General features: G+C 49.3%; 8 protein-coding genes and 5 non-coding genes across 15 annotated transcripts; 11 read left to right on the top strand and 2 right to left on the bottom strand.

Moving 5' to 3' along the window:
• The first annotated feature begins 16,252 nt into the window (after positions 1-16,252).
• Positions 16,253-28,683, top strand: TNFSF12 (TNF superfamily member 12). 3 transcript variants are annotated; one of them, XM_049766174.1, is made up of 7 exons: positions 16,253-16,453; positions 16,684-16,731; positions 17,228-17,303; positions 18,360-18,413; positions 18,498-18,533; positions 27,610-27,734; positions 27,915-28,683. In XM_049766174.1, the coding sequence occupies exons 1-7, from the start codon at positions 16,295-16,297 to the stop codon at positions 28,164-28,166; spliced, it is 750 nt and encodes a 249-aa protein (XP_049622131.1). In that variant the 5' UTR covers positions 16,253-16,294; the 3' UTR covers positions 28,167-28,683. The 3 variants fall into 3 exon arrangements, with proteins under 3 accessions (XP_049622131.1, XP_049622130.1, XP_049622132.1); XM_049766173.1 differs by having other exon boundaries at positions 16,681-16,731; XM_049766175.1 differs by lacking the exons at positions 18,360-18,413; positions 18,498-18,533 and having other exon boundaries at positions 16,681-16,731.
• On the top strand, positions 25,303-25,421 carry LOC125998286 (5S ribosomal RNA). Its single transcript, XR_007491877.1, has one exon. It is a non-coding gene; the product is annotated as a 5S ribosomal RNA (ribosomal RNA).
• A 527-nt stretch (positions 28,684-29,210) lies between the features above and the next one.
• On the top strand, positions 29,211-31,729 carry TNFSF13 (TNF superfamily member 13). The gene is made up of 6 exons (XM_049766182.1): positions 29,211-29,987; positions 30,309-30,390; positions 30,557-30,604; positions 30,722-30,840; positions 31,026-31,164; positions 31,592-31,729. Exons 1-6 carry the CDS (start codon positions 29,730-29,732, stop codon positions 31,699-31,701), a joined length of 756 nt encoding a protein of 251 aa, XP_049622139.1. The 5' UTR covers positions 29,211-29,729; the 3' UTR covers positions 31,702-31,729.
• Positions 31,730-33,213: 1,484 nt separating this feature from the next.
• Positions 33,214-51,478, top strand: SENP3 (SUMO specific peptidase 3). The gene is made up of 11 exons (XM_049766164.1): positions 33,214-33,364; positions 35,601-36,323; positions 38,767-39,006; positions 39,103-39,214; positions 39,576-39,723; positions 39,853-39,900; positions 40,390-40,467; positions 48,988-49,125; positions 49,279-49,362; positions 49,582-49,632; positions 51,153-51,478. The coding sequence occupies exons 2-11, from the start codon at positions 35,612-35,614 to the stop codon at positions 51,261-51,263; spliced, it is 1,722 nt and encodes a 573-aa protein (XP_049622121.1). The 5' UTR covers positions 33,214-33,364; positions 35,601-35,611; the 3' UTR covers positions 51,264-51,478.
• A 962-nt stretch (positions 51,479-52,440) lies between these two features.
• On the top strand, positions 52,441-58,311 carry EIF4A1 (eukaryotic translation initiation factor 4A1). Its single transcript, XM_049766168.1, has 11 exons — positions 52,441-52,511; positions 53,328-53,376; positions 53,883-54,015; positions 54,378-54,517; positions 55,634-55,802; positions 56,105-56,214; positions 56,554-56,697; positions 56,782-56,919; positions 57,030-57,119; positions 57,367-57,446; positions 57,653-58,311. Exons 1-11 carry the CDS (start codon positions 52,489-52,491, stop codon positions 57,795-57,797), a joined length of 1,221 nt encoding a protein of 406 aa, XP_049622125.1. The 5' UTR covers positions 52,441-52,488; the 3' UTR covers positions 57,798-58,311.
• On the top strand, positions 54,052-54,191 carry LOC125998497 (small nucleolar RNA SNORA48). Its single transcript, XR_007492052.1, has one exon. It is a non-coding gene; the product is annotated as a small nucleolar RNA SNORA48 (small nucleolar RNA).
• On the top strand, positions 54,716-54,856 carry LOC125998496 (small nucleolar RNA SNORA48). The gene has a single exon (XR_007492051.1). It is a non-coding gene; the product is annotated as a small nucleolar RNA SNORA48 (small nucleolar RNA).
• LOC125998514 (small nucleolar RNA SNORD10) lies at positions 55,895-56,034 on the top strand. Its single transcript, XR_007492064.1, has one exon. It is a non-coding gene; the product is annotated as a small nucleolar RNA SNORD10 (small nucleolar RNA).
• Positions 57,154-57,290, top strand: LOC125998425 (small nucleolar RNA SNORA67). Its single transcript, XR_007491995.1, has one exon. It is a non-coding gene; the product is annotated as a small nucleolar RNA SNORA67 (small nucleolar RNA).
• Positions 58,312-59,590: 1,279 nt separating the features above from the next.
• CD68 (CD68 molecule) lies at positions 59,591-61,582 on the top strand. Its single transcript, XM_049766170.1, has 6 exons — positions 59,591-59,670; positions 59,780-60,213; positions 60,573-60,686; positions 60,808-60,877; positions 61,001-61,171; positions 61,430-61,582. Exons 1-6 carry the CDS (start codon positions 59,625-59,627, stop codon positions 61,561-61,563), a joined length of 969 nt encoding a protein of 322 aa, XP_049622127.1. The 5' UTR covers positions 59,591-59,624; the 3' UTR covers positions 61,564-61,582.
• A 3,724-nt stretch (positions 61,583-65,306) lies between these two features.
• On the top strand, positions 65,307-68,984 carry MPDU1 (mannose-P-dolichol utilization defect 1). The gene is made up of 7 exons (XM_049766172.1): positions 65,307-65,424; positions 67,344-67,409; positions 67,606-67,738; positions 68,189-68,274; positions 68,378-68,496; positions 68,624-68,734; positions 68,862-68,984. Exons 1-7 carry the CDS (start codon positions 65,322-65,324, stop codon positions 68,982-68,984), a joined length of 741 nt encoding a protein of 246 aa, XP_049622129.1. The 5' UTR covers positions 65,307-65,321.
• A 700-nt stretch (positions 68,985-69,684) lies between these two features.
• Positions 69,685-71,429, bottom strand: SOX15 (SRY-box transcription factor 15). The gene is made up of 2 exons (XM_049766176.1): positions 70,900-71,429; positions 69,685-69,850 (listed from the first exon to the last, which is right to left on the bottom strand). The coding sequence occupies exons 1-2, from the start codon at positions 71,427-71,429 to the stop codon at positions 69,685-69,687; spliced, it is 696 nt and encodes a 231-aa protein (XP_049622133.1).
• Positions 71,430-73,059: 1,630 nt separating this feature from the next.
• FXR2 (FMR1 autosomal homolog 2) lies at positions 73,060-101,416 on the bottom strand. Its single transcript, XM_049766166.1, has 17 exons — positions 101,354-101,416; positions 90,079-90,131; positions 89,625-89,718; positions 87,940-88,011; positions 87,704-87,852; positions 86,320-86,413; positions 83,142-83,258; positions 78,445-78,615; positions 77,939-78,017; positions 77,193-77,302; positions 76,467-76,553; positions 76,023-76,239; positions 75,303-75,500; positions 75,017-75,217; positions 74,834-74,929; positions 74,593-74,693; positions 73,060-73,752 (listed from the first exon to the last, which is right to left on the bottom strand). The coding sequence occupies exons 4-17, from the start codon at positions 87,952-87,954 to the stop codon at positions 73,657-73,659; spliced, it is 1,731 nt and encodes a 576-aa protein (XP_049622123.1). The 5' UTR covers positions 87,955-88,011; positions 89,625-89,718; positions 90,079-90,131; positions 101,354-101,416; the 3' UTR covers positions 73,060-73,656.
• Positions 101,417-101,813: the final 397 nt, after the last annotated feature.

Below are 101,813 nucleotides of genomic sequence, written 5' to 3'. Positions count from 1 at the left end.
GCAGGTTCAGAATCCAAATGGGATCTGGGGTTCAACTCAAGTTAGCTGCGTGCCAGACAAGCACCTTACCCACTGTACTATGGCCCCACTTTGTGCGGATTTTTGGACAGCTGGGTTGGTAGTTTATTGCAGGGCCTATGAATGTGGTGCTGCTCAGCCTTCTGTTTTTTCTGCTAGCTCCTAAATTGATGCCTTTCAGGAGAAAGGAGTGTCTTAACAAGTGTTAAAACATGTGTTTTAACATGCCGATTTCAAGTATATCTGATTTTTTTAATAATGAGGTAACTTTTGGAAAACCCCTAAAGGTTTTACTTTTTCCAGGGCTACCAGCCATATATTTTCAGCCCCATCCCTGATTTCTTTTTTTTTTTTTTTTTTTTTGGTTTTTTGGGCCACACCCGGCAGTGCTCAGGGGTTACTCCTGGCTGTCTGCTCAGAAATAGCTCCTGGCAGGCACGGGGGACCATATGGGACACCGGGATTCGAACCAACCACCTTTTGGTCCTGGATCGGCTGCTTGCAAGGCAAACGCCGCTGTGCTATCTCTCCGGGCCCCCCATCCCTGATTTCTGATTTAGTTAGATTATTTGGCTAATTATTTTGTTTGTTTGTTTTTCGGGGCCATACCTGGTGGTGCTCAGGAGACCATGTGGGATTCTGGGGATTGAGCCAACATGGGTTGGCTGCATGAAAGGCAAATGCTGTGCTCTCTCCTGCCCCAACAAAGGTTAAAATGTATTTAATCATGCTTATATAAGGAAGCTTACATTAAAGCTTAGAGCAGGTTGCGAGAGCTTCCCAACTGATTAAAAGATAAATGCAAGCGCTGGAGAGAGATAGCATGGAGGTAGCGCGTTTGCCTTGCATGCAGAAGGACGGTGGTTTGAATCCCGGCATCCTATATGGTCCCCCTGAGCATAAACCCCTGAGCGCTGCCAGGTGAGACCCAAAAACCAAAATAAATAAATAAATAAATAAATAAATAAATAAATAAATAAATAAATAAATAAATAAATAAAAGATAAATGCAGGTATTAGGAGGTCTTGTGCTCAAAAGAGGCAGGGAAGCTCCAGGACCATTATTGGGTGTGACCAGAACCATTCCCACAAAACTTGCCTTGTGCATCCTTTCGTTTGTGTTTTTGGGTCGACCGTGGCTCTGCCCTTAGGAATCACTTCTGGATCTGCTCAGGGGACCATAAGGGATGCTGAGGATTGACTCCAGGTGCCCAAGTCGGCTGTGTGCATAGTGAACATCCTACCAGCTGTAGTCTCCTTCTCCCCAATTATAGTTAATATCTAATATATGGTCTAATTTAACTACAATTGTTCCAGTATTAGCGATTCATATTTACTTTTTCTCAGTTGTCCCAATTATGCCTTTTATGATGATTGTGTTTTCATTTTTAGCAATGCTGGAGATTGAATCCAGGGACTCATACATGTAGGGCAAGTGTTTTACTACTGACCTTTGTCTTAAGCCCTAAAGTTATTAGTTATCAAGATGTGTATTATCATATTTTGGGTTCCTTTCTTATAAAACAGGAGTTGCAGTGTGGTCAGCACTTGCCTTGCACAGAGCTGACCACATTTCAATTCCTGACACCACATGGTCCCCTGAACACCAATAAGTATGGCTCCAGTACTTTGAAGGACATTTAATTATACATTATGAAATATCTTTATAGAGTCCATTTGTGATGCATAATAAATAAACCTACTCAACGATGGTCTATTGATCTCCCTAAAATAACTAATCAAAAAAAACCTAGAAGTCAGAGAGATAGGAGGCCAAGGAAAAAGGGTTTCCAAGTCAGAGAGGAAACAATCAGAGATGCCACAAAGATGTAAAATGGGGGGGAGGGGCCGAAGTTGTTTTCTCTCCACTTGCCAAGTCCTTTGGAGCACGTGTTTCTAGGGACAGTGAGAGACAGTACAAGATGTTCTCACCAGTGGGTAGTTGGTTGGGAAAGTAGGGCAAGAATGGGGTCAGTGTTCCGGCCTTCTAGCTCTGGAAGGATCTTCTTCCTTCCTGGGAGCTGGGAGGTTCTGCCAGCATGGGGTTTGGCAGCCCTCCGCCATGCCAAAGGTCTCTTTAACCAGGCCTAGGAAGGGGTGCGGGACATGGGTCACCCCAGCACCCCTCTACCTCCTTCCTCCGGAACTCCAGGGCTTCTCCTGGCCACATTCCTGGGCAAGCCAGCACAATAGGTTCTGTCTTTAGGACTTACCAGGGAACTTTCCTTATTAAACCTGTCCATTGTGAAAAATATTGACAAATATTTGGATATCATTGTGTTTCATCTGCTTGTCATAATCTGAAAGCCGTCCAGGAGCTCGTTTTATTCCTTTACTCCCTCACTCCCATCTCTTGTTACCCCACATTTAGCCATTTTTCTGTACTAATGATTTTTGTTTTGGCCAAAGTGGATTACATATCTTTCTTTCTTTTTTTTTTTTTTTTTTTTTTTTTTTTTTTTAAATTTTTTTTTTTTTTTTTTTTTTTGGTTTTTGGGCCACACCCGGTGACGCACAGGGGTTACTCCTGGCTATGCGCTCAGAAGTTCCTCCTGGCTTGGGGGACCATATGGGACACCTGGGGATCGAACCGCGGTCCGTCCAAGGCTAGCGCAGGCAAGGCAGGCACCTTACCTCTAGCGCCACCGCCAGGCCCCGGATTACATATCTTTCACAGTAATTTTTTGGGTGGAGTCTGAAGCTTCAGCAGGCAACACATCATGGCAAGGTTCCACGCTGTAGGCTTTTTGGCCAACATAAGGGGAAGATGCAGCCTCGGCTGCCTTCCACAGCCTTCTCTCTCCTTCCTCCCTGTCCCCAGGGTTATTCCTGGACACCTGCTCCAGGTCCCAACAAGTGGGTTCCGGCAAGGTGCAATTTAAAAGAGATCCCAGGCTTCCTTGTTCCTGCAAGGGGCTGGGAGGAGACTGGTGAACTTCCAACTTCCAGCAGTTAGGAAGCAAACGCCTCTCCGGGAGTTGGAAGCTTCAGCAGGCAACAAGAGGAGGACATGGCTCCATGTGCTCTTCGCTTGTCCAAATCACAGACCAAAGTGGTGTCTCGGAAACAACACCCTCCCTCTTGACTATTTCTAAAACATAAAAGGGACACGTGTATCTACTTTGTATATCTCAGATGTATTCCCTCAACATCTATAACTCTTTTCGAACATCCTCATACAGTGTCAATTTTGCCCACTGGATTTGTTATTTGTTTGATTTTCCCTCTTTGAGATCTGTTTTATAAGCAATACTGGTAGAAGAGTATCTCTGTATAGATTTCATGTTTGAACCAAGTTACGGGGAATGCTGGACTTTATTTGTTGGCCCCCAGATGCACCATCAATATCTTGCGGCATTGCTTCTCTTTTGCATAGGCACATTAAAATGGGAAAATAATACATATGCAAACAAGTTCTTATCTAATAGAGATGGGAACACAAATTTGGTAATGTAATTAGGCCTTTTACCCTGAACATTGGTATAATGATTTGACTCAGGCCTCGAAAGAATGGGCATCACCCACACACTCCTGAATAATGGATACCATCTATGGAAACAACCACAATTGTCTATAACATTACCAGGATCCAAGCCTCTACCAAGGAAGACCTACCACTGCTTTGGCATTGACTTACTCGAAAGAGTGCTCCCAACACCCAGACGACTCAGCAACAGTCTGCATGCAGGGCAGATCACTCCGCATTTAATGGTATGCTGAAACTAGAGGATGCTCCACATCAGCCTGACATCGATGAAAGAAATGCACAGAATCCAGAGTCTTTAAATATAAGAATCTGATACCAACAATAGCTAAAGTGTGAAAAAGTTTCACTGGGACCACGGAGAATGACTCAGGTTGTTTTCCCCATTTCTCTGGACCTATGCAAACAATGGCGATTGCCACTATCACACCTTTACTATATTCTTTTACTCTTATCTTTTAAGGAAAAAAAAATACAATTTACTGAACTTAAAAACAAATAACTGCAGTAGAATGCCTGTCTCGAATACAGGCAGGGGATGGAAAGGGGGGAGGGGGGAATGTTACACTGGTGAAGGGGGATGTTCTGTTTATGACTGTAACCCAACTATGATCATGTTACTTAAGTAAAAAATATGTTAAAAGAAATTATTTGAAATGTGGCAGGTGCTACTGAGAAACTGTTGTTGTTTTTGCCCTAACATTTCCTAATTAAACTTTTTTGTTTGTTTGTTTGTTTGTTTGTTTGTTTTTGGGTCACACCCGGCAGTGCTCAGAGGTTACTCTTGGCTGTCTGCTCAGAAATAGCTCCTGGCAGGCACGGGGGACCATATGGGACACCAGGATTCGAACCAACCACCTTTGGTCCTGGATGGGCTGCTTGCAAGGCAAACGCCACTGTGCTATCTCTCCGGGCCAAACTTTTTTTTCTTAAAAAAAAATAAAAAAAAAATGGGGTCAGTGGAGTGGAAAGGACTGCAGTGGAAAGGGATGCAGGAGAGGGCCTGGGAGTATTCAGTAATTCATTATTTGTTTGTTTGTTTGGTTAGTTTTGGGGTCACATCAGTGATACTCAGGGGTTACTCCTGGCTATGCACTCAGAAATTCCTCCTGGCTCAGGGGACCATATGGGACATCGGGGATTGAAGCGAGGTCTGTCCTGGGTTGGCTGCGTGCAAGGCAAGCGCCCTACTGCTGGGCTATCACTCCAGCCCCAGTAATTTGTTATTTTGCTAGTCGACTGACATTTAAACAGAACATAGTGTGTCTTATTTTATTTGAGGAACTTAATGAGGAACTTCCTCAGTCTTGGTAAAACCTAAATGGTTGCTATCCTCTTACAGGTTGTTCCCACCAATGAAAATTCTTGAGTCACTACAGGCCTAGAAAATTCTAGAAGATTCTAGGGCCTGGAGAGATAGCACAGGGGTTAATGCAATACACATGACCCTGCTAAGACCTGAACAGCATCTTAGTAATGGACCTTGGGTTCTCTTTATGAAGTGTTGGCTATTAACACTATTGGCTAAGAGACCCTGGACTGCCCACCTCCCTACATTTTTATTTTATATTTGACTGATTTGCTCAACAGACATTTGCTAGCACTAGAAACATGTTGACTAGCAAAGACCACACAATCTCCAGCTGTGAAATTCTTAGGTAATATTAATCAAACCAGGTCTTAGAAAAAAATAAAAACCTTTCTGGAAGATTTCCTTTCAGTATTTTTCCTATACATTTCCTAAATCACTTCTGATCAGAATCCAAAGCCAAATGTAAGTTAATTTTTATTTTGGCCAAAAAAAAGAACAAAAAGGCACTGAATTCATTTTTTTTTCAGGCTTATGTCAATTAAAGGTTTGAGAATGGATAGATAGTACAAAGGTAAAGCCTTGGATGTGGCCAACTACCAGAAGTGACCTGAGCATAGATCCAGGAGTGGTCTAGGAGCATCTCTGGGTCTGTTTCTAATCCCATCCCAATAACAAAAAAAAATTTTTTTTTTTCGGTTTTTGGGCCACACCCGGCCGCGCTCAGGGGTTCCTCCTGGCTCTATGCTCAGAAATCGCTCCTGGCAGGCTCAGGGGACCATATGGGTTGCTGGGATTTGAACCACTGACCTTCTGTATGCAAGGCGAACGCCTTACCTCCGTGCAATCTCTCCCGCCCTGCAATAAAAAAAAGTTTAATTAAAGTTAAGGGGCCAAAGAGATAGTAGAGAGGACAATGCACTTGCCTTATACTTGGCTAATCCCAGTTCAATCTCTAACACTGCGTAAAGTTCCCAAAAACACCACCAGGAGTAATTCAAGAGCAGGGAGTCAGGAGAAAGCCCTGAAAACCAGTAGGTCTGACCTAAAATGTAAATATTAATAATGCATTAATTGGGGCCGGGCGGTGGCGCAAGAGGTAAGGTGCCTGCCTTGCCTGCGCTAGCCTTGGACGGACCACAGTTCGATCCCCCAGCGTCCCATAGGGTCCCCCAAGCCAGGAGCAACTTCTGAGCACATAGTCACAGGAGTAACCCCTGAGCGTTACCGGGTGTGGCCCCAAAACCAAACAAACAAACAAACAAATAATGCATTAATTTTAAAAGTTAAAAGGTTTTGAAGATAAAAAGTATCTCCAAAGGTCCCATTTTTTTCCCTAATGGAAAAAGCACTGAGGTTTTATCATAAGCTTGGTAATGACTTTCTTTTTCTTTTCTTTTTTTTTGGGGGGGGAGGGGGCATTCCTGGCAGTGCTCAGGGATTACTCCTGGCTCTCTGCTCAGAAATCACTGCTGGCAGGCTCGGGTATTATCTGGGATGCTGAGAATCAAACCTAGGTCAGCCTCTGTGCCCGGCAAGTGCTCTTCCTGCTGTGCTATTGCTCTAGCCCTGGCGATGACTTTCTAAAGCAGAACAAAGAGAGGCAGAAATGAGAAAGCAGAGGCAGGACCTCTGAGTACACACTCTAGGAGCTAGGCAAAGATGAATAGGTTGTAAATCACAAATGTAGGGCAAGAACAGCAAGAGAGCAAGTCCGGTTAGGTTGCTAAGCTGGGCTGGGTCACAGGAACAAATGATAAATGTCCATATGGAACTTAAAGCTAATTTTACTGGGGCCAAAGTGATAGCACATGCAGCCCACCTGAAACTGACCCAAGTTCCATCCCCAGCATCCCATATGGTCCCCCAAGCCGGCCAGGAACAATTTCTGAGCTCAGAGCTAGGAGTAACCCCTGAACACCGACGCTGGGTGTGGCCCCAAAACAAAAACAAACACACGAAAAAGCTAATTGCATTAATTGCTGATTGTACCAGATTAAATTAACTATGTGTATGTTGGCGGCAATTATGTTAGAACCTTTGTGTTTGGACTAAAGAGATAGTACCTTGGGTAGGGTGGTTGCCTTGTATGTAACCAGCCAGGGTTTAATTACCGACACCTCAGATGGTCCCCGAACCCCTTCAGGAATAATAGCTAGTACAGATCCAGGAGTAAGCCCTGAACACTGCCGAGAGTGATTTAAAAAAAAAAAAATGGGGGCCCGGAGGGATAGCACAGCGGTGTTTGCCTTGCAAGCAGCCGATCCAGGACCTAAGGTGGTTGGTTCGAATCCCGGTGTCCCATATGGTCCCACGTGCCTGCCAGGAGCTATTTCTGAGCAGACAGCCAGGAGTAACCCCTGAGCACCACCGGGTGTGGCCCAAAAACAAAACAAAACAACAACAACAAAAAAAATGGGCCTGGAGTGGTAGTACAGCAGTAGGGTGTTTGCCTTGCATGCAGCTGACCCAGGACAGACCCGGGTTCGAACCCTGGCATCCCATATGGTCCTCCAAGCCTGCCCAAAGCGCTTTCTGAGTGCAGAGTCAGGAGTAACCCCTGAGCACCACAGGGTGTGGCACCAAAACAAACAAACAAACCCCCCCAAAAAAGAAAGGAGGGGCCAGAAAGATAGCATGGAGGTAAGGTGTTTGCCTTGCATGCAGAAGGTCGGTGGTTCGAATCCTGGCCATATGGTCCCCTGAGCCTGCCAGGAGCGATTTCTGAGCATAAAGCCAGGAGTAGTCCCTGAGCGCTGCTGGGTGTGACCCAAAAACCAAAAAAAAAGAAAGAAAGAAAAGAAAGGAAATTGTTTCAACACCAATCTCCACCAATGTTCTGAGTTCGTCTCAACCTGTCATTGCGGCCCCCCAGGGACCTCAATCCGGACCCGCGGGAGAGGCTTGGAGACCACAACAGTTATTCACGATTCACGAAGTGGATTCCAGTCTGAAAGAAAAGAGGGGTTTGGGAAGACAAGGAGATTCAAGGCGAAAAGCTCTGATCAAGAGTCCGTTTATTTGGGGAGGGGGACAGCCTTTTATAGTCAGGCCAAACAAAGAGAAAGGGGCAAGGCATTCTTGGAATAACTGTAACTTTCCACAGGCACATCATGTTTTTTCAAAATTAACAAGGCTGTACATCACGAAGCTGGCATTCATCAATCATGAGGCCCAAGTTGTTAGAGCAACAAAGTATAAGATCTAATCTCTGCCTAGGCCCACCAGCCTCTATCTTTATGGGAACATCTTGGTGCCTGTGGTCGACTCCCCTAGTTCTGAGGTATGCAGTAACCCCCCTTTTCTTTAGGTCCAAGGGCAAAGGCCACATTTGCTAGCTGCTCAGGCTGGCAGCTCCTGCTAATTGTCACGTAGGCACTTTTGCTCAGACTCTCAGAGACTCCATTTTGATTTTAGAATAAAGGGCTTTTAGTTATGCCAAACAGTCTCCAACATGTCATCTTAACAGGCAACTTTTAAAATTTGGTTTACTTAAAGCTTTTTTTTTTTTAGGCCACACCGGGTGGCCCATCCAGGACAGACTGTAGTTTGAATCCCGGCATCCTATATGGTCCCCCGAGCCTGCCAGGAGCGATTTCTGAGTGCAGAGCCAGGAGTAACACCTGAGCACCCCCAGGTGTGACCCAAAAACCAAAAATAAAAACAAAGTTTTTTTCATGTCATCTTTTTGTTTTGGACTACATCCAATGGTGCTTTGAAGCTATTAGTACTTGAGGGTTGTTCCCAGAGGTGCTCAGAGTATACAGAGCCAGAGATCAAGCCCGGCCTGTTCCTCTGAACTCTTCCCAGTTCCTTTAATGTCATTTGACCAGTGTGGCCCCCCCCAAAAAAGATGTGGCATTCATCTGATAAAAATAAATCAAACATGGGGCCGGAGAGATAGCATGGAGGTAAGGCGTTTGCCTCTCATGCAAAAGGTCATCGGTTCGAATCCCGGCGTCCCATATGGTCCCCCGTGCTCGCCAGGAGCGACTTCTGAGCATGGAGCCAGGAGTAACTCCTGAGCACTGCCGGGTGAGACCCAAAAACCAAAAAAAAAAAAAAAAATCAAACATGAAAAAATGCTCCACATCACTGATCATCAGGGAGATGCAAATCAAAATAACAATGAGATATCATCTCATACCACAGAGACTGGCACACATCACAAAGAACAACCAGTGCTGGCATGAATGTGGGAAGAAAGGGACTCTCATTCACTGGTGGGAATGCAGACTGGCCCAGCTCTTTTGGAAAACAACATGGATAGTTCTCAAAAAACTAGAAGTTGAGCTTCCATATGATCCAGCAATACCACTCCTAGGGATATACCCTAGGAATCCAAAAACACCATGCAGAAAAACCCTCTGCATTCCTATGTTCATCACAGCACAATTTAGAGTAGCCAAAATCTGAAAACAACTCAAGTTCCCTGAGAACAGATGAGTGGCTAAAGAAACTTGGTACACCTACACGATGGAATGCAGGTGTTAGAAAAAAATGAAGTCATGAAATTGGCTTATACATGAATGGATATGGAGAGTATTATGAGTGAGATGAGTCAGAGGGAGAAGTATAGACATAGAATAATCTCACTCATTTGTGGAATATAAAAAATATAAAAGATAGTATGGTAGTAATATCCAGAGACAATAAAGATAATGGTCAGACCATGGTAGAAAGCTCGTCACAAAGAGCATGAGTGCAGTTGAGGTGAATGATAGTTGGAACTGATCACTCTGGACAAGAACTGAGTGCTGGGGCCGGAGCAATGGCACAGTGGTAGGGTGTTTGCCTTGCACAATTCCCAGTATCCCATATGGTCCCCTGAGCCTGCCAGGAATGATTTCTGAGCACAGAGCCAGAAGTAACCCCAGAAGTAACCAGAAGTGCCAAGTGTGGTCCGAAAACTAATAAATAAATAGATAAATAAATAAATACATAGATAAATATTTTTAAAAAAGAACTGGGTGCTGAAAGGGGATAAAGTGACATTCATTAACATTCTTTCATTAACAATAGTGTCAAAAAGAAAAAAGAGAAAGAGAGACAGTAAAACTTCTGCCCCAGAGGCATGTGGGGTGGTGGTGGTGGTGGATGGGAGGGAAACTGGGGACATTGATGGCAAGAAAGTAGATGGGTGAAGGGTGGTGTACTTTCTATGATAAAAACTCAATCATGGGGCCCGGAAAGATAGCACAGCGGTGTTTGCCTTGCAAGCAGCCGATCCAGGACCAAAGGTGGTTGGTTCAAATCCCGGTGTCCGCCGGGTGTGGCCCAAAAACAAAACAAAAAAAAAAACTCAATCATGAATAATTTTGTTTTTTGTTTTGTTTTTTGGGTCATACCCAGCAGCGCTCAGGGGTTAATCCTGGTTCTAAGCTCAGAAATCGCCCCTAGCAGGTACGGGGGACCATATGGGATGCAGGGATTCAAACCACTGACCTTCTGCATGAGAGGCAAACGCCTTACCTCCATGCTATCTCTCTGGCCCCATGAATAATTTTGTAACCACAGTGCTTAAATAAATATATAAAAAAATAACTAGAAAAATCAATTAGAGGGCCGGAGAGATAGCATGGAGGTAAGCCGTTTGCCTTTCATGCAGAAGGTCATCAGTTCGAATCCCGGCGTCCCATATGGTCCCCCGTGCCTGCCAGGAGCAATTTCTGAGCCTGGAGCCAGGAATAACCCCTGAGCACTGCCGGGTGTGACCCAAAAAAAAAAAAAAAAAAGAAAAGAAAAGAAAAATCAATTAGAGGGGTGATAGTACAAAAAATTAGGCAGTTTCTTTACACATAGTCAACCCAAGTTTGATCCCCAACATCCCATTTGGTCCCCCAAGCCTACCAAGAATGATTCTTGGTGAAAAACAAGGAGTAGCTGCTGAGCTTTAACAGGTATGGCTCCCAAACAAAAACAAAACAGAACAAAATCAAGTAGGACAGGATGGAATAGAACAGTATTTAGGGCACTGAGCAAACCAGAAGTAGCTCCTAAACAAAATAAATAATAGATTGGGGGGAAGGCAGAGAGATAGTACACTGGTAGAACACTTGCCTTGCAAGTGGCCAACCTAGGTTTAATCTATGGGACCCCTACCCAAGATGGTGGTTTGCTGAGCCTATTAGAAGTGAATCCCAAGTGCAGAGCCAGAAATAAGCCCTGAGAATACTAGGTATGGCCATAAAAATATTGAAACACAATGAATAGTACTTACATTATCATGGCATGTGAATATTGGTCAAATTCAGGGCAAGCAGTGGTTAAAATTATACTTTCTTCTTTTTTTTCTTTTTTTTTTTTTTTTGGTTTTTGGGCCACACCCTGTGAGGCTCAGGGGTTACTCCTGGCTATGCGCTCAGAAGTTGCTCCTGGCTTCTTGGGGGACCATATGGGACGCCGGGGGATCAAACCGCGGTCCGTCCTAGGTTAGCGCAGGCAAGGCAGGCACCTTACCTCCAGCGCCACCGCCCGGCCCCTCTTCTTTTTTTTCTTTTGTGGTGCCAGCTATTGAACCCAATTACCACACCCATACATGTAAGTATTCTCAAGCTACTGATAAGCATTCCTTGTCCTAGAGTTGTTCTTTTTTCTCATGCACTCAATCCAGAATTGAGAAGGTCAGAAATTGATCATTAGAGGGGCTGGGCCCATAGTACAGTGGGTAGGGTGTTTGTCTTGCTACAGGTTTGATCCCTGTCATCCCATATGTTTCCCAGAAAGCCATAAGGAATCATTTCTGAGTGCAGAGCTAGGAATAACCCCTGAGCATCACCAGGTGCAACCCCAAAACAGACGAACAAAAATTATTAAAGATAATTGCCTGGCTTTCGTTTTTACTTTACGGTTTTAAGAATGAATCCAGGGCCATATGTTATCCGAAGTACATACGTGAGCCACAATCCCATCCTTGCTTTTCATGTAAATGGGTAATTTTTCTTCCGTTTTAAAATTTTCCTAGAGATTCTAGATGGTTTGCTTCCTTTTGTACTCTTCCTAACTATATATATTCTTTTTTTTTTCTTTAGTGTTTCGCTCTTACTATATATATTCTTGCCATTTATAATTTTGCTTCTTCCTCCAATTAGATCTTGTGACTCTACACGCTGACTCCCTAGTGAGCACAGTTCTGTTGTTCTTGCCATCTTCCACCCACTGACTTTCTTCTTTCTTTTGTATTTTTGGACAAACCCTTTGGCGCTGAGACCTTACTCCTGTGTCTGCACTCAGTGGTCACTCCTGATGGGTCTTGGGGGACTGACTATATATGGTACCAGGGATCAAATCTGAGTTCAGTCATGTACAAGGCAAGCACCCTACTCTCTGCTCTGGTCTACTGGACTACTGCTCTGGTCCCCTATTTATTGATTTTGTAACTTAGACCCTGTTCCCTATAGGTGATTTGTCCTCAGGTTTGCTCCCATATTTTTCTGGACTATGTCCTAAATTTTCTACAAATGTTTGGAGCTGGGGTAGAAGCTCAACAGGCTAAGCACAAGAGTTGCATGCAAGATGTCCAGTTCAATCCCTTGCATTGCACGCGTCCCCTTACCATCACCAGGGGCAGCCTGTAAGCACAGAGCAGAGTAATCTCTGAGCATTGCTAGGTTTGGTCCCCTCTTCCCAAAAAAGAGGGTGACAAGATAATACAGAGTTTAATGCAGTAATACTGAGCTAGGAGTAGGCTCTGAGTATCGATAGGTGCGGCCCAAAAAGCAAACAAACAAAAAGTTAAAGAGAGCTAGTAAACGGAAGGAAGTCTAGCCAAATAAACTGTTAATAACAAAATTAAGGGGCCAGAGAGATAGCATGGAGGTAAGGCGTTTGCCTTGCATGCAGAAGGTCGGTGGCTCGAATCCCAGCATCCCATATGGTTCCCCGAGCCTGCCAGGGGCGATTTCTGAGCGTAGAGCCAGGAGGAACCCCTGAGCGCTGCCGCGCGTGATCCAAAAGCCAAAAAAACAAAAATTTAAATGCAGCTGAGCTTATTTTACTTATGTAGGGGTTTTAGGGACACACCCTGCTGTGTTGGGGGACTATTTCCAGCTCTGCACAAGGAGGAGGGTAGCTCTGGGCAGTGACTGGGTATTATGTGGTGCCAGAGATTAGCACTAGAACTGGGTTGGCCACATGTAAATCAGCCACCTCCCATCCCACTCTTCAGCCCCCAGCTGAGTTCCTTTTAGAGATTTTAATTGGCTGCATGAAATGATTTTTAAGTTGGACAGCAGTCCAATTAGCAAGTAGAAGAGCGTTCTAAAGAGCTAAAAAAAAAAATGAAAGTTTTTTTAATAGTCAGAAAAGGCAAGATATAAAAGTCAGAAATAGCAAGTTAAGAGGATTATTTCAGGGTTAGGTAGCTTCTCTATGGAGAATAGAAAAAGGTCTATGACAGATCATTTCATTTGCACGGGAAAATGGAAAAGTTATTTTGTTGGTATTGATGAGAAAATTCTACTCTGTTACTTAGGACTACAGCCTAGGGAGGATTCAACAGCAATGAGGTTAAATCTTGGCGGGCTTAGAATAGATGCCTTCATTTGGAGACTTTTTTCTTTTTAACACCCCCCACACAATCTTTGTGTGTATTGGGGGAGGGTACACCCAGCGATGCTCTTGGCTTTGCACTCAGGAATTACTCTTGGTTTTTGTTTGTTTGTTTTATTTTGTTTTTGGGTCACACCGGACAGCGCTCAGGGGCTACTCCTGGCTCTACGCTCAGAAATGGCTCTTGGCAGGCTCAGGGGACCATGCCAAGATTCGAATCACTGTCCTTCTGCATGCAAGGCAAACGCCCTATCACTGTGCTATCTCTCTGGCCCAGGAATTACACTTGGAGGTGCTCAGGGGACCATATGAGATGCCAGAGGTGGAACCCTGGTTGGCGTCTTGCAAGGCAAGTGCTGCCTGTTGTGTTCTCACTCTAGCTCCAACAACCCTCTTTTCTAGCACATAATCAGTCTCGATTAAATGTGGCGTTGTCCTCCTTGTGAGGCATTGCCAGACAAATAGGGGTCAGCTCTATTCTCAGCACTGTCTTATTCAGTGCTGTTCAGTGACATTTGGAGTGACAGCATTTGACACAGTTCTGGGAAAAGAGTAGTAAACTGCGTCATCACTGATTTTACATTCTAGAGACAGACTTGAAACAGATAAAACAGGAAATATATAAAACATAAATATATGCTAAGCTCTCCATGGTTATACTTTATTTTCCCTTTGGGTCACACCCAGCAGCGCTCAGGGGTTACTCCTAGTTCTGCACTCAGAAGTCAATCCTGGCAGGCACGGGGACCATATGGGATGCTGGGGTTCAAACCATTGTCTGTCCTAGATCAGCTGCTTGCAAGGCAAACGCCCTACCACTGTGCTATCTCTTGGCCTCTCCATATTTATACTTGCAGGAAGCCAATTCAGGTTTCATCTCTGGCACCCCAGATGGTTTCCTAAGTGATCCTGGAGTTCAGAGTAAGCCCTGAGTAAGCCGAAGAGTAAGCTCTGAGCATTACTAGCTGTGACCCCCCCCCCCAAGGTTCCTAGAATAGAGAAAGAGGGCAGGTGGAACCCTAATTAGAAAAGATGACCTGGAAACTCTCTGCAGAGACTTAAAAGAGGGAGCCAGGGGAGGGGGGAAGAAGAGGGGTGGTTCAAGTGTTCAGGAAATGAAGTATTTAGCCTGTGGAGTTGAAGAGGGGATTAGCAGGTTTAACACCCCCCCCCCCAAAGCAGCAGGCAGAGAGAGACTGGAGTCTGGAGATCCACCGTGTGGGTGGATTCTGGAGTCTGTCTATCTGTCTGTCCATAAACTTCTCTTCTTAGGGAAGTTTATCCTCTTGTTTCCTTCTGACAACTGTGACATTCTGCAAATGGCCAGAAAAGAACACTCCAAATGAAACGAATTGGGGCGACTGTTTACAAAAGCCTTTTCTTGGCAAGATCTTTTATTTTTTAACCAAACTCATTTACAACTCACTCAGCTCACTGAGGCCCATCAAGAGCTGTAGGCACTGATGTTATCTCAGGAGATAAACCCAGAGTCAGTCGGGGTCACACCTCCCTGAAGGCCTCATCTCCAGATCTGGGAGAGATAGGGGAGCAATTGAGGAGGAGAAGGAGTGCAAGTGGGTGGGAGCTGGCACTGGGTTGTGGCTTGGCAGCTCTCCAGTCTCCCATCAATCTTTCATCCACCTTGCCCCAGGGAAGTGAGGAGGACCTCACCAATGATCTGAGGCAGTGGTTTTCAACCAGTACCTTGAGCTATTGTGTGGTGTACCCTGGGAGAAAAAAATCCCAATTTCATTTGTAACATGCGGCTTTGGCTCCCAAATAGACCAAATAGGTCCCGGTTTCACACCGAGTAAGTGAACAGAAATATGAACCATGATAAAATACTTTATTCTTTTTTTTTATTTTTTTTTATTTTTTTTGGTTTTTGGGTCACACCCGGCGGTGCTCAGGGGTTACTCCTGGCTGTCTGCTCAGAAATAGCTCCTGGCAGGCACAGGGGACCATATGGGACACCGGGATTTGAACCAACCACCTTTGGTCCTGGATCGGCTGCTTGCAAGGCAAACACCACTGTGCTATCTCTCCGGGCCCAAAATACTTTATTCTTTCATAATATAGTCATGATAAAAGAATTTCTTTGTGTTTTTTTTTTTGATGCCTGTCCAAGAGGATTACTTTATAGAGAGTCAATATAGGCACAGAGTTAAATTTTTTTTAGCATTTTCTAATGGTGGTGTGCCTCGTGATTTTTTTCCATGAAAAAAAAAAAAAGTATGCCTTTGCATCGTAAAAAAAATCAGAGGGATCTTAAAGTGGGGTGTGTCATTCAGAGATACCTCAAAAGCGCCCTGGAGAAGTGGGCCCGGCCACTTCTTTCCACGAAAAAGTGTGCCTTTGCACAAAAAAAAAAAAAAAAAAAAGTTAAAGAACACTGATCTGAAGGGCCTTAAAGTGGGGTGTGTTTGCCATTCAGAGACACCTCAAAAGCATCCTAGAGAAGAGGGCCCAAACACAACCACAGCCATAGGCACTTGCATTGCAGTCAGGCCCGGAGATGAAGATGGGGGGTCCCCTGTGCCCCCAGCCAGCCTTGCAGGAGTGCAAAGCTGCAAGGGCAAGGCAGGAAGAGCTGATGGCTTGATTGATTGATTGATTGTTTGATTGCAAAACTATTAGGAGTGTGGCGCCCTGCCCTATTTTGTGCAGCTGGGCCTAGGTGGGGGGGGTCCCCTTTCCCCAGTGCTGGGTGCAGGGTGCTGAGTGCTGGCGGGCCCCGGCTGCATGCACCCTAAGCTGACACTCAGAGTCTCCCCGAGTTTGCATCTGGGCAGGCCCAGCCCACTGTCCGGCTTCCTGTCCCCGCCCCGCCTGCTCCCTGCTCGCCCCGCCCTCCCCCTGCCCTCCCCTCCCCTCCCCCCTGCGCCCTTGGGTCCCAGGATGGGGGGGCGGTGAGGCCGGCCCACCCCGCCCCCATGGCTGCCCGTCGGAGCCAGAGGCGGAGGGGGCGCCGGGGGGCCCCGGGCACCGCCCTGCTGGGCCCACTCGCCCTGGGTCTGGGCCTGGCGCTGGCCTGCCTGGGCCTCCTGCTGGCCGTGGTCAGTCTGGGCAGCAGGGCATCGCCGTCCACCCAGGTGAGGCCCTGCCCTGCACCCCTGGCCTCCCCTTCCTGGGGTACCACCCTCCCTCTGCAGCCTGAGGCATGCAAGGGGTCCCGGTGGAGGATGGACAGCTCTGGGCCGCACAGGGAGGGCTGGAGGCCCAGGGCCTTGAAGAAGAAGAAGGGATGGGTGGGGGGCCTGCCAGGCAGGTGAAGGTGAAGGACAGACAGACAGGGTGACCCCCGCTGCCTCCTTCCCAGCAGGCGCCTTCCCAGGGGGAGCTGGTGGCAGAGGACTTCCAGAGCCTGGCGGTGAGTGGGCCAGGGTGGCCAGCAGCCCTGTGGACCTGGGAGGCGTGCATTTGTGTGTGTGTGTGTATGTGTGTGTGTGTGAGTCCAGGGCACTGCTGCTGGGTGTGCCCTGGCTGGTGGGAAGGGGTGTCACGTGAGTGAGAGGAAATGTCTCTGGGCTGGGGATGAAAGGGGGAGAGGAGGAGCAAGCTGCCAGAGAGGAAAGGATGCTGGTGGCATTGCCACCTTGCAGGCAGGAGGGTTGTTCTGCTCGGTGTGGGCCTGTGCCACCAGTGCACAGGGGCCGGTTGGGTGGGTGTGCGAGGAAGGCAGCCAGCCTGGCTCCTGGAGGACGGAGAGACTAGAGCCCAACCCCAAGGCCTGGCCTCCCCAAGGCTGTCACCCCATTTGCAGAGGGGTTCCCTTCCTCCTCAGACTTCTGTGACTACCACTGGCTGACTGATGGGACTCCTGTCTCTGCCAGTGTGTTGCTCTAGCTCTCCCTTAATTCTCCTAGGAACTGACTCCCCAGCCGGAGGAAACCCAGGACCGTGTGTCTTTTCCCAAAAGACGGGTTCGGCCTCGCAGAAGCGGTGAGCATCCCTTTTTCCCAGGAACGGTCACGGACGCTGGTCTCTGGTGGCTGGCCTCTGGATCCATTATTACTGTTGTCCATCACGGTTGTCCTGTGAGATAGGCAATACAAACACACATTTTCACTTAGGATCAGAGAGTCGAGGCACAGAGAGAAGAGGGGTTCAGCTAGCTTATTAAGGGACCGGAGCAGTGGTGCAAGCATGCACTAACCTAGGATGGACTGAGGTTCCATCTCCCACCATCCCATATGATCCCCCAAACCAGGAGGGATTTCTAAGCACATAGCCAGGAGTAACCCCTGAGCGTCATTGGGTGTGGGCCCCCCCAAAAAAAAAACAAACAAAAAAGATTGATCCTAGAGTTAAAGGAAGCTCTGAAATGTCTTCTGTCTTGTGGATGAGCTTCTCGCGTCAGGCCCTCCCCTAAGTAAGAAAGGATGGCTGGAGTGAAGAGAAACCCTGGGTGCTGACTGAGGCAGAAGTCTGCTCATTAGAAACTAACCATGGGATGCCCCTGGCCTTTTCCAGGCTTGCAGGGGACTTGACTGTCCTGTCACCTCTTCCAGTGTGACTATTAATAGCGCTTCTTTGGCTCTCAGACTTTTCTCAGTTTGGATGATAAATTATTAATTTATTTTTATTTGATTTTTGGATCACACCCGGCAGCGCTCAGGAGTTACTCCTGGCAGGCTCGGGGGCTCATATGGGATGCTGGGATTCGAACCACCATCCTTCTGCATGCAAGCAAATGCCTTACCTCCATGCTATCTCTCCAGCCCTAGTTATTTGTTTATAGAGAAAAATAAGGCCCAAGTTTCTAAATTTGGGAACCTGAATAAAGATTCTAAGTGGGGAAGAAACTGAGGAAACAACCCCTAAACGCTTAGTTGGGGGCAGAGGGTATGTTGCTCTGCCTATCCTTCCCTTTATTGTTGTGGTGGTGGGGACCAGCTCCAGTGCTGTGGGGGCCCATGTAGTGCTGGAGGGAGTAGCAGGGCATTGCTTTGCTACTTAAGCCACATCCAACCCCCCACATCTGTCTTTAATTCTCAGCACCTAGAGGCCAGAAAAAACGAACCCGAAGAGCGATTGCTGCCCACTACGAAGGTGGGTGATGTGTGAGCCATGCTCGAGGGGAAGGGTGGCAGAGGAACGGGGTACATTTTACTCATTCGTTCTTGTGTCTCATAGTTCACCCACGACTGGGACAGGATGACGCACAGGCAGGTGAGACTCCCATCCCCACATCTAATAAATAACCCCATCCTTTACCCCAACAGCATTGGGATTCCTCAAACCTTTGCCTTACCACCTCCTCCCTTATCATACTCTCTCCCTCTGCTTTGAGCCTTGGAACCCCAGAAACTAGTTCTTGAAAGTCCTCAGGACTTTCTTAGGTTTTAGCTCCCAGCCCTTTGGGTTTTGCCTGCCAGCCAGTCATGGGACCCAACCCTCCCTAGAAGCCAGATACTTTCCCACAAACTACCACAAAATCACCAGCTCTCATTGTTTTTTCTTTTGGGTTTTTTTTTGGGGGGGGGGGTTTGGGTCACACTTGGCGGCACTCAGTTGCTACTCCTGACCGACTCGGGGAACCATATGGGATGCCCCGATTCGAACCATCATCAGTCCTGGGTCGGCTGTATGCAAGGCAAACACCCTAATGCTGAGCTATCTCTCTGGTCATTTGTTTTTTAAACTCTTCTTGCCCCTCTTGTTTCCCTAAGGCTTCATTGCTTTGGTCATTTTTTTTTTCTTGTTTTTTGGGTCACACCCGGCAGCGCCAGAGGGACCATATGGAATGCGGGGAATCGAACCCTGGTCTGTCCCGGGTCGGCCATGTGCAAGGCCCTACTGCTGTACCATCTCTCCTGCCCCACTTTGGTCATTTTCCTCAAAATGTTTCTAGACTCTTAGCTTTTGTCCATCCCTGACCCCACCCACTTTGGCATTGAGCCCTCAGCACTTCTGACCTAGACTCCCAACCAGTGTTCCTCAAAGTGGATGATACTGTCCCTGGTGGGGGGGATGCCAAGGCACCCTCTGTTTACTTAAAGAAGGTAGATTTCTAAGGGGTGCTGAATAATTTTGGGAAGTTTTGTTTTCTGAGAAGGGATCAGTAGGCCAAATAAGTTTGTCCTAAGTCAGTTCTGTGCCGTCCCAATTCTAGAAACCCAGTGGGAACGAGGCTGCTATAATAAGCTCCCCTTGGGGATAGGTGATATTATACAGCTAATAGGGGGCTTGCCTTACAATCAAGTTCTATCCTGTCGGACCCCCATATAAGACGGGAAGTGAAAGCACAGAGCCAGGAGTAAGCCCTGCTGGGTGTGGCTCTCTCAACAAAAACAAAACAGAAAACTAATTAAGTTCCCTTAAATCTTACTTTCATTATCCTGTTGCTTCTTGATATGGCTTCCCCTCTTGTCTTTTCAGTGTTTGCTTTCAACTCCTTTCCCCTGCATCTCCATACCTTTTTGGGCTGACACTTTCCCACCACTTCTGGAATTTGCATATACCAAGTCCCACTTTGTGAAAGGTTAGACACAAAGCATAAAGATAGTTTGGTCTAGGGGATTGGCATTGAATCTTGCATCTGACTTGGAGTCTGGACTTGCTTGTTTTGTTTTGGTTTTGGTTTTGGTTTGGTTTTTGGGTCACACCCGGCAGCACTCAGGGGTTACTCCTGGCTCTATGCTCAGAAATCGCTCCTGGCAGGCTGGGGACCATATGGGATGCCTGGATTTGAACCACCATTGGTCCTGGGTCAGCTATGTGCAAGGCAAATGCCCTTCACTATGCTATCTCTCCAGCCTTAAGCTTGTTTTGTTTGTTTTTTTGGTCCGGCCCCTTTCTCATCTAACTTTTTGACTTTTAGGCTACCCCCACCTTCAGAGATGCTCAGGAGTTATTGAGTTACTCAGGAATAACTCCCGGTGTTGCTTGAGGAATGATATGGGTGTAGGAATTGAACCTAGGCTGGTTTTGTGCAAGGCAAGTGACTTAACTGCTATTGCTCCAGCTTCAAACTTTAAAATTTTTTATTTGGCCATCTTTGGGAATAGTGATATCATTTATTAAAATGAGGTTGACTAGGGAAGAAATCGTTTCAGAGGTATGTAAATTTACTATTAAATTTTATATTAATAGGGGCCAAAGTGATAGCATAGCAGCAGGGCTTTTGCCTTGCATGCAGAAGGATGGTGGTTCAAATCCCAGCATCCCATATGGTCCCCTGAGCCTGCCAGGACTGATTTCTGAGTGCAGAGCCAGGAGTAATCCTGAGTGCCTCTAGGTGTGACCCCAGGCTCCCCCAAAAAGATTTGATGTTAATAGGTGGATAAATATGGGGCGGGAGAGATAGCATGGAGGTAAGGCATTTGCCTTTCACGCAAAAGGTCGGTGGTTCGAATCCCAGCATCCCATATGGTCCCTCAAGCCTGCCAGGAGCAATTTCTGAGCATAGAGCCAGGAGTAACCCCTGAGCACTACCAGATGTGACCCAAAAACCAAAAAAAAAAATATGTGGATAAATAATAATATACAAATAGTCCCATAGATGACTAAGTCAACAGACAGAGCTAGACTAGGATGTAAAGTGTCAGGAGTTGTCATTATATAAATGGTATTTAAAATTATTATAGGATCAGAAAAGACACTGGAGCTAAAAGGGCCTGAAGAGTGAAGCCCTGAGGCTCTTGGGTATGTGGAAATGGGGCAGAGGAGGAGTACCCCACAGACTGAGAAACAGCAAGAGAAGAATACCTCTCAAACTTAGTTATGGCTTCCTCATCTCCCCCAAATAAATCTTCAAACCAAACTGTTCTCACATTTTTTTTTTTTTTGGTTTTTGGGCCACACCCAGTAACGCTCAGGGGTTACTCCTGGCTATGTGCTCAGAAGTTGCTCCTGGCTTGGGGGACCATATGGGACACCGGGGGATCGAACCGCGGTCCGTCCAAGGTTAGCGCAGGCAAGGCAGGCACCTTACCTTTAGCGCCACCGCCCGGCCCCTGTTCTCACATTTTCTTAGACCCAGGAAGGGTAGTGGCCCAGAATCTAATGAGGAAGGATGATGTGGCCATTCCTGTTGAGCTTAGCAGCTGAGGGGGTCACATGAAACAAGAACAGAGAAATGATCCCTAGATTTGGAAACGTAAGTAGTCAACTTGTGATTATGAAAGGAGAGATCCAGTGAAGATGTCAGTGTAGACTAGGTTAAGAGAAAACAGGAAACAAGATCATGCTTTCCAGAACTTTCTATTTGGTGGGGTCCAAATAATAGTACAGTGGGTAGGGTGCCTGCCTTACATGTAGCCATTCCATATGGTCCCCAGGCTTTTCTGCTAGGAGTGGTTCACGAGTCCAGAGCCAGGAGTAACCCCTGAGCACCACCAGTGTAAATTGGAGAACTGAGGCAGGTACAGGAGGGCTTACAAAGTAAGGTCCAAGATGGCGGGAGGGGATGGTTTTCAGAATGAAGAGAGGGACACATCATGTCTCATTCTGATTGGGTCTAAGAAAATGTAAGGACAGTTTGGTTTAGGGCCAATTCAGGAGAAACTAGGAGAAAGGAAGTTTGAAGAGAGAGGGCATGACATTGTTTTCTTGGTGAGTGTAAAAGCAAGCTTTGTGGGGTCAGTGAGTTCCCATTTGAAGTTTATGGTTATGGAATTTAGCGATATCAGGTCCTAGACACACCATGCCCTTTGACCACCACCGACCTTTGCTCAAGCTGGAAGCAAGAAATGTCCTTTCTTTTGCTCTCTCTTCTTCTTCACAATGCAGACCAACCTTCCTTCCTTCTGTTGGAACAGTAATTTTAGTAAATATCTAGGTATTACTTTATTAATTAACTCCACATCCATTCAATGATGGCAGACTGCCTGTAATGAATGGGCAAGGTCACCATGGTAAATAAATCCTAGACCTGTTCTCAAGAATTCCTGAGAGGAGACAAGCATATAAATTTATTAATTACAGCCCACCATGAATAAAACAACAATGAAAGTAGTCAAAGGTACATACATGGTGACTTAGAGGAAGACAACTTCATGGCGTGGGGACTCCTTCCTTCCCTAGGAGGTGTGGCTTCTCTGGGCCTTAAAGCAAGAGTGTGAGATGAACAAAGGTCAGATTTCCAAGTAGAAGGAACCGGGGGCCAGAGCAATAGTACAGTGGGTAAGACCCTTGTCCTGGATTTGATCCCTGGCATCCCATATGATCCCCTGTGTACCACCAGGAGTAATTACTGAGTGTGGAGCCAGGAGTAACCCCTGAACATTGCCAGGTGTGGGCTCACCCTCTGCCCAAAATAAAACAAAATAGAAGAAACAATCTATGCAAGGAAAAACACTGTCTTGCCTTGATTTTGGGTTGGATACCCAATACCACACATGGTCCCCACAAGTTCTGCCAGGAGTCATTCCTGAGCACAGAGCCCAAACTCAAAAAAAAAAATCTTAGTTTGGGGAGTGTGATGTGCCTAAAGGACTAGAGAAGCCCAGGATGGCTGGGGGAGAAAGTGGTAGAAGAATAGATGTGAGGCAGGAGAATAGGGGGAGCAGTCACAAATAGACTCTGGAAGTTAATCTGAAATCAAAGTAGGAGAGGCAGAATCACAGCTACATCTTAGCAGCTTCTCTCTGTGACTGTGTTTTGGGAATAAAATCAGGCAGAGAAGACTGGGGAGTCACAAGTCAAATGAAAATCAAGCTGAGAAGATAAATAATGGCAGTAAGCAATGGCAGTGATAGCACAGTGGGTATGGTGCTGCCTTGTATGTGGCAGATCCAAGTTCGGTACCTGCCATGAGTGATGCCTGGTAGAGAAGACAGTAAACTTTGAGCATCACCAGGTATGGTCCTAACAATGAAAAACCAAAAGGAAAAGGCAGAGATCATGGGCTAGAGAGAGTCATAGTATAGCAAGTAGGGTTTTGCCTTTCATGTGGCTGTCCTGAATTCGATCCAGCATTCCATAAAATCCCCTGTGCACTACCAGAAGTAATTCCTGGGTGTAGAGCCAGGAGTAACCCCTGAGCATTTCCATGTGTGGCAAAAAAGATTAGATTGACGTGAGGTGGGGGAAGAATGATGATGTGGAAATGCATTAGAGCTTGATCTTTTTCTTGTTTTGTTGGGCCACACCACGCCCAGCAGAGCTCAGGGTTGGTTACTTTTGGCTCTGCACTCAGAAATCACTCCTGGCAGGCTGCCAGGCTCATGGGACCATAAGGGATGCCAGAGACCGAACCCAGGTCAGCTGCATGCAAGGGAAATGCCTTACCCACTATGCTATTGCTCCAGCCCCAGATTAGAGCTATTTGAATGGCAAAGTTGCTGGGATCTGGAGATCAGGAAACAAAGTTGATCAAGAAATAGGTTTTGGGGCCAGAAAGATAGCATGGAGGCAGGGTGTTTGCAGAAGGATTGTGGTTCAAATTCTGGCGTCCCTTATGGTCCCCTGAGCCTGCCAGGAGCAATTTCTTTTTTTTTTTTTGTTTTTTTGGGGTCTCACCCGGCAGTGCTCAGGGGTTACTCCTGGCTCCACGCTCAGAAGTTGCTCCTGACAGCCTCGGGGAGGGGGGGGGACCATATGGGACGCCGGGATTCGAACCGATGACCTTCTGCATGAGAGGCAAATGCCTTACCTCCATGCTATCTCTCCGGCCCAGGAGCAATTTCTGAGTGTAGAGCCAGGAGTAACCCCTGAGTGTTGCCAGGTATGACCCCAAAACAAAACAAAACAAAACAAAAGAAATGGGTTTTGGGGCCCAGAGAGATAGCACAGGATAGGGTATTTGCCTTGCAAGCAGCCTATTCAGGATGGACTGTGGTTCAAATCCCAGCATCCCATATGGTCCCCTGTACCTGCCAGGAGCAATTTCTGAGCACAGTGCCAGGAGTAACCCCTGAGTACAGCCAGGTGTGACCCAAAAAAGCCAAAAAAAAAGGGGGGGATTTTGGTGGAGTGGAGAGCATGAACCCAATATGCAAAATAATCAGGAAAGCAGTCTGGGATGTAAGGAGGTCAAAATCAGTTTTGTCAAAGTGAATCTGAAATCTGATGTGCCTGGTGGTATTTTTCTTTTATTTTGGTTTTTGGGCCACACTCGGCAGAGCTCAGGGGGTATTCCTGGTTGGCTCAGGGACCATATGGGATGCTGGGAATCAAACCCAGGTCGGTCCTAGGGTGGTCCCATGCAAGGTAAATGCCCTACCACTGTGCTATCACTCCAGCCCTGGCCTGGTGGTATTCTGATACAGCAGTTAGCAACGTGAGGAGGCACAGGAAATATGGCTGGAGACTCAGGCCCAGATACCCCAAAGATGGGAATAAAATGTCCAGTGAGCATTAGTTTTTCTGTGTGTTTTGTTTTGTTTTGGGGCCACACCCAGTAGTGCTCAGGGGTTACTCCTGGCTCTGCACAAGGAAATGAACCCGGGTCCATGCCAGGTCGGTTGCGTGCCAGGCAAACACTGTACCGCTGTGCTACCATTCTGCCTCCCCAGTGAGCGTTAGTGTCTTGGAGATGGCAATGAATGAAGTGCTGGGGAAGGTAGCCACTACCATATTTTTTATGATATTCAGGGGAGCGGACTTTGGTCCCAGCAAAGAGCTGTGGGCCATATTTACCTTCTTGCCTCTTCTTTGTTCTAAGAGCTGGCCCAGCTATAGGTGCTAAGGATGTTAAATAAGACACAAATGAGAACTATTTCAAAGGCCTCAATTTACCCCATACACTGTCCTTGCCCTCTTGGAGGTATTAGAGACATAAACAAAATGATTTTTGTAATGCTAATGACTGCAGAATAATACAAAATTATTAAAGGGGGCAGGGCTAGGATTGGATATTTTACTTTATTCTTTTTTCGGGGGGTTTGCCCACACCCAGTGGCACTCAGAGGTTATTCCTGGCTCTGAGCTTAGAAATCACTCCTGGCAGGCATGGGGCACCATACAAGGATGCCAGGGATCAAACCTGGTCCGTCCCGTCTATGGCCATACCACCCTGAACGCACCCGATCTCATCTGATCTTGGAAGCAAAGCAGGGTCGGGCCAGGTTAGTACTTGGATGGAAGACCGTCTGGGAATACTGGATGCTGTAGGCTTAAAAAAAAAGGGGGGCCGGATGTTGCATTAAGCCCTTAGGATGGACTTGGATGGTGGATGGAGGCCTTTGTCCTTAGGCTCAGGACCACTTGGCTCCATTCTCCATTAACCTTCAGGTCATCATCTTCAGGTGGTTGCAGTGGGTATTGAACTCACTCACTGGCAGGCTTCATGAGAGATAACATCTTTATTCAGCCCTGGCCAACAGATGTGGCTGCTAACCATTTAGGCATTCAGCCATTCTTAGCTTGCCCTGCGTCTTAACTCCTTTCAGCCATCTTCCCTCTGACCTCCATGCTGGCAAAGACCCAAAAAGCCCCCAGTCCTCTGGGTCAAAGCCCTTGTCTCACCTTTCCAAGAACCCTCCCAGGAATGGACGGGAGTTTTGCAGGTAAGATCAGGTTACACAGGAAGAATGGGAGGATGGGGCTGGAGAGATAGCATGGAGGTAGGGAGTTTGCCTTACATGCAGAAGGACGGTAGTTCGAATCCTGGCATCCCATATGGTCCCCGGAGCCTGCCAGGAGCGATTTCTCAGTGTAGAGCCAGGTGTAACCCCTGAGCACAGCCAGGTGTGACCCTAAAAACCAAAAAAAAAAAAAAAAACCCCAAAAAACAAACAAACCTGGTCTGTCCCTAGTCGTCTGCATGCAAGACAAATGCCCTACAACTGCTATATCTCTGGTCCCTACTTTATTCTTTTATTTATTGTTTAGGGGGGCATTTCTGGCATTACTCAAGGACTACTCCTGCTCTGTACTTGGTCAATTGCTCATCCTTGCTTTTTGTTTTGTTTTGTTTTGTTTTTGTTTTTTGGGTCATACCCAGTGACTCTTAGGTTACTCCTGGCTCTGAGCTCAAAAAGTACTCCTGGCAGGCTTGGGGGACCATATGAATGCTGGGATTGGCGTGTGCTAGGCAAACATCATTGCTAGCTCTCTGGCCCCTTTTTGAACATTTGATGTCATGTAAGTGGGACTAAAGCTATAGTACAGAAGGGAGGGCACTTTCTTGCACGTAGCCCACCTGGGTTCAATCTCCAGCATCCCATATGATTCCTTTTGCCAGTTAGGAGTGATTCCTTTCATGCCATTGGTGTGGCCCCATAAAAAAGAAACAAAACAAAATCATGAGTGCCCTTTATGACTGATTTCTTTCGTGTAGCATTTTTTTTTTTTAAATTTTAGTCTTTGGGTCACACCCGGCTTGTTGTAGACTGGGTTTCGATTCTGTTGTCCTTGGCTTTGGATTTGGGATATTGTTGTGTGGATTCATCACACTCGTCTTTCTCTAGTCATCAGTTGGTGGACATTTGACTCTAGTTTTTGGAAATTTGGATATTAGTTTTATTTATATTACTATCAGGGCCCTTTTTCTGGTTCTGTGCTCAGAGATAACCCCAGCGTGCTAGGGGACTGTATGTGATGCCAGGGACTCAAACCACGGTTTTGGCTGATATAACTGCATGAAAGACAAATAAATGTCTTACCTCCTGTTCTATCTTTTCCTGCCCCCTAGCTACCCATTTTAACAACTCAGACACAAAATGTGCACAATCCCATACTTCTTCAAGTCTACTCTTCTTCCCCCAAAATAACTGGTGACAACTTGATCAGTAGCCTTCTGGTCATATCTGTTGCATTTCTATTTTTTGTTTTGTTTTGTTTTGGGGCCACACTCAGCAATGCTCTGGGGTTACTCCTGGCTCTGCACTCAGGAATTATTATTTTTCTGTTTTTTTTTCTTTCGGTTTTGGGGCCACATCTGGCAGCGTTCAGGGGTTACTACTGGCTCTGCTCTCAGAAATTGCTCCTGGCCAGCTTGGGGACCATATGGATGCTGGGGATCGAACCTGAGTTGGCCGTGTGCAAGGCAAATGCCCTACTGCTGTGCTATGGTTCTGGACCCAGGAATTATTCTTGGCTGTACTTGTGGGACCGTATGGGATATTGGGGATCAAACCTTGATTGGCTATATGCAAAATCTACCTGCTGTACAATCACTCCAGTCCCTTCTGCATTTCTTCATCTCTTCCTTTTACACGTGGGGTTCCATAGAGGATGGCTCCTTCCTTGCTCTGGGCCATCTATATATCTTCCAGGCTCCCAAAGGTTTATCCAGGGACCCCTGGAAATATAAAGGAGTACTCTAAAGGGAGTTTGTCCCCTCTCTAACATCCTGATTCAGGTATGGACGGGACGGTGAGTGGCTGGGAGGAAGCCAAGATCAACAGCTCCAATCCGCTGCGCTATGACCCCCAGAGCGGGGATTTCATAGTCACCCGGGCTGGACTTTACTACCTGTACTGTCAGGTAAGCCCCACCTGACTCCCTTGTGGAAGCAGGTACCGAGAGGAAAGGGTTTGGCTTGGGGGTGAAGGCGAAGCAAGTGCTGGCGAGAGGGAGCTTGGGACTGGACAGACTTCCTGGGTCTCTGAGGCAATGGGCCGGGCTTGGAGGGGAAACCTGGACTCCAGCACCTCCCTGCCCTAGGTGCACTTTGACGAGGGGAAGGCAGTCTACCTAAAGCTGGACTTGGTGGTGGACAACACGCTGGCCCTCCGCTGCCTGGAGGAATTCTCGGCCACTGCTGCGAGTTCCCCGGGGCCCCAACTCCGGCTCTGCCAGGTGTCCGGCCTGCTGCCCCTGCGCTTGGGGTCCTCCTTGAGGATTCGCACTCTACCCCGGGCCCACCTCAAGGCTGCCCCGTTTCTCACCTACTTCGGACTTTTCCAAGTACACTGAGGGTGGGTCCCTGGTTCCCTGTGACTTTCCCTGGTGGATGGCTCCTGACCACAGCTCCCTGAGCTCCTCTGAGCTCGAAGCTGGCCCCTCTGCCCATGCAACTCTGCACTTCCCCAGCCTGCCCTTTTCCTCTCAGGGCTGCCTGGGCACTCTCACTTGTTTCCCTGCCACACCAGTATCCCCCCTTCTCAGCAACTCTCCACACCTCCGGTTCTTGCCTTGTTAGCCTCTTGATCTGCATCTTTCAGTACTTAACTTCTAACTTTCCACTCTGGCCACAGCCTCTCTACCCCTGACACTGTGTTTACTGTATTATGGGTGAAGACGGATCCCAAATCTGCCCCCTTTGGGCACTCAGAGGGGCTGGATGCCTGAGACTGGGACTAGGCCAACCGTTCCGAATGGGAGGGATAAGAGACCAAGAGAGACTTTCCTCTGATAATTCCCTGTGGATTTTAAAAAAGATTATTTTTATTATTGTGACAAAATGTTGCTAATGAATATTAAAGAGAATAAATCGGAGCCTCTGTTTTTATTGGATGTTGTTAGGTTACGGGTAATGGGAAGAGGGGGCTGGACACTGGAGGGAGAGAGATGGGACTGGAATTCCAGGGCTATGCACAAACTTGGGGCCTCCAAGCCTCCAACCCCACAAGCATGCCCAGAGCTAAGCTGAAGCACCTCATTTACCTAGGAGGTTGCTTCCTTCTCCCGGGGAATCCCGGGCTGGGCGCTTCCTCTTGGCAGCTTCAGGACATTTTGCAGTATTAACAGAACATCTGATCATGTGGAGGGGAATAGACCCAGAAAGACAGGTATTGGGACCTAGAAAGAGGGGTACTGGGACCCAGAAAACAGGGAGTAGGTGGCCCTGAATCCAGGGTAAGGCCACTACTGGGTAGGGTGCTTGGAGCTGTGTCCCTTTGTCCAGAGGCTTACGTAAGAGCTTTTCTCGCGGAAACAGGAAGTCCTGCCTGCCAAGTTTAGCACAAGGATTAGTCCAGGCCTTCTTCCAACACCCCCGGCCTGGCCGTAACCCCAGAACTCGGCTGCTTTCTCGCTTCCTTGACCCAGCCCTGGTTTTCCCCCATAGACCCTCTCCTGTCTTTCTACTCTCAGCGACTCCTGGCAGACTTCCCGAGATCCCTCCTGGACACAGGCCGGAGGGTCTTCTAGCTTCGGCCCTTCACCCTCACCCACCAGCCCATTTGTGATCCTGGCACCATGCCCCACAGCTGCCAACCTTCCCTCCCCCGCTCTGGGGCCGCCCCAGGGCTCCAGTGCTCTGGCCGCTCCTCCTGGGTTTCGCTGGCAGCCCAGCTCCTTCCTTCCTAGAGAGACTCATACCAAATTCTCCCGAGGCCAGAGGACGGTGGGGGGTCTCAAGAGAATATTGGCCCAGAAGTGGGGTGCCTTTAGCTTACTTTCTTTCCTCCTCTCTTTCTCTCTTGCATAACGCTCTTCTTCCCTTTTACACCACTGCCTGCACCCCACCTCTCTCTCCCTGCCACCTCCTTGCCACCCCACTCGTGGGGCAACAGCTATTGGCAGGGTCTCCACCTGATGCCAGCCTCATCTCCTTCCTTACTAGCCCCCAACGGGGGCCCAGGAGACATGGCGGGTGTGGTCCGAGAACCAGCCCTCTCAGTTGCTCTCTGGTTGAGTTGGGGGGCAGTGCTGGGGGCCGTGGCTTGTGCCACAGCTGTGATGATCCAACACACAGAGCTACAAGCCCTAAGGAGAGAGGTGAGCTGTCTCCAGAGGACTGAAGGAACCTCCGTGAAGGGGGCAGGGCACCCATGGTCGGGCCTCCAGAAACAGGTGAGTGAGGGGAGGTGTTTGGTGGAGGAAGATGGGCGGGCACTGTCATCTCTGGGCCTCTGGGCTCCAGCCTCCAGGCCTGCCAAGTTAGGAGGGTGTAAAAGTGAAGATCCTATGTTTGGAGGTCAAGGGAGCAGCCATTCCAGGCAAGGAAACTGTTAAAGATTAATACTTCTTGTGCCTAACAGATCTGGAGAGGCGCCAGCACCTGGACTCAGGTTACTGGGGAGAGATGTGAGGCATTCCTGGGGCAGGCGTGGGACGGGAAGGCTGTGGGGGGACCCCTGCATCTCACCCTAACCCCAATCCTCTTCCTGTGAGCAGAGCCCTGATGCCCCGGAAGCCTGGGAGAATGGAGAGAGAACTCGAAGAAGGAGATCTGTGCCCAAGCATAAACAGAAGAGTGAGACCTTGGGGGTGCAACCGGGGGGGGGGGATACTGATGAGGCCACAAAGGTGATTTAGAGATTTGGTGACTTGTTTCTCCAGAGCCAGGAGGTAGAGGAAGGGCTGGTTAGAAGGCAACCGCAGCCATGTGGGTCCTGCTGAGATTTCCTATTTCTCCTCAGAGCAGCACTCAGTTCTGCATCTTGTTCCCATTAACACCACCTCCAAGGGTGAGCACTCTTTTGCTTGATTTCTCATGAGGGGAGGGTCAAGATCTTGGCACTTGGAGGCTGGCACCTGAACCCAAGTCGCCGGTGAAGATCCTAAATTGCCACACTCACCTCTAGAGGACTCTGATGTGACAGAAGTGATGTGGAAACCAGCTTTCAAGCGTGGTAGAGGTCTGGAGGCCCAAGGACACGTTGTTCGCGTCTGGGAGGCCGGAATCTACCTGCTGTACAACCAGGTAATCACAAGTCCCTCCTGGTCCTCACAGGAAGACCTGGAGGCCAGTTATTCCAGAGCCTGTTCTGTCCATTTTGATCTTACAAGACCTTTGTTCTTTCCTCGGTTCCCTCGTCTGAGCTCCTGAGATTGATTGTGCCCCACACCCCATTCTGTTCCTTTAGCATCTTCTCTCTTCCCTGCCAGGTCCTGTTTCACAATGGGACTTTCACCATGGGGCAGGTGGTATCCCGGGAGGGCCAGGGAAGGCGAGAGACTCTATTCCGATGTATCCGAAGCATGCCTTCCAACCCAGAATGGGCCTACAATACTTGCTACAGTGCTGGTGAGAGTCAAGTGGGCAGCGGAAGGCACGAGAGAGGACAGCAGGGTGTCTGTGATTAGGGAGAGAGAGCAGTGAGGGGGTGAGAAGCCTGGGGAGGGCTAGAGAGATAGCACAGGGGCAGGGTGCTTGCCTTGCATGCAGCCGATCCAGGACGGACAGTCGTTCAGATCTGGCATCCCATGTGGTCCCCTGTGCCTGCCAGGAGCGATTTCTTAGTCCAGAGCCAGGAGTAACCCCTGAGCCCTGCTGGGTGTGACCCTAAAAAAGGAAAAAAAAAAAAAAAAGCCTGGCGGAAATGAGTAAGCAGAGCTAAAGGACAGAGGATATTTGACGTAGGGAGCATAAAAGGCTGAGCTTAGAAGCGGGTGAGGCGGCAGGATGTCCACAGGGCTGTACCACAGATCAACTCTTCTCTCCCTTTCCTCAGGTGTCTTCCATTTACACCAAGGGGATATTCTGAGTGTCAGAATCCCCCGGGCGAGGGCGAATCTTAGCCTCTCTCCACATGGAACCTTCCTGGGGTTTGTGAAACTGTGATTTTGTTCTATATATTATATATATAAAAAAGAAAGTGGTTCTGAGCTTGGAAGGTCAGGGTCGCTACGAATGGGAAACATGCAGGAGCTGACTAGACAAAGTACAGGGAATGGGTTAAAAAAACAAACACAAAAACGAACCAGATCTGCAAACGCATCACTCTACTGCCTCATCTAACCCCCTCACAAGATTTTATAGCTATTAAAGAGGCAGAATATCGGATTTCTTCTCTTCCCCACCCACCACGAGTTCCTTTGTTGTTTTCCTTCTGGTGCCGGGTAGAAAGCATCTCCATCCATGCTTTAACTTATAAGCCTGTGCTCTCCCCAGTCCCATTTCCAGGCCGGCACCACTTCTTGCGTGGTGAGCTCTGGAGGAGAGGAAGGAAGGAATGCCAGCCTGGGAAGGGAACCCCAAGCAAGGGTGGGAAGCTTCCAGGACGGGATCTCCATCTAGTGGCAGCTTGGAGAGCATCACGCTGCCTGTGTTCACAAGGCAAACGAGGCGGAAAACTTGGGGTTCCCTTGGCCACAAGGCCTTTCCCCTGGGATCCGCAGCATCTCCACCTTCACTGGCTTCTTCTCTCCAGTGTCTGGGCCCAGATTCCTTCCCTGTCTTCAGAGATGCCTCAGGACTGTGCTCTGGCCTGCACACAGTCCCTTTTGCAGTCCTTCTAGAATCTAGAGGGTCCAACTCTTGCCATCCATTCCAAGGCTTGCAATCCATTCTGAGACCCTCTGGGTTCTGAGAAGATTCCCCTCAGGAGAAACTCCCCACACTTGAGTCCTTTTTGCTTAAATGCCAAACTTCCCACACTTGAGTCCTTCTCCCTTAAATGCCATGCAGGACAACCAGTGCTCTCAAGAACCCACTCCCCTCCACACTTCTTGGGCTCAGCTCTTCAGGAGAACTGGCCCTTTTCCTGCTTCCTCAGGTCTCCTCAGAGAGGCCTCATGGCTATGGGCCTGCCTGCATAGACAGTCCCTTTTGCAGTCTTTTTGCAGTCCTTGTAGGGTGCAACTCTTGCCATCCATTCCAAGGCTTGCATTCCATTCTGAGACCCTCTGGGTTCTGAGAAGATTCCCCTCAGGAGAAACTCCCCACCCTTGAGTCCTTCTCCCTTAAATGCCATGCAGGACAACCAATGCTCTCAAGAACCCATTCCCCTCCACTTTTTGGCCTCATCTCCGCATCCAAACTGGCCCTTTCCCCGCCTCCTCAGTTCTCCTCAGAGAGGCCCTATAGGAGGTAGCAGCTGAGCAGCGGGAGCGAGGGAGAAGCAGCGGCTCTACAAACGCGCATGCGCAGAAGAACGAAGCGGGGGGGGCTGGCTCGGCGGGCGTCCGTGCGTGCGTGCGTGCGCAGGCGCAGTCGCGCGCGCGCGGCTCGGGAAAGTGGGCGGGGCGTGGTAGCGCCCGTGCGTGCGCAGGCGCAGTCCGGAGCGCAGGTCCTGAAAGTGGGCGGGGCGAGCGGCGCGGCGCTGGACGTCATCCGTGTGCGCCGCCGCCGCCGCCGGTGGGCCTGGAGGCTCGCGGGCGGGCGGGGAAGCAGGCGCTGAGGCGGCCGCGTGAGGGAGAGGAGGAGGCGCCGCAGGAGTGGCGGGGCCGGCGCTGAGGAGATGTGCGGGGAAGCCTGAGGCCGAGACGCCCGCCTGGCTGCCCGGGTGAGACGAGACGGGACGACACGAGACGGGAACAGACGCCCGTGGCCGGCCTGGGCCTCGCCTCCAGGCTGCTTTTTGGGGTACCCCCTCCCCACACCCGCAGGAGACTGAGGCGAGCCAGCTTCTCCCCTCCACGACCTCGAGGCCTCACCCCGAATTCAGGAGCATCTGGGGGTCCCCCCACTCTACTAGGCTCCAGGTTTTTTGGGGGGTACCCCCTCTCCCCTACAGGGAACTGAGGCGATCCAGCTTCTACCTTTCAGGAGCATCTGGGGGTCTCTCCCCACTCTACTAGGCTCCAGGGTACTTTTTGGGGTACCCCCACACACCCACAGGAGACTGAGGCGAGCCAGCTTCTACCTTTCAGGACCTCGAGGCCTCACCCCGAATTCAGGAGCATCTGGGGGTCCCCCCACTCTACTAGGCTCCAGGGTGCTTTTTGGGGTACCCCCACACACACCCACAGGAGACTGAGGCGAGCCAGCTTCTTCCTTTAATGGCCTCGAGGCCTCACCCCGAATTCAGGAGCTTCTGGGGGTTGTCCCACCCTACTTGGCTCCAGGGTGTTTTTTGGGGTACCCCCTCCCCACACACACACAGGGGACTGAGTCGAGCCAGCTTTCTTCCTTTCACGGCCTCGAGGCCTCACCCCGAATTTAGGAGCTTCTGAGGGTCGCTGCGAGCCCATGACCCCCACTTTCCTTGGCTCCAGGGTGTTTTTTGGGGTTCCCCCCCACACACAGGGGATGAGCTGAGCCAGCGAGTTGTTCCTCAGGATCCATTGTTTTCCTTCCCTCCACCTCAGCCCCTCCAGCTTCAGCTTCGTCGCAACCCCCTTCGGGTTGGTTTCCTTTCGGGTCCGCACCCAACGTTTCTCCTCACATCTTTCTTTTTTCTGGAACTTGGATCGCCCAGAATCTCATGCTTTTCTGGAACTTGAAGCCCTGCTGGGCCCAGATCTTACCTCTTACCACAGCACGTCCACAGGATGTCCTCCATTCATTCAGGAATGGACAGGAATAATTTTTCTTTCCGCTTGAGCCAATGAATCACGTTGGAGTTTCTGTTTGTCTGTGCTGACTTAGTTCTGTTCATCTTTTTAGGTTCTTTTTGTTTGGTTTTGGTTTTGGGGTCATACCCAGCAGCACTCAGGGGGTTCCTCCTGGCTCTAGGCTCAGAAATCGATCCTGGCAGGCTCTATGTGTGTGTGTGGGGTACCCTATGGGATTCGAACCACCGTCCTTTTGCATGCAAGGCAAATGCCTTGCTTCCATGCTATCTCTCTGGGCCCATTTTTTGGTTTGGGGTCACGCCCAGCAGCGCTCAGGGGGCGGGGGTTCCTCCTGGCTCTAGGCTCAGAAAGCACTCCTGGCAGGCTCTATGGGGGAGGGGACCCTATGGGATGCCATATGGGATTCGAACCACTGTCCTTCTGCATGCAAGGCAAATGCTTTACTTTCATGCTATCTGGCCCCTTTTTTTGGTTTTGGGGTCACGCCCAGCAGCGCTCAGGGGGTTCCTCCTGGCTCTAGGCTCAGAAATCGCTCCTGGCAGGCTCAAGGCGGGGACCCTATGGGATGCCATATGGGACTCAACTACCTTAGCATGTGAACAAAATACAGGTTTGGGCTTGGTGCTCCAGGGCGACATGGACTCCCAGAAAAGCCACCCGGTCCATCATTTTCCTGGGCCTCTGGATAGCAGACAGACACGGGGGCATCTTACAGGGGCACCCCACGTATCAGTCCAGAATTTGAAGTTTTGTTTTGTTTTTGGCGATGCTCAGGGATTACTCCTGGCTCTGTGCTCAGAAGTCGCCTCTTGGCTGGCATGGGAGACCATCTGGGATGCTGGGATTCGAACCACTGTCCTTCTGCATGCAAGGCAAACGCTTTTACCTCCATGCTATCTCCCTGGTTCCCAGAATTTGAATTTTTTTTTTTTTTTTTTTTTTTGGGCCACACGCGGCGTTACTCAGGGGTTACTCCTGGCTGTCTGCTCAGAAATAGCTCCTGGCAGGCACGGGGGACCATATGGGACACCGGGATTCGAACCAACCACCTTTGGTCCTGGATCGGCTGCTTGCAAGGAAAACGCCACTGTGCTATCTCTCCGGGCCCAGAATTTGAAGTTTTGTATTTGATTCTAGAGGGGGGCTTCCCAAAAAAGTGTGGTGTGGCGACTTTGGGCCAAAAGATGTTTGGATTCTTACCCACCCTAATCTTTTGTTTTGCAGGCTCCTGGAAGATGAAAGAGACTCTACAAGGGACTGGGTCTTGGGGGCCTGAGCCTCCTGGACCTGGCATAGCCCCAACCTATGCGAGCCCCAGGCAGGAGCATCTTCGGTGGCCCCCACCCCCGAAGCCCCGACTCAAATCTGGTGGCGGTTTTGGGCCCGATCCCGGGTCGGGGACTGCAGTGCCAGCCAGACGCCTCCCTGTCCCTCGGCCCTCTTTCGATGCCTCGGCCAGCGAAGAGGAGGAAGAAGAGGAGGAGGAGGACGAGGAGGAAGATGAGGAAGAAGTGTCAGCGTGGAGGCTGCCCCCCAGATGGAGCCATGTGGGAGTCTCGCAGCGGTCCCGCCCGGCCCGCTCCGCTCATCGCAAAACCTGCTCCCAGCGTCGGCGGCGAGCCATGAGAGCTTTCAGGATGCTGCTGTACTCCAAAAGCACCTCGCTGACATTCCACTGGAAGCTTTGGGGCCGCCACCGAGGCCGGCGGCGAGGGTTTGCACACCCCAAGAACCATCTTTCTCCCCAGGAAGGGGGTGTGACGACACAGGTGCCCTCTCCCTATTGTCGTTTTGACTCCCCCCGGGGACCTCCCGCCCGGCTGGGTCTGCTCGGTGCTCTCATGGCTGAGGATGGGGTGCGAGGGTCTCCGCCAGTGTCCTCGGGGCCCCCGGTGGAGGAAGACGGATTAAGGTGGACCCCCAAGTCTCCTCTGGACCCTGATTCTGGTAAGGCATGAAGGAAGAGAGGGAGGCGGGAGGGCTCAAGGGCAGCTCCTGGAGCATCAGAGCCTCTTGCTGAGGTGAGAAAGGGGCCAAAGGAGTGTTTTGGAGGGGCCGGGGCAGAATCACTCCGAACTAGGTCTGGGGAACCAAAGCCTGGGTGCCGCCTTTCCAGGTGGGTGTCCTCTGAATGGATGAAACGTAGTGAGAAAAGGCAAGTCTTGTCTGCTTGAAATCTTTGCAAAGTGATAGATAGTTCAGCAGGCTGGAGTGCCTGCAGGAGCCCTGGCTTTGATTCACTGAGCACAGCATCATTTCCCCAAGACCTGCTGTGCATACTTCTCAACAAAAGAGAAATCTCTCTGGCTTCTTGGGGTAAGACACTTGCAATTGGGGGCTGAGTGATAGCGCAGCGGTAGGGCGTTTGTCTTGTACGCGGCTGACCCCAGCCTCCCTCCCATATGGTCCCCAAGCCAGGAGCGATTTCTGAGCACAGAGCCAGGAGTAATCCCTGAGCATCACCGGGTGTGGCCCCCCCCCCCAAAAAAAAAAATCTGGGCTAGAGCAGTGGCACAAGTGGTAGGGCGTTTGCCTTGCATGTGGCTGACCCAGGATGGACCTGGTTCGATCCCTGGTGTCCCATATGGTCCCGAAAGTCAGGGGTCTGAGCACATAGCATAGCCAGGAGTAACTCCTGAGCGTCACCCAGTGTGGCTCAAAAACCAAAAAAGAAAAAAAATGAAAAAAGATATTTGCAAACTGTCTGCTCTATGCATGGCCCTCCAGCAGCTTTCACTCCTCAAAAGTGGTAGGACAGGATGCCTGGATGTTGGGGTCTGTCGTATTCTCAAGATGTTGAAGAAAACCCAGTTGATTTTAGGTGGGTGGTGTTTTTTCTTTGTTTGCATTTGGGCCATTCCTGGTGGAGGTCAAGGCTTTCTTCTGGCTCTGTGCACAGGGCAGAGCTCAGGGAACTAAGGGCCAAGGGGCTTTACTTGCAGCACTGTCTCTCCAGCCCCTAATTTAAGGGTTTTTCTTTGTTGGTTTTTGGGTCACACCCCGCAGCGCTCAGAGGTTACTTCTGGCTCTATGCTCAGAAATCGCCCCTAGCAGGTGACCATGGTATGCGGGGATTCCAACCATCCTTCTGACCTTACCTCCAGGCTATCTCTCCGCCCCTAATTTCAGGTCATTGTTCATATATTTATCAAGCCATTGCTCTCTGCTGGCTACTATGACAAGTGCGATGTCTTTGCAAACTAAATTTTTTTTTTGCTCTCTTGTTTGAATTCCTTTATGTTTTGCATGTGCTTATAGCTTGGGCTCTCTTTTTTTTGGTTTTTGGGCCACACCCGGTGACACTCTGGTAACTCCCGCCTTTGCGCTCAGAAATCACTCCTGACAGGCTCTTGGGACCATATGGGATGCCAGGGATTGAAACTGGTCCGTCCCAGGTCGGCAGCATGCCAAGGCAAATGCTCTACCACTGTGCTATCAGCTGTGCTATCACTCCGGCCCCTGGGCTCTATTCCTTTGAGTTTATATGGACAGAGGGGATGGCGAGATAGTGGGTACAGTGGGTACAATGCTTGCCTTGCATGCAGCAGACCCAGGTTTGATCCCTGGCACCACATATAAATCCTCTAGGCCTCTACCAGGAGTGACCTCTGAGCACTGAGCTGAGAGTAAGCCAAGTGTGGACCCAAAACAAATTTTTAAAGTTTATGTTAGTGGCAGGAGAGATAGCACAGCAGTAGGGCGTTTGCCTTGCACGTGACTGACTAGGACAGATGGTGGTTTGAATCCTGGCATCCCATGTGGTCCCCCGAGCCTGCCAGGAGCGATTTCTCTTTTTTTTTTTTTTTTTTTTGAGCCACAGCCATTTGATGCTCAGGGGTTACTCCTGGCTAAGTGCTCAGAAATTGCCCCTGGCTTGGGGGGGCCATATGGGACGCCGGGGGATTGAACCACTGTCTTTCCTTGGCTAGTGCTTGCAAGGCAGACACCTTACCTCTAGCACCACCTCACCGGCCCCGCCAAGAGCGATTTCTGAGTGTAGAGCCAGGAGTAACCCCTGAGTGCTGCAGGTGTGACACCCCCCTCCCAAAAAATGTCTTATGTTGGTAGGCTGTGCTTCAGTTCATCTTGTAGTTTTAAAATTTGTGTGCATCATCTGATCCTTTTGTTATACTTTCGTAGAATAAATTTCTTTTATTTTTTTTTTGGTTTTTCAGGCCACACCCATTTGATGCTCAGGGGTTACTCCTGGCTAAGCGTTCAGAAATCGCCCCTGGCTTGGGGGACCATATGGGACGCCGGGGATCGAATTGCTTGCGGTCGAGATCTTTCCTTGGCTAGCACTTGCAAGGCAGACACACCTTACCTCTAGCGCCACCTCACCGGCCCCAGAATAAATTTCTTATTCTCATACGGTTTTCCTCATTTTTAGGCCTCCTCTCCTGTACGCTGCCTAATGGCTTTGGGGGACCACCTGGGCCAGAAGGGGAGTGCAATATGGCACCCCCAGATGCCAGCATTCTCATCAGCAATGTGTGTAGCATCGGGGACCATGTTGCCCAAGAGCTTTTTCAGGGCTCAGATTTGGGCGCTGCAGAAGAGGCCGAGCAGCCTGAGGAGAAAGCTGGACAGCACAGCCCCCTACAGACGGAGCATGTGACCTGTGTGCAGAGTAAGGAACCCTGGAGACAGTCTTTTTCAGCAAACTCCCTGACCAGGAGGGAGAGAGGCCTCGCCTAACTCTTCTTTACCTCCCTCTTCCACTTAGGCATCTTGGATGAATTCCTTCAAACTTATGGCAGCCTTATCCCCCTCAGCACTGATGAAATCGTAGAGAAATTGGAGGACATTTTCCAGCAGGAGTTTTCGACACCTTCTAGGTGAGACATCAAAGAGCTGCCCTTTCCAAGAGGGCTGGGCTGGGGCAGGTGAGATGGGAGAGTGCTGTTCCCTTTGCCTCCCCTAGGGATGTGGTTGGGTAGAAGGAGCAAACTAGAACTGAAGGGCCTCAGGAGTCTGCAGATCAGGTGCCAACACTTCATAAATCGACGGGTTGAATCTCCACCTGGCATCCTGAGATGCTGTGTGTGCCTCAGAATTCGTGTCTCTTTTCTGAGACTAGCGAGTCATCACAAAACACATGCAAAGAGTGTCAGTCCAGACAGATTCAGGCAGTCGTCGATGCTTCTTGTGCCCCAGACCCCTTGCATTCTGTATCATTCCACCCTTGGTTCTACTCAGGAAAGGCCTGGTGCTGCAGTTAATCCAGTCCTACCAGCGGATGCCAGGCAATGCCATGGTGAGGGGCTTCCGAGTGGCCTACAAGCGACACGTGCTGACGATGGATGACTTGGGGACCTTGTATGGACAGAACTGGCTCAATGACCAGGTGAGAAAGGGAAGAGAAAGAGGCCCAGAAGGGGATTCAGGGAGCAGGGTGTCTGGGGCCCTCTGCATGGGGGAGCCCTCTACCCATGCTGCACCCTCCATGGCAAGTTGTCTCCCGTCTTTTCTCCAGGTGATGAACATGTATGGGGACCTGGTTATGGACACAGTTCCTGAAAAGGTAGACCTGTCTCTTCCGTTTTACAGTGTCTTTTTGTTGTTTCGGGGCCGCACAGCAGTGTTGAGGCTTTTCTCCTGCCTCTGAGCTTACGAGTCAACCTGGCAGGTTAGGGGACCTAGGAGATGCCAGGGGTTGAACAGAGGTTAGCTGCTTGCAAGATAAACACCTGACCTACTGTACTGTGTCTGGCCATGAGATCCTTCATTGGGGGAAGAGAAGAGAATGTATGCTTTGGGTCCTGAGTATGGATTGTTGTTCCCTTCCCCAGTGTTTGATGCTTTTCTCTTATGGCTAACCCCACAGATCATGGTGGAATGGTATAAGGTTAAAGAAATTTGTTTTTTCCTCATTGAACTGGATGTGGGGGTTATTGAGAACCATTTTTAGAAATAGAATGAATGAAATGGAGTTTGCTGGGTATAGGAGAGACATAGCAGGAAGGCCCGTTACCTTTTAATTCCATCCAGCTCTTCTGTGTCATTGGTACAGGTGCATTTCTTCAACAGTTTCTTCTATGATAAACTTCGTACCAAGGGTTATGATGGGGTGAAAAGGTGGACCAAAAATGTGAGTTATGAATTCACGTGTGTTTGTGTGATATCCTCATAAAGTATTCAAGTTGTTTTCTATAAGCTTTTTTCAAATGTTCAGATATTTAGTTACGTCTATGTGCAAAGTTTTATTATAAACACTATGGATGCTATTTTTGTTGTTGCTGTTGTTTTGTTTTTTGGGCCACACCCGGTGACACTCAGGGATTACTCCAGGCTATGTACTCAGAAATCATTCCTGGCTTGGGGACCATATGGGACGCTGGGGGATTGAACTGCGGTCCGTCCTAGGCTAGCGCCAGCAAGGCAGATGCCTTATCACTCCGGCCCCATATGGATACTTTTTTTTGTTTGTTTTTTTGGGCCACACCTGTTTGATGCTCAGGGGTTACTCCTGGCTAAGCACTCAGAAATTGTCCCTGGCTTGGGGGGACCATGTGGGATGCCGGGGAACGAGGGGGATCAACTTCGGTCCTTCCTTGGCTAGCGCTTGCAAGGCAGACACCTTACCTCTAGCGCCACCTCGCGGGCTCCATGGATAATGTTTTTTTTTTGTTTTGTTTTTTGGGCCACACCCGGCGTTGCTCAAAGGTTACTCCTGGCTGTCTGCTCAGAAATAGCTCCTGGCAGGCATGGGGGTGTACCATATGGGACACCAGGATTCGAACCAACCACCTTTGGTCCTGGATCGGCTGCTTGCAAGGCAAACACCGCTGTGCTAATGGATAATGTTTTTAACAGATTCTTGATTATTGAGCTGGAGAGGTAGTACAGCAGGTAGGGAACTTGAATCGCATGCAGCTGACTTGGGTTCGATAACCAGCACCCTGAGACTGCCAGGAATGATTCTAAAATGTAGATTCAGGAGTAACCCATAAGTACCACCCAGTGTGGCCCAGAAACAAATACTTCATTGTAATCATTTTTTTTTGTTTTGTTTTTGTTTTGTTTTGTTTTGTTTTTTGTTTTTTGTTTTTTTGGTTTTTGGGTCACACCCGGCGGTGCTCAGGGGTTACTCCTGGCTGTCTGCTCAGAAATAGCTCCTGGCAGGCACGGGGGACCATATGGGACACGGGGATTCGAACCAACCACCTTTGGTCCTGCATCGGCTGCTTGCAAGGCAAACTTCGCTGTGCTATCTCTCCAGGCCCATTGTAATCATTTTTGCCTTTAACTCAGGCTTTTCAAGTGGGTTGGGGGGCAGGGGATTGCCTCATGGTACTCAGGGGTCACTTGGATGGTGTCAGGAGTCAGGCTGGGGTGGGCCCCATGCAAGGCAAACACCTTAATCTCTCCTCTCTAACCAAACTTGAGGATACAGTATTAAATTAAGAAAATTTACAGAGGGACAATAAAAGAATAATAAACAAGTCAAATACTAGTTTGTGCTGAGTGCTGTGAACAAGAGAAAACAAATGGGGAGGAGTATTTTAGACTGGGTGGCCTGGGAAGATCTTTTGCTGAGACATGAATGGTGAGGAGCCAGGTATTTGCAGATCTAGGAAATAATTTTCTAGGCAGAAGGACTTGGGACATGAAGGAGAAAACAACATGTTTGAGCAACAGAGGACCAACTTGGTGGCTATTTGGTCAGTGAGAATAATGAATGAGGGCCCGGAGAGATAGCACAGCAGCGTTTGCCTTGCAAGCAGCCGATCCAGGACCAAAGGTGGTTGGTTCAAATCCCGGTGTCCCATATGGTCCCCCGTGCCTGCCAGGAGCTATTTCTGAGTAACCCCTGAGCACCACCGGGTGTGGGCCAAAAACCAAAAAAAAAAAAAAAAAAAAAAGAGAATAATGATTGAGCACAGAGAAGTGGTTCAAAATAATTTCCGTTGGTCAGATTATCCAAGACATAAGGAGACATAAGGGTAGCCTAGGGAAGTCAATATTACTCTCTGTATACGAAGAAGGTGTTGCTTTCTAAGCAAGTTGCAAAGTGTTTCATGTCTTAAACATCATATTTCAATGAGTTGAAAGAATAGCAGCATGGAAGCTGTTTTTGGTTTGTTTTTGGTTTGGGGCCATACCAGGCAATGCTTAGGGGTTATTCCTGGTATTCCTGGCTCTGTACTCAGGAAAAACTGGTGGTGTTAAGGGGTCCATATGGGATATCGGGGATCAAATTCGGGTCAGCTGTGTGCAAGATAAGGTACTGCTGGTACTGTTTCTCCTGCTGTGGCATAGAAGTTTAGATAAGAATCTTGGCTCTGGGCCAGAGACCTCAACAACTGCATGGGTCCCCCCCATGTATTATGAGGACTGACTCAGGAGTAGTCTTTAACACTGAAGTGTGTCCTAAAAACCAAGAGGGAAACAGCGGAAGAAACTTGGGTTTTTGTTTGTTTTGTTTCTTTTGGGGGTCACACCCGGCAGTGCTCAGGTGTTACTCCTGGTTCTATGCTCAGAAGTCAGTCCTGGCAGGCTTGGGAGTCCCTATGGGATGTCAGGATTCGAACCACTGTCCTTCTGCCTGCAAGGCAAACACCCTTTCTTCATGCTATCTATCCACCCCGGAAACTTAAATCTTTTTTTTGTTGTTGTTTGTTTGTTTTTGGGTCACACCCAGCAGTGCTCAGGGGTCAATCCTAGCTCTAGGCTCAGAAATCGCCCCTGGCAGGCACAGGGGACCATATGGGATGCTGGAATTCGAACCAGCATTCTTTTTTTTTTTTTTGGTTTTTGGGCCACACCTGGCGGCGCTCAGGGGTTACTCCTGGCTGTCTGCTCAGAAATCGCTCCTGGCAGGCTCGGGGGACCATATGGGACACCGGGATTCAAACCAACCACCTTAGGTCCTGGATCAGCCGCTGTGCTATCTCTCCGGGTTTTTTTTTGTTGTTGTTCGAACCACCATTCTTCTGCATGCAAGCATGCAAGGCAAGCACCTTACCTCCATGCTATCTCTCCAGCCCCCGAAACTTAGATCTCAATATAAAGATAGAAATAGAAGCAGTCTTATCTAGGATAAGTTTTGCAGAGTTTTGTTTTATTTTGGTTTGGTTTTGGGGGGCCACACCCGATGATCCTCAGGGGTTACTTCTGGCTATGCGCTAAGAAATCGCCCCTGGCTTGGGGGACCATAGGAGATACCAGAGGATTGAACCACTGTCTGTCTTGGGTTAGTGCCTGCTAGGCAAATGCCATAATGCCTGCGCTGGTGCTCTGGCCCCAAGTTTTGCAGGGTGGTTTTGTTTTTTGTTTTTTTTGGGCTATACCTGGATACCTGGCAGCGCTTAGGGGTTACTCTTGGCTCTCTGCTCAGATATCACTTCTGGCAGGCACCATATGGGATGTCAGGATTCAAACCACCATTTATCCTGGGTCGGCTGCTTGCAAGGCAAATGCCCTACCACTGTGCTATCTCTCTGGCCCCATGGTTTTGCAGGTGTTTTTTTTTTTTTGTTTTGTTTTGTTTTTGGTTTCTGGGTCACACCCGGCAGCGCTCAGGAGTTACTCCTGGATCTCCGCTCAGAAATCTCTCCTGGCAGGCTCGGGGGACCATATGGGATGCGGGATTCGAACCACTGTCCTTCTTTTTTTTTTGGTTTTTGGGCCACACCCTGTGACACTCAGGGGTTACTCCTGGCTATGCGCTCAGAAGTTGCTCCTGGCTTCTTGGGGGACCATATGGGGCGCCGGGGGATCGAACCACGGTCCGTCCTAGGCTAGCGCAGGCAAGGCAGGCACCTTACCTCCAGCGCCACCGCCCGGCCCCGAACCAGTGTCCTTCTACATGTAAGGCAAATGCCTTACCTCCATGCTATCTCTTTGGCCCGCATTACTGCTTTGTTTTTGTTTTTGGTTATTTTTGGGTCACACCCGGCGTTGCTCAGGGGTTACTCCTGGCTATCTGCTCAGAAATAGCTCCTGGCAGGCATGGAGGACCATATGGGATACCGGGATTCGAACCAACCACCTTAGGTCCTGGATCGGTTGCTTGCAAAGGCAAACACCGCTGTGCTATCTCTCTGGCCCCTGGTTTTTCAGTTTACTTAGAATAAAATGATTAGGACTTTCTGGGGTTGAAGCTTTGGTATTAGCAGGTAGGGTGCTTACCTTATGTGTGGCCAGTCGGTTTGTTCCCCAGTACTCTGTATGGTACCTCTAGCTTGACAGGGCTGAGCCCTGAGTGCTGCCTGGGTGTGGCCCCAAAACAAAACAGTCATTAGAGCTTTCTATGAATGAGAAAAAGATCAGAACTTAGGAATTGAGGTTTTGTTTTGGTTTGGGTGCCAATATCTTAGGGTGTTCAAGCTACTTTGAGTCTAGTGTTTTGGGGAAGTCACTTCAGGAGGTTCTTGGGGAATATGCACTACTACTAATTAAGTCTGGGCTTCCTGCATACAAAGCTTACATTCCAAACCTGTGTGTCATCTTGACGTGATGTTTTTTATTTATCTTATTGGAGAAAATAATTGGGAAGGAAAAATAGGGCAAAAATGGGTTTGATGAGATCAAAGTTTTTTATTTTTTTTTTTTTTTTTTTTTCTTTTTTTTTTGATTTTTTTTTATTTATTTATTTTTTTTATTAATTATTTTTTTTATTATTTTAATTATGACAACAAAGATGCAAAGAAAGAGGACAGGGTAAAGTTACAGTGGAAGCCCAATCACCCACAAACAGGATTCTCAGTAGTTCCATCGATGATATCCCAGCCTTGAACTTTCAGCCAAAGAACATTAAGAAAAACAAAACTGAACCCATGTACAATACAATTACTTTGTCCCTCAAATCCCCAGTTGTAGTACATATTGTTTCTTAGCAGCACACCATATAATCTAAAGATATTAGACTTAAGTAACTCTTTAAACATTGAGGGCAAAGTACATTTATCTAGTTCCATGCACATGCTTACTAGTTTAAGTTAACCTCAAAAGTTTTAATGGGTTGTTTTTCTTAAGGATTGGAGTCAAGAGAACATAGTAAAAAACGATATTAAAGTGGCATTTGTTTGCATAGGCCCACCAAAACATAAGGGACATGGAAAGACAAATTATGGTCTAAATACATGGAGACCCTACCCCTGAAGTTTCCTGGCACAGGACTGACTCTAGGCTCCAGGCAAACTAGTTTGTCCAATTCAAGTCATAGTCTGTAGTGGCAATACACCTCCATTCCTCACATAGTCTCTGTTGTTGGTATCATTCTTCTGTATTAAAGATCCTGGAGTCTGCATATCCCATATTGCAGTCAGGATGGTGCAGAGCATCCTCTCGTTTCACCTCACACTTAAGGGGCAATAGAGAGAACCATGTCCTGTAGAGCAGGTCATCGTTGTTGTCATGTCTTCTCGCAGGTCATTGTTGTTGTCACGTCTTCTCAGTGTAAACGGAAGTGTCTTATTAGGAGGTCGATGTCACACCCTTGGTAGTGTCTTTCCTGGTAGAGGACTGCTTCCAACTGTTGCTATAAAAGACCTTGGATGTTTCGTAGATAGCTTGCCTGGTTCCAGCGTGAATGGAGAATGCCCATTCAACTGAGGCCTATGCCAGGTCATTATATCAATATTCAGGGTGTAAGGTACATTGTAATAAAGTTTTTTCTTTTTCCTTCCAAATTCAAAGAAGATTTTAAGAACAGGAAGCTTTCCATTCCGTAGCAGGATTCCAGACAGTTCTTTCTTTTTTCTTTTTTTTTTTCTTTTGGTTTTTGGGCCACACCCGGCATTGCTCAGGGGTTACTCCTGGCTATCTCTCTGGGCCCAGTTCTTTCTTTTTTCAACTAGTTTAGTTTCTTATCCTTTAAGTTGAAAATTAGGAAATATTTACAATTCAGTAGGACCATTGACTCTAATTTGTTAAGTTTTCTTTTTTCTTTTCTTTTTTTTTAGGGGGGGGGGTTTGGCCACACCCAGCGGTGCTCAGGGGTTATTCCTGGCTGTCTGCTCAGAAATAGCTCCTGGCAGGCACAGGGGACCATATAGGATACCGGGATTCGAACCAACCACCTTTGGTCCTGGATCTGCTGCCTGCAAGGCAAACACAGCTATGCTATCTCTCTGGGCCCAAGTTTTAATTTTGTTAAATTTTAAACTCGTTAAATTTTCAGGTTCAAGAGCTTAACACTGAAGAACCAGGCAACCTTGCTACTTTTCCTAGTAGAAGCAAGGTCACATGCAGTGAAAAGAGCTTGGCCTTCTAGCTGAGGAGATAACACGGAGGACTGGGGCGTGTATGGTTTGCATGCGAATCACATCCAGTGAAAAGAAATTGGTGTTTGGGGAGATAGTTCAGAGTGGGCTGGAGCTCATGTGTTTTTGGGGGTAAGGCTTGGGTTCAGTTTTTGGCACCATCTGGGGTCCGAGCGATAACACAGCAGTAGGGCATTTGCCTTGCACGCGACCAACTTGGAATGAACCTGGTTTGATTCCCAGAGCCTGCCAGGGCAGACTTCTGAGTACAGAGCCAAGTGTAACCCCTTAAGTGCCTCTGGGTGTGACCCAAAAAGAAAACAAAACAAAACCAAAAAAACCCCACAAACCAGAAGACAGGGGCCAGAGTGATAACACAGTGGTAGGTCATTTGCCTTGCATGTGGCTGACCCAGGACGGACCTGGGTTCGATCCCTGGCGTCCCATATGGTCCCCCCAAAGCCAGGAGCGATTTCTGAGCACATAGCCAGGAATAACCCCTGAGCGGCACCAGGTGTGGGCCAAAAACAAACAAACAAACAAAAACAAAACAAATCAATTTTTGGCACTACCCCCAAGCTCCATCAGGTGTGGCTGAAAGATTTAGGGGAGGGAAAGATCTTGGGTTGCTATAAACCTGTATTATTTTGGTTTAGGAACCACACCTGGAAGTATTTTTTTTGGGGGGTGGGGGATATCACACCCTTTTGTGCTCAGGGATTACTCCTGGCTCTACGCTCAGAAATCACTCCTGGCAGGCTCGGTGGACCCTATGGGATGCATGCAAGGCAAATGCCCTACCTCCCTGCTTTCTCTCTGGCCCTAAGGGATCTTCCCAGCCCTGTGGCGGGGGTATCATATGGTGCCTAGATTGCGCTTGGGCCTCCTGAATTCTCTCGAACCCTCAAGCTATTTCCCTAGTTTTGTAAACTTGTGCTTAAAATCAAGCTTTGCCAGTTTTTCTTTTTTAATTTGATTTTATTTTTGGGGGTCATACCCGGGAGTGCTCAGGGGTTCATCCTGGCTCTGTGCTCAGAAATCGCTCCTGGCAGGCCTGGGGGAGTTGAACCATCTGTCCTCGGTTGGCTGGGTGCAGTACGTCTGGGTCCCATTTGCCAGTTTTTCTTTTATGACCTTGGGCAAATTATTTTCCCAAGCCATAGTTACCTCATTAAGTTGAACAAGACTTTCTCTTGTGATTCAACAATCATTAATGGATTGAGGATTTACTGAAGGCCATGTATTGATTTGTTTTGAGGTTATGAACTAGTTTAATTTCTCATAATTAATGAAAGGCAGGAACTTTCTTCTCATCATCTCAGGAATGAAGGTTAGGGTTTTGTCTGGGTTGCCCACGATTGAGCAAATATATAGTAGAGCTGCATGTGAGCTGTGGCAGTCTGGCTTCAGAATCCTGCTAAATTATTTTATTTATTTAAAAAAAAAGACTATGGGGGGGGTGGACAGATAGCATGGAGGTAAAGCATTTGCCTTGCATGCAGAAGGTCGGTGGTTCAAATCCCGGCATCCCATATGGTCCTGTGAGCCTGCCAGGAGCGATTTCTGAGCGGAGAGTTAGAAGTAACCCCTGAGCTCTGCTGGGTATGACCCAAAAACAAAAACCAAAGACTTTAGGGGCCAGAACAATAGCACATGTGGGTAAGGTGTTTGTCTTCCATGCTGCCAACCCAGGTTCGATCCCTGGTATCACATATGGTCCTGAGCCTGCCAGGACCAATTTCTGAGTGCAGAGCCAGGAGTAACATGAGTGCTGTCGGGTATGGCCCCCCCCCCCAACAAAACAAAATAAAGACTTTATACATAAAATAAGTATATTTTGTATAAAATAAATACTATGATATTTATGGAGTCATGACCTCTGGAGTATTTGTTGTGACACCACCATCTTTGTCCTTCCCTTTTTGTTTGTTTGTTTGTTTGTTTTGGCGCCACACCCTGCAACACTTGGGTTACTCTTGGCTCTCTGCTCAGAAATTGCTCCTGGCAGACTTAGGGCCTCTGGAATGCGGGGATCAAACTGGGTTGGCTGTGTACATGGCAAACACCTTACCTGCTGTGCTATCACTCCAGCGCCTGTCCATCCCGTCTTATTTCCCTTTTTTTTTTTTTTTTTTTTTTTGGTTTTTGGGCCACACCCGGTAACGCTCAGGGGTTACTCCTGGCTATGTGCTCAGAAGTTGCTCCTGGCTTGGGGGACCATATGGGACACCGGGGGATCGAACCGTGGTCCGTCCAAGGCTAGCGCAGGCAAGGCAGGCACCTTACCTTTAGCGCCACCGCCCGGCCCCACCTTCCCTTTCTTTTATTCTCCCACTTGCATCCTTGCTGCCTCTTGCCCCTCTGAACTGTGTTCTTATCTGACCTCTGGCACTGCTTCCTAGGTGGACATCTTCAATAAGGAGCTGCTGCTCATCCCCATCCACCTGGAGGTGCATTGGTCCCTCATTTCTGTTGATGTGAGGAGACGAACCATCACCTATTTTGACTCGCAGCGTACCCTAAACCGCCGTTGCCCTAAGGTTTGAGAGGGAAAAAGGAAAAAGAGCAGAATGTGGGGAGGGGATCCCGTGTCAAGGTATTCCAGGCAGAAGTCTAGGAAGAGCATTCTGGGGTGGCATCTTGGGATCAGTTGGCAAACATAGGCACCGCTTCCTCTCTTTCCCCCGATACAGCATATTGCCAAGTATCTGCAGGCTGAGGCAGTGAAGAAAAATCGGCTGGATTTCCATCAGGGCTGGAAAGGTTACTTTAAGATGGTGAGTTTCCAGGACCAGGGACTTAACCCGGTGGTAGAGTGCATGTTTCGCATGTGTGAGGCGGCGCTGGCAGTACTACAAGCGAATTTTTTTTAATGTGAAATAATTTAAACGGTGGCATTTCAAAGGGAAGGTGAAGGGTGGGGAGTGGGAGTGCTAGAAAGCCACATTTCACAGGAGAGTCCTGATGAAGGACCTTTTTTTTTTCTGGTTCTCTAGAATGTTGCCCGGCAGAATAATGACAGTGACTGTGGCGCCTTTGTCTTGCAGGTAAGCAGATGTCACTGGGGTTAGTTAGGAGGGAGACGGGAGTCCTGTGTCCCTCCTTTATTTGGTTCACAACCGATAGAATAGCAAGCAGTAACTTTTGTGTTAGAACATAGAAATCCCAGTTTCAGAGGGCCTGTCTTCACCATACTACATACAGCACTACATCTCTGATGGCACTACATCTCTGATCTGTGGTGACTGGCTTCCTTCAAACCCCCACCTAAAATATTTATCCCTTTTGGGCCCAGAGAGATAGCACAGCGGCGTTTGCCTTGCAGGCAGCAGATCCAGGACCAAAGGTGGTTGGTTCGAATCCCAGTGTCCCATATGGTCCCCCGTGCCTGCCAGGAGCCATTTCTGAGCAGACAGCCAGGAGTAACCCCTGAGCACCACCAGGTGTGGCCCAAAAACCAAAAAAAAAAAAATTCTCCCTTTTAAGCCTAGATACTTTTTGTATAAAGGAAGAACACTTTTATGTGTTTGTGGGCCAAACCTGGTGATGCTCAGGGGTTTCTCCTGGCTCTGTGCTCAGCAACTCCTACTTGGGGGACCATATGGGACACCAGGGATTGTACCCTATTGGCCATATGCAAGACAAGTGCCCTCCTTGTTGTATGGTTGCTTTGGCCCCAGAACACTGAATCTATAATCTCTGTTATTTTTTGGGGGTGGGGTGCTGTAGCAGGACAGCCCCTGAAGAGGTTGACTGATGGAGGGATGGAGAATGAGGCCCTTTTCTTCCAGCTCGGAGCACGTGTCTGCCACCCTGTCTAGCCCACGGTTCTGAGGTGAAACGGCGGGTAAACAGCTCGCAGACAATCAGGCTCGTGGAAATATTTGCTTTATTCGGATGGACAAAACTGAAGTCCAAAGACTCCGATTCAGTTCCAGCCAGCAAAAAGCCTCTCGCCTTCCACAGACCCTTGCTCTTATAGTCCAGAGTCAGGTCCCACCCAATGGTGGAAGCAGAATCAGGTCCTACCCTAGGGTGGGGGCAGAATGCCAGGTCACACCCTAGGGTAGGGCACAATCACCTAATCAGATTAGGGTGAGCAACATAGTAATCCCCCAAAATATTTACATACACAATAGGGTGCCAGGGTGCCCATCCAGCAGTGCTCACGGCTTCTTATTCCTAGTGATGTTCAGGAAAGCCGTATGTAGTGCTGGTCATCAGACTGGGATCAGCCACAGGCAAAGCAAGCACCTAATTCCCTGTATGATCTCTCTTGTCTCCCACAGTTAGACTTTTTGGGGGAGCCCAGGCCAAGGGGTTTTTGATACCCAGTGATTGTGAAATAGGGATATTCTCTAAAAATGGACTAAGATAGGAGACTGGAGCAGCAGTACAGTGACCTTGTATGTAGCTGACCTGAATTGGATCCCAGAGTGCAGAGCCAGGACTGAGACCCATGGCGGGGTGTGGCGCGATGTACCGAGTGAAATCAGTAGCAGAGGTCCTCATCGGTGGCGGTGGGGTGTTCAAGGGGGTTCTTTCTCACGGCCTCTTTGTTCGCCAGTACTGCAAGCACCTGGCCCTGTCGCAGCCGTTCAGCTTCACGCAGCAGGACATGCCCAAACTTCGGCGACAGATCTACAAGGAGCTGTGTCACTGCAAACTCACTGTGTGAGCCTCGAGTCCCGGCCTCCAGCCCCCCGTTCGTGGGCAGAGGGGCGTGGGAAACTCCCGTTCCTCCGAGAAACTCCAGTTCCTCCCCTCCTTGGTCTCTCCCCGCCCGGTCCCCCCTTTTATTTGTTTGTTTTTTCATATTTAAATGTTAAAATCGTTTTCTGTATTTTTTTCCCTTGGAAAGGATTGATTTCTAACGTCCACTCGGGGTGCGACGGAGAGCAGCCCCTTGCTCCCCGGCCTTGCAACTCCTGCGTGCGAGCGTGCATTCGAGGCGAGGCGGGCAGGAGCGCCGACCGGGGGTGGTGGGTGGACACAGGGGTCGCTGCCTGCCGGACCTCGAGACTTTTTTTTATATAAATATATATCAAAACGCCACGGCCCTGCTCTGGTCAATAAAGGATCCTTTGGAGATAGAGTCGCGGTGCGTGGCCTTCCTTCGGGACCTCGAGGAGCGCATGGACGGACGACAGCCTCAAGCAGGCAGGCTTTTTTCTATTTGGGGGGACCGACTTTCTCCATCCAGGATTCAAGACTGCTAGCTGCAAGAACCTCGCTCGCTGCCTTTTCCAGCTTTCTCTTGCAGCCCCTGGAAGGCTAGAGGGAGGACGGCGGGTAGGTAGGTAGGCAAACCCTAAAGACAGACAGAGTGGACATTGGGGGCAGAAGAGGCACCCAGCAGTAGGTCCTATAGATTCCATCCCTTCCATGGGCTCAGAACTCTCTCGGCCCCGGGGCTGTGGAAGGGTCGATCAAAACTCGGGGCCTCCATGGGACCCTTGGGGGCAGCGGCAGCAGCAGAGGAACCCAGAAGGGCGGATCTGGCCCAGTCCCGGCGCAGAGAAAGGATCCCGGAAGTGCCCGGCCGCCGAGGCCCCGCCCCTCTGCCCCGATAGGCCGGGCGGCGGCCCCGTGACCGCGGCCGGGTGCCTCCGCACGTGGAGCGGCCTCCGGGGCGCGCAAGATGGCCGCCCGCCGTCGAGGCCCGGGGCGGGCCCCGCGAGGTCACTTCCGCGCCCAATGGGGCGGCGGGGCGGGGCCGAGCCGGGACGGGCGGCGGCGCCGGCCAATGGCGGGGCTGGCCGCGCGGCGCGGCGCGCTGACGTCACACGCAGCGGGGCGTGTCCGGGCGGGGCGGGCGGCCAGGCCAATGCGATGGCGGGGGCGGGGCCGGGCGCGCTATAAGTGGCCGGCGGGCGGGCGCTCCGCCCTAGTTCCGAAGGATCATGTCTGCGAGCCAGGACTCCCGGTGAGCGGGGCGCGGGAGGGCGGCGAGCGGGGCGAGAGCCCGGATGGAAGCGTCCGGGTCTGCCTGAGAGCGAGCGAGCTAGGGAGCGAGCGAGGCCCGACCGGAAGCGCTCGCCGCGCTCGCCTCAGAGGCCCGGCGGGGGGCGCCGCGCCCGGGTCGTCTCTGAGGCGCCGGGAGCGGCCCGGGGCGAGGCGAGCGGCGCGTCCGTCTCGCCTCGCGGAGCCGCGATGGCCCCGAGGCGCCGCCGTGGCGCGTCGTGCGAGGCAGAGGGGCCGCGAGAGCACATGGCGGCGCCGAGGCATTCCCCGCTGCCGCCGCCCCGGTCGAGCCTTCGGCCCTCAGCGAGCCCGCGCATTGTGCGCGTGCGTGCGCGTGTGTGAGCCGACGCTGAGGCTGAGGCCGAGGCGAGGCCGCCACCGCCCGCGCGGCCTCCCACATCCGGGCATCCGGGAACCCACCGCGAGGGGCGCGCGCATGCGCACTCGCGCGCCCCGGGGGCGGCGAGGCGGGCGGGGTCACGTGGGCGGGAGAGGGGCGGGACTTCCGCTCGGGTGGCCACGCTGCAGCTGCCGCGGCCTAGTCTGGCCCAGTCGGGGGCCTTGGGGTCGAGCTGAGCTGAGCTCCTCGCAGGGATCCCGGATGGAGCCGTGGAGGGGCGCCCAAAATGGCCCCTTCCTTAATGGGCCTTCAGTGGCCTCCAGTGGGGGACTGGCTTGGCTGGCTGTTGGGCAGTGAGCGGGGGGGGGGGGGGCGTTCTATGTAAGTCTGATGTTGCCTTGAACCAACTCATGACTTGACTTTTGGGCCCACCCGCAGATCCAGAGACAATGGCCCCGATGGGATGGAGCCCGAAGGCGTCATCGAGGTGAGCGAGATCTCTCGACGTGGCCCTTGAGTTACGGGAAGGCCACTCACTGGGTTTTTATCGCTTCTGCCACGTTCATGTCGTGGCATGACGTTTCAGTAGAAATAGTGAGCAGAGGGGCCAGAGACAAGCATGGACGTGGGGCGTTTGCCCCCAGGACCGTCAGCGGTGTGAGTCCTGGCATCTCACAAGGTCCCCCGTGCCCACCAGGGGTAACCCCTGAGTGCCGCCAGGTGTGGCTCGAAAACAACACACAGAAATGAGCAGGATGTGCAGAGCTTAATATATTACCAGGCCCGTTTGTAAAAGACTACATTGCTGGGCGTATAAACCCATAATCTCTGCAGCATCCATCCTAACAGCCTAAAAGTAGCATGGCCCCCTTCGTATTCCTTGACACGGAAGGAGGGATGAGCTCTGGTGTCTTGGTGCTGTATCTGGGTCCTCTTCGCTCTGGTGCTAGGGTCTGACCTACCTCTTCCAAATTCTTTGCTGCCTCCTGACAGAGTAACTGGAATGAGATTGTCGACAGCTTCGATGACATGAACCTCTCAGAGTCCCTCCTCCGTGGCATCTACGCCTATGGTTTCGAGAAGCCCTCTGCCATCCAGCAGCGAGCCATTCTTCCTTGTATCAAGGGTGAGGTCCATCAGCCCCGGAGCAGACATTTTTGGTTGTTCCCTGTGCCTTGTGATCGAGGGGGCACGCGGTCAGTGGTGCCCAGCTCATAGCAGCCAGGGACAGAGCAATTCCTTGTTCATCCCAGCATTGCTTTTGGTCTGTGCTCTTGCTTGGTTCATGCCCTGGATATATATCAGTGTTCATGTTAGCAAAACATTTCACTTAGTTGGTACCTTGTTTTCCCACTGTGTTGTGACCTGAAATCTGAGAAGCACTACAAACCTTGACACCCTTAGCTGTTTTTACTTATTAGGACCTTGATATATGTTCTCAAAAATGTGTGCACCCCTCTCATCATCTCTCCCAATCCGTCTGCTTAGGTTATGATGTGATCGCTCAAGCCCAATCTGGGACTGGAAAAACTGCCACATTTGCCATATCAATTCTGCAGCAAATTGAACTGGATCTGAAAGCTACCCAGGCCTTGGTGCTGGCACCCACTAGAGAGTTGGCGCAGCAGGTGAGTGGTTCCCAAAGGATTGCTTGGCATTGTAAGGGTTGTGCTCCCTAGATACCATCTTGGAAGGAGAAGAAAGCAAAATCGGCTGATTTAAAGTCTTTAGAAGCTGAGGGGGTTAATTGTAAGTCTTCAGTTCCTGAGTCGGGCGGTAGTTTGGGTAGAACCTGGCTGGACAGCTTTGTTTTATGAACGGAGAAACACCCCTGGCAATGGGCAAAGAGACACCTCGTTGGTGGTGTTACTCTTATATCAGTCAGGGGCAAAGCAGATGGTCCTTTGTTCATCCTAGCTTGATGCCTGGATTGGTGGCCAGAGCTGTTTCATGCTTGGGGCACATACATTCCTAATGAATGAATTTACTTTTTCTTGGTCTTAGGGGGGAAAACTAGTATAATAAGTAGATTGTGCCGTTCATGAGTCTTGGTTGATAAAAATTTTGGTTATTCTGTGAATATGGACTCATCTATGCTAAATTTCCAAGGTGGGCATGCTACCTAATAGATTCTGTTGCAAGAATGTAACAGTATGGGCACGTCAGCTACATAAAACTGGAGCTGTGATACAAAATTAGCGTTGGGTGACATGGGGAAAGTTAAAAGTGGCTTGCTAATGCGATAAACAGGAGTCAAACTGCATCCCAGATTTTATTTTTTTTTTGGGGGGGGTCACATCTGGCAGCGCTCAGGTTTTACTCCTGGCTTTGCAAACACTTAGCAGTCACTCCTGGCAGGTGCTTGGAGGGGCCGGGGATCGAACCCGGTCTGCCATATGCAAGGCAAACACTCTCCACTGTGCTATTGTTCCAGCCCCTGCATTCCAGTTCTATGCTTACCACTTCTAACTTCGTTTGACCTGGGCTTCACTTTAAAAGGGGTTTTGTTTATGTTTGGGCCATGCCCAGTCAGTGCTCAAGTTGCTTCTGGTGTTGCTAAGGATGGGGATGGCGTGGGATGATGACCGCTCATCATCTACAGAAGACTTGGCTTGCATGTGTGAGGTGCCTGGGTTTGGCGCCCAATATCAACACAGTAAGTTTCTAATCAGAAGAGTATGTGGCCTATAAAATGGGTATGATACTGTGGACAGAAGGCAGAGCATTTTTTCCTCTGAATTCAGATACAAAAGGTGGTCATGGCATTAGGCGATTACATGGGTGCTTCCTGCCATGCCTGCATCGGCGGTACCAACGTGCGTGCAGAGGTGCAGAAGCTGCAGATGGAAGCTCCTCACATCATTGTGGGCACTCCAGGCCGCGTGTTTGACATGCTGAACCGCAGATACCTGTGTGAGTACTGACGTGTCCTGAGTCATCCCCCTTCTCGAGGCCTTGCCTTCTGGTCCTGTTTGCCGTGTGACCACAGGAATGCTAGTTCTCTTGCTCTGTGATGAGCCCCATGCGTGTCATCTGAGCCTGGCTTCCCTGAGGTATTCAGCCCAGGGTGGTGTTCTACTTCCCGAGGCCAATGTCTGACCTGATGGGATGCTCAGGCAGAGGATAAATCTGAAGTTCTGAGAGCAGACTGTTTGGTCCCTGCCTTGCTGAGTATGTTTCTACATTACTCTGATACCTAATTTCCCCCCCTGTAGCTCCCAAATACATCAAGATGTTTGTACTGGATGAAGCTGATGAAATGTTGAGTCGCGGATTCAAGGACCAGATCTATGATATATTTCAGAAGCTCAATAGCAACACCCAGGTGACAAAACCTTTTACAATAAGTTCGTATGACCGGTGTGATAGCAGCTAGTAGCATCGGGTAGGGTGTTTGCTGTGCATGCACCTGACCCAGGTTCCATCCTCGGCATCCCATCTAGTCCCCTGAGCCAGCCAGAAGTAACACCCTGAGTGCCACCCTGTGTGGCCCCCAAACCAAAAGATTTGTCATTGATTCCTGCAGTAGTCCAGTTGGAATGAAAGCACAATGTCCAAGGGGACCCCCGATATTTGCATCTGCCTTGAGAGATGTGAGGCTGCACACTTGATCCTTGATGCCAACCCAATATCTCACCTTGCTGTCCTGCGCTTCTGTCACAAGGTGGTCTTGCTGTCTGCCACGATGCCTTCTGATGTGCTCGAGGTGACCAAGAAGTTCATGAGGGACCCGATTCGGATTCTAGTCAAGAAGGAAGAACTGACCTTGGAGGGCATCCGCCAGTTCTACATCAACGTGGAGCGAGAGGTGGGCCCGGGCAGAGGCGGCCCTGGGAGTAGCAAGTTGCTGGGAATGGCCCGGCTGATGTTCTCTGCTCAACCCCGTTTGCAGGAGTGGAAGCTGGACACGCTGTGCGACTTGTATGAAACCCTGACCATCACCCAAGCTGTCATCTTCATCAACACTCGAAGGAAGGTCGATTGGCTCACCGAGAAGATGCATGCCCGGGATTTCACCGTGTCTGCCATGGTGAGTTTCCTTCCCTTCTCTTCCCCCTCCCTGACTCTTAGTCGCACCGTGCCCCGGAGAGGGCTGGCCTGCTGCTTGACCCAGCTCTGACATCCCTGTTCCTTTTCTAGCATGGAGATATGGACCAAAAGGAACGAGATGTAATCATGAGGGAGTTTCGCTCCGGTTCCAGTCGAGTATTGATTACCACTGACCTGCTGGTAAGTGGAGAGAGAATTGAGGACAAACTTAAGAACCCAAGGTGATTCCCTCTCCAAGGGGCCTGCCAGTGCTCCTCAGGAACGTAGCAACTTGGAAGAAGATGTGCATGCCTCGGGCCTTAGCGGGAGAGATGTTTTCGTTTCTCTGCCTGCCTGCGGCTGCCTACATGCACGTGCCTATACAAATGTGTCTCATGGCTAGGGTTAACATCTCCGCATATTAAAGTTCTCTCTCTCCTTCCCATAGGCCAGAGGCATCGATGTACAGCAGGTTTCTTTAGTCATCAACTATGACCTTCCCACTAACAGGGAAAACTATATTCACAGGTAAGTGAGGTCTGGAGCACTCGACTAATTCTGAAGCCCAAATGCTGACTTCCAGGGCTGGAAGGATGCGTCTTTTGTCGGGGGGGGGGGGGTAGGAGGACATGACCATCCTGCTTATGTGGTGCCAGGGGTCAGGCACATGCAAAAGAAACATCTTATTGCTGTCCCATCTCTGACCCATGCTTCTTGTCTCCCTTGCTTTCCAGAATCGGTCGCGGTGGCCGTTTTGGGCGTAAGGGTGTGGCCATAAACATGGTGACGGAAGAAGACAAGAGAACTCTTCGCGATATCGAGACCTTCTACAATACCTCCATCGAGGAGATGCCTCTCAATGTTGCCGACCTCATCTGAGAGGGCTGTCCTGCTGCCAGCCTGCCAGGGCTCCGTCCTTGGGGGGCTTGAGAAGAGCAGGCGGGGGGGAGGGAAGGGAGCCAGGGGATGGACATCTTGTCTTTTTTTTTCCTTTTTTTCTCCTTTGAATAAATGTCACTTTTTGAGGCAAAAGAAGGAACCGTGAACATTTTAGAAACCCTTTTCTTTGGGGTAAGCTCTTGCCCCAGGCGCCGTCTCCTCCAAAAACACTAATATGTGTCCCTAACCTAGTCGACCTCCAGACCCCAGAGGCTCCCCACCCCAGCCAAACTCCTGAAAATGAACAAGGGGCTCTATAATGCTCAACCTCATTTTGCTGGACCAAATCCGAAGGGGAAACAGACTCCCGAGTTTAGATGGCCACGGGGATTGTCCTCAGGTGCGGGGGGAGCAGGGGAGAGAAACTGGTAGCCATTTTTACATTGTTTTGTATAGTATTTATTGATTCAGGAAACAAACACGAAATTCTGAATAAAATGACTTGGAAACTGCCTGTTTGGGCTTCTCATTTCTTACCTCCCCTCTCCCACCCTCCATGGGGCACATCTTTGTTCCTCTCCAGATAGTGGTCGCTGCAGCTTGCCCCCTGAAAGTGGAGGTGGACAGCAACAGTGCAGGGGTATGGCACTAGCTCAATGTGTGTCCAGCCCACACAAGTGTCCTCACCAAAAGTGATCCTTAAGTGCAGAACTCTGCCTATACCCCGATTGATCATTTCTAGAGACTTGGCCCTTAGAAAAGTCACATGAAAGGAGTTGTGTAAGCACCACTTGAAAGTTACCCTTGGGTCTCAGGAGGAAGACATGGTGTGGGGAGGGAGGTACATTTATTTGGACTGCTTCTCAGATAATGATGTGATGCACACTAACTGGGATTCCTACAAGGTAGGAAGGTACTAGATCAACTACCTCAAGGCCTTGTAATTTGGGGGAAGGAGGCAGAGCACTCCCTGCTATGGGCAGTGCTAGGAAGGTAAGAACCTCCAATGCCTGCTAGGCCTGAGAGCCAGCTCCAAGGGTGTTTGGGCCACACCCTGCACTAAATGCCTTCCTCCAGGCTCTGCTCAGGTTTTTGGTGCCTTAATCCTTCTATTCCCTGGTCTCTGGCCCAGTGTGTTTTAATTCTAGGGTCCCAGGCTGTTTCTTTAGTTTTGGGGCTACACCTAAGGGTTACACTTCTGGACATGCATTCAGAAATCACTCCTGGCAGGCACGAAGGACGACCGGAATGCCGGGGATCTGAAACAAACCGGTCCAACATTCTTAACCCCGGGAACTCCCATTGAAGTCGTCGTGAATCTATTTTGATTTGGTTTGGGGGCATGCCTGATGATGTTCAGAGGTCACTCCTATCTGCATTCAGAAATTAAATCCTGGCCATGATGCTTGAGGGATCATGGGATACAGAGATCGAACCTGGGTTAGCTGCATACAGATTTAGTACCCTACCTGTTGTAGTGTCTCCAGCCTATTTGTCTTTTCTGGGGGTTGTGAATCCTATCTGGAGATGCTCAGAGGTTCCTTTTGGGTTCTATTGGCATTGGTAGGGGGACTCTGTGGTGCTGGGGATAGATAGAATGGGCTAACAGCTTTATCCCCTGGACTCTCGGCTCCAAGCTCACTCATCTTTAATGACAAATAGGGAATTACGAGGCGGCAAGAGATGAGGCATCTGAGTCAGGCTGGGTGTGGGGTGGGAATGCCTCAGTTATGGGAAGTCAAGACTTTCATTTCCTTCTCCATAAGTAGGCAGAGGGAGCAAGATTGATTGGAGCCACGGAGTTGGACTCAGACCGTTCTCACTGCCATGAGGCTGGCCGTGATTTTCTTGACTTTCCTGGGGTTCCTAACAGGTAAGGAGAAAGTGGTGGGCTGAAAGGGGGGGAGTCCCTGGGAGGGACCCTGTCCCTAAACAGCTAACCTACTATTTTCTTTTTAACATTTTCTTTCTCTGCTGAAAAGCCCAGGAGAGAGATGAGTGTCCTGGTAAGAAATCAGCCACTCTGCTGCCATCCTTCACAATGACACCGACTGCAACAGAGAGTACCACAAGCCCTGAAACGACCAGCCACAGTAGTACCACCGAGAGCCACAGAACCACCACCACCACCACAAACACCACTAGCCAAGAACCCACGACGTCTCACAATCTTACCACCACCAGTCATCAAAATGTCACCGTTCACCCAACAACAAGCAATAGCACCACCACCACCAGCGCAAGACCCTCTACCACTTCCTCCCACCCAGGATCACTGCCTCCACCCTCTCCGAGTCCCAGTCCGGGAGATAAGGCTATAGGAAACTACTTGTGGAACAACAACTCCCAGCCCTGTGTCCGCCTCAAAGCTCTGATACAGATACGAGTTCTGTATCCAACCCAGGATGGAAAGGAGGTAAAAAGTGAAGGCTATGGGGGTCCAGAGCAATAGCATAGTGATGGGGTGGTTGCCTTGCATGCAGTTGGCCCAGGATAGACCTGGGTTTAATCCCCAGCATTCCAGATGGTCTCCCAAGCCTGGAGCGATTTCTGAGCACATAGCCAGGAGTAACCCCTGAATGTCACCGGGTGTGGCCCCAAAAAAACCAAAAAAAATTAAAATAAAAAAAATTGAAGACTATGGGAGAAATAAAGAGGAAGGGAGCCAGTTCTGCTAAGAGTTGGAGGGGACAAAGGGTGAGGACAGAGGGAACAGAGAACTTAAGAGAACTCAGCTACGTAGTCTTGTGACTGTCTTATGTTTAACTTCCGCAGAAATGGGGCATCTCTGTGCTGAACCCCAACAAAACCGTGCCTCATGGGAGCTGCGCCCACCCCCCGTTACTCCTCTCATTCCCCTCCGGTCAAATCAAATTGGGATTCCAGGAGGTAATTTCACCCATTTCCTTTACCCTCCACCGGTCCTGTCTCTACTGATCCCTTGATGTCTGACGGTGGGCATGAATGCCCCTCTCCCCTGCTGTCCTGAGCCTTCTTCTGCTCATCTTAGAAATACCAGAGCACGGTCTACCTGAATTACTTGGCTGTGGAGTTCAACGTGTCCTTCCCAGAAGCAACACGTAAGTGACTTTTCATAACCTTCACGTTCTCAAATCAGGCCTCTGATGGGAGCTAAGTGGCAGGGTAGTGTCATGGAAAGAACCCCTCTTTACTATTTTATTTTATTTTCTTTATTATTTTAGAGTGGACATTCTCAGCCGAGAATTCATCTCTTCAAGATCTTCTAACCCCTCTGCACCAGAGTTTCATATGTAGAAATGCAAGCATCGCCCTTTCGAGAACTTTCCACCTTGACCTGCTTCACCTGCAGCTACAAGCTGCTCAGCTGCCCTCCTCGGGAGAATTTGGCCCAAGTGAGACCTTTTTTTTCCTTCCCTAAGACTCTCTCCTATTGCACTGACTGCTGCCTGTCCCTCCCTCGGGTTTGCTATGGCTACAGGCCTACTGTCTATCACTCCTTGAACGAACTCTGTTTCCTCTCCCCTTTTAATCGACTGTTCTGGGTCAGCTTGATACGCTCCTCACTCCTCTACTTTCCTGTACCCCCACATCCTTCCTTTTCACCCCACCTTTATCCCAACTACCACATGATGCCCAATTTACTCTATCAGGTTTCTCCTGTCCAACTGACTTCTCCATCCTGTTGCCTCTCATCATTGGTCTGATCCTCCTGGGCCTGATCACCGTGGTACTTGTGATCTTCTGCATTGTCCAGAGACGTCCATCCGCCTACCAGCCCCTCTAAGTATCTGCCTAAGGCGGGAGGGGGGTTCCCTCATGACTCACCTGATCGTCATCTTCAATCCCTCTGTCTTGAAGAACAAAAGGAGAGAGAGGGATGAGGGGAAAGACTTTTTATTAGATGGGACACTGTTGTTCGCTAGTTCAGAGTAATAAAAAACTATTAAAATCTCTGTCCCAGGTTTTCCATGTTCTTCCTTCGGGGAATAAAAGTTGAGTTTGTCTCCTGCCTACTGGTGCATCTTATGGTTTATTCTTCTGTTTTGTTTTTTGTTTTTTGGGCCGTTCCGGCAGCGCTCAGGAAATTGCTCCGAGTTGGCTGTGTGTAAGGCAAATGCCCTACCCACTGTGCTTTCACTCTGACCCCCTTGGAGTGATTTCCGACTGCAGACCGGGAGAAAACTGAGCATGATCAGTAATGGCCCAAAAAGCAAAACAACAACAACAAAAAAGAAGGAATTAAAAAATACTGAGTCTGGGCCCGGAGAGATAGCACAGCGGTGTTTGCCTTGCAAGCAACCGATCCAGGACCAAAGGTGGTTGGTTCGAATCCCGGTGTCCCATATGGTCCTCCGTGCCTGCCAGGAGCTATTTCTGAGCAGACAGCCAGGAGTAACCCCTGAGCATTGCCGGGTGTGACCCAAAAACCAAAAACCAAAAAAAAAAAAAAAATACTGAGTCTGTGGGCTGGAGAGACAGTATAGAGATAGGGTGTTTGCCTTGCATGCAGAAGGATGGTGGTTCGAATCCTGGCATCCCATATGGTCCCCCGAGCCTGCCAGCAGCAATTTCTGAGCGTAGAGCAAGAAGTTAACCACTGAGCACTGCCGGGTGTGACCCAAAAACAAACAAACAAACAAACAAAAAATACAGACTATTGGTGAAAGTGTTAGGTGCCCTCCTTCCAGAAGGCTTAGATTTATGTCCCATCATGAGCTGGGTGGCAGAAGGCTGCTCTTCAGCTGGGAAGCCCTATGTACCTTTTCTTTATTTTTTTTCAAATAATTTTATTTTTTCTTTATGAGTTGTTTAAAATTTTACTAATATATTTATTTAAGCACCATGATTACAAACACGTTTGTAGTTGGATTTCAGTCATAAAAATGTACACCCCCCTTCATCAGTGCAACCTTCCCACCAGTATGCTTTGCTTCTTCCCCTATTTCTTTTCTATAGAACACTTGAATAGCCACTTATAATGATTTTGTGAACCTTTTATGTCAGTGAATTCAATGACTACCTATGTCTGCTCTTCTGTCCTTTTAGGGCTGATATTTCAATAATTATTTTCAAAGTATTTAATTTTTACCTTATCACCATGACTTGCAAGACTGCAAGTGTTATGGTTTCATGCCTAAATATTCTAAACTCCCATATGCCCACCAGCCTGTCCATTTCCCTCCACCATTTCTTCTCAACCTCTAAAACTGGGGCCAGGGTGGTGGCGCAAGCGGTATGGTATTTTTGCCTTGCACACGCTAACCTAGGATGGACCGTGGTTCCATCCCCCGGCATCCCATACGGTGCCCCAAGCCAGGAGCTTTTTCTTTTGTTTGTTTGTTTGGTTGGTTGGTTTTGGGTCACACCTGGCAGTGTTCAGGGGTTCCTCCTGGCTCTATGGTCAGAAATCGCTCATGGCAGGCTCGGGGGACCATATGGGATGCCATATGGGATTCGAACCACTGTCCTTCTGCATGCAAAGCGAATGCTATCTCTCAGGCCGAGGAGCCAGGAGCTATTTCTGAGTGCATAGCCAGGAGTAACCCCTGAGCGTCACCAGGTGTGGGCCCCCCCCAATAAAAAGAACCTCTAGTACTGCAACAGAATGAGTTCAGTTCTGTGGACCAGTTAACCAACCTATGTACCTTTTCTAGGGATTGCTGCTGGATGCACTGGCCTTGCTTATGGCTTCTTGCAGTCACTGGCAGTAGTGTTCAAGGTGTTGCCCTTTGGGTTGGGAGAAGCACAGGCCCTGTAGTCCTGCTCTGCAACATTAGACCAGGCTTGGGAAGCACAGTCCTCCTCCCAAAACTGGGTAGGCCTTCGCAATATCCTCTTCACTGACCCAGCCCTTGGTGGCTGGCTGGCACATTCTTCCATGGCCTGGACAAAGCAGAAGTGAGAGAAGCATGGAGATAGAACTTATGGAGGGGTGCTTAGTACACTGTCCTTTAGTACCTTGCCCAACTACTGCCAACCCCACCCCTCTAAAGATGCCAGAATAGGGGCCGGAGAGATAGCATGGAGGTAGGGCATTTGGCTTGCATGCAGAAGGACAGTGGTATGAATCCCATAAGGCATCCCAAAGGGTCCCCTGAGCCTGCCAGGAGTGATTTGGTCCCCTGAGCGCTGCCAGGTGTGACCCCAAAACCAAGATGGCAGAATAGCAAACTGCTACTGTGCCCAGTCCTGGACTGGGTTGGAGGCAGAGTACCCAAGTCCTCCACTGCGGTAATGGGCAGAACTTGGGCCCAGAGAGATAATACAATACAATAGCTATGGCAACTTGACTTGCAAGCAACTGGCCGGGTTTGATCCCCAGCACCCCATTTGGATGGTCTGAGCCCAGAAGTGATCCCCTATGCCAGGATTAAGCCTTGAGCCACTCCTGGGTGAAGCTTAAAGACAAACCCAGCCTTACGCATGAAAGAAAGGTGCTCTGCCACTGAGCCACACTGCTGGCCCATTCCTCCTTTCATTTGTTTAATTGCTTGGTTTTGGGGCCACATCTGGCTCTGCACTAAGCAAACTTCCTGGTAGTCCTGGGACTGAGGAGAGCATGTGGGATGCTGGGATTCGAACCCGGGTAGGCCACATGCATCCTACCCGCTATGCCACCTTCTTTCTGCTTTTCTTTTCCATTGCTCTTTGCTCCGTTTTGGAAACTCAATGCTCAGTGCTCCCTGAAGTGCAAACAATGAGCAGGAGCCGTGGTGAGAGAGAAAGCAAGATGGCGCCGGGGAGGAGGCCGAGAAAAAGGTCCCGTCCAAAATGGCAGCGCCAGAAAAGGCGCGATGGGCGAGACTGCGCAGGCGCGAGGGTCACGCCCCCTGGGACAGGGGCGGGGCGACAGCGCCGAAAACAGAGCGGAGCGGCTGGGTCGCGGGAAAAGATTGGAGGCGGGGCACGCATACGCACCGAATCTCTATGACGCTCCGCAAAGAGGTGGAAGTAGCTTTGCAATATGGCGGCCGAGTAACCAGGTCACGCATGCGTATTACGTCTCCATGACTTCCGCAAGAGACTGGCGGAAGTGGTTTTGCAACATGGCGGCAGAGGAATCCGCGCACGCATGCTCACCGTGTCTCGATGACGCTCCGCAAAGACTGGCAGAAATGTACTTTGCAACATGGCGGCTGAGTAGCCAGAGCACGCATGCGCACTGCATCCCAATGACGCTCCACAGATAAGGGCGAAATTAGGTTTAGAAGCATGGCGGCCGAGTAGCCAGGGCACGCATGCGCGCCGCGCCTTTATGATGCTCCGCAGAGAAAGGTGGAAGTAGGTTTTGAAACACGGCGGCCGAGAAGCCAGGGCACGCGTGCGCATTGCATCCCAATGACGCTCCACAAAGACTGGCGGAAGTGGGCCTTGCAACATAGAGGCCGAAGAGCCATGGCACGTATGCGCGGTGCGTCCCAATGACGCTCCGCAAAGACTGGCGGAAGTCGGTTTTGCAATATGGCAGCCGAGCCATGCCACGCATGCGCACCGCGTCCCCATGGCGCTCCGCAGAGACTGGCGGAAGTGGGCTTCAGCAACATGGCGTCTGCGGCAGACGGGTTCCTCAGGCAGTGGCTGGTGCCGATTCTTCTGCCCGAGCGATGCTACGACCAGATTTTCTTGCAGTGGAACTTGCTGCACGGTGAGTGCGGCTCCTCCTCCTCCAGGGTTCGCGCGGGCGGCCTTCGGAGCGTAGCCGAGAACCCGGATCGGGCCCCGGAGCCTGGCCGGAAGTCGCTTCGGGGAAGGGCGGAAGTGGGTCTCCCGGGCGGGATGGAGGCCGCCATGTTGGAGGGAAGGGCCTTGCTGGGGCTGAAAGGCCTTCTTGCAAGTGAATGCGCGTCTGCTCCAGGGAAAGAGAAGAGAGGAGATTCACAAAGCAAAGTTTTTGTTTAATTTGATCTCAGTTAAGTTCAATAAACGTCCATTTCATATTATAATAAGCTCTGATTTCAGTAGTGTCACATTTCATTCTATAGCCTAAATTTCATAGATTTCTACATTTCTGATGAGCCAGATTTCCAGCAGCATCCGAGATTTACAAAGCAAAATTTTGTTTGATTTGATCTCAGTTATATTTAATAAATGTCCCATTTCATATTGTAATAGGCTGTTTTACTTTCAGGAGTAGTGTTACATTTCATTCTAGATCCTAAATTTCTTTTTTTTTTTTTATATATATATCTGATGAGCCAAATTTTTAACAGCATCCGAGATTTACAAAGCAAAATTTTTGTTTAATTTGATCCCAGTTAGATGTAATAAATGTCCCATTTAGTTTTATAATAGGCTGTTCTACTTTCAGGATTACTGTCACATTTGATTGTATATACAAAATTTCTGTTTTGTTTTTGTTTTTTGTTTTTTTGGGCCACACCCGGCAGTGCTCAGGGGTCACTTCTGGCTGTCTGCTCAGAAATAGCTCCTGGCAGGCACGGGGGACCATATGGGACACCAGGATTCGATCCAACCACCTTAGGTCCTGGATTGGCTGATTGCAAGGCAAACACCGCTGTGCTATCTCTCTGGGCCCTATATCCAAAATTTCTTTTTTTTTTTTTTTTTTTTTGGTTTTTGGGCCACACCTGGCGTTGCTCAGGGGTTACTCCTGGCTGTCTGCTCAGAAATAGCTCCTGGCAGGCACGGAGGACCATATGGGACACCGGGATTCGAACCAACCACCTTTTGTCCTGGATCGGCTGCTTGCAGGGCAAACGCCGCTGTGCTATCTCTCCGCGCCCCCCTATATCCAAAGTTTCTAATGAACCAGATTTCCAGCGGCATCCCTGTGGCCTCACATGGCTCATGGTCATTTTGGAATTACTGACCGCCTCCCTTTTTCCTGTTAACCAGTATAATAATAACCATATAGAACAGTAAAGCTCTTTGGAAAATCTCCCTACTCCTTGCCTTCCACTGAGTGGCACCTCACTATGCTCCTGGAACATGTTTTTAGCTGCATTCAGGACTTGAGGAACTGACTTTTCCCACTGGGCCAAGCTCTTTGGGGGGTTTGTAGCTTCAAAAACTACGAAAGATATTCATGACCGTAAATGAAGCCCTGGTAGGAACCAGGAAGAAGCTATCAGGGCTAGAGCTACTCATGATGAGGTGAGTTTCCCAAGTGGGTCAAAGGGGAGTGAGTGAAAGATCAGAAGTCTCTTGGACATTACTGAGGTTTATACAGTAAATCAATAAATCCTTGAGGTCGTGGATAGGGTCTTGGAAACTGACCCAGTGGAAAGCAGGGCCTGGAATAGCATCGTTCTGTTTAACCAAGACGCACCTTCATTCAACTCTTACCCCCAATATTGGACATTTTGAGCCCCAGGGAGTCTTGGGAGTCAGACCAAGCAGACTGTGAGAAGGGACAGCCGAGGAGGGTAGAACTGTTTTTGAAGTTACCTCTACACTTTTTGACTGCTTGAAGACAGACCAAGGCTGCTAAGTTCTGGCATAGCTATGCCTTCCAAAGATCACTTAAATTGGTAGCCGGGGCTACTCGGCTACCTAAAAGCCCTGATCTGGCTTCCAGAGAACTTACCCCTTTTTCCTTCTCAGTTCCCTGCCTCAAGATTTTCCTCAGCAAAGGCCTTGGTCTTGGCATTGTGGCTGGATCACTAATGGGTATGTATGAGATGTCCTTCTTGTTTGGGGGTATTAGGTTCACACCCACCGGTCAAGTGCCCTAATCCCAGCACAGTCTCAAGTCCCTTTCCTGCTCTTTGAATGGCGGTGCAGTGTTAACATGGTACGAATTGTTAGTGTTCCGCTTCCAAGAAATAGCAACTCCTCATTACTGCCCTTTTCATCCTTTTTCCAGTAAAACTTCCTCAGGTATTCAAAATGCTGGGCGCCAAGAGTGCTGAGGGACTAAGTCTTCAATCTGTACTGCTGGAATTAGTAGCACTGACTGGGACAATGGCCTACAGCGTCACTAACAGCTTCCCCTTCAGGTGAGGGGCCAACCCTTGGTTCCCCCTCGCTCACCCCCAGTACAAAGACAACTCTTGGAGAGCAGGGTGAGGGAGGTAAAAGGACCCACAGTGATTCCATTGGAGGTAAGAGTTGCCAATAGCGGGGCCGGAGAGATAGCGTGGAGGAAAGGTGTTTGCCTTTCATGTGGAAGGACGGTGGTTCGAATCCCGGCATCCCATACGGTCCCCCGAGCCTGCCAGGAGCAATCGATTTCTGAGCGTAGAGCCAGGAGTGACCCCTGAGCGCTGCCGGGTGTAACCCAAAAACTAAACAAGAATTGCCAATAGCAAAATTGGAATGTGTAAGCAGCCAGGAGGAGAAAGCAGGGAGAAGGAAAGGGAGTGAACAGTTGTGCAGCCAGTGGATGGGCCTTTGGGAGTTCATTTGCTTCCCCAAACCTGCCCTTTCTCCCAACTTTTACTCCGCAGCTCTTGGGGCGAAGCCTTGTTCCTGATGCTCCAGACGGTCACCATCTGCTTCCTGGTCCTGCACTACAGAGGAGAGACTATGAAAGGTGCTGGGGATTTTCCCAAGACCTGGCCGTTCTTGGGAGCCCTGAGGGGGATCCCAGAGAACTCCAGAGGCTGATGAGGACCTCTTGTCTCCCTGACCCCCAGGTGCTGCTTTTATAGCCTGTTATGCGTTGGTCCTGCTGGTCCTGCTTTCACCACTGACACCCCTGGCTGTAGTCACCCTGCTCCAGGCTTCTAACGTGCCAGCTGTGATTGTGGGGAGGGTGGGTACCGGGCAATGGGAAAGGATATTGGGAGGCAGGGATTGGAGCCCTCAAAGTAGAGAATATTGGATTGAAGAAAACAGGAAGGTGTCGGATGACAGGTGAAGGGGTTCGATTCCTTCCCTAGCTGCTCCAGGCATTCACCAACTACAAGAACGGACACACGGGCCAGCTCTCAGCTATCACTGTATTTCTGCTCTTTGGAGGCTCCCTGGCCCGAATCTTTACCTCTATTCAGGTGAGTGCACCCACTTTCCTATAGAGGGCACCAGAACCTTAACTGACGTCTCAGCTGAAAAATGAAGCTGCCTCTGGGACCTTTTCTTTGGCTATTGCAAAGAATGACGTATCTCCCTTGCACGCAGGAAACCGGAGACCCCCTTCTGGCTGGAACTTTTGTGGTCTCTTCCCTTTGCAATGGTCTCATTGCCGCTCAGCTCCTTTTCTACTGGAATGTGAAGGTTCCCCCGAAGAAAAAGCAGCAGTAGGACTGAGCAGCCGCACACATAGGCTGTTGGAATCATTCCACTCGTCTACGTTCAAACCAATCTGCGGTGCGACTTGCGACCACTTCCCATTCTTCTGTAATTTCAACTTCTTAACTAATGTTCTCCCTGGAAATATCATTGGTGGCCCCTAAATCTTAAAAAAGATGGGGGTAAAGACAAGCTGACACCGGTGTGTTGCATATGCTCTTATTTAAGCCTTTGGCTTTAACCCCATTAGCAGTAGTTTTCACTCTTCTAGGCAAGTTTTGCTGACCTTCCACCTTCTCTCTGGCCATCAAAGACTGCGAGGCATGGGTTGTATGTCCCTCACTCCCAACCCGGCTGGACCCCTACCTAGGTGGGTGGCTGGGGGGAAGGAAACAGAATGACTCAGCTAGGGCCTCGGGGAGGGGTGAGGAGTTCCTGCTCTGGCAGGCCCAGGCGGAAGGGAAGGGAGTGGAGGAGACACGAGCCGGTTCCTGTTGGGGAGAGGAGGCAGGCAATAAAGACTCAAAAGACTTGTTTTTAATAGTACAAAACTGTTAAGTATACAAATGTATTTCCCTGGGAGTATTATAGGCTTCCTCTGAACTTTGGTTCAGTCTAGTTCCAAAGAAAGGTTTGAAAGCGAGTGAGGAAGCGCAATTCTGGGTGGAAACAGAGGCCGGAGACTTTCTTCAGGGGCCCATGTTCACCAAGGTTAAAGGTGGGCCAGGGGCATGAGAGCCCCTGAGAGCGGAGGGTTGTAAGGAGTGGGAGAGGCCAGGGCCAGGTAGGAATTATAAGGGGGCAGCAGCTCGCCTTGGAGCCTGGGGTTACTCTGAGGGAAGGAACACAGCGTGGGGGCCTCCGGTTTACTTCGAGAACTGCAAAGAAAGACACAGAGTTAGAGAGCAGATCTCAGGGCTGGAGGTGCCGACAGGTGCCCTGGTCTGGAAAGTTCTAGGTCCGTAGGTAGGATGTCCCTTATCTCACCATCCCAGGTCCCAGGTCCTCCAGGTCCCACTGGTACATCTTTAACTCCACCTGGGACAGCTTAGAAAACAGCAGGGCCGTGTTTGGGCACGCTCAAGAGCTTGCGTGCTACCTGCCTGTTTTCTTCCTCTGGGGCAGCGGGCCAGGAAGGGGCAGAGTTGAACTTGGCCTCTCCTTGCCTTGGAGGCTGAGAGGAAGCTGGGTCACAAGGGGCCAAGATGAAATGGGAAATCCAACAAACTGGATCCCATCTAAGGGACTGTGGTCAGACTGAGATGAAACGCACAGTAGGGTGTCATCTGTTTAAGTGAATTTAGGACTGTCTCCAACCAGACAATCTAGGGGACTACTGTGGTCACTTAGCATGCCCCTGGCCCAGGTTTGATGCCTGTCACCACCGGGTCTTCCAAGAATCCGCGGCCAGGTCTACTTAGCACAGCACTAAAGGGTCCAAACAACAGTCTTCTTTTCATTTTTGTGTCACACTTGGCCATGTTTAGGGCTTATTCCTGGCTATGTGCATGTCAGGACCATATGGGGTACCAGGGATTAAAGCTGGGTTGGTAGGGGTCGGAGTGGTAGCACAGCAGTAGGGCAGTTGCGGCTGACCCCGATGGATGTGGGTTTGATCCCTGGCTTCCCAATTGGTCCCCCAAGCCAGGAGTGTTTTCTGAGTGCATAGCCGGGAGTAACCCCTAAGCGTTGCCAGGTCTGGCACAAAGAGCTAGGTTGGGCCCCTTCACCAAAGCAAATATTCGAATATTTCACTGAATATTTCTAATATTCTACACTATCTCTTTGGCCCTTATTTGAACTGATGGTTCAAGTTCGCCAATTAGCCAGTGGGGCCTCCCTCCTCCCCAAAAAGTTTTCCATCCAGTCTAATATAACTCCCTTCCCTTAACAGGTAATAATCTATCCTGGCTCCCCAGGCACTTACCTGTAACTGCTAGGCAGGTAGGTGGTTGTATAGTTGGGGGGTTGGTACCCAAAGCCTCTGCTTCCCTGAGTGGTCGGGTATCCAGAGCCCCAGATCCGCCCACCACCAGCTGGGCCACCACTTCCCTGGCCCAAGTGGGGTGGGGCGGCGCTTGAGCTCTTGGTCTTGCGACGGGGCCGGTACTTGTAGTCAGGATAGTCGCGCAGGTGCCGGGCCCGCAACCGCTTGGCCTCCTCCACGAAGGGCCGCTTCTCCTCTTCCCCTAAGAGCTTCCACTGAGCACCCAGGCGTTTGGAGATCTCCGAGTTGTGCATCTTTGGGTTCTGCTGCGCCATCTGCCGGCGTTGTGCGGAGCTCCACACCATGAAGGCGTTCATGGGCCGCTTCACCTTCTCCAAGGGAAGCCCACCAGAGACTCCTGGGCTCCCAGAAATCTCCCCCTCCCGGGAGGAGGAGGATGAAGAGGCAGGGACCATGGGGATGGGAGGTTCCAAGCACCAGGCAGGGTCTTGAGATCTGGATAGAGCCATGGAAGGTGGAGGGAAGTCACGCCCTCCCCTCCAGAGACAAATGTTGACTGACCCCCCAAACCTGGTATCTGTCAGTGAAACGATCTTACTCTACGGCTGTTCGAGAGAAACTCGTGTCCTTCAGAAGTATCTGTGGTCCCCAAATTCAGAGTCAGTAATAGTGGAGCCTCTGTTCCTGCCAGTCTGGCCACTCTGAAGATTGCAATGCACAAAAGATCCGCTGCCTGGTACCTGCAACAGGTGACAGTTGGGTTATCCTTGTGGCTGGAGGCGAGTCTTGCCCACTTGCAGGTCTCCGGAGTCCCAGATGCTCCGCTGCCTCAGCCAGCTCACCAGGCCCCAGTGCCAGTGACTGGCGCGTGGACCAAACCCAGGAACTGCTCGCAGTTGATGACTGACTCCTCCCCGTTACCTCCCAGAAGACTGTGCCTCCTTCAGGGCACCCACATCCCCCTTCTTGGGCAAACCCAGGAGTCCCAGTCTTCCAGGCCCCCAAGGCCCCCACACCCCTTCCTACGCCCAAAACCCTCTACAAGAATCATCTTCCAAACACCAGAAGCACTGGCAGTTTAAAGTCGATACTTTTGCACCCAGGGATAGAGCACAGGGGCACCCAAAGCCGTCAGGGTCATCCTTGTGCTACCCCGAATTAGAGAACACTCCGCCCCCTACTCAAAATCCTTTTCTTGTTCCTAAAGCTCCTCAAACCCCCTAACCTGTCCCTGAGGCAACGAAGTCAGGCAGACAGAAGTAGACTTTTCTTTTTCCCTGAGTCATCCAAGCAGGTGTTTAGGGATGACTCAACCCCTCTTCAGGCGAGAAAATGTAAAAATCACCCAACTCCAGCTCCCAAACTAGGTTTGGGAATTAAGACATTTTCTCCTTCAGACTGAATTAGGAAGCAGAGAGCCAAACTTCACAACTCCCAGAATGTAGTTGCCTGGGTCCAGGGAAGCCATCAGGGAAGCGAGCTAGACCTCAGACCCAAAGGGAACTGTCCTCCTCAACTCTGCCCCAAACCCAGCCCAAACCTGGGGCTTCAAGTAATCCGATTAAACAGCCCTTCTTGGCTCCACACAGGCAGCCCCAGCAGCCCAGCCTAGCCCAGCCCTGCCCTGCCTAGCCCTCCAGTGACTCAGGATGTGGGCGTGCCCAGCTCCCCATTCAATTCTGAGAAAAGGTGAATGGCTAGGTACTCCGGAGCTGTAGAGTACCTGGGCCTGGGGAACTGAGAGTATTTGGAAATCCCAGAAGACTTGAGAACACTAGAGAAGCCAGGGGTGTCAAAACCAGAAACAGCGAGGGGCCAGAAGGATAGTATGTTTGGTACGGAGTTTGGCTTGTGTCCTTCCAGCCGGGGTTCAAGCCTCACATGGTCCCTTGAGCACTGCCAGGAGTGATTCTTGAGTGCAGAGCCACCGTGCAAGCCAGGTTGGTCATTCCTAGAGAAACAGATGGAACGAACTAGACATGACAAAGCAGAGGGCAGAGGCACGGTACCTGCTGTACCCAACATCCTACAGGATTCCCAGAACACTGCCAGAAAGGATCCCCGAGTGGATCCTGGAGCAAGGCCAGATATGGCCCCAAAACAAACCAAAGGAAGAAAACACAGGAGCCAGAGAGCTGTTTGGATTTTTTATTCTCTTTTTTAAATACTGTACAGTGAAAAATAAATACACCTTCTCATCCACTAAACAAGGTGATGGGTCTCCCCAGCCCTGAGGGGACCTTTCACCCCCACCCTTCATACATAGCCCTGGCTCTACTCCAAAACCTTCCCCATGCCTCCCACCCACTTATATACCCTTACTATCCCCGTCTTCCACAGTGATGAGGCCCCAGAAATGGGGGGTACAGGATGGGAGGAGGGATAGCAGGGGAGCCCCTGAACTGTCAAATCCGGGTGAGTAAAGGAACATCCCCCCACCAAGTGGAAAGTGGGGTGTTCGGAGAGATCGGGGCATTAGAGGATAAAGGCACATCCAGTCTGATGGGGAAGGAGAGAGGCTCCCTCGCCCTGGGGGTAGTTGACAAGAGGGAGGCAGGTATGACCCTGTTACACACCCCTCCTCTAGCTCCTGGAGGTTGGGGGGTACCCAAGCTGCTGTGCCACCCCCCTCCCCCCTAGATAAGAGCAGCTCCAGCGCAGGTCGGTTGGGCCTGTGAGGGCCATGGTGTTGGGCAGCAAGCGATATGGAGAAGGAAGGGATGTGGGCTGGAGGTCTTATGAAACCCCATTCACCAAACTACCCAACTCCAGGGGCGCAGAGAGATCCCCGTTCTCTGAGGGGCCCTTAGGAAGCTTGCTGACAGAGTCACCCTGAGAGAAAATACAAAGCGGAAGAGAAGTAGTCAATAGCGAGTTAGGTAGTAAGACTCCTGACGCGCCCCCCACACACACACTTTAGCAGGGATCCCGAAACCGTCTATGCACACAGGAAAGTGTGTGCTACTTTTCCAAATCGAAAAAAAGCACCTAGGGGGCCGGAGAGATAGCATGGAGGTAAGGCATTTGCCTTTCATGCAGGAGGTCATCGGTTCGAATCCCGGCGCCCCATATGGTCCCCCGTGCCTGCCAGGAGCAATTTCTGAGCCTGGAGCCAGGAATAACCCCTGAGCACTGCCGGGTGTGACCCAAAAACCACAAAAAAAAAAAAAAAAAAAAAAAAAAAAAAAGAAAAAAAGCACCTAACCTTGATCACAGACTTCTCTGCAATTCAGTAAAACTCTATTTATTTCTTCCCTTTTAGTTTGGTCCACACCTGGCTCTGCACTCAGGGATCACCCCTGGCGGGGTTCAGGGAATTATAGAGGATGCCAGGGATTGAACTGGATCTACTGCAGTACTATCATTTTGATCCCACAGTAAAATTATCTGTTTTGTTTTGTTTTGTTTTGTTTTGTTTCATCATACCCAGCAGCTCTCAGGGGTTCCTCCTGGCTCTGAGCTCAGAAATTGCCCCTGGCAGGCTGGGGGATGACCTGGGATGCCAGGAATCGAATCACTGTCCGTCCTGGGTTGGTTGCAAGCGAGGCAAAAGCACCCGACCACTGTGCTATCTCTCTGATCCTATCAGTAAAATATTTCTTTGGAAATTATTTTGTGCCTCTGCCCCAGAAGAGCAAAGGAAACGAGATGAAGCTCTTTCTTGCCTCTTACCTTCTGTCCAGAAAGAGAATCCTCTGAGGGTTTAGTGCGTTCCAGGGGAGGTCGTTGGCGGCTCTGAGACTCTGCTCGGGAAATATAATCAGCCACTGTCACTGGGGAGGTAGAAGAGCAAGTTTCAGAAATAACTCATATCCAGCTTCTAGACACCCACGAATCCCAACCCCGGGTTTCACAGGGTCGGAGCCAGCCCATTCTCGGCTGAGGAGGGATTCGGCACTCAGCGTTAGCTGACCTGGCTGCCGATCTCCGCTGACAGAACCATCAGTCCGGTTGCCACGATTACGGCGGCGGCGACTACGGTTACGGCGCTGGGGTTTTGACTCATCTTCTGTGGGACAGGAAAGATACCCAGACAATCTCGCATCCCTCCATTCCTACCGAAACTTGATTTTAAAAGTCTAGACAAACCTCTTACCCAGGCCATTCTCCGCCATGCTGGGCCCATCAGATTCCAGGCCTCCATCCATGACAGTTCTATCTTCATCGGTGCGGCGTCGCCGGGAGCGGCGTCGCCTTGCACTTGCTGGTGGGGGCTCCCCTGGCTCTGAATCAACGGGGTGCTCTGGCTCAGATGTGTCCAAGAGGCTGTACGGGTTGCTGTCTGGATCCTTCAGCACTGGATTAAGGAAGAGGAGCAGTGGGTCAGACGTTCCTCTTTCCTTCTGGCCCACGTTTAGGAATCCAGCTCTCTGACATGGTACCTGAGCTGATGGATGAAGAGCTGTATCTCGAGGAGGTCCGGGAAGCAGGTGGTGGTCCCCTACCCCGGCCCACAATTGGCCGCCTCCTGCTTTCTTCCACCCGGGTTGGGGGATCCCGGTCACCCAGACTAGATCGGTTGGGCTCCTCTCTCTTATCGGACTCAGTCTCAGAAGCTGTAGATGGGTCCGAGCTGGGACCTAAAGAGCATAGTGGTGAGGGGCGGAGCAATAGTACAGTTTGTACAGCGCTTGCCTTGCACATGGCTAACCCCGATCCTATCCCGGCATCCCATCTAGTCCCCCAATCCACAAGGAATTCCTGAATGCAAGAGCCAGGAGTAACCCTGAACATTGAGTGTGGCCAAAGCCAGAAACTACAGTATTGTCCAGTCATAATTAGTGACCCTCCCAAGCATCCATCATAGCCCCCAAATTGAAATTCTTTTTTTTTTTTTTAAGTTTCTTTTGGGGGGCCACACCCGGTGATGCTCCTGGCTTGAGGGACCATATGGGACATTGGAGGATCGAACCTAAATTCATCCTAGGTTAACCCCGTGCAAGGCAAACACCCTACCACTTGTACCACCGCTCCGGCCCCCCCCCCCCCCCCCGGGATTCTTATAAAACATTGCAGTCAACCTCTTTTTCCCTTATGCTAATATCCAGACCCCTAACAACTTCACCGAAGCACCGCCATTCCCTTGTCCGGGGCCGTCTCACCATAGGAAGGACCACCAGTCCTGCGGCCCCGGCCTCGGCCCCCATAGCTGCCTCCATATGTTCGTGTAGTGTGGAGAGAGGATGAGGAGGAGCTTTCATCGGTGGTGTAGCCAGCTTTGTCACTGCCCCGCCCACTTCCAGGAGGCCGGAAGCCGAGCCCAATCTGCCGCAGCTGCTCATCAATTTGTAGCCTCTCCAAGCGAAGCTGCTCCACCTCCTGATGAGCAAAAGATGTTAGACAGAATAAGATCAGTGAAAGGCCTCCTTCCGTTCAAGCTTTGCCACCCTGACCACCCTTATAGATCTACTACTCTTAGAAGTATCCGAAGTAATAAAATTCCAAGTTCATAGCGCCAACTCTCCAATGGCTCATCACATCCTAACTGTATCCACCAGCCACCTTAGTCTGCTCTGCCCAGGTGTTCCCCTCCTGGGCCCCTATACCTGCAGGTAGGAGAGGTGATATTCCAGAAGAGCCTGAGCATTGCTGATATTCTCTCGAGTCCCGACAAATATGAAAGGGACCATTCCCTAGAGAAAGGAACGATGGGTCAAAGGTCGAATGGCGGTCCTTTCACCCATTCCCCTTGCTGTGGTGGGAGAAGGAACGGCTGCACACTTGGTCGTGGTGTTCAGATTCTTGTCCCATGCTATGGCCTCAGGTGATCAGACCCTTTTTTCCCTTTGGTTTTCGGGTCACACCCAATGACACTCAAGGCTTACGCCTGGCTCTGTGCTCAGGAATCAGGAGTGATCCTGGTGGGCTTGGGGAACCATATGGAGTGCGGGAACTGAACCCAGGTCAGTTGGTGCAAGGCAAGCAACCTACCAGCTGTATTACTGTTCTAGCCCCACAATCACGTATTTATTGGATGCCAGGAATTCCAAACAGCAATCCTGGATTGCACTGGACAGGTATGTAGGGTGGTTCCAGGAATCAAATTCATGACCTCAGATGTATGAGCTAATCCAGGTATGACCCTTGTCCCAATAAAAGCACTAGACCCCACCCTTTCCCTCAGTAGCCCCACAGTGAGATCTTTCCGACTCTATTGCTAAGGGAAAACCAAAGTTTCTGGTTTTTTTCCTGGAAACCAAGCCCTCAAAGAACGGCTTTCATGACAATCCCACTATTCCCAGAAACAACCACTCTAGGCACAGAGGAGGTACCTCCTCTCTGGGGTTCTTCTTGTCATTATCACCTTCCACTCGAACCCTCACCACACCAGATTTATCCACAATCTCCTGGATCACTTTCCCGTTCTTTCCAATCACTTTGCCTGAAAGAATAAAGGAGGAATTAAGCCTTTAAAGGGCCATGGAGAAGGCACAAAGAGATGAAGTGCATGCTCTGCATGTAGGAGCCCCAGGTTTAATCCTCAGTCCCCTGAACAACATTAGAATAACCCCAGCATGGCATTGGGAAGAGAGAGCTACCAGCACCGCTAAGGCAAACAATCTCTCCGTCTCTATATACTGATTCTGCTTATCTTTCTGTTTGGGGCCATATCAAGCAGTGTTCAGGGCTTATGTTTGCATCTGTGCTCACTAATCACTCACCACTGGCTGAGATCCTGGGAACAGATGGAGTGTCGGGGATCAAATTCAGGCTGGTGACATGCAAGGCAGGAGTCCTACCTGCTAACCTAGCACTCTAGTCCTGGATTCTGCTTAATTTCTTCTGCTACTAGGTTTCCAATTTTTATAAGGCAGAATATAAAATCACTCTGGAAATTGGATTTTATCAAATCAACTGTTATCTTTATAAAATCAGGTGTATATGTTGGATTGCCAAATCCAGAATAACTTTAGAAAATCTCACGTCTGGCCTTCACTTATATTCACTCACTCACTCACTCACTCACTCATTCATATTCTCTCTCTTCCCCGTTTCTCTCATCCCACCCCTAACTCACCAACCAAGTTCCTGGGTACTTGAACAGAGTCCTCAGAAAACTCAAGGTAGCTTCGGGCCTGTCGGCATGCCTCAGGAGTCTTAAAGAAAAAAGGATTATGGAGTTATTTGTAAAACGGAAGGCTCCAATCTTAAACAATGTTCTTCTTGCTAAATCTTCTTTGGGAAAAAATGCTGCCACCAAAGAAAGGGAAGAGGGATGAGTGGTCACTCTAACTCAGGTATCCTTTCTGGTTTTTTTTTTTTTTGTTTGTTTGTTTGTTTCTTGGGTCACACCTGGCAGGGCGGCGCTCAGGGGTTCCTCCTGGCTCTACGCTCAGAAATTGCTCCTGGCAGGCTCAGGGGACCATATGGGATGCTGGGATTCAAACCACCAACCTTCTACATGCAAGGCAAATAAATGCCTTGCCTCCATGCTATCTCTCCGACCTCTCAGGTATCCTTTCTACTATACTCTTTCCTCTCTCTTTAACCCCTAAGGAACCTAGATGACATCTTTTAACTGACCTCCCCATAGATGCGGAAAGTACAGGTTTCTTCACCCAACTCAATGGCAGTCACCCCAGGCACTTTTCGGGCCTGCTGGATGTTGGCTCCATGAGTTCCGATAGCCAGGCCCATTAGGTCCTCTCGCACGGTGAATTCCTCCTGGAAAGCTGCTGCCAACTGCTTACTCGTCTGAAAGGAAAAGCATTGAAGGAATCTCAGAACACCTGTTCCAGGTACCTGATGCTTTGCATAACTTCAAACAAAAACCTATGAATAAAAGCCAGAATGACCCTAATGAATGCCAACCGTATGTGGAGCTGAAGAATTTGATGACTGGGAAAAAAACAAAACAAAACAAAACAAGAATTTGGTAACTTCATTCTATTTCTTTTTTTTTCTTTTTCTTTTTTTTTTTTTGTGGTTTTTGGGTCACACCCGGCAGTGCTTAGGGTTTATTTCTGGCTCCAGGTTCAGAAATTGCTCCTGGCAGGCACAGGGGACCATATGGGGTGCCGGGATTAGAACTGATGACCTCCTGCATGAAAGGCAAATGCCTTACCTCCATGCTATCTCTCCGGCCCCCAACTTCATTCTATTTCCATTTTTCTTTTTTTTTTAAATGCTATTGATTGATTGATTGATTGATTGACTGGTTTCTGGACCACACCCAGCGAAGCTCAGGGGTCACTCCTAGCTCTGCACTCAGAAATTGCCCCTGGCAGGCTGGAGGACCATATGAGATGCCAGGAATCAAACCGAGTCTTTCCCAGGTTGGCTGAATTCAAGGCAAATGCCCTACTGCTATTCTATCTCTCCAGCCCCTATTTTCATTTTTCAAATACCAATGTTTTGATTAAAAAAGAAAAAAGGAACACAGGGGCTGGAGAGATAGCACAGCATTTGTAAGGCATTTTCCTTGCATGTGGTCAACACAAAACGGACCCCGGTTGAATCCTGGCATCCCCTCTGGTCACCCGAGCCTGCCAGGAGTGACTTCTGAGCACAGAGCCAGGAGTAATTCCTGAGAGCCACCAGTATAACCCAAAAACCAATAAATAAATAAATAAATAAATAAATAAATAAATAAACAAACAAACAAACAAACAAATAAACCCAACATATTAGGGATACTTTGGACCAAACTCCCAAAATTCTGAATTTGGCTTTAAATTTTTTTTTTCTTTTTGGGTTGTTTTTTTTTTTTTTTTTTTTTTTGGTTTTTTGGGTCATAACCAGCATCACTCAGGGTTTACTCCTGGCTCTACCTACGCTCAGATCACTCCTGGCAGGCTCGGGGGACAATATGGGATGTCGGGATTCGAACCACTGTCCTTTTGCATGCAAGGCAAATGCCTTACCTCCATGCTATCTCTCCGGCCCCAGATCTTTTTTTTTTTTTTTTTTAAGCAGTTTATTTATTAATAAATTGGTTTTTGGGCCATACCCAGCAATGCTCAGGGGTTACTCCTGGCTCTGCTCAGAAATCATTCCTGGCAAGTTCAGGGACCATATGGGATGCCAGGAATTGAAACTGGGTCTGTCCAGGGTCGGCCGCATGCAAGGCAAATGCTTTACCGCTGTGCTCTCTCTCCAGTCCTCCAGGAGCAACTTAGTGCAGAGCCAAAAGTAACTATTGAGCGCCACCAGTTGTGGCCAAAAACAAAACAAACAAACAAAAACACCCACATAAAATAAACGTATGGAGCACCATATTGTCACTTCATTTTTGTTTGATTTGTTTAAGTACTACTGCTCTGGCTATATCACTTAATTTTGGGGTTTTTTGGAGGGGGGGAGTCACAGCTGGCTGTACTCAGGTATCACTCCTGACAGTGCCTGGGGACCATATATATATGGTGTAGGTGATCAAACCTGACAAACCTGGGCTCGCTGCATGCAAGGCAAATGCTTTACTCATTGTATAATCGCTCTGGCTCCTCACCTCATTTGGGGAGGGGGGCAAGGGGGCTTGAGACTCAGGAGCTATTCCTATCAGATTTAGAGGACCATATGGATACTGGGGGATCGAACCTGTGTCAGCCATGTAAAGGCTGTTGTACTATCACTCCAGGTCATTTTGTTTTGGGGCCACACTCAGTGGTACTCAAGGGCAACTCCTGGCTCTGCACTCTGGGTGGAATCACTTCTGAGCCATGAGATGTGGGATCAAACCCAGGTCAGCCACGTGCAAAGCAGACATCCTACCTGCTTTTGCTCTGGCCCCTCACATCTTTAAATCAGTCCTGAGAAGAGAAAATAGATCCCTCAGTTTAGGGGAAAGAAGCACCAAATACAATGGAAGAGGGCATTCCCAGATTGAAATCCGCTACCTCCAACTTCCAAGATGGACGGTTAGCATTTAAAGCCAGAAAGCACAGCAGGCCAGGCATTTGCCTTCCTCACAGCCACCTGAGATCAATCCCTGGCATCCCATATGACCCCCAGAACCTGCCAGGAGTAACGTCTGAGAGCTGCCAGTGTGATCCAAAATATAAAAACGAAAAGGTGTAGGGGCCGGGCGGTGGCGCTGGAGGTAAGGTGCCTGCCTTGCCTGCGCTAGCCTAGGACGGACCGAGGTTCGATCCCCCGGCGTCCCATATGGTCCCCCAAGAAGCCAGGAGCAACTTCTGAGCGCATAGCCAGGAGTAACCCCTGAGCGTCACAGGGTGTGGCCCAAAAACCAAAAAAAAAAAAAAAAAAAAAAAGAAGGGGCCGGGCGGTGGCGCTAAAGGTAAGGTGCCTGCCTTGCCTGCGCTAGCCTCGGACGGACCGCGGTTCGATCCCCCGGCGTCCCATATGGTCCCCCAAGCCAGGAGCGACTTCTGAGCGCATAGCCAGGAGTAACCCCTGAGCGTCACCGGGTGTGGCCCAAAAACCAAAAAAAAAAAAAAAAAAAAAAAAAAAGAAAAGGTGGTTATGGTTTAATTACATAAAGATTTAGGCAAGAGGGCCCAGAGAGATAGCACAGCGACGTTTGCCTTGCAAGCAGCTGATCCAGGACCAAAGGTGGTTGGTTCAAATCCCGGTGTCCCATATGGTCCCCCGTGCCTGCCAGGAGCTATTTCTGAGCAGACAGCCAGGAGTAACCCCTGAGCACCGCCAGGTGTGGCCCAAAAACCAGAAAAAAAAAAAAAAAAAAAGATTTAGGCAAGAAAGAACTCATAAGAAAAGGTGTTCAGGGGCCGGCGAGGTGGTGCTAGAGGTAAGGTGTCTGCCTTGCTAGCCAAGGAAGGACCTCGGTTTCCCCCGGCGTCCCACATGGTACCCTCAAGCCAGGGGCAATTTCTGAGCGCTTAGCCAGGAGTAACCCCTGAGCATCAAACGGGTGTGGCCCGAAAAACCAAAAAAAAAAAAAAAAAAGGGCTGGAGTGATAGTACAGAGGTAAGGTTACTTGCCTTACAGGTGGCTACCCTGTTCAATCCCCAGCTCCCATAGGATCCTGAGCCCTACCAGGAGTAAGTCCTGAACACGACCAGGTGTGACTGACCGCCCTTTCTTCTCAACTAAAGATATCCAAAATTACTGCTGGTTTCCATAGGAGTCTTAGAAGGATGGTGGGAATTCTCCTTTTACTGACAGACTGCTCTAATGTTTTATGCATTGTGCTTCCATGTAACATTTTACCTGACCAGGGCTAGAATAACAGTATAGAAATTAAGGTGCACCCAGTGGTGCTAGAGGTAAGGCGCCTGCCTTGCGCGCGGTAGCCTAGGACAAACCACGGTTCTAAGTGCATAGCCAGGAGTAACCCCTAAACGTCAAAGGGTGTGGCCCCCCAAAATAAACATTGAGGGCCTAAGAGATAGCACAGCAGTAGGATGTTTGCCTTGCAAGCAGCCGACCCAGGACCAATGGTGGTTCGAATCCTGGCATCCCATATGGTCCCTCCCTGTGCCTGCCAGGAGCGATTTCTGAGCAGAGAGCCAGGAGTAACCCTGGGCACTGCTGGGTTTGTCCCCCCCCCCCCCAATTAAGGTGCACCTGATCTAGGTGCAGCCCTGGAGGTCCCCAAGAACTGCAGGAGTAGCCTGAGTCACCTTCAGCATTCTCAGGTCCTTACAGTGAACTGCCAACCTAACTGGCCAGAAACAGCAGGGAAGGAACCAAGGGCCTCCTGAGGTACCACTTAAGCATGCCCAAAATTAAATTGTGTTTGTTTGGGGATCACACCCAGTGATACTCGGGTTACTTATGGCTCTGCACTTAGGAACTGTTCCTGGCAAGAACAACTGAAATTGAACATGGAATTAGTTCAACCGGAGAATGAACCTGGCTTGACTGCATGCAAGAGGAGCAAGTATGCAAAGCAAACACCTAACCATTGCACTCTCTCTTCAGCACCCACAATGACATTTCAAAGTGTTAATCAAAGAGTTTCGTGGCTGAAAAATTTTTGGGAAAACTATACTGTAACGTAACAGAGCTCTCCTTTCTAACAGAAAAGGGATACAACAGCCAAGCCAGGTTTAATGGCCAAGAAAGACCTTAATCTCTCAGTTCTGTAAATATAGAAAGATGGGCTAAGTAGAGATATCATTCAGCAATAAAAAATGGAGCCAAGGCTAAGAAAGTTTAGTACAAGAAATAAGGTGCTTTCTGCATTGCATAGGGTTGATACCAGGGTCTTCCAAACTGCCAGGAGCAACGTCGAAGCACCACTCAGTGTGGCCCTGAAGCCCACCTCCTCACCCCCAATACTGGAGCCCAAATTTACCTCCAGGTGCTTCGTAGCTTCTTCATTTCGAGACATGAGTAGCAGCTTGGTCCGCAAGCTTCGGAAATGCATATCACCTAGCAGGGATGCCCGCTTCACAGGGGCTTCTGTTGTAGACTAAGAAAAAAAATTAAAGTTATGAAACTTTGAGGAGCCAGAGAGAAATACAGCTTGCCTCGCAAAGAGCCAACTCAAGAGAAATCCCTGGAAGACTGAGCGATAGCATAGTGGTATGGCATTTGCCTTGCCTGTGGCAACCCAGAACACACCCGGTTGGAATCCCTGCATCCCATATGGTTCTGAGCCTGCTATGAGCAATTTCTGAGTGCAGAGCCAGGAGTAAGCCCTCAGCGGTGCCTGTTGTGACCCAAAAACAAAAAGCAAAAAACAAAAAAAAAAAAAAAAAAAAGAGTAATCCCTGAGCGTATATAGGTCTGTCCCAAAAATATAAATTAAAAGCAACAACAGAAAAGGGCTAGTTGCCTAAGAGAGACACCAAGACAGACACAGTAGCTATGAACTGAAAGTAGCACTCAGAGCTTACTGAGGAAGCAGCTCTCCGAGTACAGTGCCAAGCACTAACAGGTGAGATCTCAAACTTCCAAAAACAAGGCTAAGGGACTGGTGTAATAGTACAGCAGACTGGTCACTTGACGTGCATACAGAAAACCCAGGTTTGATCCCCAGGACCTATATGGTCTCCCAGCACCTCCAATTGCTGGGTGTGGCTCAAAAATCAAAACAAATAAAAAAAAAATCAACAAAGGTGCTGGAGCAATAGCACAGCAGTAGGGCTTGCCTTGCACACGGCCAATCCAGAATGGACGGTGGTTCAAATCCCGGCATCCCATATGGTTCCCTGAGCCAGGAGTGATTTCTGAGCGAAGAGCCACAAGTAAACCCTGAGCATCACAGGGTGTGGCCCCAAAAAGCAAAAACAAACAAACAAACAAACAAAAAAAAACACCAACAAAGCCAAGAGTGACTTTACATGCTGGGGACCACTCAGACCCTGGGAATCAGAACATCTGAGTGCCAGGAAAAGGGTAGAAGATAAATCAGGGACAGGGAGATGCCACAAAGAACTAAAATATGTGCTTTGCATGTCATAGTCCAAAGTCTCATCCCTGGTACTACACTAGTGCTGCCAAGAGGAATGTTCCATCGCATAAAGTCCGACCCCCAGCAATGCTAGGGTGACAAGAAAATAAAAACAAAAGATGAAGTCATGGGGCCGGAGAGATAGCATAGCGGCGTTTGCCTTGCAAGCAGCTGATCTAGGACCTAAAGTGGTTGGTTCGAATCCCGGCGTCCCAAAGGGTCCCCCGTGCCTGCCAGGAGCTATTTCTGAGCAGACAGCCAGGAGTAACGCCTGCGCACCGCAGGGTGTGGCCCAAAAACCAAAAACCAAAAAAAAAAAAAGAAAAAAAAGAAAAAGATGAACTCATGCAATTCATTACTTCATGGATGGATCTGAAAAGTCTCATGCTGAGGGAAGTTAGTCAGAAAGAGTGGGACAAATACAGAATGATCTTTCTCATGAGATGGATATAAAGCAACGTAATAATAGAATAGCCAAAGTAACAGAAACTGAGAACTGGTCTTCAGTTTGAATCTTGCCAAAGGAGGGCAAGGGGGATTAAGACAAGGATGGGTAGACGACACTAGGACAAGGAAGAGGGAAGTGGGCACCAAGGGAGGGGGAGTTGTGCTGTATTGTGTTATACATGAAACCCTACCATTAAAAGTATGTAAACCATGGTGCCTAAAGTTAAAAAAATTAAGGAACAGGGGCCAGAGTGGTAGCACAGTGGTAGCCCGTTTGCCTGCACGTGGCTGACCCAGGATGCACTCCGGCATCCCATATGGTCCCGAGCAAGAACCAAGTTCTGAGCGCAGAGCCAGGAGCAACCAGAGCACCGCCGGGTGTGGCAAAAAATAAATAAAAAGAACATTTATTATGCACTTGGCCAACTCAGGATGGATCCTCAGCATCCCATAGAGTCCACCCCCAAGCACCACCAGGTATGACTCCTAAGCACAGAACCAGGAGAAAGCCCTGAACACAGCCAGGTATGGCCCAAAAACAAACAAAAAATAAAAAAAAATTGGAGCCGGAGAGATGGCATGGAAGTAAGACGTTTGTCTTGCATGCAGAAGGTTGGTGGTTTGAATCCCAGCATCCCATATGGTCCCGAGTCTGCCAGGAGCAATTTCTGAGCATAGAGCCAGGAGTAACCCGAGTGCTGCTGGGTGTGACCCAAAAGCCAAAAATAAAATAAACAAAAATAAAATTTAAGGGGCCTGTGAGCTAGCAAAGGGTTTAAGATGCTTACCTTGCACTGACACCAATCCTATTTCAAACCTCAGTACTATTTATGGTCTCCTGAGCAATGCCAGCAAGTGATCCTTGAGCCAAGGGTCAGTAGTCCCTGAGTATTGTTAGATATGGCTCAAGAACCCCCAAAACCAAGTAACCACATAAAATAAGGGGAGAGAGGCTAAGGAAAAGTAGTACTACCTGGGCCCACAGAAGTCACAAGTAATAAAGGTCTGACAAAACACATAAGCACATTTTTGCATAGAAATTGAAAGGAGGGTTGGAGAAAGTGTTTTAGTAGAGGGCAAAGCACTTTTCCTTGGACGTAGGTTTGATCCCCAGCACTACATATGGTCTTTTATAAGCACAGACCTAAGAACGTGGTCCAAACCCATAATCCCTCCAAAAAAGGGTGAAGAAAAATGGGGTAAAAGAACTTATGTGAGGGCCCGGAGAGATAGCACAGCGGCTTTTGCCTTGCAAGCAGCCAATCCAGGACCAAAGGTGGTTGGTTCGAATCCTGGTGTCCCATATGGTCCCCCGTGCCTGCCAGGAGCTATTTCTGAGCAGACAGCCAGGAGTAACCCCTGAGCACCGCCGGGTGTGGCCCAAAAACCAAAAAAAAAAAAAAAAAAAAAAAGAACTTATGTGAACAGGGCCAGAGAGAGACAAGCAGCCGATTCAGGACCCAAGGTGGTTGGTTAGAATCCCGGCGTCCCATAGGGTCCCCGTGCCTGCCAGGAGCTATTTCTGAGCAGACAGCCAGGAGTAACCCCTGAGTACCACCGGGTGTGGCCCAAAAACCAAAGGAAAAAAAAAAAAAAGAACTTATGTGAAATTAAGATGAAATAAACTCACCAGAATGAAGAGCTCACTATTTGTGATGTTGAGAAAGATACAGTTCGCTCCCAATGCTTTCTTGAACTCTTTATGGACATTTTCATTGGAGCAGCTGCAAAAATAAAATCATAAAGTGCTCAGAGGGCTGAGTGCAGAATGCACTATGGTTTGGGGAAAGAGAGAGGGATCAAGGGAAATGAGAGAAAGAATGCAACAAAGAACTGGGACTAGGAAACAAAGGCACCGAGATATGCTCAACAAGAGGGGCCGAAGAAATAATACAGCGGATGGGGCCGGGTAGGTGGCGCTGGAGGTAAGGTGTCTGCCTTGCAAGCGCTAGCCAAGGAAGGACCGCGGTTCGATCCCCCGGCGTCCCATATGGTCCCCCCAAGCCAGGGGCGATTTCTGAGCACATAGCCAGGAGTAACCCCTGAGCGTCAAATGGGTGTGGCCCAAAAACCAAAAACAAAAAAACAAAAACAAAAAAAAAAAAAAAAAAAAAAAAAGAAATAATACAGCGGGTAAGGCGCTTGGATCACATGTGGACAACCTGGGTTCAACCTCTAGCACTACCAGGAATCATTCCTGAACACAGAGCCAGAGGTAAACCCGCAGAAATTTCTGGCTGCTTCTCAAAAATAGTTATTGCTGCTTAACCTTGTTTTTCTTTCTTTTTTTTGTTTTTTGGGCCATACCCGGTGGTGCTCAGAGGTTACTCCTAGCTGTCTGCTCAGAAATAGCTCCTGGCAGGCACGGGGGACCATATGGGACACCAGGATTCGAACCAACCACCTTTGGTCCTGGATCGGCTGCTTGCAAGGCAAACGCCGCTGAGCTATCTCTCTGGGCCCTTAACCTTGTTTTTCAATGACCAGTGCTGGATCACAGGTATAAAAAAGGCTAAAAACCAGAGGCTGAGTGTAGTTTGTAGGCTGGAGACCTGGATTCAATCCCTGGCACCACATGGTTCCCCAGTCCTACCAGAAGCAACTTGCAAGCCCAAGACCTGAGAGTAGTCCCTATTCACTGCTAGTGATGTTGCCCCAGAACAAAATTTTATTTTATTTTATTTTTAGTTTTTGGGCCAACCTGGCAGTGCTCCGGGAAGTTACGTTACTCCTGGCTCTGAGCTCAAAAACTACTCCTGGCAGACTCGGGGGACCATATGGGACGCCGGGAATCCAGTCCAGGTCTGTCGTGGGTCAGCCGTGTCCAAGGCAAACGCCCTACCACTGTGCTATCACTCAGGCCCCTCCCAAAACAAAATGTAAAGAAGATTAAATTACACTCTAGAGGGCCAAGGAAACAACAGAAGACTGAAAATGGGATTGGAACCTGGAAAAGACATGACAGAGGAATATTGCTAAAAGGGCCCTCCACGCCCAACATCCATAATACTTACGCCTCTCGCAGATCCTCAGGTACAGCCATGGTAACCTTGAAGAAGCTGCCTTTGGTTGCAAGGGGATTGGGATTAACAGGCCGGAGCCGTTCCAAGGTGACAATCTCATTGTAAGTAGCATCACAGGCAGCATATTCTATGACATAGAACTGAGAGAAGAAAGAAAGTTATTTCCACCTGCCCAGGATTAGAACATGAATTTTAGCATTTGTCCCAAGGACTTCACCATCACTCACATCTCCCTTCATCATCCGCACCCGAGCCAGCCACCAACCACAAGGTTCTTGTTCATTGGCTCGAGAATAAACCTGAAGAGAAATTGAAAATAAAGATATTGAGAACCTCCCAAAAACATTAAAACAAAAACAAACTAACAAACAAAAAATCCACGTAGAAACAGAGATTCCATAGTACAGGAGTTAAGATCTTACATGCTGTAGACCCCAGAGTTCCATGCACCATAGGGTTCCCCAGCACCAATAGGAGTAGCCTCAGCACTGCCAGGTAACCCCAAAACACAAAATAATCAAAAATATCAAAAATGGAATAAACATTAAGCCTTCAGGGACAAGAGAAATTACAGTGAGGCAGACAACTGCCTTGCATACAGCCAACCTAGGTTTAATCCCCAGCACCAATATGATCCTGAATTCCAACAGAAATGATCTCTAACTTAAGTAGCACAACGTCAGCAGTAAGCCCTGAGCACAGCCAGGATCCAAAAACTATCTCAAATCCCCATCCCCAACTTACACACACAAAAAAGAAATACTAATTAAAAATCAGAGAACAGGGGTTAAGGTATATGCCTTCATCTTACTGAACATGATTTGATCCCCGGCACTATAGCATCACTGGCTCAGATCTTTTTTTTTGTTTTTGTTTTTTTTTTGGGTCACACCCGGCAGTGCTCAGGGGTTACTCCTGGCTCTATGCTCAGAAATCGCTCCTGGCAGGCACGGGGGACCATATGGGACGCCGGGATTTGAACCACGGACCTTCTGCATGAAAGGCAAACACCTTACCTCCATGCTATCTCTCCGGCCCCACTGGCTCAGATCTTAACACTGAACCCTCAATGCAATTGGCAGAATACCGAAAAATAAGACAATACTAGATTTTAGATATAGATGGAAGAAAGATGAATCCCTGAAACTGGAAAACCCCGAGAATCTTACTGAGTGCACAGGGGCCTCTCCACTTCCACCATCCGTGATACTCACACTATAACATCCTCAATTCATGAACTGCTACAATTCACTTTTGGGGGGGGGGGTTTGAGAGGAGGGTCACACCCGGCAGCGCTCAGGGGTTACTCTCGTCTCTACGCTCAGAAATCGCTCCTGGCAGGCTCGAGGACCATATGGGATGCTGGGATTTGAATGACTGTCCTTCTGCATGCAAGGCAAACGCACTACCTTCATGCTATCTCTCTGGTCCCAATTCACTTTTTTTTTTTTGTTAGTTTGTTTTTTGGGGGCCACACCTGGCGGTCCTCAGGGGTTACTCCTGGCTCTGCGATCAGAAATCACTCCTGGCAGGCTCAGGGGACATACAGGATGCTGGGGATCAAGCCCGGGTGGGCCGTGTCCAAGGCAAAAAAGTCCTACCAGCTGTGCTATCGCTCTGACCCCTTGTTCGATTTGTGAGCAAAAACCCTGCGCATTTGAGTGAACGAAGTAGTGCTGGGGACCAAACCCAGGCTTCCTCATGCAAAGCATGCACAGGCCCTCTGCGCTCCCTCCACCAGTCCACGCAATTCACTTTTCTATAAACCATCTGGCTGGAGTAGCAGCTTAGTCTGGGGAGGAAGGAGAGAGAACCAACCAGTAAGGAGTCTAACATAATGCCACCAGGGCAACGTAGATGGAGAATCCTGGTTAAGGGGACGTTTAGAAAAGATGGTCTCCATGGCCCTTACCTCCACCTCATCCCCTTCTGTGATCTCCTTTTTATAGTCAGCTGGAGGTGGTAGCCGGACATCCCCAAAAGGAATTTGTCTTTCACTCTGCCAGCTGCAAGGAAAACAGTGATGTGAAAGCTAATCAGGCTGATGTGACTGCCCTTTCCTTCAGGAAGGGCTTACTGCCACCGGGCAATGGCTACCTTCCCTAGTGACTAGAGGCTAAACCCCAGGCCTTGCTCCGTACTGGTGGCTTCCATCTCTTACTAGAATCTATATACTAGATCAAAAGGCCTCCACCCTCACCAAATTTCAGCCCTTTCCATATAAGTTGTGTCCCCCACCCCCACCCCACCCCCAAACCTAGCTCTCCCCTCCCAATACATGCCACAGGAGACTCAGCTGCCCCTCTTCTGCACTCTCCCCTTCTAGGACATAGTATATCCTGGATTCTCTATCCCCAAGGTCTTACTTGTTTTCAAAGAAGATGGTGACAGAGTCTTCATGGACATCCTTCACAAAGCCCTAAAATAGATTTTAGAAGAAAATAAAAAGAAAATTACGTTTACTGTGACCTCGGAGCCGGCGTGGTGGCGCTAGAGGTAAGGTGTGTCTGCCTTGTGAGCACTAGCCTAGGACGGACAGTGGTTCGATCCCCCCGCGTCCCATATGGTCCCCCAAGCCAGGAGCAACTTCTGAGCGCATAGCCAAGAGTAACCCCTGAGCGTCACCGGGTGTGGCCCAGAAACCAAAAAAAAAAAAAAAAAAATCCATTTACTGTGACCTCAGCCATTATAGGAGCAGAAACATTTGTATGGTCTTATACTAACTTTGGAAGGGACATAAGCAATGCAAAGACAGAGCCAGGAGAGCTTTATTGGGGGAAAAGTATAAATGTTAAAGATAGAGAGGCAGGCAGGAAATGACATTGGCATGGCCAGAAGTATAGCAAAACCTAGAAAACTAAGTAGAATAAATAAAAGTGGGGGACCTGGAGAGAGTACAACAGGTAAGCCTTGCACATACCACAGTTCGTTCCCGACATCCCAGATGGTGTCCCAAACACCATTAAGAGTAATTCCTGGGTGAAGAGACACGAGTGACCCCTGAGCATCACCAGGTGTGTTGGAAAAACAAAACAGACAAAAGACTTAAGTGGACGTGGAAACACCTGATTCAGAACTGCTTGAGAGTGGGAGAAAGATCAAGGACTGAGATGCTTTGCATGCAGAGGCCCAGATTAGAGCCCCAGTACTCAGAGTACCATGGAATGTGACCTTTCCGCACAGAATCCAGAATAGCACTATCTCTGCTGGGTGAGACCCCAAACGAAAACAAACCAAAAGACCTGCTTGGAGACTCTAGGCCTACTTGGTCCCCCGAAGGACCTCTGAAGGTGCTAAGTCTCTTGCCAGAGCTCAATTAAAATACCAACACTCAGCAAGGCCAATATTCTGTGAGACAATGTGAAGCTATCCTGGAGTACAACAAGCAGGATCTGTCCTGAGAAAAGATCTAACTCTACATTAAAGCAAGAGATCTAAGCCAATGCCTTGAAGCCTGGGACCATGGGGACACCAAAGATACTAAACAGGGGCTGGAGGACAGCGCAGTGGTAGGGCCTTGGCCTTGCATGGGGGCTGAACCAGGTTCGATCCCCGGCATCCCATATGGCCCCCAAATCAGGAACGATTTCTAAGCACATAGCCAGGAGTGACCCTTGAGCATCACTGGGTGTGGCCCAAAAACCAAAAAAGAAAAAATAGAAAGAAACCAATTTTAGGGGGCCGGAGAGCTAGCATAGAGGTAAGGTTTGCCTTACATCCAGAAAGATGTGGTTCAATCTCGGCAACCCATATAGTCCCCCAAGCCTGCCAGGGCATGTGCCTGCAATTTCTGAGCACAGAGCCAGGAGTAACCCCTGAGTGCTGCCAAGTGTGACCCAAAAACCAGAAACACCAATTTTAGAGTTAGCAAATAAGTGATCTTTGTGTGGTGCAGGGTACCAACCATGATTATACATGGGTTTGATCTCAGCACCCTGTATGGTCTCCTGAGCAAGATCCCCTAGGAGGACCTGGCTCAATTTACACCACAAAATATGAAAATAATAAAATTGTAGATGTCCCTAATCTTGATCCTTATTATCTTAATGAAAGCTGAAGAGGGCTGGAGAGATAGCACAGCGGTAGGGCATTTGCCTTGCTCACATCTGATCCAGGACTGACCTGGGTTCAATTCCCGGCATCCCATATGGTCCCCCGAGCCTGCCAGGAGCGATTTCTGAGCACAGAGCCAGGAGGAACCCCTGAACACCTCTGGGTGTGGCCAAAAAAAATAAATAAAGTCAAACAAAAGATGAGAAATGGATAGTTCATCCACCTTTTATTTTCTGTCTTCACTAAGGAAGCCAAACCTGTCTTCTCTAATCCTAATTTCTCCACTTTCTCTTCCTATTTTTTCACATTCAAAATTAACTAATTTTTATATAGTAAAAAGTATCAATTTATCTTTTTGTGTGATCTCTAGACATCCCATATTATCCCCCTCAGCACCACCAGGAGATGGCACCCCCAAAATAAAGGAGATCTGCCTTATGCAAGACCACGAAGATTTTCCTCCTTCTAGTAGTTCTATTTTTATAGCCAAGAGTAAAAGCCAAGAGTAGGAAGAAATGAAAACTGGTTGATTTAAAAGAAGCGGGGGCAGAGAGACAGAACAGCAGCACTGCAGGCAGGGCCCTTTCTTGCACATGGCCAACCCAGGTTGGATCCTCAGCAGCCCTGTACCCAGGCACTACCAGGAATGTCTCTGAGCACAGAGTTAGGAGTAAGCCCTGAGAACTGCTAGATGTGGCCCCGCAAAACAATAAACGGGGAGGGGGTGACAGTACACTCACACACTTGCGAGGCATTCGCTCTACAAGTGAGCCACATCTTGACCCAGCTTTACTTCGTATTTGGAGGGCCACATCCACCAGTGATCTGAAACTACTCCCGGCTTTGCTTCAGGTTTGCTGCCAGTAGCGCAGAGCCAGGTAAGGTACTGAACTGGAGTCTCCTACAAGTAAAGAATGCATTCCAGCCTTTGATATCCCAGCTGTTTTTGTTTTGTTGTTTTTCAAACAGGACCCACATATAGCAGCGGAACTGGGGTTGGGGGGGCAAGGATTTCTCCTGAATCTTGAAAGTTCAGCGGCAATGCCATAGTAGAAGACTGGAGGTGGATACACATGCTCAGGGCACCATGGAGTACAAGGGTTGAGCTAGGCACTGAGTTATCTCCCTGACTCTTACTAGTTTGTCTGAGGGACGTCTGGCCACACCTGATGGTACTCAGAAGCTGTACACAGCCGTGTCAAGAGTAACCCTGGCTGTGGTCAGAGGACCATAAGGTGCTACAAGGTCATAGCCACTGCAGCTGCACGCAAGACAAGTGTCTTGTGTCCTGTATCATCTCTTTACCCCACTCAATTTTCCTATTTTGTATTTAAGCTTATTATCTGTTTTGATTAAACTTGGTCAGTCATGGATCAAGATTTAGCCCCACAGACTGGACACTTACTTGCCTTGCAAGTGGCTGACCCCGGCTCAATTCCCAGAACCCCAGATGGCCCCTCAAGCCCTCTCGGAATGAACCTGAGCACAGAACTCAGAGTAAGCCTAAAAAAATGAAAGATTCGGTTTGTTTCATTTTTGGGTCACACTGATGTTATTCTTAGCACAGCACTCCAGAGGTTCTCCTAGAGCTGCCGGGGGAATATGTAGTACCTGCGATAGAACTCTGGCCTCTAGATCGCGAAGAATGCGCAAGTCCTCCAACCTGTCCACCAGCTCCACAGTTGAAAAACTGCAGAACTTCATACATACAAGTTCTACCACTAAGTTACATCCTCAGTCCCCACGTTTTGGATCACACCTGGCGGTACAGAGTTTGCTCAGGGATCACCTCTGGCGGCTTGGGAGCCCATGTATGGTACCAGAGACCGAAGCCAGTTAGGCTGCGTGTGCAAGGCAAGCCCCTGTCCACTGTATTTTTATCATCACTCCAGTCCATTCTACAGTTCAGTTTTAACTTATTAATATCCAGTTATTTGCTGGAAAGACTATCTTTTTATATAAAATTTAAATTTTGGGGCCCATACCTTTTTTTGTTGTTTATGTTGGTAATGCTCAGGAGTTACTCTTGTCTCTGAACTGGGGAATTACTCCTGGCACTACTTGGGACCAAACAGGATGCCAAGGATCCAAACCAGGTTGGCTGCATGCAAGGCAAACACCCTACATGCTGTACTACTGCTCTAGTCCCTTAATACCCATTCTTAGTACTTTCCACTCAACCCTCTGAAGCAATTTTACCCTCTCTCCTTAGAATTCTTCTCTTAGCGCCTAAAGCAACCTTTTCTCTTTCTCTCCCCTTAATATAAATAGGGCCGCTTCAACCAACTTCTTCAGTAGTCTATCCAATAATTTTTGAGGTCTACCTGGTTTTTGCAGGTGCGCCCTGGCAATGCTCAGGGAACCAGAATGTGCTGGGAATGGAACCAAAGGTCCCAATATTCAAAATCTGTACTCCAGCCTGCTGAACTAGCACTCCCTCCCCTCCCCTCCCCTCCCCTTCTCCCCTCTCCTCTCCTCACGAAGTTACACTTTACTCCTCTCCTCTCCTCTCCTCCCCTCCCCTCCCCTCTCCTCACGAAGTTACACTTTATATTATTCATAAAAAAAAATCACTGTTTTAAGCAAAAATAAATAGAAGAAAAAAATCAGTCTTTTGTTTTGGGGCCACACCCAGCAGTGCTCAGTCCCTACTCCTGTTCTGCACTTAGGCATCACTCTTGGCAGACTACGGAATACTGAGGATCAAACCTGGGTGAGACACATGCACAGCAAATGTCCTACGCCCTGCCTCTAGCTCCTCATTCTTGTATGACCACACCCAGTGGTGTGCAGAGCTTATTCCTAGCTGTGTTCAGGAATTGAACGGGGTAGACTACATGCAAGTCAAGGACCTTAGTCTCTGGAATCTGGCCCTTAGTCAGGTGCTCACTGTTGTCGTTCCAGGATCCTTTTCCTGGCAATCTCTGGTATTGCCAGGAACAACTGCCAAGAGTGTATCTCCTAAGCACAACCCCAAACTCTACACCTTCCTCTGCTTGCTTCTAGTGCCCACAAGAGGTCTAACAAACAGAAGAGATCCCTAGGTTCCTAGGCACTCCAGTTTCACCAAATTAGAGGACATGAACGTAGTTCTCAAATTTCAGCCCATCTTCTAGTCTTAGATTCTCAAAAGGCAGGAGAATTGAATGAGGCGAAAACGAGAAGGCCCTGGTAAAGCCACACACTGAAACTGAGGATGATGCACATTCCTTAAGAGAAAATAAAAAGCAGAAATTAGAATATCAAAGATATGAAAGCCTTAGGAGCTGAAACAGACACCTCACCTAGAGAGTACAACCTAAGAAAAAACTTACGGGGCACAGAGACAGCTCAGTAACCTAGAGAACATGCCAGGCATGGCAGAGCCCTGCTAAATTCTTGGCAACCACATGGCAACCAGAATGGCTACCAGCAACCCCAACCACTGACCTGGGAATAGCCCCTGAGCACTGCCAGATATTTATTGCCTGGCCCTCCATAAAAAGAATACTCTTGGGCCCGGAGAGATAGCACAGCGGCATTTGCCTTGCAAGCAGCCGATCCAGGACCGAACGTGGTTAGTTCTAATTCCGGTGTCCCATAGGGTCCCCCGTGCCTGCCAGGAGCTATTTCTGAGCAGACAGCCAGGAGTAACCCCTGAGCACCGCCGGATGTGGCCCAAAAACCAAAAAAAAAAAAAAATAATAATAATACTCTTGGTGCTAGAGTGAAAATATAGTAGGTTGGGCTTCTGTCTTACACACAGCCAACTTTGACTTTTCACTCCTAGCATCTCATATGGCCTCCCACACTCCACCAGGAGTGAGCTCTGAACCCAGAGCCAGAAGTAAACCCTGAGCACTGCCAAATACTCCTTCCCTAAGAAAGATGTATGCGGCCGGAGAGATGGCATGGAGGTAAGGTGTTTGCCTTTCATGCAGGAGGTCATCAGTTCGAATCCAGGTGTCCCATATGGTCCCCCGTGCCTGCCAGGAGCAATTTCTGAGCGTGAAGCCAGGAATAACCCCTGAGCACTGCCGGGTGTGACCCAAAAACCACAAAAAAAAAAAAAAAAAAAAGAAAGATGTATGCATTTTCGGAACTCTAAATCCAAAAACAAAAGTTGATAGAATAGCTATAAAGTAACGTAGGTCCCAAATCTAACAGTTGTAATTTCTGTGAAGGAAAAAAAGTCTCCTAAATTCATAGTTCTAAAAACAACATAAACAAAACCAGACTGATAACACAACAGGTAAGATGTTTGCCTTGCACATGGGCACCCAGGGTTCGATCCCGGCATCCCATAAGGTCCGATAAGCCTGCCAGGAGTGATTTCTGAGTAGAGCCAGGAATAACCCCAGTGCTGAGTGCCCAAGGGTGTGTGGCCCCAAAACACCAAAAATAAATAAACAAACAAACAACATAAACATTCCATGATTTACATAGAAGTTTGCTGAGTCATAAAGGCAGTAGTGGGTGGAGATATTGCTCAACAGAACAGCACCTATATCGTATAAGTGAGGTCTTGGTTCAATCCCCAGACCCACACCAAAAAAATCAGTATCAAGTACAGAATAGTTTAGAACCTATATAGCTTTCTGAAAATTTAAGAAAGATTAACCTGGGGACATAGGTAGAACAGTGTGTAGGGTACCTGCTTTGCACAGTCAACATGCATTCAATCCTTAAACCAACCTGATCTAGCCCTGTCAAAAATGAACCCTGAGGGGCCGGAAAGATAGCATGGAGGCAAGGCGTTTGCCTTTCATGCAGGAGGTCATCGGTTTGAATCCCCCGTGCCTGCCAGGAGCAATTTCTGAGCCTGGAGCCAGGAATAATCTGAGCGCTGCCAGGAGTGACCCAAAAACCACAAAAAAAAAAAAAAATTGAACCCTGAGGTTAGAGACAAGAGTAAACACTGACCATAGTCAGATGTGACCCCAAAATAAAACAAAGATTGGGCCCGGAGAGATAGCACAGCGATGTTTGCCTTGCAAGCAGCCGATCCAGGACCTAAAGTGGTTGGTTCAAATCCTGGCGTCCCATATGGTCCCCAGAGCCTGCCAGGAGCTATTTCTGAGCAGACAGCCAGGAGTAACCCCTGAGCACCGCCGGGTGTGGGGCCCCCCCCCCAAAAAAAAAGATTAATCTGATTTTAGGTATATACTGTTGTCTTAATTAAGGTATAGGACTGGGGCTGGGAAGGTGGCGCTAGAGGTAAGGTGTCTGCCTTGCAAGCTCTAGTGTAGGACGGACCGCAGTTCGATCTCCCGGTGTCCCATATGGTCCCCCCCAAGCCAGGGGCGATTTCTGAGCGCATAGCCAGGAGTAACCCCTGAGCGTCAAACGGGTGTGGCCCAAAGACAAAAACAAACAAACAAACAAAAAAAGGTATAGGACTAAAAATGCTTAAGTGCCCACTTTAAAGAGGTCCCTAAAGGCCAGAAGAATAGCATAGTGGGCTGGAGAGATAGCATGAGGTAAGGCATTTGCCTTGCATGCAGAAGGTCGGTGGTTCAAATCCCGACATCCCATATGGTCTCCCGAGCCTGCCAGGAGCGATTTCTGAGTGTAGAACCAAGAGTAACCCCTGAGTGCTGCCGCTGTGACCCAAAAACCAAAAACAAACAAACAAAAAAAGAATAGTATAGCATAGCATTTGCTTTGTATGTGGCTGACCAGGATTCAATCTACAGCATTCTATAGGGTACCCCAGCTGCCAGGAGTAATTCCTGAGTGCAGAACCAGGAGTAACCTCTGCGCATCGCCCAGTATGGCCCAACAACAAACAAAAGGTGCTTACCAAATTCACATTACCTGGCTTCCAGCTAACTTTCCCACTCCACTTCGATTCTAAGTATTCTGTCCCCAATTTACTTACGATCCAAGTACACAGAAAAAGGGAAAAGTTTTAGAGATTTTCCTGCTGACTCTTAGCTGTAACAAAGAAAGTATCTCCCTTCCCAGTCATCGCACAGAGTTAATCTGAATTGGGCACCAACCTTTCCCAACTGTTTTTGGTTCCCATACTTTATAAAACAAGCAAATCACCTTGGTTTCAAACTCAACTTACAAATCACTTTTTGGGGTGAGAAAGGTACTATAAGGGGTAACTACATGCCTTCCTTACCTGTGGCTGCCCCCATTCAATCTCACTGCATATGGACCAGAGAAGAGTATGGCCCAAACCTCCCAACCCAAAAAAATGGAGCAATTTTTTTTTTTTGACCAAAGTTACGGTACAGGAGGTAGACTTGCCTTTCATGTGACAATTCTGGTTCAAATCCCTGGCACCACATATAGTCACCCAAGCACTATCAGAGGACACTCCTAAGCACAGAGACAGAAATAGCCTTTGAGCACAGCCAGGTATGACAAAAAAGAAAGAAAGGGGCTAGAGCGATAGAACAACAGGAGGCACGTGGCCAACACTGGATGGACCCCAGTTTGATTCTCAGCATCACATATGGTCCCCGCCTGCCAGGAGTGATTTCTGAGCGCAGAGTCAGGAGTAACCCCTGAACGTTGCTGGGTGTGACCCCAAAACCAAGAAAACCAAAGAATTCCTTTTCTTGGAACTCAGAATGTGAGTGTCAGGTGGACTTCCAAAGATAAGATACTAGAGAAAACTCATAAATACTATGATCAATGGGCCAGAGCAAGAGTACAGTGGTTAGGGCAATTGCCCTGCAACACAACCTACCTGGGTTCAATCCCAGGCATTACATAAGGTCCCCTGAGACCCTACGAGGAGTGATCCCCGAGTGCAGAACCAGGAGTAAGCCCTGAGCATCAACAGGTGTGGCCCCAAAACAAAAACAAACAAAAAAGGAGGCATGTAGAATGGGTAAGAACTGCCTGCTCTGAACTTTATCAATTGAAACTAGGGAAGAAACTTTCCATGCCAAAGGAAAATGCATGGCCTTTTTCAGTTTACAGTTACAGTAAAATCTGACTTCACAGGGAAGAACTCAGAAAAAGCCATTTCTAAGGCCATAAAAAAAAAAAAAAAAAGCTTGAGGGGAAGAGAGGGGATGCTTCTCACGAGTGATGTTAGAAGGTATCCCTATTCTTGCTCCTCCATTAAATAAAGAGAGATGACACGAAGAAAAGATTTTGAGAATTCAAGTCATAAAGCCCCAAGACAGTTAAAATAACAAATCACACAAAGAAACATTCCTGACAGTCAAAAGGGTTCTCTCCTGGCTTAATTTAAAGGAGGGAAGGGGGATGTCCTAGAAAAGGAGATAATAAATAAAGAGCTCTAAGGAACCAAATCCCAGGGAAGGAGAGAGTAGAAGTCAACAAGGACCTTTGAAAGACAGTCCTCTCCTTCTGATAAGAGTCCCAAATTGGGATAACTGATCCAAAATAAAGGCTCCTGTCAGAGGAAACCTTACAAAAAAAGGGGGAATCCTGGCGACATCTTTCAGAAATCACCCATTTCTTGACCTTATGACTGATACGCTCTCAATGTGTGCTAGGTCAAAAAGTTGGATAATAAATACAAAAATCTATATCCCTGGGCAGAACGACAGATGGGGGTGGGGGGGTGGACCTTGAATTAGAAGAAAGGAATGGGGTACAAGGAGAAATGAAGCTGCCACCTTATGGCAAAGGAGGAGGCTTGACTGCTACATCCCGGAGTAGTAGCTCAGATCAAAGATGCCAAATGTCATCAAGGAGTTGTGCTTCTCCGAAAGGTCGGGAAAGAGAAATAAAGTGTGTGAAAGTGGAGGAAGTCTTCCAAGTCTGTGGGAGGTAGATTCAAGGCAGATAGATTAGATAGAAAGATAGATGATAGGACTGTCTTCCTGAGGGGACTCCCAAGGATAGATAGAGGATAGATAGATGACAGCTAGAACTGTCTTCCTGAGGGGACCCCTCAGGATAGGATAGGATAGGATAGGATAGGATAGGATAGGATAGGATAGGATAAGACTATCTTCATGAGAGGACTCCCAAGGCTGGATGGATAGATAAGACAGATGGATGATAGATAGGACTATCTTCCTAAGGGGACTCCCAAGGATAGATGGAGAGATAGATGATAGGACTGTCTTCCTGAGGGGACTCTCAAGGATAGAAAGATGATAGATAGAACTGTCTTCTGAGGGGACCCCCAACGATGGATGGATGGGTGGATGGATGGATAGGTCTTCATGAGAGTACTCCCAAGGCTGGATGGATAGACAGATGGATGATAGATAGGACTGTCTTCCTGAGGGGACTCCCAAGGATGGATGGATGGATAAATAGGACTGTCTTCATGAGGGGACTCCAAAGGATGGATGGAAAGGTGGATAAATAGAGGACTGTCTTCCTGAGGAGACTCCTAGATAGATGATAGACAGGACTGTCTTCCTGAGGAGAATTTCAAGGATGGATAGATGGATGGATGGATGATAGATAGGACTGTCTTCCTAGATAGATGATAGATAGGACTGTCTTCCTGAGGGGACTCCCAAGGATAGAGGATAGACAGATGATAGGTGATAGATGATAGGACTATCTTCCTGAGGAGACTCCCAAGGATGGATAGATGGATGGATGGATGATAGGATTGTCTTCCTGAGGAGACTTCCAAGGGTAGTTAGGACTGTCTTCCTGAGATAGATGATCGATAGATAAATGGATAGATAGGACTATCTTCCTGAGGGGACTCCCAAGGATAAATAGATGGATAGATGGATGAATGGATGATAGATAGGATTGTCTTCCTGAGGGGACTCCCAAGGATAGTTAGGACTGTCTTCCTGATAGATGATAGATAGGTAGGTAGGTAAGTAGGTAGGTAGATGATAGATGGATGGATAGATGGATGGATAGATAGATAGATAGATAGATAGATAGATAGATAGATAGATAGATAGATAGATAGATAGATAGGACTGTCTTCCTGAGGGGACTCCCAAGGATAGTTAGGACTGTCTTCCTGAGAGATAGATGACAGATGACAGATAGATAGATAGATAGATAGATAGATAGATAGATAGATAGATAGATAGATAGGACTATCTTCCTGAAGGGACTCCCAAGGATGGATAGATGGATGGATGATAAGATAGGACTGTCTTCCTGAGGGGAATCCCAAGGGTGGATGGGTAGATGGACAGATGGATAAATGGATGGATGGAGAGATAGATGGATGGATGGATGGATGGTGGATAGGTAGATGGACAGATGGATAAATGGATGGATGGATGATAGATAGGACTGTCTTCTTGAGGGGAATCCCAAGGATGGATGGATGGATGGATGGATGGATGGATGGATGGATGGATGGATGGATGGATAGATGGATGGATGGATGGGTAGATGGACAGATGGACAGATGGATAAATGGATGGATGGACAGATGGGGAGATGGATGGATGATAGACAGGACTGTCTTCCTGAGGGGACTCCCAAGGATGGAGAGATGGAGAGATAGATGGATGGACGGATGGATGGAGACAGAGGGATGGAGGGCAGCCGGACTGTCTCCCCAGGGGGCCCCCAGCGTGGGGCAGGCAGCGGCCTCGAGGCTCCCGCTTCTCCCCCCGGGCTGGCCTGGGTCGGGCGCCCCTGGGCCGCGGGGGGCGGGCGGGGAGGCCGGCGGGGCCTCACCTTGTAGAAGGCGCCGTTGGAGCCGCGCACCTCCACGGGCAGCCCCGACTCGGCGTCCCCGCCCATGGCGCCCTGCGGCCGGGCCGGGGCTGCCCGGCGTCTCCCCGGAGGCGGCGGCGGGAGGCGCGCCCGGCCGCAGCCGACGAGCAGGGGGCCGGAGCCGGGGCGCTCCCCGTCCGCCGCCGCCGCCGCCGCCTTGGGGTCCGCCACCGTGAGGAGCGAGACGGCCGCGCCGCCGTCGCCTCGGCTTCCTTCTTCCCCTCAGGCTCGGGACGCGCCGCCGCCGCCGCCTCCTCTTCACCTCAGCCGCGCCGCCGCCGACTGCGCCTGCGCGCGCGCGCGCCCAGCCCTTGGGGGCCGCCGCGCAGGCGCCCGCGCGCCCGCGCAACGCCCACCGCGCAGGCGCGACCCGGCGCGCGCTCTCCTCTCGGGGCTTCGGGGCTTCTCCGTGCGCTCGCTC

This window comes from Suncus etruscus, chromosome 20 (assembly GCF_024139225.1).
Source record: "Suncus etruscus isolate mSunEtr1 chromosome 20, mSunEtr1.pri.cur, whole genome shotgun sequence".
NCBI lineage: Eukaryota > Metazoa > Chordata > Mammalia > Eulipotyphla > Soricidae > Suncus > Suncus etruscus.
Note: the sequence above shows the minus strand (reverse complement) of the source record. Positions and strands in the feature narration are given on the sequence as shown.

Bases quoted from the DNA above. Each gene is read 5' to 3' on its own strand.
- TNFSF12 (XM_049766173.1), top strand. From the start codon at position 16,295: ATGGCTGCCCGTCGGAGCCAGAGGCGGAGGGGGCGCCGGGGGGCCCCG. The intron at 16,454-16,680 runs GTGAGGCCCTGC...CCTCCTTCCCAG, and splicing joins GGGCATCGCCGTCCACCCAG to CAGGCGCCTTCCCAGGGGGA. The intron at 18,414-18,497 runs GTGGGTGATGTG...TGTGTCTCATAG, and splicing joins GATTGCTGCCCACTACGAAG to TTCACCCACGACTGGGACAG.
- EIF4A1 (XM_049766168.1), top strand. From the start codon at position 52,489: ATGTCTGCGAGCCAGGACTCCCG. The intron at 54,518-55,633 runs GTGAGTGGTTCC...CTCTGAATTCAG, and splicing joins CTAGAGAGTTGGCGCAGCAG to ATACAAAAGGTGGTCATGGC. The intron at 55,803-56,104 runs GTGAGTACTGAC...CCCCCCCTGTAG, and splicing joins GCTGAACCGCAGATACCTGT to CTCCCAAATACATCAAGATG.
- SENP3 (XM_049766164.1), top strand. From the start codon at position 35,612: ATGAAAGAGACTCTACAAGGGACTGGGTCTTGGGGGCCTGAGCCTCCT. The intron at 39,007-39,102 runs GTAAGGAACCCT...TCTTCCACTTAG, and splicing joins GCATGTGACCTGTGTGCAGA to GCATCTTGGATGAATTCCTT. The intron at 39,901-40,389 runs GTAGACCTGTCT...TCATTGGTACAG, and splicing joins TGGACACAGTTCCTGAAAAG to GTGCATTTCTTCAACAGTTT.
- CD68 (XM_049766170.1), top strand. From the start codon at position 59,625: ATGAGGCTGGCCGTGATTTTCTTGACTTTCCTGGGGTTCCTAACAG. The intron at 60,214-60,572 runs GTAAAAAGTGAA...TAACTTCCGCAG, and splicing joins CAACCCAGGATGGAAAGGAG to AAATGGGGCATCTCTGTGCT. The intron at 60,878-61,000 runs GTAAGTGACTTT...TTATTATTTTAG, and splicing joins GTCCTTCCCAGAAGCAACAC to AGTGGACATTCTCAGCCGAG.
- SOX15 (XM_049766176.1), bottom strand. From the start codon at position 71,429: ATGGCTCTATCCAGATCTCAAGACCCTGCCTGGTGCTTGGAACCTCCC. The intron at 69,851-70,899 runs GTAAGTGCCTGG...CTTTCTTTGCAG, and splicing joins TACCTGCCTAGCAGTTACAG to TTCTCGAAGTAAACCGGAGG.
- TNFSF13 (XM_049766182.1), top strand. From the start codon at position 29,730: ATGCCAGCCTCATCTCCTTCCTTACTAGCCCCCAACGGGGGCCCAGGA. The intron at 29,988-30,308 runs GTGAGTGAGGGG...TCTTCCTGTGAG, and splicing joins GGTCGGGCCTCCAGAAACAG to CAGAGCCCTGATGCCCCGGA. The intron at 30,841-31,025 runs GTAATCACAAGT...CTTCCCTGCCAG, and splicing joins TCTACCTGCTGTACAACCAG to GTCCTGTTTCACAATGGGAC.
- MPDU1 (XM_049766172.1), top strand. From the start codon at position 65,322: ATGGCGTCTGCGGCAGACGGGTTCCTCAGGCAGTGGCTGGTGCCGATT. The intron at 67,410-67,605 runs GTATGTATGAGA...TCCTTTTTCCAG, and splicing joins TGTGGCTGGATCACTAATGG to TAAAACTTCCTCAGGTATTC. The intron at 67,739-68,188 runs GTGAGGGGCCAA...TTTACTCCGCAG, and splicing joins ACTAACAGCTTCCCCTTCAG to CTCTTGGGGCGAAGCCTTGT.
- FXR2 (XM_049766166.1), bottom strand. The intron at 86,414-87,703 runs GTAAGTATTATG...TTATTTTTGCAG, and splicing joins CCTGAGGATCTGCGAGAGGC to CTGCTCCAATGAAAATGTCC. The intron at 75,501-76,022 runs GTGAGACGGCCC...TATGCTCTTTAG, and splicing joins GACTGGTGGTCCTTCCTATG to GTCCCAGCTCGGACCCATCT.